The 131,644-nt window shown below is 38.6% G+C and overlaps 3 protein-coding genes and 1 non-coding gene across 5 annotated transcripts; 2 read left to right on the top strand and 2 right to left on the bottom strand.

Moving 5' to 3' along the window:
- Positions 1–12,977: 12,977 nt before the first annotated feature.
- On the top strand, positions 12,978–13,050 carry TRNAK-UUU (transfer RNA lysine (anticodon UUU)). Its single transcript has one exon. It is a non-coding gene; the product is annotated as a tRNA-Lys (tRNA).
- A 16,308-nt stretch (positions 13,051–29,358) lies between these two features.
- On the bottom strand, positions 29,359–77,457 carry ATP6V0D2 (ATPase H+ transporting V0 subunit d2). Of its 2 annotated transcripts, XM_019453389.2 has the most exons (9): positions 77,072–77,457; positions 64,900–65,071; positions 46,991–47,169; positions 45,711–45,790; positions 43,873–43,950; positions 37,587–37,763; positions 36,350–36,427; positions 34,463–34,661; positions 29,359–29,998 (listed from the first exon to the last, which is right to left on the bottom strand). In XM_019453389.2, exons 1-8 carry the CDS (start codon positions 77,199–77,201, stop codon positions 34,500–34,502), a joined length of 1,056 nt encoding a protein of 351 aa, XP_019308934.2. In that variant the 5' UTR covers positions 77,202–77,457; the 3' UTR covers positions 29,359–29,998; positions 34,463–34,499. The 2 variants fall into 2 exon arrangements, with proteins under 2 accessions (XP_019308934.2, XP_019308933.2); XM_019453388.2 differs by lacking the exon at positions 29,359–29,998 and having other exon boundaries at positions 34,203–34,661; positions 77,072–77,456.
- A 4,160-nt stretch (positions 77,458–81,617) lies between these two features.
- LOC128775293 (uncharacterized) lies at positions 81,618–85,363 on the bottom strand. The gene is made up of 2 exons (XM_053896192.1): positions 84,733–85,363; positions 81,618–82,192 (listed from the first exon to the last, which is right to left on the bottom strand). Exons 1-2 carry the CDS (start codon positions 85,349–85,351, stop codon positions 81,849–81,851), a joined length of 963 nt encoding a protein of 320 aa, XP_053752167.1. The 5' UTR covers positions 85,352–85,363; the 3' UTR covers positions 81,618–81,848.
- A 19,137-nt stretch (positions 85,364–104,500) lies between these two features.
- Positions 104,501–122,888, top strand: PSKH2 (protein serine kinase H2). Its single transcript, XM_019453521.2, has 3 exons — positions 104,501–104,685; positions 109,046–109,712; positions 122,492–122,888. The coding sequence occupies exons 1-3, from the start codon at positions 104,501–104,503 to the stop codon at positions 122,795–122,797; spliced, it is 1,158 nt and encodes a 385-aa protein (XP_019309066.1). The 3' UTR covers positions 122,798–122,888.
- Positions 122,889–131,644: the final 8,756 nt, after the last annotated feature.

Here is a 131,644-nt window from a genome sequence, read left to right as displayed (position 1 = left end):
TATATGCTCTACTATTTGCCAGGCAAAACCTTTTTAAGACTTCAAGTGTATTCTGAGGGTGGAGATGGGAAATAATCTGATAAATAGGAAGCTACAATATCATGGCCCATCCAACATACTGAATCCTCTCTATGCAGTGCTGCTTTCCTGGTACCTGGGAAAAATGCCACAAGTCAGTCAGCATAGAATGTATATGTTACAGTTTTAGTTGAGATTAAAGACAGAGTTCCCAAAGAGACCAGGTCAGCTTTATGCCTTTATTGTAGAACCAAACTTACTTCTATAATTAGTTCAACTAAAAATTACTTAAGTTGTAAGAAGAGAATGTAAGGTTACTGGCTTAAAGCTTAAGAGGAAAAATCAGATTAACTCAGGAAACTTCTCACAACTGACTTCCTGACAAATTGTTGGTGGATATGTAGACCTGGTCAGACACAAAAGTGGTGATTCCTCTGTACAACTTGGTTTGCATTTCCCTGAATGTTATCAGTGATGGCACTGCACTGATCTATCCATCTACCTAAGCATTTTGGGAGCCAGGGAACTTTCCAAGGAGCTGGGACCTTGTGTCACCTTCACAAATAGTCTTGAGAGTTGTTTCTAGTTGATGTTGACAGTAAGGTTTTGGGGGTGGTGGGGGGTGGGGGCGGGCTCTGGCCAGATGGCTAGCTAATCCACTTCCAAACAGCAGTTGAGGAACTGTGGCAGGACCATAGGTACAGCTGATTGAAAGAAGTCCTGGAAGAAGGCTTGAGGCAAAAGGAAGAGAAGTTCAGACAAATGAAGGGCAAATTCTGCTGCGGAAGCCTTAAGATTTCATCATTGCCACTGGAATTCTTCCATGAGGAGAAAATCTGTCTCTGCTGGATGAGAAGAAATTATTGAATTTAACTCATCTCACATCCTAAATTACCATTAACATGGTGATCATCAATGTGTAATTATTGAGTGTCTGCTGGTTATCTGCTCTTTAGCTAGAGAATATGCAGCTTTTATAAACCACAGAAAAACAATGGAGACTTTCTAGGAGATTTGACAGAGAAATGAGTAGTTGCATATTAAACATAAAAATTGTATGTAAATATACACAGCCATGTAAAATGAATGCATAGTGATAGCCAAGTGGCTATTGTAGCTTTGAATTAGTGTCTGGACTGGAGATGATACATTCAAATTGAGAATAGGTGATAATCAGTTTTTACTGAAAGCAATAGAGGGGCTCCTGGGTGGCTCAGTTGGTTAAGCGTTGGACTCCTGACCTTGGCTCAAGTCATGATCTCACGGTTCGGTTTGTGAGATTAAGTCCTGTATCGGACTCTGTGCTGACAGTGCAGAGCCTGCTTGGGATTCTTTGTTTCCCTATGTTCCTGCCCCTCTCTTCCCAGATCCCTCCCCTGCTCTTGTGCTCCCACATGCTCTCTCTCTCTCACTCTCAAAATAAATAAACATTAAAAAAAGAAAGCAACGTGATTTTTAAAAAGCATTTTATAATCTTTTAAAATAGTTCCTGAGCAAATTACTGTGACATTAAGCTTATGAAATCAATGACATTTAATAAAAATCCACCATGAAACTGTTTTAGGTCCGTAGAGTACTATGTTCTTTAAATGCAGAGCATTATCATGATACCCTGCCTCCCACCAATGATCTTAGGAATCTCTGGGACCACTCAAAAACAATGACAAACATAAGTTGCTTAATAGCTGTAGGCTCTCTGGCTTCTTACCTATAAGCAAACTCTTTGGAAATGAAAATATTAAGGACAAAGTGAACTAGAGTTACGGTCTTTTCAGAATTCTGAAATGTTTAAACTTTTTGACAAGTTAACCCAAATGAGATTCAAACAAGGAGCATTTTAGAGAAAAAAAAAAAAAATCTGCCTTTTTGGGGAAGGAAGAGCTTCTTTCTGTAATGTGAAATCTTGCCTCCCTCTGTGTAGGAGTGGTCCCCAGTATCGTCCTTGCCCTCCTCTGGCTCTACCCCAGGCCTGGGGAAAGGCAGTAGACCTCTGTCCATGAGCCCAAGGTGGGCAAGCTTAACTGAGTGTAGGCCCACTCTTCTTCACTGACACCACCACTATAATACACACAATCGCTTTCTCGAACTTTATTACACAGCTCGGTGTAAGTCAAGGCTGTTACCAAGTGTGCACCAAATATGGCTTTTCCCAAGGTCCAGAGAGAAACAGCACGCAAGAGGCTAAAATACTCACGGGGAACCCCTCATGGACGCATCCATGTTTCTAATCTGACTCCTTAAATATCATGCTTTATTTTTCTGACTTCTGCCCTGCAAATCTTTGCTTTCCTTATGGGAAATCATGCCTCTTAACTACAGAGGTTGATCTCCTCCCACAATCCATTCTTCTTTTCACAAAAGTACATTTTCCCAAATCTGAGTCATTCATTTCAAAGTAACATTCCAGGTGGGTGGGTGGGTGGGTGGGAGGTGGGGAGTCAATGATCTGTGCTGACACTCCCTAAGTAGCTTGGTAACAAGCTTCCATGAGAGCAATGTAAGTTTACAAAATGGCAGTTTCTCCACCCAATTGTGCGTGGAAAAATACTTAAAACACGCAAAGACACACACACACAACCTCCCAAAGCACATAATTCTGATAGTGAAATCCAATTCTATAATAGAGAAACATTTTTCTCATCCATAATTAAATTAATAGTTCACGTTTTTTAAGCTAAGCAAAAACAAAATAGTATTTTCCTTCTTCCCTTGTTTCCAATATTTTTTTTAATGGCCAACACTTTTTCTTCACAAAGGCCTTACCAAAGCTCTGAGATTCCTTCAACTTCTTTTGAGGAGAGAGAGGAGATTTTATTCTTCAAATTATCTTATATTCCAATAATACAATAGCTCAGGAGCTTTATTATGCATTCATTAATTCCTCATTCATTCACTGATTCATTTAAAAGCATTTGCTGAGTACTACTATGTGCTGCTTGGTACTTGGGGGATATATACATATAAACAAGATATGCTTTCAGTCCACAAATATCTCACAATGTAATTAACAATAATAGCATGTGAAAAGTGCTATAGAAGGTGCTAGGCAGGCATGGAGAAAGTTGCAATTAAATTTTCCTTGGAGAGTCGTGGTCTTATTTCTCATTTATTTCCATTGATAACGGGAAGTAAAAATTCAGTTGTGAAAGAGAAAAATGTTTCTTTTCCATATGTATTTGTACTGTGCCATCTCTCAGAATTAATATTTAGTTTTTGGAGGTGTGTGTGTCCCTTTCAACAATCCTCTGTGTTCAATTGAAAGAAGAAATTGGCACACCTTCAACATAAGAGTGATGGGTGATGCTGCAATGGAAGATGCCCCCACCTGGGTAGGTTCTGAAATATCTTCATTTTATCTTAGGGATTAGTGATTCACACTAAGTGAATCTCAGCATGAGTCTCAGTTTATCTCACCAGCTTCACCCTTAGCTTCCTGGGCTGTTTGTACAGTCACTTTCCCATAACTGTTACTCCCCTGGGCCTCCTGCTCTTCTGGGTCCACAGCTGTCTCAGGTTGGGGGAAAGGTCAGTGATGGTATGAAAATGTGTAATCCATTCATTCATTCATTCATCCTTTAATATTCACTGAGTGCTTGCTATAGAACAGGCACTGGAGTAAGTTCTGTAGATATAATGTGTAGTAATAACAGAGACATTGTGACAAACTGCTAGCTGTCCTCCTAGATTTAATCCCTCCTTCTTCCCTGGAATAGGTGATTACCCGCTAAATATTACATTTCCCAGATTCTTTTGCAATTAGTTGTGGTCATACGACTAGGTTATAGTTGGTGAGTTGTTAGTAGAAGCAATGTATGCTCCTTTAGGGGTCAGTCTCATCCTTTAAAGTATTGAACTTGTGCTACTGCTCTGGTCCCTTTCTATTGTAATTGACAGGGAGATGATAAGAAATTGTCAGTTCCCTCGACTTAGGGATGGAAACCATGTGTTGAGGAAAGCTGAGCCATCCCACAAACTCCATATTGCCCTAACGTGGAATGTTATATGAATGAGAAATAGGCTTGCAACTGGTATAAGTTTTATTATTTGAGGTTCTCTTTGTTAAAGCATTTTGCTCTGTACCTTTATTAATGCAATCCCTGCCTTCATGGATTTTACAATCTACAAAGAAACTTAGATGTTAATCAACTAATCTCAAAATATATATATATATATAATTACAAACTGAGATAAAAGTTATGTAACAAAAGAATGTGGTGTTATAAGAGCATACCATGAGGATATTTGACTTAGTCCTGTGGGGTCAGAGAAGATTGTAGAAAGGGTAAGAATGGAGTGAGCATCAGAGATGTGTTGGATATAGTATTTGACAACTTACAAAACTGATTTTACAATGAGCTGGTTTTTGAAGACCATAACCTAAATACTTTTCTGTATAAATCTTTCTGCCTGATGTGGCCCTTGGGCTTGAGGGAGCAGTTACAAATGTTGGTATATATAAAATAATCAAGTGAAGTAATACAGTAAACTGAAAAATATTTAGCATCTTATAAGACACTGAATTAGGATGAAGTACCAAACAGTAGTGTCTAGTGAACTATATAAGCCATGAGTCTTATAAAAAGGAAAGCATCTTAAATTCTTACCAAAACAACATTGTTAGTATTTAAATTACAATACTCAGCTCAAAATGAAAAAAGCAGAGAAAACGTTTCTATAAGGTAACTCAACATAAACAAATATATGAAGACAGCTGAAATATTTAAAAACTCCAAACAAAAACTACAAACTATATCTCTTATTAAGGAAAAGATTGAAGTTATTTTTGGTCTAAATTGTTGACTTGTTGTCCACAATGATCAGATATAACTGAAAGACTGCAAGTATCCGTTCACTTCACATATACTTGGAACTAGAGACTAATTACAACTAATAGTGTATGCTGACAAGGAAAGACAATATAAATTTAAAAAAATGCTTCATGGGAGAACAGGAGACACTTTTTGAATGATATACACACAAGCAAATTTAATAAGGTGATGTACAAAGATGAAATTTTACAACCAAGGGAGACTGCATTGTTGGATCACATCCAGATACAAGAATAAGAAAACCAGTGGGGAGAGGCCAACACATGGATTACGAGTTGAGTATATATGATTATTCTGGTTTAATTCCATTGTGGTTTGAGAGCAGATACTGTATGATTTGTATTCTTTTAAATTTGTTAAGATATATTTTATGGCCCAGAATGTGTTCTATCTTGCTCAATGTTCCATGTGAACTTGAGATGATTATTCCATATAGAATCTTTATTTCTGTTATGCTTAAGATGGGGATAATTTGAACTTAGAACCAGAGAAGATTGACCAGATCCCCAATATTAATCTAGAAGATAATTACTGAATCACATCTGGTACCAACACCAAACACAACAAAAACCAGTGATTATGGTAAAGAATAGCTACTTACTCCATATTACTTTACATTTTACAATGTTATCCCATATTATTCTATGATGGAGCAATGGTCTTCCCAAGTTAAGTTGCAATTATGTGGAAGAAATAATATGTCCAAAAAAACTATGATGTTTATAAAAAAGTATTGCCTTGGCTAATTAGCTCATATGGTAAAATCAATCCAATTTACATTTAAATTTTTCATTTTCATTTTTTAATTGTATTTTAGAAAGAGAGCATGTGAGTTGGGGAGAAGAACGGAGGGAGAAAGAGAAAATCTTAAACAGGCTCTACATTCAGTTGCAGAGCCCAATGCAGGGTGTGGCTCAATCTCATGACCCTGGGACCATGACCTAAGCGAACTGAGACACCAAGGTGCTCCAACTCTGATTTGCATACAGTGCCTTAAGGACAAAAGAAAAATATTCATTGTAAGGAAGAGAGTAGCATGGAAAATACATGAGTGGTTAAAAGTATTGATAGGGAAATAGCCATGAACATACTTCTTTTCCATATAAATGGAAAATTCTACCGGTAGATATAATCTTAGTAATTATGATGATGATGCAATTTTCACTTCATTAGAAGTTACTGGAAATGTTTTCCAAGAGAGTTCTGATAATTTAAACAATCTCTTTTGAGAGGAAATAGTTTAACATTATGTTTTAACTACCTCATTGTATAAAGAGGAAGAATATGTGTTTCTGGAAAGCTGACTTTTGAAATAGGAAAGAAGAAATTTCGAAGAATTCATTGTAAAATATCACACTCCTCTATTCTGATGTAATTTTGTTATGATAATAAAAATCCTAATTCAAGTTAAATAAACATTAATATCCTGGTTCAACGATGACTATTTTATAGAAATAAAAATTCATCATTTAACAGATGAATTGTGATACTATCTTAAGTGGAAAATAAAAAAAGCTAGTGAAAATAGGAATACATTTGTTCAAGAAATGAAACATCCAGAATGATATTTAAATATTATTTTATCATTTTCAAATCATTATCACTGGTACCACATTGTTTTAAGGTTTATAAAATCCACATGAGAACAGGTATTTATTCAACGGGTATTAATTGAGCATCTCACCACGTGGCAGGCACTGGTAGGCACTGAGAATATAATGTTGGGCCAACAGGTAGAGTCACTAACCTCTTAGAATTTATAGTTTCCTGGGGAAGAAAGGCCAGTATATTTGATAGTTCTTAAATAGGAGGAAGTCTGACATATTAGAGGAACTTAAAGTTAGTTGGTGTGGTGAAAGCACAGAATGCTAAAGGGAGTCTGAGGCTGCAGGGGAGAGATAAGCAGTGGTGTGCTGGTAAACTGGTTCTCGGGGGGTGGGGGGGGCGCTGTGTTTTGTAACATTTGCCAATTTCTCCTACCGCATCCAACTTTAAACTACCAACCATTCAAAAATCAATTTACAAAATTCCGCAAAACTTAACCATCTGTATGCCATTGCCTCCCAGTATGAGCCTGCTAAGACACACCCCTTTTCTCACACAAGGGCCAGATCATCCAGAGCTTTATATGCCATGATAAGGAGCTTATTATATTAAGGAACAACAGAAAGTCATTGAAGGGATTGTATTTTTAAAAATACATATTTGGCTATAATATGAAGAAAAGATTGGAGAAAAATATGATAGGATGTAATGAAATAGCTTCTGTTGCAGGGTCCTGTGAAAGATGATGATTTGGACAAGGGTGATGGCAAGGAGTAAGAGAAGTAGAAAAACTCAAGAAATATTTTGATGGTAAAATCAACAGGACTTAGTGATGAACCAGGGCACAAGGAAGAGAATGGTCTGTAGTGTAACTTATAGGTTTCTGGCTTGCAGAACTGAATGGGTGGGTAGGTCAAGATAGAAAACACTGGGGGGAAAGCAGGTTAGGAGGAAAAAGATTATGAGATTGGTTTTGGACATGTAGATTGTGAGTTGCCTTTCAGATCTCTAAGTAAAATGCTGAGTGGGTAGTGAGATATGTAGATTTGGAGATTAGAAGAGGTCCAGGCTAAAGATAACCTTTTGGGACTTAAGCGTTCAATAAAATGATTATTGACACCATGCACTTATATTATTGCCTAGGAAGAAAATACAGAGTGAAAAAAAATGAGGACACCTAGGAATAAACCTTGAGGATTTATAGCATTTAAAGGGCAGGCAGAAGAGACTGAGCCAGCAAGGGAGAAGTCATGGCCAGAGGAGTAGGAGGAAAGCCAGTAGAGTAGAATCACAGAAGCCAAGAGCAATAGTGCTTCAGGATGGGCAGAGGGGGAGGATATTGCTAAATGATAATTCAGGGAGTAACTTGTCCAAACTCATCCTGGGGACTGAGAGCCAAGAATTCTTAATTCTGTGTTAGCTACGAACACAATCTCAATCTATTCAGATCAAAGAGAAAGAGACTTTTGTGAGGATACATAGATTTCATTGAGAAATGAAGATAGGACCTGAGATTGATGGGAATCAGAATTTTTATTGTCATTTTATTATGATTATCATATTATATTTAAGATATGATTAACATTATAAGTTTACCATAGGTCAGACACTGCTCGGTACTTTATACACATCTTTCTTTTGATTCTAACGACAACCCTATGAGAATGATGCTACCATTAGCTCCATTTTATGGATAAGAAAATTGAGCTTTGAAGAAATTAAGTAACTTCTGCAAGGTCACAATAGTTGATATGGAGCCAGAGCTCCAACTTAGTTCTGATTCTGAAACTCACACTCCTGAACATTATACGAGTTAACACTAATCAAGGCAGTTATTCCCTCCATTGCCCTCTCTTTCAGGGTCCCACAGTCACTTCTGCTTCTCTCTATAGGAGTGTTCCTCTTCTTTTCAATGGATGGCTTCCTCAGTTTCAGCTTGCACATGGCCCAACATAGTCTCAGCCCTGACTCTTTATGAGCTCAGTCTCTATACATCTCAATTCCAAACCATACAAGAGAATCTGATCAGACCAGCTCATTTAGGACATAGAGGGAAGTCAGGTACCCCCTCATGATCCAAACAGCTCTGGTCAGGGATTGAGGTCACAGGGACAAGAGGGATTTGGGACAGGGGACTTTTACTTCAAAGGGAGCTATATAGAAACCAGATTGTTGTCTGGGCTACACTCCAATTCTGTCTTTTGTATTTTCAACCTTTCTCTTGGATCTCTTTCCTAAACATATAAACATGTTCTTCTCAGTATTAATTGAACACTTATGATGGTAAATGACAGAAGCCCAGTTAGAATTCACTTAAGCTGAAAGGGTAATCCTTTTTTTTTTTTTAAGAGGGAATCTTATTATAAGGATCCTAACGATCTCATTGATCTCTAGGGAAAGAATGTTGCTGGATCTCAGGAACAACCAGAATCAAGGATCTAAATGTTGCTAGGACTCTGATCTTCTTTTCTTTCTTTCTGTCAGTTTTGTACCTTTGGGTTCCTCTCAATCTTGGCTTCATTTGTCTTCTTCATTGCAGTTTGCTTTTCAACACATGATAAAACAAAACAAAACAAAAACAAAAAACAAAAACCCACATGACCACAAACTTATTTTAAAGTTTATAGTTTCAATCACTGGAATGAAATTGACTCGATATTTTCTCTGGTACGAAATCTAAAAATCCTATGGTAGAGATACTTTGGCTCATTTAAGTAAATTAACCACTCTTCATTTATTCAACTAGTTCTTGAGGTAGGGTTCTTTGGACCAATTTTATCCTCTACCAATTAATCTTGACCAGAAAATGGGTCATATAAGAATACACCTTCCCCCAAAAAACCAGAAAAACTGGGATAAGGTGGGAAGAGGACTCAGTTTCCAGGAGAAGATTGTGCCATTGTCTTGTTTCTCATGGCTGGCTTCCTGCACTCCAGCTTGCACATAGGCCATCAAAGTCTTAGCCCTGAGTGTCCATCAACTCCATTCTTGAGAGGGCTGGGCTAACTATGATCTTACCTCTTACCTTCCTTTTCACAGACCAGCTTGTTGAAAGAGGAATCTATATTCATCTTCATTTTCCTGATTGTAAAGCCAGGATTCCATCAACTGCAATTTGATAATTTGACTTACATTTTCACCATTTAAGAAACTAATTTTGCCAAGGTTGTCACAATAAACACTTTTCAGACCTTATCTTATAAGAACTCTCTTCACTTTATGTCATTATTTACAATTCCTTTGTGGCAGAGACTTCCAGTTTTTTCCCAGGGTCTATTCCCCCCTTCTTCCTTAGTAAAACAGAGCCCCATTTTTAGCTGGCCGCATGGTTGCCCAGAATATGATGTATATTTCCCAGGCTCCTTTGAGGTCAGATGTGGCCATGTGGCTAATGGACTGGAAGTAGAAGTATTGTACAAAATGTAGAGTAAACCGCTATCTTAAAAGATTGGTGCTCCCTCCCCTCTTCAATATGTCCTCCTTTGTACTGGGCTGAACTGTGGCCAACCAACTTAGACTTTCAAGATGCTGAGTAGAATTTAGAAAGAACTGGATGATAATGGAGCCCCTGCACTAGCACCAGCTGCCTAACTCCACATCTAGTCTGGATGAGAAAGAACTGTAATATGCAGCTAAGTCTAATCCTAACCAATATATACTTTCTTGGAACTCCCCTCCCTTTCCTTTGTTACTTTCTGTGATTTCTGCCCCTTACTGGTCTTCTTCCTATTATTCTTGAATTCCAGCTCAGTCTTTTCCTTGATCCATCCCCCTTAATTGTCTCCAAGTTTCCATCCTAAGGCCTGTGCTTATTCTAAATATTCTATATGTGAAACCTCATAAATATCCACACTTTGATAGCTAAATTGTATATCTGACTCAGAAATACAAGTCTCTAGTGTTTCTATATTCTCATAAAGCACTTGACCTCTAAACAGTTGGAACATTTTCTTCAGTAGTGAGCCCACCATCTCCATTAGTGAGCCCACCATCTAGGCTGTTGCCAGAGAAAGAAGACTGAATTCCTATGGACCTCCCTTTCCGCTCTCCTGCAGCAGTCCTCAAGCTGGTATTCTTCTCCTATTGAGACCCTCCTCCACCTTGCTGCTGAAGTAGTTTTTCTAAAACCAACCTTGATCTTGTCACTTCACCAAATCATAAATCATTTAGACTCTCCATTATCTAAAGCATTTAGTCTATTCACCTTAATGTTTCATAATAGAAACTTCAGGGACTTTCCTCTCTCTTCAGACTTATTTTCAGCAACTTCTCCTTCAGATTTTGAAACTCCAACAATACCAATCTACTCACAGCTCCTAAATGAACCATGATGTCTTTTTCTTCTATCTGTTGTAGGTGTTGCATGTTTTAAAAATGCTCTTTTTCTGTAAGGCATGCCTCTCTTCCCCTGTTACATAGCAAATTCCCACTTATCTTATAAGATGCAACTCAAATAGTCTTTCCTCTAGAAAGATTTCCCTGACATCTTCAGGTGTATGTAGATTGACACTTTCCTTCAAAGCTTCTAGTAACTTCCTAAATATGCACAAGCCTGAATTATATCCATTATAATACAAATTACATTACTTACACATCTGCATCTCTCTCTGGAGTACAAGCTTGCCTTTTTATATCTGGAATTTGTCTTCTCCCTGGCATACTATAGGTACTCACTAAAGTGTTGCAATTATTTTTTTAATTTTAAAAGATAAAAATATAGGAAAATCAATGTTCGTTCAGTTATAACTACATGAATCTAAAGCCTGACTATAAGCTCGCCAATAACAGATGCAAAGTGGGGTTGCTGCTCAGTGCACAATGATTCTCCAAGTGGCCCTGACTGTACTGCCTTCCCTTTCACTTTCTTCCCCTTATCCTTGGCATTGGCTGTTCATCCAAAACTAGAGATGCTAAATCTAGCTGGGCCCATCGGATATTCCCTCTCCAGACATTTGAAAATAAATTGAGATATGTAAAATTTGAAGGTTCTCAGAGCTGAGTCATCTGACGTGAGTATCCCAGAGAGAGGGTTCGTGAACAACCAGTTATGACGATTTCCCTGCATCTGCTCTGATTTCTGTCCTCTTCAAGGTCTATGAATCCTGCCCTTCCTTTGATTTTGAGAGCAAACATTTTAACCTATTCTGTTTCAGTTGGGTTAGCCAGTCAGTTTCTTTTGCTTGCAAATAAAAAAATCTTAACCAAAGCACCAATTAGAAAAGTACTAAAGGGATGCAAACACTATTGGTAGATTCTCTATTCCATGGGTTAATGATTAGGTTCTCATAAGCCCACACAGTGATGCTTTTTGAGCATACGGATTTGATTGCCTTATACGAGATTAGACTTAGCAGAAGCAAAGGTAGGCAAATACACAATAATCTTTTCTACAAACCATATTAACACAATTTAAATCTTTTTTTTTTCCTTTTCAGGTGTCCTTTTTTTTTTTTTTTCCTTTTCAGGTGTCCCATTTTCATGTTGTTTATAAAAAGATTATATTTTCCCCCTTCTAGAAACTGAATTTCCACTTCAGATTTAAAGTGCCATGTCAAACTAGAATTTAAATAAAAATTTGGGTAAAAAACTTAAAAAAAGATAAAAAACATTTTTAATTGGGCTGAAGAATAGAATAGAATTAAATACAATACAATAAAATATAATAAAATGTCATGTCAAATTAGTAAAGGACTTGGGCTTAAATTGTTCCTAGAGATTAGGTCTACTTTCCCTCAATGCCAATTAAAATGACACGGTCTGACATAATGTAGTATCTGGCGTTTCCATAGCAGCTTGCACTAAGCAGCTTTCCTTGCTAATTAGCCTGACAGTGCCCTGTGAAATACCTTCTACCCAAAGATGATATGGCCCTTTTGTAAACACAACTTCATATGACAGGAAACGAAAAAAGCAAGATTTATCCAGATGAAACAGAAAGGGGAAATGTGTTCAGCCAAAGTGTTAAATCCAAGCTGAGAATTGGCAGAACCCTGGGAAGAAAATATCTTCTCCTGTTTTGTTATCACACACACTCAGTGGAATACTTAATAATCAGAAGGAATTAAAGGCTTGGTTTTGTAATGCAGTTTGGCAATTGGCATCTCCACTACCCACGGTCTTTGCATACGGACACAGACATTATTTAATACTGATTTAGAGGACATATCAGTCCTCTGATTCAGCCCCACCACTTCCTGTCAACAAGAACACTAATATAAAAACTCTTCACGTACCCACTGGTTATTTAACAAAGTAATCTCAGCTCTCAGGAAATAGAAAATAATCCATCAAGTCAAAGGGCTTACTGAGAATTCAAAGCTGTATCACGATTCCAGGTACTAAAGTTTACATTGAGCTCTATTTACTCTTCTTTTAGACCTAACTGAGCTGGTATAAAAGTTTAGTTTTATTGCTTTCAGTTAGTTGAGCAGCAAATCAGATTCAATAGAAAGAAACTAGAGAAGAATAAAAAATAATTTCTATCACACTGACAGTGAGAGAAGGAAAAAGAAAGTTATAGAAAAAGTAATCCCTAAACTGCAAAACACATACTTGTCTGGAGTCATTTCAAACAAGGGCAGAGTGGCCTGGCTGGCTCAGTTGGTAGAGCATGTGACTTTTAATCTCAGGGTCCTGAGTTCAAGCCCCACGTTGGGTATGGAGCCTACTTAAAACAAACAAACAAACAAGACAAAACAAAACAAAAAAGGGCAAGTGGGCTTATTCAGTTCAGCAGCCCCTCAGGGAACACTGTATTATTATTTTGCCTTTTTAATGCCTTTTTATATTCTGAAATTATAAGGAAAGATATTTAATTTCTAACAGTAGTATTTTTAAATTAAAAATAGAACTACCCTATGACCCAGCAATTACACTACTAGGTATTTATCCAACCAATACAGGTATGCTGTTTATAGCAACACTATCAACAATAGCCAAAGTATGGAAAGAGTGCAAATGTCCATTGAGGGATGAATGGATAAAAAAGATGTTTTATACACACACACACACACACACACACACACACACACACAATGGAGTATTACTTGGCAATCAAAAGAATGAAATCTTGCCATTTACAACTACAAGGATGGAACTAGAGGGTATTATGCTAAACGAAATTAGTCAGAGAAAGACAAATATCATATGACTTCACTCATATGAGGACTTTAAGAGACAAAAGAGATGAACATAAGGGAAAGGAAACAAAAATGATATAAAAACAGGGAAGGGGACAAAACATAAGAGACTCTTAAATATGGAGAACAAACAGAGGGTTACTGGAGGGGTTGTGGTAGGGGGGATGGGCTAAATGGGCAAGGGGCATTAAGGAATCTACTCCTGAAATCATTGTTGCACTAAATGCTAACTAACTTGGATATAAATAAAAATAAATAAATAAATAAACAAACAAACATTTAAAAAAAAAAGCTTATTTGAGTAAAAATCTATTCCAGTTGGGCACATGGGAAGTAGTTAAAAGTGCTCCAGTGCTGGGAGTGAGGAGAAAGACTTATGGAGAAAAGGCTGAAGCAAAGAAAGGAAATCATTCAATTGGCTATGGCTTAAGCATTTGTCTTATTTGGAAAAGCCTATTGGCTACTTATGACGGGTTGTCCTTTTGATTTCTTAACTTCGAGTCATTTACAAGCCTAGATTTGGTTCTGTTTTCCTAGGTTGCTAAGGTATTGGAACCACTTCAGTCTAATGGCCTGTTTAATAAATTTAACAGAATTTGGAAAGACCAAAACACAACTAGGCTAGAGGACCCATGGATTTCTTTCGGCACAGATATTTTCAGTACTCAGGAAGATAGAGAAAGTAAAACTAGACTGAGAGACTGCCACAGTCTCACTCCGTGAAAATACGGAAACACGCTGAAAGGTGGGGACCCTGATGGCTCAGCCACGGATACATCTCTGGAGTGCACTGCGATGCTCAGCACATAAGAGGCATACTGCACATATCTGTTGAATGAATAAACCCATATGTGAGGCAAGTATTGCAGCAGTACCTCACCCTTACAGCAAAAGGGGACATGGGATCTGTTCAAGCACAGCATTTGCTTAGAGAGTGGAGCAGCCAGATTGTCATTCTTGCCTGCAGTCACAGCTGGCATAGCACTCACAGTCAGAAGCCAAGCCAATTTGATCACAGAAATATACTTTGGCCAAGAACTACTTAACTAAATGGAGCCTACTTCCCATGGTCCACAAACACAGGTGTTTACAAAGGACAAACCCAAAGGACAGGGAAATTCACTGAAGTTGCTCCATGGTGTTCTCTGAACACCAAGATAAACCTGGGTAATGATTCTCAGCCCAATTTGCCTGCCTGCTCAAACACTTAACATCTACCTTGAAATTCATAGGAGTCTAAGAATATATAAAGAACTGGTTACTTCCCCTGGTTATGAAGTACATCAAAAGAAAAACAATAGACTGAACTATCAAGTGAGATTTACTCTGCATTGCACTGTTTATTCAACTAATTATGTTATCTTTCTCCTTCAAATGGTTCAAAGCATGTGAATAAAACCAGAAGTACAGAATATTCCACTTTGGTGATGAAAATTAATGGGTATATTAAGGGAGTAAAAGGTAAATGATATTTAGAAAAAGAGAGATTGGGGTGCCTGGGTGGCTCAGTTGGTTAAGTGTCCAACTTCATTCAGCCTAGGTTATGATCTCGCCATTCCGGAGTTTGAGCCCAATATGGGGCTCTGTATTGACAGCTCAGTGCCTGAAGCCTGTTTCAGATTCTGTGTCTCCCTCTCTCTCTCTCTGTGTCTCCTTCCCCCACTCGCACTCTGTCTCTCTGTCTCTCTCAAAAATAAACATTAAAAAAAAACTTTTTTAAATAAAGAAAAAGAGAGAGATAGAAATTACTTCAAACATCTGCTAATGGCATTTAACTTTAATTGCAAAGTCCCCAACATTACTTAAACCAGTGTCTGCCTGTCTACCAGGCACCAAGCCATACCCCTTTTGCACTATCAGGAACAGAAAGGCACACAGAGAGGCCACTGTACTTTGAACTAAAGGAATATCAGAGCTATTCTGAAATAATTGTTCTGGAGATTTCATATTTATTACATACTCTTAGTATGATCTCCTGATATTAGGAAGTATTTAGGCATCTGTTCAAAGCAAACAATTTTCTTTACTTAAATGTGGAACCCTTTGGGAGAGAGGGAGAGCTATTCCACAAAAAAATCCTTCAGGTGGAGGTTAAGATTAAGTAAACCATGCCCAAACACAGACTAAAAGCCACATAAATTCATGGCATCTTATGAAACCTCTGTAGTTCTACAATTTTTTTCGAGATAAGGAATGCTAAAAATGCACTCACGATGGAATAGCCTTGTATTTCCTCAGTGCCATCCACTCTTCCTAGGCACTTAATAATAAATCAAATTGCTAACTGTTTCTCAACTGCATCATTCCAAAAGAAGAGAGCTTCAAAGGAGACACTTCCCAAGTTAGCCATTCAATGGTCCTAAGACTTTAACTGGCTTACACTTAGCAAGATGTGAAATATAGACCAAAGTGCAGGAAAGTAATGAAAGATGTAGATATTTTGGACATCCTAGTCTTTATTTCTCTATTTTTCTAACCTGTCTTGTATTTTCTCCAGAACCTGCTTCACAGTCATGGAGAAATATTATGAGACAAGTCTAACTCAAACACTGTTATTTGCTTTGATAGTATGTGGGAGTGGAGAGTTAAAAAATCAAGGAGTAAAATGGTTTCAGAGCTGAGCTTCATTCTCCATATTCACCCGAAAAATTAGGATAATGACTGAATTACTATTGTTCCACCCCTCCATGACACAATCTCTTTACTCTGCTGGATAGAACCCAGTAGATGAAAGCCTCAAAAATAAATATTTTAAATCTTGTCAGGTATCAAATAAACACACTTTGACTCTAAGAAATTAACTAGTTAGAGCAGAAAAGCCTTGAGGAATGAGTATGAGTCAGAGGAATTTGAATCTATCTTCCCTAATTTCCAGAACATTGTGTCCCTAGGCAAGTTAACTGAACTTCTAAGATTCAGTTTCCCCATCTGTGAAAGTGAAATAATTACATCTACTTCTTAGGATTGCTATAGGATAGGTAAAATAATTTAGTTAAATGAGTAATACGCAGTCGGGCACAAAGTACAAGCTCAATTGTTCTATTCATACCTTCTTTAGACAGACTTGCATTAGATTGACTGGTGCATGTGACTATCCCAGTCACTCGACTGAAAGCACCTGGAAAGTGAAAACCATCTCTTAATTGTCTTTGAGTTTCTATCCATTCACAACACAGCGTTTGCTTAAAACAAATTATACTTCTTTTTAAACAAAATCAAACATTTGCTATTTGATATTGACAGGTATAGATATATGACTAAAATAATTTTACCTTATTCCCAGATTACATTTGGCTAAAGATTCATTAATTAAAATAAATGAGGACCATTGCCTCCCAGATCAACCTGCACATCACCAGATGGTGCCCTTCGTGCAGTACTCTTTTCTGCTTCCAACCCAAGGCCTCCCTTCCCCAATCTCCTAGAGTGGCTCATGTGCTTGTCTTGCAGCTCCAGTTACTCTGCCCATTTCCTTTCCCATTCCTCCCCAAGTCCTTCATCACATTGTCTGCTGCTACACTGCTGCCCACAGTCATGTCTCCTATTTTGTTTCTAGGAACTCATCATTCCTCTTTTTTCAGTCTCCTCCCCTCCCCATGCCTCAACTCAGTCATACAGTAAATTCTAATAGAAAGTTAGGTAAATAATGTTCCTATCTGCTTAAATGGAAACCTCCACACTGGATATAAACCCTTCTTGATGGTTCAAGAAACTTTCCTCTATCACCTCTATCACCCTGTTTTATGTTTGTTTTCAGAATTTGTATTTTTATGATTTGCCTTTTTAGAAAGTATCTGCAGGGCCACAAAGACTAAGTTAAAGAGAGGTCCTGCTCCTTTAGGACCTAGTCCTCAGGGACATGGGGCACCTCTCAGCACCAGGAGGGATGAAGGTGCCCACAGAGCAGTTAGCACCCTGAATGTGCCCTACTACATAGGTATGCCCTGCTGTCTCCTGAGACTCTTGCTTTACACTTACAGGCAAGTCCCCACACCAGAATTAACCCAAATGCAAACACCATAGCCCTCCTCTTGGGGGCTGCATATATATGTGTTGGGTTTTTTTTTTCAAATGAACAGTATTTAATTCTGTCCAAGAATTAAATTTATTCTCCTATTCTAAAAATACTATTTTTTTTAAAGTATTATATGTTTCCATTTTTATTACCTTCTCTGAGATCAGGTAGGGCTTAAAAAGAGAGTATGTGGTAGCCTTGAATCTTTAGATTTGAAGTTACAATTGGGAAGACTTTTTTTTTTTAATTTAATTTATTTGTTTTAATTTACATCTAAGTTAGTATATAGTGCAATAATGATTTCAGGAGTAGACTCCTTAATACCTCTTACCCATTTAGCCCATCCCCCTCCCATAACCCCTCCAGTAACCCTCTGTTTGTTCTTCATATTTAAGAGTCTCTTATGTTTTATCCCCCTCCCTGTTTTTATATTATTTTTGTTTCCCTTCCCTTATGTTCATCTGTTTTTCTCTTAAAGTCCTCATATGGGTGAAGTCATATATTTGTCTTTCTCTGACTGACTAATTTCGCTTAGCATACTACCTTCTAGTTCCATCCCTGTAGTTGCAAATGGCAAGATTTCATTCTTTTTGATTACCAAGTAATACTCCATTGTATATATGTATGTATATATATATATATATATATGTATGTATATACGTATATATACATACACACACACCCCACATCTTTTTTATCCATTCATCCATCAATGGACATTTGAGTTCTTTCCATGCTTTGGCTATTGTCTATAGTGCTGCTGGTTTATTTATTTTAAGAGAGTGTGCATGTGTGTGCATGCAAAAACATGACTAGGGAGGGGCAGAGAGGGAGAGAGAGATCCCAAGCAGGCTCTGCACTGTCCAAGAACCATGAGATTATGACCTGAGCTGAAATCAAGAGTCCGATGCTCAACTGACTGAGCCATCTAGGTGCCCCTTAAATAAACTCTTGAAATTTGTAATAGTTTATCTTTTAGCAGTTCTATAATTTGAATCATAGAATTTTACAGGTGGAAGAATTTGCTCATTAATTTATTAAAGAAATTTATATTAAATGCTGCCATGTGCCAGCCTCTGTGCCAAATACTAATATACAGTAGTGATAAAAAGATAAATTTCTTAGTCTCATAGAGCATAGTTGGATGGGGAAGACCAATATTACAAAACAAACAAATAAATACATTTATGGTTATAATTGTTATAAGAATTGTGAGGTGGGGAAAAAAAGGAAAAAAAGGAAATGTGAGGTATCTCATTAAGATTAGAAGACCTCTTTGATGAGATGAATATGCATTATTATTGTATACTGGTGGTTTGCACAATTCTAAAGTTATGAAAATTGCCCACTGGAGTTGGGCAACATGGTGACATTAAAACCTGATGGAAAGGAGCCCACCATGTCAAAATCCAGTGAAAAAGTTTTCCAGTAGAGAGAACAGGTATGATGGCTTCAAAATGGGAACAAGTACGGGGTATTGGAAATCTGTAAGAAGGCCAGTGGGAGTGTAATAGTTGGACAGAGAGAAGTCAATAGGAGAAAAAAATAGAAAAGTAGCAAAGACCTGACCATTCTGGGCCTAATGGGTCATAGTAACATTTTGCTTTTATTTCCAAAGCAATGGAAGAGTTCTAAATAAGAGAATGATAAGATCTTAGGTTTTAAAATGCTCTTGAGAATGAGAGGTAGGGAGCCTAGATGGCAGAACAGCATGGAAGTTTTTTTGTGTATCTCATGTCCATGAAATACAGCGAGACCAACACTAAACCATCCCGCACACCTAGAAAACTGATCTGAGGATTAACACAATAATCTGCACAACCTGAACCACAGAATTCAGCAGGTACACGGCGCAGAGAGCTGAACTTGGAGAGAGAAAAGCTGCGGAGGACAGGCAGGAGCTTTTGCGTGTGGAGAGAGGACGGAGATGGTGGTGAGAATATATGAAAAGCACCCCTCCCCAAAAGCAGCTGGAGAGAAAGTGGAAAATTGGAAACAGCCGCAGGGACTGAACTAAAAGGGAGAAAGGAGAAAGAAGAGGGTTTAAATTCCATTAAGACTGTAAACAAGGGGAGTGCAAAGTCTGCAACTCCTCAGCTCAATACCTGGCGGTGCTCTGGTGGGAAGGGCGAATCCCCAGGAGGAGAGTGGGGTCCCGGAGGTTCTCGGGCCACACGGGGAAAAGCAGTTCCACTGCTGGAAGGACATTTGGTAGAGGCTGTGAGGCAACCTGGGCCCAGCAGACCCCAGAGAACGGCCACATTCGCTGGTGCTGGAACAAGGTCCTTAAAGGTGAAGCCTGGTGCTAGAGGTGTGTTGTGATTTTCCATAATCCCTGAAAAGCTGCTACTACACTACGTCGCGAACTTTTTCTGGGGTGGGCTGGCACCTGGCTGTAGTCTCTGGGCATCAGCAGCAGCACAGTAACGCAAACCTTCCTGGGTGCGGCCGGCATTTGGCCATTGCTCCGTGAGACTCTCCGTAGAGGGGCAGAACGAGTCAAAGCCACGGTCCCTCAGACGTAAGGAGCCGGGGAAAACAGCCGCATCCGAGAGAAAACTCAGCAGAGAGGTACTACGTGGGGCTTGGTCATGGACAGTGTAAAAGCGGGGAGTGGACGAAAGCTGAAGACAAAGGACAGGTGCATGATTGCTTATCGGAGAGAACATTCTGATACTTGAGGCTGGGTAACTGGGTGCCGCCATTTTCACCAATCCCGTGCATGCGCATACACAGCTACAAGTGCCACAACAACCAACCCCAAAAGGGTAGCAGCGCCATCTAGTGGAGAACGGAGCCATTACACTAAGCCCCGCCCAACTGGGCCAACCTCCCTGCTCAAGAAGAGAAGTCTCACCTCCTGCTTAATTTATGGACTACAAAGCACTTCATAGTCTGACTTCTAGGGGAAAAATGAAATAATTTCAGCCGTATTTCAGTCTATTAGTAGGTCCATCTATTCAATTTCTTTTCTTTCTTTTTTCTTTTTTTTTTCTTTTTCATTTCTTTTCTTTTTCTTGAATACAGAAAGAGAAAAATTCATTTTTATTTTCAATTTTCATTAAAAATATTTTTATTTAATTTTTGTACTATATTTTTTACTTTTGTGTAAATTTTTTCAAATTCTTTTTTTACTTCCATCATTTTATTTTAGTCTACTAAAGTGTATTCATTTTTTTCAAATTTTCAAACTGTTTCCTTTTTTTTCTTTCCCCTTTTTTCTCTAATCTATCAAGCCACTTTCAACACCCAGACCAAAACACACCTAGGATCTAGCATCATTTATTCAATTTTGTGTGTGTGTGTGTTTAATTTTTTAATTTTAATTATTTTAATTTTAATTTTTTCTACCTCATTAATTCCTTTTCTCCCTTCAAAATGATGAAACAAAGGAATTCACCCCAAAAGAAAGAACAGGAAGAAATGACAGCCAGGGACTTAACCAACACAGATACAAGCAAGATGTCTGAACCAGAATTTAGAATCACAATAATAAGAGGACTAGCTGGAGTTGAAAATAGATTAGAATCCCTTTCTGCTGAGATGAAAGAAGTAAAAACTAGTCAGAATAAAATAAAAAATGCTATAACTGAGCTGCAATCATGAGTGGATGCCTCAGTGACAAGGAAGGATGAAGCAGAACAGAGAATCAGCGATACAGAGGACAAACTTATGGAGAATAATGAAGCAGAAAAAAAGAGGGAGATTAAGGCAAAAGGGCACAATTTAAGAACTAGAGAAGTCAGTGACTCGTTAAAAAGGAGCATCAGAATCATGGGGGTCCCAGAAGAGGAAGAGAGAGAAATAGGGGTAGAAGGGTTATGTGAGCAAATCATAGTGGAAAACTTTCCTAACCTGGGGAAAGACACAGATGTCAAAATTCAGGAAACACAGAGGATTCCCATTACATTCAACAAAAACCGACCATCAACAAGCATATCATAGTCAAATTCACAAAATACTCAGGCATGGAGAGAATCATGAAAGCAGCAAGGGAAAAAAAATCCTTAACTTACAAGGGAAGACAGATCAGGTTTGCAGCAGACCTATCCACAGAAACTTGGCAGGCCAGAAAGGAGTGGCAGGATATATTCAACGTGCTGAATCAGAAAAATATGCAGCCAAGAATTCTCTACCCAGCAAGGCTGTCATTGAAAATAGAAGGAAAGATAAAATGTTTCCCAGACAAACAAAAATTAAAGGAGTTTGTGACCACTAAACCATCCCTGTAAGAAATTTTAAGGAGGACTTTCTGAGGGGAGAAAAGATGAAAATATAAATACATACATACATACATACATACATACATATATACACACATACATACATACCAAAAGTAACAAAGATTAGAAAGGACCAGAGAACACCACCAGAAACTTCAACTCTACAAGCAACATACTATGAACATACTTCAACTCTACAAGCAACATACTGGCAATATATTCATATCTTTCAGTACCACTCTAAACAGCAATAGACTCAATGCTCCAATCAAACGATATAGGGTAACAGAATTGATAAGAAAACAATATCCATCTATATGCTGTTAACAAGAGACCCACTTTAGACCTAAAGACCCCTTCAGATTGAAAGTAAGAGGATGGAGAACCATCTATCATGCTAATGGTCAACAAAAGAAAGCCGGAGTAGCCATACTTATATCAGACAATCTAGACTTTAAAATAAAGACTGGGGGCGCCTGGGTGGCGCAGTCGGTTAAGCGTCCGACTTCAGCCAGGTCACGATCTCGCGGTCCGTGAGTTCGAGCCCCGCGTCAGGCTCTGGGCTGATGGCTCGGAGCCTGGAGCCTGTTTCCGATTCTGTGTCTCCCTCTCTCTCTGCCCCTCCCCCGTTCATGCTCTGTCTCTCTCTGTCCCAAAAATAAATAAAAAAAAAAAAAAAAAGAAAAAAAAAAAAAGAAAAAAATAAAATAAAGACTGTATCAAGGGATGCAGAAGGGCATTATATCATAATCAAGGGGTCTATAGACCAAGAACACCTAACAATTGTAAACATTTATGTACCAAATGAGAGAGCACCCAAATATATAAATCAATTAATCACAAACATAAACTCATCAATCATTCCTTAATGCCCCTTACCCATTTAGCCCATCCCCCCCCACACCCCCTCCCGTAATCCTCAGTTTGTTCTCCATATTTATGAGACTCTTCCGTTTTGTCCCCCTTCCTGTTTTTATATTATTTTTGTTTCCCTTCCCTTATGTTCATGTTTTGTCTCTTAAAGTCCTCATATGAGTAAAGTCATATGATATTTGTCTTAGAAAGACAATCGTTATGAAATCTCTGAAGCTCTGGATCCAGTTCCATGAGCAATTCAAATTCCCAATGACATGATGCAATATGTTTCCTTTTTGGATTTTAAGGTAGTTTGATAGGATTTCTGCCATTTTTTTAAAGTTTATTTATTTATTTATTTATTTATCCCTACACCCAACCCGGGGCTCAAATATAACTTAAGGAGAAAATAAAAAATGAAACCACCACTAAGAAAGTAGAATGCACACATGTACAAAATAGAAGAGTCAGGGCATTTGAAAAAAAATTTTTTTTAAACAAGTAAATTTTGATAACTAAAGATTACAACCTTCTCCCAGCAATGAGTGGTTGCAGCCTTTGAAAGTAAAGGAGGATTAAAAGAGAATACAGAGCAATTTTCTAGCTTCTGTCACAAACACAAGTAGGCAGAAGGATTCAGGCCCCCAAGGCTGTACACACAGGCTTTGAAGAAGTACACAAAAGACCACTAAGCCATAGATGGACTGGAAATAGCTGACAAGTTTGGCCTGCATCTGGCAGGGAAATATAGGGTGACAGAGGTGGCCCTGACCCCAGAATGGACCACTGTCCTCATTGGACATGGAAGAAAAGATTTATCCCCCCAGTGAACAGCGTGGTTCAGTTCTATTCTTTTACTTGCTCTATCTCATTTCATTGAGCAAGGTTCAGAAACTTTTTAAATGGGTTGGTGGGGGAGGGGGTGGTGCAAACCAGGAAAGAGCTATGATGTTGAAAGAGCCATCAGAAAATAGTTGCAGATGGTTACTGGGCTGTGCTGGGTGAGATCCAGTTTTGATTCATCTACTCTTAGCTCTTCTGAATATAGTTCCCTTATTTGAACTAGTGTCCATTCTGGTTCTGAAATTCTGTGCTTTGGGATGCCTGAGTGGCTCAGTTGCTTAAGTGTCCTACTCTTGATCTCAGCTCAGGTATTGATCTCAGGGATATGAGTGCAAGCCTCACATTGGGCTCCACCCTGGGTGTGGAGCCTACTCTAATCAAACAAACAAATAAACAAACAAATAAATAAAATAATTAGAAAAAATTCTTTTTCATGGTACCCATTTTAGTGTTTCAGTACCCAGCTTAAATCATCTATCTTATTTCTTGGTGTTTCTAGGATAGATACACCAGTGACAAAATAGAAACGTGTTTCTCAGATGGCCATATTGAATAAGGAAACAAAGGAATATTCAGCCTAATTACTAAAGTTGTCAGATCAAGATGTGACCATTAAAGTAAAGAGATTTACTGTAAAAAGTTAATGGATCATCCATATAAGTTAATATTTTTTGGAGACGTGTTGATATTTAGTTTGAATTTGTGCTGTAAGACATAGACTTAGCTGCTGAGAATGTGGAGAATTCTAATCTTTTGGGAACATAGAAACCAAATTGTGCTGATCAGGGGTTCTAAGACCCATAAAGAGTATCATAAAAGTATGAAAATGGGCTCTGCTACTCTTGCTTATATCTCTTGGAGGAACGATGAGTTACTCATCTGTTGTCTTGTTTGTTTTCTTTCCATATCCCTGTGTAAATATAAAATGATAGCATTTGTTTGGCATCTGAAAGCAAGCAGGAAAGACTGCCAAGGGTCAGAGGAGACTGGGGACCATGGGTACCCCAAGGCTATTGGAATCATCTCTACCCCATCACCCATGTATGGTATAGCTATGTGCTTTGACATACTGGCTGAGAAACTCTGGTTTAAAAAAACATATGTAGCTTCTATGTCCCCATTATTATTACTTTTCTTTTTTTTAATGTTTATTTGTTTTGAGAGAGAGCAAGAGAGCAGGGAAGGGGCAGAGAGAGAGAAGGATAGAGAGCAAATCTCAAGCAAGCTCCGCGTTGTCGGTGTAGAGCCCCATGAGAGGCCTGATTTCACAAACCATGAGATCATGACCTGAGCTGAAATCAAGAGTGAGACGTTTAACTGACTGAGCCACACAGGAGCCCCTATTATTACTTTTCTTAATAAATGTTCCAAAACCTCTTAAATTCTTGCTGTGGGCTTACATCAGGCATGGAATCAAGGATCCCTAAAATAGTTTAATAGGGATATTAGCACTTCACAATCTTGAAAAGAAAGACCCTCAGTTTACATCAGCTTTGTACAAAAATCAGTCTCTTTTATAATGTTTATTTAATAAAAAGAGAGCTTTTCCTTTGTATCTGCAACCACGTTCATAGAATGTCAGAGGTTGGGGGTCACTTTCCATGAACTGCTTGCTGATTTTGAGATGAGCCTCTTAACCTGTGTGTAGCTATTAGGTTGGGTCCTTTTGATGCTCAACAAAAGCAGTGGTGCTGCCTTATGTTGGTCTCTGAGAGGTTAAATAAACCCTGTTGTTTCCATAGTGCCCATGAGTTATATTTGAAATTGGCTTTTATTTTTTTTTGTTCTGAGCCTATTCTTTCCTAATTAATTTACTGCTTTCTAATAGTTATACCCTGCTGGGAAAATACGTAGGGAAAACCTAAAAGGACTAAGGGAGAAAAGGTTAAAGCATTAATTTGACTTAAGAAGAGTATGTTCCTCATTCAATATTCACGACATTTGTTTTTACTTATTTTTCCTCAGGTAAGTTATCTCTCAAAGGAGGCTATTCTCATAGCTTCAATGGAGAGCTAATTTTGAAACAAGTCATTTTCTCTGAACTGAGTGCTGAGGTCTGCTTAATTTTTACAGAGGCATCCCTTTTCTCCTTGCTGTTGCCCTCCATATTTTACAATTACTCCTGTCTTAAGTCAATTTATGCTTTCCATGTGGCCCAGGAGGGGGTTAGCCCAGGCCCAGCTGTTTTTGATTTACATACAACTCCTCTCTCCAAAGTCTTGCCTGAAAATGGCCTCATCAAAGCAGGATAGCAGAGGCTACTTCCTGAACATAAAGTTGTATGTTTACTTCTAGGAAATATACCGATTTAAATTTCCACCTGCTCTTCCTGGATTTATAATATTTACCAAGGGCTTATGCATCTGTCCTGCCCACTCTTTGCTATTCCACTTGACTTACTTTTATTTGGCTTTAAGCAATAAAAGGTGACTAAGGAGATAGAAATGATTCATTTCTAGGTGCCATGAGGAAATGTGAGAGCACAGTTTTCTTCTATTTCACCAAAGATGAAGCCTTAAAAGTAATTTTTCCCATTTGATCATTCAATCCTGAAGATAAGCTTCAGGAAATATCAGCTGGTCAGAATTTAAGTCTTTTTTTTTTTTTTTTTTAGGGCAGTTTTAGGTTTACAACAAAATTGAAAAGGAGGTATAGGGATTTCCAACTTACCACTGCTTCCACTCATGCATAGATGACCTCCCCCATTATCAACATAACTCACCAGAGTGGTACATTTTTTTTCTTTTTAACAAAGGGTGAATCTATACTAACACATCATAATCACCAAAAGCCCATAGTTGACCTTAAAATTTATTCTTTGTGTCGATTATTACAGGGGTTTGGACAAATGAATAAGGACATATACTCACCATTATAATAGCATATAGAATATTTCCACTGCCCTGAAAGTTCTGTTTTACCTGTTCATCTCCTCCTCCACTTCCCTCCACCCCTGGTAACCATAAATTTTTTATTGTCTCCATAGTTTGGCTTCTTTCAGAATGTCATAGAGTTGGAATCAGACAATATGCAGCCTTTTCAGATTATCTTATTTCACTTAGCAATATGCATTTAAGGTTTCTCTATGTCTTTTCATGGCTTGATAGCTCATTGCCTTTTAGTGCTGAATAATATTCCTTGTCTACATGTACCACAGTTTATCCATTTACCTACTAAAGGGCATTTAGTTGCTTCCAAGTTTTAGCAATAATGAATAAAGCTGCTATAAAGATTTATGTGCAGGTTTTTGTGAGCATAAATTTCAACTCCTTTGGGAAAATGCCAAGGGGAGTGATTGCTGGATTGTATGGTAAGAGTATGTTTAACTTCTGAGGAAATCACCAAACTGTCTTCCAAAGTGGCTGTACTATTTTGCATTACCATCAGCAATGAATGAGAGTTCCCGTTGCTCTGTGTCCTGGCCAGCTTTGGGAGTTGCCCATGTTCTGGACTTTGGCCATTCTAATAGGTATGTAATAGAACCTTATGGTTTTTAATTTGTATTTCCCTGATAATATATGACATGGAACATTTTTTGATACATTTACTTGTTACCTGTATATCTTCATTATTGAGGTGTCTGTTAGGGTCTTTGACTCATTTATTAATCAGGTTGTTTGCTTTCTTATGGTTGAGTTTAAAGAGTTTTTAATATATTTTGAGTAAAAGCACTTCACCAGATGTGTTTTTTGCAAATATTTTCTCCTAGTTTATAGCTTGTCTTATAATTCTCTTGATATTGTCTTTTGCAGAGCAGAAAATTTTAATTTTAATGAAATACAGATTATCAATTATTTCTTTCCTGGATGGTGTCTCTGGTGTTGTATTGAAAAAGATATCACCAAACCCAAGGTTATATAGCTTTTCTCCTAGTTATCTTCTAGGAACTTTATAGTTTCCTGTTTTATATTTAGGTCATTATATAGGCCATATATTTAGATCATAATCCATTTGAGCTATTTTTGTGAAGGGTATAAGGTCTGTTTCTAGTGTCTTTTTTTTCTTTTTGCATATAGATGTTCCAGAACCATTTGTTGAAAGGACTGTCTTTGTTCTATTGTATTGCCTTTGTCTTTGTCAAAGATCAGTTGACTATATTTATAGATCAGCATTTATTTTTAACCAGTCCACAAAGTTTTCATCTACTCTTCTTGCAAAAAAAGTAGCATTGGTTAATGCATTGGATGGATATGAACATCAATAGTTTCAAAAAGTAGAGTTGGATGCTTTGGACTATAACTTTAATTTAGAATGAGAGCAAACTGATTGTGACCTCTGTTCCTCAATCGTCTCCATGATTGACATGACTGACCTTGCTGGCCAGGTGAGGAGCCCTTTCTATCAAAGCATGTTTCTCCATTCTGAACATGCTTGCTCAGCTAAACAGGATGCCCTTCCAAAAGATGGAAGGGTATATGATATTTATATTTTATTTCTCTAAATTAAATTCTTTCCCACCCATTACTTTATAACTTGTTGTTTCCTTTCATTCCTTGGCCTAATCAATGGAGGTTTTTAACCTGGAGTCTATGGAACTCTAGGTTGCACGTGAATAGATTTTAAAGGGTCTGTAGTCTTTTCAAAAACTATGCAAAATTTTGGGTCAATGTGCAGATGTTTATTATTCTGAGGGAAGGTGTCCATAGTGCTCATCAGATTCTTAAAGGGTTATGTGAACCCAAATGATTCAAGTCACTGTTAACAACTCATGTTAAGTTCTTTTTTTTTTTTTTAATTTTTTAATGTTTATTTTATTTTTGAGACAGAGGGAGACAGAGCACGGATGGGGGAGGGTCAGAGAGAGGGAGACACAGAATCTGAAACAGGTTCCAGGCTCTGAGCTGTCAGCACAGAGCCCGATGCGGGGCCCGAACCCACAGACCGTGAGATCATGACCTGAGCCGAAGTCAGAAGCTCAATCGACTGAGCCACCCAGGTGCCCCAACTCATGTTAAGTTCTATGGCTCAGATAATCCCAGTATTTCACAGAATTATATTTAGCACAAGGGACAATTAAACTATGAAGTATTAATTCTTTATAATATGATTTATGTTTATGTATTTGCATGTGTGGATCTTAAATAACTTTCCTCTGATCTTCCTACTGAAAAACCTTGAGGCTTTGAAAGTTTTATCCATGTAAATCACTGTCATCACACCAGCAAAGTGAATCCTTTTGCAGTATCACATGATCTGGACACTGGGAGCTGAGAATTATGGCCATCTTTCTTCCAGGGCTCTGCAAATCTTCTTTTTATTTTTTAAATTTTTTTAATGTTCATTTATCTCTGAGACAGAGAGACAGAGCACGAACGGGGGAGGGGCAGAGAGAGAGGGAGACGCGGAAACTGAAGCAGGCTCAGGCTCTGAGCTGTCAGCACAGAGCCCGACGCGGGGCTCGAACCCACGGACCGTGAGATCATGACCTGAGCCGAAGTCGGATGCTTAACCGACTGAGCCACCTGTGCCCCATGGGCTCTGAAAATCTTAAGTAAAATATTATTGAATTAAAAAATCTAATCGTGAAGATTATTAAAATCTTAGCCATATGTTTCCTTTTAATTTTCACATACACGTGGAATCTAAAAAAAAGAAAAAAATTAACCCCTAGAAATAATGAGTAGAAAAGTAGTTGCTAGAGGCTGGAATATGGGAAGATATAGAGAGGTTAGTAAAAGGAGACAAACATTCAGTTCTAAAATGAATAAGGTTTGAGGATCTAATGTATAACATGGTGACTATTGTTGATAACATTGTATTGTATAACTGAAATTTGCTAAGACAGCAGAACTTAAATGTTCTCATGGGGGAAAAAAAGATAACTATGTGAAGTGATGGATGCATAATTAACTCAATGGGGGACTTCTTTCACAATGTACATATATATGGAATCACCACATTGTACACTTTAAATATCTTACAATTTTATTTGTCAATTATACTTCAACAAAAGCTGAAAAAACAAAATCTTTAATTTTTAAAAATTCCTGATGTTGCAGAAATAAACTGAAATATATTAGTATTCCACTCTTATATTTAAGTAAAACCAGAAAATTAAAAAGAAATCCCGCATTGAAACAAACCAAAAATGAAAAGCTGCAAGCATCTTATACAAAAAAATGTATATCTCAGCACGAATAAGAGAATAGTTCATTTTAAAAACCAACAAAAATAAGATATGAAAATGTATAAATTATTTAAATTCTAGAATTGCTGTTTGTTCAAAAAATGACCAAGGTGATAATGGCTTTTACCTCCGGAGAGCTAGATTGAATATCAGTGAATCTGGTGCTGCCAAGTCTTCTTGGAAAACAAGACGGGTACATTGTCAACTGGAGTTGCTTATTCATATCTGGCTCTGGGAATGGCATTTCTGTCTTCAAATGGTATAGTGGTAGTCCTTCCAGGTCCAAGACTCACTTGTAGGTGACATGTCCAGAAACAATGTTTGTCTGGACCAGCTGCAGAGATGACTGGAGAGGGAGAGGCTTATATAGGACTTAGAAAGGACTTCAGAGTAGCCAGAAAAACCTGTTGGAGACATCCAATGATGGTCACTAAGCACCATTGTCCTACTTGGTAGTATTGCACAAAAGTACTCTAAATTTAGTGATTTAAAACAACCATTTTATTGTGCTCAAGGATTCAAGTCAGAAATTTAGGAAGGACTTGTCTAGGAGGTTTTCAGCTGGGGCCTCTCATATAGTTGTGGTCTGGTGTTAGGCTTGGCCTTTAATTTCGTGTCTGATGATTTTACTGGGACACACTTCCAACATGACTCTCTTCACATGGCTGGCAGTTGATGCTATTGTTGGAGCTCCACTGGGGCTGCCATATTTACTTATATTTGGCTTCTCCATGTGACTTGAGTGTCCACACTTGATTTGGCTTCCTCACAGTATGGGAACCTCAAAAGAGCTGGACTATCTACCTGTAGCTCAGGACTGCAAACTAGCAGGTAAAGGAAACTGCATTGTCTAGGAAGTCATACAGCACCACTTTGTCTGGATTTTGCTGGTTATGAGCAAGTCACTAAAGCCAGCTCAAATTCTAGGAAAAAGGACAAAGTCTCCATCTCTTGGTGAGGGGCATGTCAAAGAATGAGCAGACACATGCTAAACCACTGCAATCCTCTCTAGTGATTGGATGCTTATTCCTTGCTAACTGCAATTGAGACCTCATACTTTCTCATTTACATTTTTAAGTTTATTTCCAACTTTGTCAATAAGAGATCCACACCATCTAGCAAATAAAAATAGTCTCAGGGGTTCCAGAAGTCACCATTGTCATAGAGCTACTGATATACTTTTATAGTTTGTCAATGATCCTAACTTAAAAAAATTTTTTTTTAATGTTTATTTTTGAGAGAGAGAGAGAGACAGCCAGCCAGACAGACAGACAGTGTGAGTGGGGAAGGGGCAGAGAGAGGAAGACACAGAATTTGAAACAGGCTCCAGAGCCTGACCCAGGGCTCGAACTCACGAACTGCTGAGATCATAACCTGAGCTAAAGTAGGATGCTTAACCGACTGAACCACCCAGGTGCTCCAATGATCTTAACTTTTAAATGGCATTTGTGGATCGGGTCAGAGTCATAATTATTTGGGGACAATTCCTTTCTAATATATTGATTTACACTAGTCTCTACATGCATCTTCTTATTCTCTCTTCTTTCCAAAGATAATCCCAACTTGCCTTCCTGTGCCTAAACAGCCAGGTGTCCATGTTGAGGATGGCTCTGCTGAGTTGGACTCAGTGATCAAGTCTTCAGTCAGTGGAAGCCAAAACCTACAGCATGGGGTAACTGAGGAGAAGGGGAAAGGGGTAGAAAAGTGATCAATGGGGGGCTGGATAGACTAATGAAGATGTAAATGAGAAGAACATGGGAGGTTGCTTACGGCAGGTGGTTTGGAACTTATTATAGCTCCTAGATCCTATTTTCATATGTATAAAGCTTATACATTTTATGACAACATAGCAAAATGACACCACGAATCCTGGCATCAGCTATTTGTGGCAAGTCAGATGAAATCACCAAGAATGACATCCTCTGATAATGTCACATATATTCCTCGCAATACTATTCTATACATACATGTATTAATGCTTCCATTTGCTGACATGAAGAGAAAATGACTCAAAGGAGCTGAAATGAGTCAAACAATAAGGAGACTTTTATCTGCTCCTGAAACTAAGACACAACAGTAACTGTAATTGTATCCTTCCCATACCTACATCCCATCTGTGAGATCTGACATTATTAACAGCATTTTTAAAATAGTGGTAAACATAAGAGTTACTACTAATGAAATCCTCAGATCTGATCATCATCAAGTCTTCCTTCACTCTAGTTTTCTTTTATTTCACCTTCTCAATGTCTTACTACATTGCTGCCATGCTGGGGGTTGAGATGGAGGTGGAGGTGGACACGTCAGAATGGTTACGTGAATTCCTTCATTGTCCAGCAATAGTTACTTAGCCTTGGGCCAAACTCTTCCAGATCTAGGAGATCCAGGATGGTCATTTCCATTTGCCCTCAGTCCATGCTCTTTCTTAAGGCATCTGGAACAGATAAAATGACTGCATTTCTTCTTAGATGTTCTCTAAATATCCTGAGAATTGCAACTGCTATTTTGAATCCCATCGAGCACCGCAAATTCTCCCAACTGCAAAACCTCATTAGAGACTTAGTTCCTGTCCACGGGTAGACTGATAAAGAAGGGCATGTGAACTGATACAAAAGGAAACGGGAGCAAGGCTAGAGGGAGGGGTGACACAAAAGGGTAAGGAATGGACAGAAGTCTACACTAGGGTATAGGCAGGACTGCTGTAGACTGCATGCAGTTCTGGGTATAGAATTCATTAGAATACAGTGTTCCAAGACCAGCCATGCAGCAGACTATAGAGGTGGAAATCGGAGCAATTGATGAAATACTGCTGGGAAGAATGTGGGAAAGGGATGGTAAGGAGTCTCAGTTTCAATTGCTTAGAAAAAGGCTTTTAGCCTCATTGTTTTCTACACTGCATATATAATTGACTTTTGGCCTCATTTTACATAAGATAAAATGCTTCTCAAAGGTCCATGATCTCCACTGTAGACCAGTTTCCTAGGGCATGACAGAGAAGTCAGATCCCAGCTCAGACACCTGAAAGCTATTAAAATCCAAGGCAAGTTCTTCACAGTTTTGGTTTTGTTTTGCTTTGTTTCAAGGCAAGTTCTTCATTGCAGCGTGTGTATCTTCCTAATGGGGACATGTTCTATTTGCCTCACAGGGTTGTAGGGAAGTTCCTTGCTCATATAGTCACACATTGGTTACACTTGACTGGGGAAGGGGCTTGGGGAATTGGAGCCATTCAGTTGTGTAGAAGGAAAGGGACTTGCGGCCCTTTGGATAACTTCAGCCTGTTGCATTATGGCCCATTAGGGCCCCCCATACATACCATGCAGAGGTGAGTGGGCAAGGGTTGGTCTGAGAATCCTCTCACAGTAACTTTCTCTAAGCTGCCTCTTTCCTATTATCATCTTTGCTCTCAGCTTGAAGCCTTAGACCTTCCCACTGCAGATACCATAGATTAAAATGTAAAATATAGGCGTTTCCTGGTCCAGGAAACTCATGCATGGCCAGGAGCAAGTCAGGGAGGATGCTTCCCAGACCAGAGGCCACATGTGGGAACCAGGCTCTTTGGGGCCAATTGACAAGTCTGCAGTGGAGCCCTTTACAAGGCACTGGCCTTTAGCCACCATGACATGGGTATGAGCTAGGCTTTTTGCACTGGGAAATCTAGGTATTTGACTTTCCTTTCAGGAATCTGAGCCACTGCTTTTCCTTATGCTTAAAAATTTCTATTAATAAAATTACCAAAATATTCTATGAAAAAGTTGGATTTGGCAGAAAAATAGATTTACTCCTTGGTCCAGGTGCTTAATTTTAGATACAAGTATATGTAGATTCTCTGTACATACACTCAAAGAGTTTCATATATATATATATATATATATATATATATATATAGACACATTTTTTAATGTTTATTTATTTTTGAGAGAGAGAGAGCACGTGCACAAGTGGGGGAGGGGCAGAGAGAGAGGGAGACACAGAATCTGAAGCAGACTCCAGGCTCTGAGATGTTAGCATAGGGCCTGATCTGGGGCTTAAACCCACAACCTGCAAGATCATGACCTGAGCCGAAGTTGGACACTTAACTGACTGAGCCACCCAGGCGTCCCTATATGTTTATATTTTAAAATATAGTAAATACAGATCTTTTACTTAGGAATCTGTTATTTTTAAAGAAAGAACTTGACCAGTGTTTGTTGATTTTTCCTTTCCTGGGTAGAAATTCTAAAGAAATGCTATAAAAAGTCCATATCTTGTAAACTGAATGTGAGATTTATTCTTCTGAATGAATGAAATACAATTAGCAGGGTTACTTTCTTCTCAGGCAAAGCATGAAGGAACTGCAAGAGATTTAAAGGGAATTGTGAGGAAAGTTTAAACAGGAGCCTTAATAACAAATTTAATACTACTTGCATCTAAGGAATATGATTCAGAATTGTGTAGCTTTCCCAAGACAACCAGTAAAAGTGTATTAGGAAAAAAAATACAATATTTTCATGACATGTGGTCCATGTTGGCCTCATATAGCCCTGGATTTTTGTGGACATAGGGGAGGAAAAAGAAAAGCAGACAGTACTTGGGCCTGTGGAGAATCATGGGAAAGCAAGAGTAAAACACTTTAGTTAGATCTGATTGTTAATACAACCAAACAAGAATAGGAAACGTACTATAGGTTAATTAGGATTAATGTCTAAGATCTGGTAAAAAGTGAGACATAAATGGGGAAACAAAATTTAAGGCCACTGGAAAAAAAAAGAAATATTATTTCAGGGCTGATTTACTATGTTTCTAGTGGGTCCGCAATGGTGTGGATTATTTTTATATAACCCAGATAATATAACACAATTCTTTTTTTTCCCCTCAGAACCTCTTCTTACTATGTAAGATTTTCCGCATGTGAGGTCCCTCACTGGGTTATAAAATTGGAATGTAACTGTTAATTTTAGTTCGATGTCTCTGTGAAATGCATTCTGCTATCCACACGATATTTCTCATTTCTTGTTCCTTCAGCTTTGTGTATGCGTAAAACACACCATAGTGGAATTGCCTGTTGAATGCCAGCACATTCATTTGTACCTGAGGAAAGAAAAAAAAAATATGGACCATCACTTCTTGGGAGCATACTACATTTATGAAGTAACATTAAGCTACAGACTAACTTGTGTTTGTGCGGTGCTTATTTGTATTTAAATAGGCAATGTCCAAAATGGGTCAAATAGAAGAAAACAGTAACAACCCATGAGGTTCTAAAGGGAGCATTAATGTCACTCTATAGATAAAGGTAGACAATAGTAGTTTTAAAAAGGCAAGTTTAAATAAATAAATAAATAAATAAATATAAATAAATACAAAGTAGGTTTCTAGAATCGCAAGACAAACTCCAAATCTGAGCAGCACTGCTACCACAAAGATAACGAAAATCTTGGTGTTTGTGTGGAACTTTGCAGTAATATAGTTGGCTTTTAGCCAGAGGCTTGTTTCACTTAGGTAAACTGCTTTTCCTTGGCCACAACTTTGAACATTTTAAAAAGGTTTGTAGGCTATCTAACTGTCCTCCATGGCAATGTCACAGGCCCCTGGGATTTGGAATGAGTGACATTATGAGCTTTCTTAAGATGCTCTGCAGCAACAAGACATATGGTTGAATTGTTTTGTTTTGTTTTGTTTCTGCAGAAGGTAGATCAGTAAAAGAAAATTTTCAAAGAAAATTTGTTTAACTGGGGTGAAGTCTGAAATGGAATAATTCTTTTATTCTTTTCCATTTTGAAAAAAAGGATGAGAGGTACTGAGTCCCTTGTGCAGCTCTGAAAACCTCAAGCCAAGTATTCAGGAAGTGGATGTCCTTGCTTGCAGGAACAGACACTTATTTTTCCTGCCAAGGGCAGCTTTCTTAACAGCTTTCTTTGAAGCACTTGTGCAATAGTGTGGAATTTTAAAAATATCCCTAAGATATGGGATAACTTGCATTGTTTTTACTTTTTTCTGTGACAGGCACTAGAGAGCTGTTGGAAAATGTGTACAGTAGGACTTACAGGAAGGGTCCCGTACTGCTTTGTGGAGCCAGCCTTACCCTAAAATTTGGATAGATTTTAGGGTTCTCTGTCAATCAATTAAAAGGGAAGAGCCAGTGGTTTCAGAGAAATGAATAGAATATACCAGAAAAACTCTCTAAATTTGGGAGACCTTACTATCCCCCTCAAAAAAAGACCTTTTTGTTGAATGGTTTAGTAGCCCAGGAATTCACTATGAATGGATTAAGTGTTCTGCTTTTTAAGAAAGAGAATCATCTAGACTCTCTGGATGGATTTCTATACAAATAATTAGTAAGTGTTGCAATTGTGTTCATAAGCTATATTATAACCGTAGACAAATCCTTCTTGAAGAAGGAATGGATCAGAGAGTAAGATGCACTTAACAGAGTGTACAGCATGAGGATAGTCAATATATGATCATGGGAATGTCCTAGCTCTGATTCTCTGGTGAATTATGGAATTGCTGCTTTCCTTGCAGAGCATCACTATGCACACTATGTGTTTCTGGGTAGGACAATTGCACAGGAAGCCATCATATGAAAACCATTGGCCTTCCAGGGATGCTAATACCCATTTGGCCATCAAATTGTGAGTGTGTTTAATCAAGTGAACTGATCAACTGTAAAAAGACCCGCCACACACAAAAAGAAAATCCGAAGTAAGAAAACATCTAAATCCCAGAGCAAGAGAAAAAGAGAACATAAACTAATAGCATTTCCATTTATATCATACCTCACGCTCATAAAACACATCCTCCAACGTCTTTCCTCCACTGCCATCACCCACAGCCTCAAACAAAGGCTTATATACCTAAAAAACAAAAAGATTATTTTAAACAAATTCTCATTTCTTATATATGAGGATATTTTCCTGGCTATATAGAAAATGACGTATCTGTCTGTTCTAAAAAATCTATCCAGAAGGGCTGAATGGTTTTTTGTAGGATTTTTGGCCTCCTGAAAAAATACCCCAAAAATCCAGATAAAAAAGTATGGATGGAATTCTAGCCATTGGCTTATTCAGGTCTTTAGAAGAAGCAGCAAATGCAATTGTACTCTCAATGTACATTGGATGAGCTATTTTCTACATTCAGTTCTTAGGGCTAGTTGGGCACATTATAGAGGCTAAATGAATGCTTGAGGTTTAACCATCACAGGTTCATGGGTTCTTTGGCATGGCAGTTGATAAACTTCACATGGAATTTCAGGTGTGGAAGGGGTGGAGATTGGGGAAACGTTCAAAATTTAATATTATGCTCAAAACCTTCTTGCAATGACATGAGATACTACAAAGTTTTATGCAGTTTACTGGCTTCTCTTTTCTGGAAGTCTTCAGAAACCCATAGGAAAAGATAAGAGTGTCATTCCAGTTCTGGAAAAGTTACCTGGAGGAAATCATGTTTCTGTAAATTAGAAAGAATGGAATCTGGGGATGAGGTATAGAACCTGGATGTGGATTAAGGGCAGGACATAGCAGCCTTCATTCCAGTGCCTATTTCTGGCCACTGAAAAGGTATAAACCAATATGTCCATATTCTCCCTTGTATTTCCGGTAGACATTCTGTACCTGAGCCTGTTTCCCCAATGGGCACTTGAAAGGACTACTGGGTCAGGCTATTTTATATAACTTTGACATGAGCTCACATATCCAGAACACTGCACCAGTCCCTTGGGGAACTTGCTTTATCAAGCACTTCAAATGAAGTGCTCAAATGACTGCTCCTTGGAGATTTAAACAAGTACTTGCTTGGCAGGAACCTCAAAAAACAAAACAAAAAAAAAAACCAAGTAGTATGGGTTAGAAACTTCAAGTATTTCTTTGGGAGACACAGTTACAGAATGACATTGCTTTCTACCTTACAAACATTATAACTGCTTTAGATAAGATGTGTAATTTTGATGTGTGAACTTCTAAAGTACACGTGATGAAATAGCATGAGGCTTTCAGGGTCCCCAGTGTGGTCACGTACTCCATAATGGTCTGCTACTCTCCTCATCTGATCGAAGTCTTCTGCTTGAGCCAACAGGTGCAGCCCCTCAGGGTACAGCTTGCCACAGGTCGGGTAGAGGGTCTCCCGGTCGTCTTTGCTCAGTTCAGTGCCAAAGGAGTTAAGAGTGATGATAAAAGCACGTCTGTCAGCCTCAAACTGAATTTGCAAAGACATAGTATCAGCAAAATCTAACCATGTACTAACTGCTGTAAACAGAACCCTAAGTAGACAAATTTATGTCCAGAGTGATTTGCTCTCTGTTCTGGATTTATGTCTAATTTTAATACAAATATGTGTTATTAATATTCCCTTAGTATCAATGGAGTAATTTTGCTTCCCAGAAAAGGATCACCTAGTGATAATAGGCTAGGACTCTTGAAACCCCACTAAACTTTAGTTCCCAGGAACTCTGCAATTAGTTACTCATGTGTCTCTGTCACATAGGCCACTAGAGTCTAAAATATCTCTTCCATGAAAATGGGAATAAACCTACTTGTTGGGGTCTGTTCAAGAATAGGACAAGATAATGTAAGTGGAAGTGCCTGGGGGGTGTTTGGAGCAAAAAGTGCACGAAATAAATATTAACATCTCTTTCTGGTTATTGATGTCAGTAGGATTTTTTACATAATGAAACTTTATGCTATATGCCATCTGTTTATACTTTTTAAAAATGTTTTATTTATTTTGAAAGAGAGAGAAAGAGAGAGAGAGAGAGGGAGAATGTGAGTGGGGGAGGGGCAGAGAGAGAAGGAGGGAGAGAGAATCCCAAGCAGGCTCTGTGCTGTCAGCGCAGAGCCAGATAGGGGCTCGATCTCATACACAGTGAGATCATGACCTGAGCCGAAATCAAGAGTCAGATGCTTAACCGATGAGCCACCCAGGCACCCCACCATTTGTTTGCTCTTTAATAGTTTTGGTTTTCTTCTTTAAAGTCCTAGGTTGGACATCAATAAATCTAACTCAGTAGCTAAGAATTACATGGCCCAGGACAAGTTACCTTTCTCTCTGGCCTCAGTTTCCTCACTTGTAAGATGATAGGGTTTGACCTCATGATCTTTCAGGGGGGTCACGTATGCTCATGGCCTGCCTTTGTGCTCAGCACCACTAGGCAACTGAGCAAACAGCTCCATGTCAGGCCTATTTCCTGTAACCACTCTGTTTTTCTTGAAATTTCTTACTATTCCTTTGGTCTCCATGTTTCTTCTATCTCTTGGTTCTTGTCCTACCTCTTCTGACCATTCCATCTCAGTCTGTCCTTTCTGGGATCCTCTCTGCTTATCATGGGAGTTTATCATAGTGTCCTTGAGCTACAAAACTCTACATTCCTGAAACACCCTGCACTTGCATTCTTTTAAAATCTGGAAATTCTTTCTCTCCTACTCCACTGTAAAATCTTTGAGGGAAATCATGTCACTCTTTTTATTTTTTATTTTTAATATCCAGTGCCTGGAAGTGCATAAGAAGATCATTGAATCTTCAATGAATCTTCATTGAATCATTGAATCCAACAGGATGGTCTGTGAGTCTCTTATTTTCAAATTTCTATAATATTCTCTACAATGTTGCTACTCAAGGTGTGTTTCATGGTTCAGTAGCTTTGATGTCACTTGGAAGCTAAAGTTAGAAATGCAGAGTCTCAGGCCATAGTCCAGCCCTCCTGATCCAGGGCTTACATTTTAACAGTATCCCAAGGTTATTTGAACGAACACAATAGCTGAAATAAATTGCTCTGCAATAGCCTTTGATCAGTGTACTTTTGACTAACGAATCTAGACTTGCAACAGATTTTGCTGGAACTCTTCTGTTAGAACAGGTGTTTCCTATCAAGAGGGTGAGCTTTAGTTCCTTCTGATCCTTCTGATTGATCTCATGGAAAGCATGGGTGACCCAGAAGCAGGGAGTGGCCTCATTTGGAAGCAAAGGCAGCTGCCTCTGGCCACTGAATGTCACCAGTCCTAGCAGTAAGTTTAGACCTTCCAGGGACAGGAGAAGAAATGTAAGAGGGAGATTTCATGGCAATAAGAAACCTTGAAATAAAAATTAGAGCAGGAGGAGCAACAATAGAGCCAATTGTCCCACATGCCCTTCAAGGTGCTTCCTAGTTCTAAGATGTTGGTTTTTATTCCTGTTTCCCCCCACTTTTATTGAGAAATAATTGACATGCATTGCTGTGTAAGATGTTGGGATTTTCCAGAGAGAAGTAGGGTGGGGCAGCAGAACTGCAGATGGCCCCGCAGCAGAGGCCATTCTGGAGGAGGACGCCGCGTGAAGTTAAAGCATGACATTGTGGAGGAATGGTCATGGCTCAGGCACTGGGAAAGCAGTTGAAGAAGAAGAAGAAGGCTGGACAGGTAGCTAGGAAGAGAACAGGAAAGGCTTCGCGAAGAAGAAGGCTGGACAGGTAGCTAGGAAGAGAACAGGAAAGGCTTCGCGTGCCATGCCAGGAGAGGACTTTGGTTGATACAATTGGTTATCTGAAACACCACACACATTCCAACTTCTTGTTCTTGTAAATACTTCTTCCCTCTGCCTACAATGTGTGTACTTCATTCCAGAACTCTCCATGTTGAAATCTTACCTACATTGAAGGGTCCCATTAAATGGCTTTTTTTTTTTTTTTTTTATTTTACAAGAAGTCCTTCTATTTCCTTTCCAATTGGGTATGATTTCCTTTGACTCCTTATTATACTTCAGTTTCCCTTTTATTATAACCGTCTGTATATTTACCTCAGCACCCTTTTCTAATCTAGAGGTTCTTTGTGTGTGAGGGTGTGTTTTCTTAGTGAAAAGGACTATAATCTTGGAATTGTAAAAGGGCCATCCTGTGTTTGACCATCCCTAAGCAGACAGTTTGACACAGCATCTGATTATGGAAGAGTAAATGGGGTGGTATTAGATTTCACTTAAGCCCTCTCTGTCATTTTTAGAGGGCTGGCATCCTGTGTGGCATAGAGGATGCCAGATGTCCTATGTCCTTTCACCGTTCCTTATGCTCATTCATTTTAAAACCATAACTTATTTTTTGTTGTTGTTGCAAAAACTAAGTGTACTGTTGACTTATTCAAAGTCATTATCACTTGCACATGATGGAGTTGGGCTGATCACACATTTTTGCCGGTTCATCATTCGAGGAAAGGAATACCTTGTGGGGGCAGTGGGTGGAAGAGTCAACAACAATGGAAGAGTGAACTGGAATCAAGCCCGGCCCCATTAGCATGTGTACTAACCAGGGAAGATGAAACAAACTTATTCATCTGTGCTTGTTTTTCACTGTTTCATTAAACATATAGATTGTCAGGAGAGCAAAGACAAATAATAAAAGGCATAAAGGCAAACAGTACATTGCAGTGTATTTCCCTTGACCATAAGTCAATTTCTTTTTTTTTTTTTTTTCCCACAGGAACTCACAAGCTTGTAATTAGGTCAAATGTTTGCATGCAAGTCCAGGTTAATGCTCTCTTTCACCATATTAAGTCTTTTTCAGACTCCTGTCAACCCAGATTAAATAAGAACATAGATGGAAGAATGTGATAACTGAGGTGCTCTAATGTTGCACAAATAAAATGAGAGGTAATTACATGATCTGATATATTTATATAAATCTGAAAAATCTCTTCCGATCATATCATTAGACACATTATAATTGCATGCTCTGTGTAACTAATACTTCAGTGTAATGTATAAAGGTAGTTGAGTGGACTTTTATTTTTTTATTTTTAATTAAAAAAAATTCTTTAACGTTTATTTATTTTTGAGAGACAGAGAGAGAGACAAAGTGTGAGCAGGGGGAAGGCAGAGAGAGAGGGAGACACAGAATCTGAAGCAGACTCTAGGCTCTGAGCTGTCAGCACAGAGCCCAACGTGGGGCTTGAACTCACGAACTGCAAGATCACAACCTGAGTCAAAGTCAGACACTTAACCCACTAAACCACCCAGGTGGCTCAAGCGGACTTTTATTTTTAACGCAGCTTAAAAAAGAACCTAATCTAATATGGTAGTATCATGGGTATAGGAAGGGATAATGAGAAAGAACACTGGGTATTATACAGTATTTTGATCAAACCCTTCCAGTGACAAGGATTCTTCTACTATGCTGTCCTTTCTGCATTACTGAGGATTACAGAGACATAATTCTTATCTATTTTTGATTTTTATACCACATGCAGTATGATCTTGCTTATGAATTAGTACTTACTTTTATACAAGAATTGTGAATGCTAACTTTAATGTATAAGTAAAATAGTGGATGAACATAGAGGAACCAGAGAGAGGCTGCCTGAGTTCAAATTCTGACATTACCACTTCTTAGGTGTGTGTCATCAGGCGAGTTACTAGCTTCTTTGTGCCTCAGTTTCCCCTTCTGAAAAATAGATGCTAAACTCCCATCTTGTTGTTGTTGTGCTGTTTTGAAGTCCAAGTGAATTCATGTACATTAAGCACTTAGGATAGCATCTGGCACATAATACACGTTAACTATTGATAATGTCATTGTATACCTCTTGAAATGTTCTGAGTTTTGCCATAGCTCTTATTGCACATAGTTTGTGGGTATAAAGCACACAAGCCATTTCTAAACCACAGGAATTATGCCATGTTGAAATTACACTTTTGAGCCATGGATAATGTGGCTTCTTATAGTGTGGCTAGTAGTTAAAAATTTATGACAAGGAAGGGGAGTGCTTCTTAGGGCCAGCAGATTACTTATGTTCAGAATGTCTGAAAGAGACTAGCTCACTTTCTGACATTTAGTATGCCATAAAAAAATGTTATTTATTTATCAGTGCCCACTTCCTGTGTAATATAGATAAAGGCAAAAAAGAATTTTTGGAGCTCTCCAGTGATAAATTTTTACTTCAAGGACTGCTTTTGCTTGAAGAGTTTCAACAGGGGATAGCAAAGTATCTTCAACTGTAAAGTTTTAAAGATTAAATGTTTTGAGGGGAACTAATTTTATCATATGCAGTTTCAGAACATTAGGTTAAAATACAGCAGGTGAAGTTATTCAAGTTTTTTGTTTTTTTCCTTTTTTTGCTATAGGGCAGTTCTTACCAGGCTTTTCTTTCTTTCTTTCTTTCTTTCTTTCTTTCTTTCTTTCTTTCTTTCTTTCTTTCTTTCTTTCTTTCTTTCTTTTAATGTTTTTTAAAAAAACTTTAATGCTTATTTTTGAGAAAGAGAGAGAGACAGAGAGCAGGAGTGAGGGAGGAGCAGAAAAAGAGGAAGACACAGAATTCAAAGCAGGCTCCAGGCTCTGAGCTGTCAGCACAGAGCCCAATGCATGGTTCAAACTGATGAACTGCAAGATCATGACCTGACCCAAAGTTGGACGCCCAACCAACTGAGCCACCCAGGTGCCCCATTACCAGGCTTTTCTTGAAATCAGGTTATTGAACTATTTAATCTACCTACCAATGAAGTCACTGTGACAGATAATCTAATGATTAAGGATATTCTTTAGACAAAACTTAGTTTCACAGGACAAAGCAAAGGGCTTTTCTAAGTCTAGAATGGTACCGGCCTCCTTCCTCCACCATTTTGTTATTCTTGTGAAGCCAGAAAAAGAGATCTATATGAAACACAGTACAAAATATGCCCAGCATGTTCCCAGATCCTTCTGATCTCTGAGATCAACATGTGTGAACAGGAGGATCTCTGAGCACAGATGAAATCTGTGATGAGAAAGGGAAATTAAGACGTTTATAGCATCAATTAGAGAGGTAGAAAGCAATGGGGGCATTTGACAGATAATTAAGTGAGCATGCCAACTGTGAATCACCTAACCCCAAAAGTCTTCCTAACCAGAGCTGGAATGCCCGAGGGTTGTTTGGGTTTCCTTTATTTTAGGATTTATATAAGGAACAAGGCCCAGAGTGGACTTTGGTTCCAAGTTGTGAGAATTCCCAGATTCCCAGTGTTCCCTCATTGGAGGGAAGTTGAGTGATTATTACAAGTACTCGTATTTCACCAATTGTTAATAGTATACCAAATTTTTAACTAATTATAATCTATTCATAACACATAAAAATGAATCATGACCAAATTTTGTAAGCATTTTTCTTTTCTAATTCCAAAATAACTTTTCAATGTAGAAAACTTGCAAAATACCATTCTTAACTGAAAGCATCAAATGATATATATAATAAAATATGTTGTTTATTTTATTTTTAGATAAAGGAGCTTCTAAGATAAAGAAAGATAAGTAGGACTATGCAAGTGAAAAGTGTGTAAGCATATTATTTGGCACAAAGAAATTCAAGGACTTTCTTACCTCAAGAATGGGACACATGATTTCTGCTGTGACATCACCATGATTCTTACAGAATTTATAGAATGCCTCGAGGTAAGACTTAAAAAGAAGAAAGATCATAAAACAATAAAATGAAGATATTTTCCTTTGGAAATTTGTAGATCAGCTTTTCATGGCTTATTAAATACTTTAATGGAGGTTGAATTACTTGTCCCATAGGGCAATATTTTATTAAAAATTTGGTACAAGCTTTCACAATGAAGTATGTTGCACAGCTTTAAAAAAGAACAAAATTGTACTTATCATACCTTATGATTCCTTAACAAGCACTTTTTTTTGCATGGTTCTTGGGTTTATTTCACATGATTAATGTTTGGTACTCTAATAAGAGTGCCAAACTCTTTTATGAGCTCAACAAATAATTCTAGATTTGGTCCTGTGCCGACATTTAATCTCTCTTGGTGCTCAGGAGACACGTTTGGGATGGCTTTGAACATGGAAGACACATTGGAAAGTCAGAGTCTGGGCTGTACAGTTAGACTGACTGTGTTTGAATCCCAACTCAATCACTTACCATTTAACTGACTTCTGCCAAGTAAATCTTACCTCTCTATGTCTCAGTTTTCTCATATGAGGAATGGGGATAGCACATAGTTTTGCTGTGTGGATTAAGTGAATTAATGCCTATAATTTACTTAAAACAGTGCCTTCTGTTAGCTATATCTTAAAGATGGCTGCTCTAAGTCCATAAGTTTCTTTATAAAGAGGAAAATTGCCCGCAACACAATGCTTTTGAAAGGACCTTATGTTTTAGCATAACCAGTTATGTAAATGGCATGACAGTATATATTCCTTCAGTTACTCTGTGAAAGTGTCTGTCCAAAGATGCTATTGTTGTATGAGTGTAAATGGACAGAGTTTGCTCAGTGCATATGACATAGAGCTACTCAAATGGTGGCAGCATAGACAGATAGCTGGCCAGATCATGCAAGGTGGTACCTATGTTGTAGTGTCCAGGAGTTGGTCATCTTCGTATGCTGCACACTGTCAGTAAATGGACAGGTTAATTGTGAAACTCAAAGACTCTATAATAGGATTAAGGATAGAAATGGATGCTACATGACACAAGGCTCACTATGTATGCTGGGTTTTGTTTTGTTTTGTTTTTTTAATTTTTTAAAAGATTTTATTTTTTTAAGTTTTTCTTAATCTTCATTTATTTTTGACAGAGAGACAGAGCATGAGTGGGGGAGGGGTACAGAGAGAGGGAGACACAGAATCCAAAGTAGGTTCCAGGCTCAGAGCTGTCAGCAGAGTCCGACGCGAGGCTTGAACTCACAAACTGTGAGATCATGACCTGACCGGAAGTCGGTCACTTAACTAACTGAGCCACCCAGGCACCCCTAAAGATTTTATTTTTAAGTAGTCTCTACATCCAACACGGGGCTCGAACCTACAACCCTGAGATCAAGAGTTGCGTGCTCTATTGACTGAGCCAGCCAGGCACTCCTATATGCTGGTTGTTTTAAAATGGATATGGTTCATCTTGCTCATCTATCCACCCACCTACCATTCACCTATCCAGCTGTTACCTTTTGTGCTCTAGGCACACCAGGCAAGGAGCTGGGAATACAGAGAAAGTTGGGCGCATTACTTCCTCTCAAGAATCTTGCTGCTTCAGGGGAAGCTGACGTGTATGTATTTAACCAAAAGACCAAGACTGTAAAAGCTGTATTCCAACCATGTATAGCTTCATAATTGCAGAAGTTGGCTAATGGGCAAAGTAACTTTTAATAAAGAACTCTGGTTAAGATGTATTATGTAAAAAAGAAAACCGTAGTATTTTGGGAGACACTTACCTTGTACAGTTTATTGCGCAGTAATTCAATATTCAGTTCATCTAGGGTATTTTCAGACATGCAGTCTTGAAAGAATGGAGCTGAAAGTGGAAATTATCACACAAAATAAATTCATCAAAAGCATGATTATCAACTATGGAAAGACTTCCTGCATATACCATCCTGTGCTCATTCCTGACCAGGACACTGTGGAGTGGCAATCCACAGACTGGATAAAGCTACCAGTAATGGTGACAGTGAGAGTGATTAGTTATTTAGCATTTACTCAGTGCAAGCTGTTCACTAAACATTGCATGTATTTGATCCTCACAACACCTTGGACCTGTTCACTTTATGCCTTACTTTTTGAAGTGCCCCTACCCCTCATCTAATCGTAATATTTATCACTTCCAACCTCACTATATGCTAAGGATTGAGCTGTGCTAAAACTGTGTCATATTTAGTTTTCAAAACTCTGTTATACTAAGATACTATTGTTTTTAAAATGAGGAAACTGAGATGCACTGAATTGCCCCAAGTCACCATGTTGGGACCAGACAGAGCCTGGAATCAAACATCCATGATTATAGGCTTACCCTCTTTCTTTCACACTCCCTTAGCACCACACATTTAATGACACCATTTTTTTTTCTTTTTAAAATTTCTGTTTTCAACAGCAACTATTTTGACAAATGATCTACAGTGAATTGCTATGAACTGCTACTATCCAGGTTTCCTGACAATAATGTATATAAAATTATCCCATTAGCATTTTGAATGCTAGAACTATTATCAGTGCTACATTATAATGAAATTAGCATTTGTTTCCTCATTGCTTCAGGTCATTTGACAGGCACCCCTGAGCGTCTCAGAAAAATGGCATTCCTAAACTTTCTAAACAAAATGTACACAGCCTTATTTAGACAGAAATTTAAAAGGAAAGGATAAGGAATTAATCATATAGAACCCAGTTAGAAAATTAATTTTTTGAAAAATGACAAGTTCTATCATTTATTTACTATGATCTGGTACAAAGTACAAAGGTGTGGAGGTCGAGAGGTAGTCCCAGCTCCTACTGGGCTACAAATGGATCTTATGTGACTCTAGGAAGGTTACTTTCATTTGTTGCCATCTGAAAAATGAGGGAGCTGAACTAGATGATTCCTTAATGCCCCTTCCATGTCTATGAATCTGTATAGTATGATATTATATTCATGGAGAAAACAATGAATTGAATGTGCATTTTTTACTGACTATGATGATGTGCACACGCAGCTATACAACTGCTTATGCATTTGTACCTAATGGTGTTTCAACCAGAACAGCATTGAAGAGGTCCGAAGGTGTCTCAGCAATGTTGACTGCTTCCATTTCTGTGAAACGGCCCAGTGGGTGGCACTTCACCAGAATTTCTTTCACAGATTTTTTTTGCAATGCACCGTTCATCAATAGAATCACATTGTCTATCATGTAACTGCACCTGGTTTAGAAGAAAGAAATCAATTGCATGAGAATAAGAAGCATGCCACCAGTAAAAAAAATAAAAATAAAAAAAAAATAAATAAATAAACAAAAATATAGGTCAGGCATATACTTTTTCATTAAGGAAATATAGGAGTCTCTTCTTATTTTAAACTTTGGGGTTTGAGAGATGTGAATGGGGTAAAATATCTGACTCTCTGGGATATCATAGTTTGAAAATCAACGTTGTAATAACTAACTAAAGCTAAATAAAACCTAGGCTGGTGGAAATTTGCAGAAAATGACCCCTACATTGTAATTGGTGAACGTGGTATGAGGGTGAGTGTGAAATTGTGTGGTTTCTCAGAGTGGGCTATGGTCTTAAAAAGTTGAGGAACACAGACCTGGAGTATTTCACTCTATCTTAAAAACTGACTATTTAAATCTGTAGTAAAGCCCATCATTGAGGGGTGCCTGGGTGGCTCAGTCAGTTAAGTGGCCAGTGGTCTTGATTTTGGCTCAGGTCATGATATCAAAGGCAAGAGACTGAGCCCCACCTTGGGATCCATGTTGGGTGTGGAGCTTGCTTAAGATCCTCTCTTTCTCTCTCTCTCTCTCTCAAAAAAAGTCAATTTCCTGCCTGTTAAAAAAAAAAAGCCCATCATTGATTCAAAATTAAAAAATTTTCATTAAATTTAATATCAAAATATTTAATGTTTGTTTATTTATTTAAAAATTAAAATATTCTGTATTCTTTTCCTCCTATGAGGCCAGGTAGTGAAATTTCTAGCCATTTTCTCCCTAGATCCCCAAGAGCCCATAGGTTCATATTTTATATGGTTACATGGCTAAATATAAGCTCTGCCCAGGATATTGTGGATGCATATGCTTGTTCAATCATGTGCTCAGCACCCAAGATATTCCAAGCAATGAGGTTGAGAAGTAAAAGAAACACAGTCCCTTACTTCACAGAGAATATAGTTGGAGGGAGGAACTGGACAAAGAATCCATTATAGTAAATTGTAACCAAGCACAGATGCTAGGCAAATTATAGTGTAGTGAGGGGATTCAGAGCTGGGCACCAAAACAGCCTGGGATGGGACTTCTAGGGAATGATATTCAAGCTGAAACTTGCAAAATGAGTAGGAGCTATCCAGGCAACAGTGGCTAGGAATTGAGGAAAAGAGCACTTCAAAGCAGAAGGAAGTGTATGTGAAAAGCCCCAGAGAAGAGAATACAAGGAGTTCTCTGGCTGGAGCTGGGCACTGGAGGTGGGGCTGTGGCTGAACAAGCAAGGTTTTGACAGACAAAATGAAGAATCTGGGTGTGGGGGGTGATGGAAGATACTGAATGCCTTCAAGCAGAAGGGGGTGTTATGATTTATGTAGAATAATGATTAAAACAGAGAAGGGTAAACAAACAGATAGTGAGGTGCTTTACAAAAGTTACATCATTTAATCATGATAACAACACTGTCATGATAACAAGGTGTACTGTGATTATCTCCATTTTACAGATGAGGAGCCAGAGGGGCCAAGTAAGGTAAAAATCTCACTCATGATGACACAGCTAACAAATGAAAGAGCTGAGGAACTCAAAAGCAGTCTGCTTCTGGGATCTTTCTCTTAGCCTTTATGTTATGCTGTCTTTAGCAGTCAAGGATAGTCAAGAATGACACATAGGTTTCTAGGTTTACAAGATCATGGAGTCATTTATTGAGATGAGAGCATTGGAGGAAGAGTAGGTTGTTGTGGGAGCAGATGCTTTGAACAGAATGAGTTTAGATGCCCGGGAGATATCCAAGAGGAGATGCTAAGTAAGCTTCAGAAATATGAGTCCTGAAGACAGCTGGGAGCAGACATTTGAGGGGGGTTTGTGGGGGTGGAGGGTAGTTTAACAGTGGAAACATAAGTCTTGGGTATGGTTGGGATCACATCCTAGAGTGCATATAGTGTTCTGCCCTGAAAACCCTGGAGAAACTCAACATTTGAGGACCTCGATGGAATCTCAGAAAGAATGACCAGAAAGGAGGGGGAAAACCAGTAAAGAGAATTCTACAAGTCCTAGGAAGAAGTGGTCAGAGCATCAAAGGCCACAAGAAACTCAAGGTAGACATTGAAGTGTCCATAAGATGCAGCAATTAAGTGGTTATCTGGCAACACAGTGAAAAAACTTCCAGTGGAGTTTATTGGTGGAAGGGACACGGGAGAAGGTGGCAGAAATGTGATCACGTGTGTTTAAAGTGAGTGGGAAGTAAAAAGGTTTAAAAAGAAAAGATTTCAAACAACAAGTTGACCTTAAAAGGGGAAGACAGTTCAATGGAAACCCAGGGGCCAAGGGGCTTTGGATTTTGGTTTTTGTTTTTTTAAGATGGGAGAGAAAAGAACGTGGTCCAGTGGTGAGAGGAAGAAGGGAGCCAAGAGGGTGAGGTTTTGAATCAGGAGAGTGAAGGGGCAGCCAACTGAGGAGCTGAGGTTCTCCAGGTTTGACAGTGATGGGACTAACCCCTGCCACAATTCAGGCTTGAAAAGTAAATGAATAAAAATAAGCCAAGTCTCTTAGAAGCACTGTCCCTGGAACGTGGCTGCAGTGGTCACAAGACTTCCTGTGCAAGAGTGCATTTCCCGCTGGAAGAGAATCTCCTTCATTGTGAAGCTTTGACAGTTTACCCCAATAAAAATTCTATCTGAAGAAGTTTAGAAGCAGGCAATTATCCCTTTATAAAAGGCACATGACTCTAAAGTTTCTTCGCCTCCCAAACAGCAGTACTAAATTTAGACATTATAGAATTTTAGACTCCTTTTTATCTCTTGAAAATGATATTAAAATGGAAGTGCTTATTTAACTGTCCTTTTATGGCTCAAAAACTATTACCTGAGAGGGGAATTGCTAGCACTTAATAACCCTTAGCAGGCTCCAGACATTTAATTGTTCCCCACAGCACCTCTGTAATGTAAAAGCATATGAGCTGCTAACATTCCCAACTTGGAGAGGACTATTAGACCAACGTTGACAGGCAACCAATGTCAGTGCTGTAAGGATTTAGGCGACATGTAACACTCAAGCCTTTGCCTGCGCAGTAGGTGTGCTCATGTGTGTATTGAGTTAAACTTACTTTCTTTTAGGGATGTCTGGTTGGTTTAGTTGGTAGAGCATGACTGTAGTATCAGAGTCATGAATTGGAGCCTCACATTGGGGGTAGAGTTTGCTTAAAAAAAATCTAAAAATTTAATTTAATTTTTTTTTTTTTTTTTTTTTTTTTGCTAATAGTCTAAGCCCTATATTGCAAAGAGCAGGGCTATAGAGGTTGGTTTTATTTCAACTCATTATTTAAATGGTCTTGTTTCTAAGATGGAACAGTAGCACAGTTTTCCTAGTTGTTCAGGAAATGAAGACAGAACACAGCACTTGGTCCATGGCAGGGGGCAGAAGGGAGAGGACTTCTTTCCTGTCCCCTCCCTCATCCCCATCACACATATGCTGGTATATAACTATCATTGGCTCTCTGGGGTGGCAGGGGGATTGGCATGCCTAGAAATAGTTTATATTCTCCAGACTCTAATCTTTATAGACCTTCAGGGCCATGCATACAGTGATATAGTGGTAGGGAATAAAATCACTGCTGATATTGCTTGAGTAATTTCTGAGCTTAAAGACACTTGGATGTTCACCTAGTTCAATGTTCTCATGTTTTAGATAGTTGTGTTCATAAGTAGTGACAGAGCCAGGATGAGTTGGGTTAACTTTTCTTCTACTAGTAGTCTAGACAAACATCCTCATTTTAGCCCCCTCCTAAATATTTTATTCTATAACTCTGATATTGGCACCTACGAAAACCATGATGTCACCGAAAATTGTGATAGAGTGAACGACTTAATTTCAAAAATTTTAGGTTGTAAAAATTATAATTTTTAAAATACCTGCCCTCTTGGAGGCTTTTACTGTGTGTCAGACGGTGCGTGCATGTTCTCACTCAAGCCGCACTAGTCAACGAGTCAATGCTGAAAGGACCATCACTACCACCACTTTATTTAAATATCTTGTCCAAGATCACACTGTTAGAAAGAGGCAGAGTTGGTACCCCCAAAACCAAACCTCTGACTCTGTATTAGATTCAGAAAAAAAAGCTAAAGGCAAATGATATTTTCACATTTCCTTTTTGTCTTAGTGCTATTTTTTCTCTCTCTCTCTAAAGTTTCTCTCTCTCTCTCTCTCTCTTTTTTTTTTTTTTTTTTTTAGTAATCTCTATGCCCGAGGTGGGGCTAGAACTCATGACCCTGAGATCAAGAATTGCATGCTTCTCCTTATTTTTCCTCTTTTTGTTCCCAAACTTATTTAAGGGTCTTGAAGCTAATTAAAATATATTTCTTATATGCTAACTACCAAATTCTGGGCTGTCATAACAGTTGCTGAATGGTCAGATAATGTAGAGCCATAATTTGGTGAGTTAGAGGAATTATTCTTCAGCTCTAGTCAAAACCTCTGCTCAGCCTCAGATCTATATTCTTTCACTTCCTTTTTGTGGCTGTGACTGACTGGTCTTCTCATAGACATCACAGTCATATTATCTCAAAACCTGAATGCCCCTAATGTTTCTCTTTCTTTTGTAATTGCTATCAGCAACATCACTACTTTCATTCCTAAAAATCTGTCAATGGCTTCCTTTTGCCTTTAGAATAAAGAACAAATTTCTCATTATTGTACACAAGGCTCTTTATTACTTGGCTTCTGATTACTTCTCCAGCTATGAATGTGAATAATATCATTAAAAAGAAAGTGTGCATTTTAGAAAAGTGAATAGAACAGAACCCCGCCCTCCCCACCCTGCAAAAGAAAACTCTTAAGGGGCAGTAAGAAAACTTTGCAAGGAAGACTGAGGAAGGGCCAAAATGGGAAAAGGAGCACGAAGAGAAAGTGTCACCACAGAATGCAGGGGACATGGACATCAACAACTGAATACCAGGACAAGTTATGAAAGGCTGAAAATGTATCCTACTGGACCTAGCAGCTAGAGTGGTTTGGGTGGCCCTGTGGCATAGACAACAAGACTGAAGTGGTTTGAGTAAACAAGTGAGAAAATAGAGGACTCTAGACTATCCTTTTTAAGAAGCTTAGCATCAAGGTGTGGGAAAGGGTAGAATATCACTGTCTTCATATAGTCACTGTGTAAACTAATCAAATCATACATATGACATTTTGTAAATCTTAAGTTGTCCCAGTAGAAGAGCCCGGGCTTTGAAACAAAGAAACCTAATTCTGAACCTAACTCTGTCACTTAAAAACCAGTTTAACAAGAGCTCCATTTTCTCAGTCTTAAAATGGAAATATTTATTCAACTTTGAATGGTTGGCATTAGTATTAGTAACACAAATGAAAGCACTAGCAGAGTGCCTCAGATAAAGGAAGGCAAAGTCATATACTCTTAGAGGAAGATAATTTCCTATAAACCAGACTTTGGAGGAAGGGGAGCAGAAAATTATAAGCCACATCATCTTTGGTATAAAAATTTGCAATGTTTAAACTCTTTTATGGGCTGAGATTTCTACATTTCTGTAGTTTCACATTGAGTTCTAGCCAATAGAACCTTTTCAAAATTTTCTCAGATGTTATTAACCCCTTTACGGTGTAAAGACAACAACTGAGAGGTAGTCATTTAGAAGACTGGAACATCCACAAGACCATAAATTATGTTAGTTGCTGGGATATTTATTAAACATTAAATCTGATTTATACCTGTTTTATAAAACTTGTTACCATCCTGTTCTGCATATTGTAAGCCTAGAATGATCCTTGCATGGTCATTATTTCACGATGTTTCCTATAAGATACTGGAACTTCAAACAGTTTAATGTTTATCTCTTTGGGAATGTAATCATTAATCTGAAAACAATTCTGATTAACTAGCTGTCATGAATGACAACTGCTTTTATATATAAAAAGGCCTGAATCCCTTTGTTAGCTGGAGAATCTTCAGGGCTCTGTCTGAACTTCTCCATTTGGGTGCACTTGGATAGTAAGTAACTTGGTGCACGTGGTGATTACAACAGTTTCATTATCTAAAAGCATTGTGACTTGATCGTAAGAGCCACATCCTGATATCAGGACTTGATTGCCATACATTCCTTTCTACCAAGAGGTTGAATCAGTATCTTTCCATCTGCAACACTTGATACAGCATTCTTGATGACAGTTCTGCTTAGGTGACCAGAACTGTGATGTTTGCTAGGTCACACTGATACCTACAAAGAATACAGGGACAGGGACATGAAATGCATAATCAAGAGTAATTGTCCATAGACAGGATTGGGTGATGTCTGAAATACACTTGGTGTACTGTAAGTTACTTCATTCCTCAATGCAATTCCTCAATGAAATGTGCTGATCCACCGCTAAGAGGCCTGACAATATTTATTGTGACGTGGACAATAGGGCCTTATTGGAAGTATTTTCCAATGTATTAATTTTTTTAAATGTTTATTTATTTTTGAGAGACAGAGAGACAGAGCACGAGCAGGGGAGGGGCAGAGAGAGAGTGGGAGACACAGAATCTGAAGCAGGCTCCAGGCTCTGAGCTGTCAGCACAGAGCCCGATGTGGGATTGGAACTCACGAACCGTGAGATCATGACCTGAGCCGAAGTCGGATGCTCAACCGACTGAGCCCCCCAGGCACCCCCCAATGTGTTAATATTCAAATGGAAGTTTTCCTTGATCACATTGGGAAACATCTCTTTTACTCCAGATTCATTTAATCCAGTGCTAACTCCATATCCTCACATAGGGCAGTTCTGCTATTTAGGCTGACTCGCTAAAGAGAATGTTGAGATTTAGAATATCCCCATAAACATCTGCCCCTTCTTGAAATTTGACTTCTTTTGGGTAACATAATCTTACTTCCCCTAAAGTTTCCCTTTTTTAAATAGAAGAAGTGAAAATTAAAATAATTTTAAAAAGCAATTAATTTTGCTGTCACACTAATTTTTCCTTCTAGCAAAATAAAATAGTAAAAAATTGCTCAGAAGTCAGCACTGCCTATAATAGCATATTTTAGAACAAGACTGCTGATCACTATGCATTTCCCAAACTCTTGGTAGCTCTGGAATCTTTAGAAGACTCTTTTCTCTAGTACTTCTCTACAATCTTGGTCTAACCCATCTGTGAGGATTTAAAAATTCTTCAAACTTATTTGTCCTTTTCTACATCAGTGCCCATGTTCCTATTATTCTCCATTCTCTAGCTATTTTGATTCTCTCTCTAAATGTTTGTATTTATATTTATCTTGGGGTGAAATTAATTTTCAATATATATTGGCAGTATCAATGGTGAACATAAAGAATAGTTAGCTCATTCATTCACAAATATTTGTTGCATATCCGAGGACATAAGAACTGGATTCCAGTGCTAATCCTGCCCCTATTCAATTGTGTGCTTTTGGATAAGTCATTTTACATATTTATTTCAAATACAATTATTTACAGATAATTCTTACCAATCTTTATTAGTTATAGGAGTTTGTTCAGTACATTTTTGTGGCCTCCAAGAAGCCTGAACCATACTTGTACAGAATACAGACACAATGATGATTTTTTTTCAATCAATGAATAAGTTTTTCTTTATGTTCATTCAAGTACATTAACTCTGTCAGTCACTGGGTAAACAAAGGTGAAGGACTTAATTGACTACCTGGTATCTTACCCTGAGCTGCCTTTCTAGGGTCATAGCTGCCTATTCCTTGCTTTTTCAATACTTTTCCATTGAGGAGATTTATAATATTAGAGATTATTCTATGTCACCCCTTCTTTAGCCATGCATGTAAATACTATGGTAATTCACAGGAAAACACCAGTGGAGTGATTCTTTTTGTCAGTTAGAGAGGTTAAACAAGTTGTATCTATCATAGCCTGTTCATTTGGTCAAGAACAGTTAACAGGTGGATCTCATCTTTCTTATATTCAACAAACCAGTCACAGAAGATGTTGGAGCATCTTATATCTTCTGATGAGAAAAGAAAAAAAAAGATCTGAGAGACTAGGAAAGGAACAAAACTTTCATATGCTGTTGGAGTATGAGAGCAATCTGCTAATATCTATCAAAATCTAGGACCTGCATATCTATTGAAAAAGTAATTTCACTTCTAGGAATTCATGCTAAAGAAATTCTGGCATGAGAAAGCAAAGATATATGTACAATGATGCCTGTTGAGACATTATTTGAGAAAGCAAAGAAATGAAACAACGTAGATGGATGAAAGGGGAATAGTTAAATAAATAATGGTAGATGTAACACAGTGAGATGCAAAATATTTTTTAAATAAGATAGATCTTATGTGCTCATGCAGAAAATTCTCAGGGCACATGAGTGGCTCAGTTGGTCGAGCATCTGAGTCTTGGTTTCACCTCAGGCCATGATCCCAGGGTTGTGGGATCAAGCCCAGTGTTAGAGCTGAGCATGGAGCCTGCTTAACATTCTGTCTCTCTCCCTCTGCCCCTCTACTCCACTCATTCTCTCTCTAAAATAAACTAAAAAATGAAAAAAATTTTGAAAAAAAGAAAATTCTGACTAGATTATGTAAAAGATAACTTATAGGTAATATATATAATTTCACTGTTCTAAAGCAAACAATAAAACCAACTATGTATATTTATATTTGTTTGTTTGCATATAAACATGTATATACATAAAACTTTTTCATATAGAAGAAATTATGCATCAAACTTATGAAGGTTGGCGTGCCTGGCTGGCTGGCTCAGTCGGTAGAGCATACGACTCTTGATTTTAGGGTTGAAAGTTTGAGCCTCACATTGGGTGTAGAGATTACCTAAAAGTAAAATCTAAAACAAATAATAAAATTTTTTTTTAAAAACGTAAAAAAAAAATAAATCAAAACCTCTGGGCTTTGGGAAATATATTCAGAAATATAGTCTCTACTTAATCTTGGTTTCCTTATTTCTAAAACATGGATAATATCAGTGCCACCCATATGGTTGTCATGAGAATTAAATGAATTTAATACATGTAAAGTAATTATAAAAGTGCTGCCTTGTAGTGAGCACTAAATAAAATGTAATAAAAAATTCTTTAAAAAAAACATAGGCACAGGCTTCTTTTTCAATTAAAAAAATAAAATAAACACAAAAAAGTAAAATACAAGGACGGCAATGGATATCTGGATCAGTACCAGGGTGGATTTCAGTCTTTCCAGGTTATGAGACAGGCTCAAACCTCTGCTACTCAACAAATGTTGGGGAAAGAGCAAGACTTTGGAAAGCAGGTTACTGGGATCAGTCATGGCCCCTGGTGGTTGGTCGCTACCCTACCCAGAATGTCGACGAAGAGCGAAGGAAAAAACACGTCTCTTTTGGCCCTGATTTGTTTCCCACTCAAAGAGAAGTGTCGTAGGGATGGCATCCTAAGCTCTTTTACATCCAATATCTTAACATCCTTAAACCTCAGACACTAATTTTGCTGACGTCACTTGCCATCGGCAGCCCAACATTAGTAGTGGTTTTATGTATTGTTTCTGGGGCTGCGCTTTGCCTCCTCCCAGCCACATCCGTGTACAAACACGCTCTCGTCCTTCAAGTCTTCAGCTTTGGCATCACCTTCATTATGCAGTCTTTTCTCGCTTTCACCAGTGAATATTACACCCTAATGCAAAAAATTAGCTGCATTTTTTGGGTACGTGTATATGTTTATATTGAATATTATATATTTTTTCATTCATCCAGTTTCATGGGCGTGGGACCTATATAGTCATACAGGGCCACGGTTGGTTTAATTCTCTGCTGCTGCTCTCTTGAAATTACTTAACCTTTTTTTAACAAGGGCCCTGTATTTTCATTTGCACTAGGCCTTGCAAAATACATAGCTGGTCCTATTTTCAAATTACACTTGCAATTCTATATTGTATATAATTATTACTATTCTAGATGAGGAAACAAAGTCTTTGAATGAGTAAGTAACTTCTTTTCAAGGTTCCATAACTGCTCTATTGTAGACTCAGGTTAGAGTCTACCGACTAGTTACAAGAATTTCTCACCTGCATCAGGGTCACCTGGAGGGCTTATTAAAAGTGCAGATTCACAGACCACATTCCAGGGCCTAATAAAACATACTTTTTATAAGCAGGGTCTTGGAATCTGCACCTTAAGCAACTGTTTCACTGGTTTAGAGAACAAGATTATATTCAATTCATCTCTAATTTTAGAACCTAGCATAGGCCTTCACTCACAGCAGTCACTTAGTACATGTTATGCTGACTAAGTGAGTGTCATTCAGTTATAGACAGATCCAGCATTGCTATTGCAGAATAGCACCAGGGTTTTTCAATTCTCAAAGTGCTTGAGAGTTTAAATGCTGGAAGCCTTATCAGCAGCTACAGTTGAGACATTTTTGCCACATACTTGCTTGCCATTGAACATCCACATGGAATCCCTGGGTATAAAACCGTTAAGTTGTTGCAGTTCTTAAGATTTCAGAAGGACTTTTCTGGCCAGAGATTCAGAATCACAAATGCATAGTGGTGTCAAAAGGTCAATCTCATGATATTATTGGGAAGGTGATTACTGAAATCAAGATTTAACAAATTAAATACTTTGTGGACTTTGATGTAAGGAAGACACAAAACTCAGCACTTCTAAAATGTTCATGACCAGATGGAAAGCTATTTAGTCATTTAAAAATGCTAAGAAAATTTTTTGACATAGAAAAAAAAATGCTGATACTATACATAGAAAAATTAAGATTCAAAATTATATCTACAGAGTGATTCTAGTTCTTTTAAAGTGTATAGAAAAAAGAATATGAAAATAATGCCAAATGATGATGAGATTAAGGGTGTTTTATTTATATAATTTTCTCTAATTTACAGTGGGCTTCCTGTTCTTTTTGATTAAAAGTAAAACCGAAAGCCTTTATCTTACTTGCAAATTCTTTTTTCCTTAGCTTAGAATTTCCAGGAATTTCTCTTTCTTATCAAAAATCAAGATGCTAAATTCTGTTACGTCTAGCTCCCAAATGTGTTCAACCCCTGTTCCCTCCTCACTATCTCTATTTCCAGCATAAACTTTTAAAATATGTCTCTGTTTTCTCTGTTTCAAGTCCTATCCCTTCAATGCACATTTCACAATACCAACAGAACCATCTTCCTAAAATATACATCAGATCAGTCCCCTCACTTTTCAGGGCAGTTTAAGAGCTGAAAAGTAAAAACAAACAAACAAAAAAGAGAAAATAACATCTTTGGAATGCTATCGAGAGTGACCTGATTTCATACCTTAGCTTCTGTATTTACTAGCTAGTTACAAGATCCTTTAAGGATGCCCCAGGAAATAGGCATAATAACAGGAGTGTTATTATAACACTATTATAACAATAATGTTTGCCATTATTGAACAAACACTGCACACACAGTAAGAACAGATACTTTACCATTGGTTAGAGGAGAAACTAAAGCCACGTCACATTGCCTTAGGCAGAGAAGCCGTAAGTGTTCAACTGGTCTTCCACATGGCTTCTCAGCAGAATACGCCCCACCTTACAAGGTGGTGACCATGTGGTGAGGGGTACAGTCAGCAGCATGTAGGAAGCATGCCAATAGTGGAACCCTTTCTGAAAAGCCTTCCTTTATTGACTTTTACTCATAGAGACTTAAGGTCAAAGCCCTTAATCTGGCCAGGCTCTTTACTCTCTTTTCCCAGCCCTTATCTAGACTCCAGCCACATCTGAGATGACTAGTTATTTCCACATACGCCTTACTAGTTATTTTTTCAACTTAATGCCCCTTTAAAATTTTGTTCAAATTCTATTTTCACTGCAAAATCTTTTAAAATCAAAGTTAGTTATTCCATCCTTTAGCCTCCTCCAGTTGAATGCATAAGCCTCTATTACAGCTGTTGCTTAATTCTGTCTTATTTTTTCACCATTTGTGAACACATCAGCTTGCTCCATTAGAATGTAAAAATGTAAGTGACCCAGAATTATGTTACTGATTTTGTGACTAACGAGTGATGGTGCAACCAATTCATCTGGTTGGCTGAGGACTTTCCTGGTTTTAACAGTAAAAGATCTGCATCCTGAGAAACCGCTCGGGGCAAACCAAGGTATACAGCCTCCTAATGTATAGTGCAGGGCAAAGCCTGTAAAAGATTTATAATACATCATCAGGATAGTCAAGAACTTTGAATTGCCTTTATAAAGAAATCCTTAAAGATTTCATCAGTGTGTGGTCCTTAACTTATAGTTTTTGGCTAATATGAGTCCAAGTACTTAAGACCATATTTCCTTGCTCATCCTATATTCAGAAAATTTATATCCCCTGAGATGGAATATTTTGAATACTGAAAGATTATTTTTAAGAGATGGCTAATCTCAAAAGGGATGAGAAGTTGAAATGCTGCCAGAAAGCGTTGAGTAGGAGGGAAGAAAAATAAAACAATCCAGTCCTATATTAAATAGTCTCTTCATTAAAACGCTATGGATTCATTCTTTTGTTTCACAAAACTGTGTATAATTATAGTATACAAAACCCCCAGATCTTCCTGCTATTAAGTATTTAAAAATATCCATTCCAGATTTTCAAAGTAAGTTTCACATATACAGTAATTATATCACACAAATGTGCCGTGCTTGGATTGTATTTATTAAAACAACTTAAATTTAGACTATCTCTATTAGGGTTGACTTAATATTTCCATAAGGATGGCCGGGACATTTCCTGATAGAATAGGAAGTAATTATCTTATGGAAGTTCATGGGTGCTAGTTAGACACCTGACTTCACAAAACATTCTAGAAGAGAAATAAGAAAAGTAGTTTTAGGACTCTCCCTCTCTCTCTTTTTTTTTTTTTAGTACTCTTTTTCGTATGTACACCTCTTGTTATGGTAACACATCTCTAGATTCTGCACAGAGCAGCTGGATGCTGCCTAGCCTGGCAACTCACATGATGCGGTGGGACGAATCATGGAATGAGACTGAGAAGACACAAGACAGATCAGAGGATGATAAGGCGATAGGGGAGTATTAGAGACTATGGCTAATTAAAGAATGCAAGCCTCGACTAAATATATTTTTAAAAAGTACTTTAAACACTCACCTGGTCATACAAAAATGTATCTTCAGGCATGACACCTGGTTTTTATCCCTAACATATTGGCCAGCAAATAACCAATATTCAAGTGCTATATAAAATATAAAATCCTGAGTTGTCTAGAAGTATTTTATAGCTCTGTGTAAGGTGCTGCTAAATACAGAATTATATATCAATTCCACAAATATTCAGTGCCCATTACATACTAGGAAGTACAGATAGAGATACTAAAAGAACTAATTTAATGAATTTATAGCCAAGGGGTTCAATCCATTGAGCGTCTGACTCTGGATTTTGGCTCTGGTCATTATCTCGTGATTTGTAGTTTCGAGCCCTGCTCCAGGCTCTGCGCGGACAGCCTGCTTGGGATTCTCTCGCTCCTTCTCTCTCTGCCCTTCCCCCACTCTCTCTCTCTCTCCCCGTATCTCTCTCTCAAAATAAATAAATAAAAACTTAAAAACAAAGAACTTATAGCCAAGAGAGTAGATAAATTAAAACATGTCCATTACTAACACCACTAACAATACTGATAGTATCCAAACTACCTCTCCACTTTCAGTTTGCATTAATAGTCTATGCAGGGCTTTGTGACCACCTATATTCTTATACATAGTTTTTAAACATTGTTAATGACTAGAAATACTTGGAATTTTAAGTAATTTTGTTTTAGAAACAGAGTACATTTTAACTAGATCAACATGTTTGTTGTGAAATAAACATGCTTGCTTAATTAACGTTAAGGCCTTGTCCAGGTTTAAGATTCTATAATTAGGAAGCACTAAATCATGGAGTCATCACATAAGAGGAAACATTGACCAAGTGACTCAGAGTCACTCTTAGGGCTAGAGCACTTTCTAATATATTTTGAGCAAGTTTCTGTCACGTGAGCTCTGTCTCTTAACCTGGCAGCTTTCTGACTCCATTAAAATTGGACTGTCCTCTGTCATTATCATGGGTCAGATTTTCTTGATTCATCTAAAATCTGAGCAAAATAGGTTTGCAAAGCCTACTGCCAACATTTATTTTAAAGTATAACTCCGCCACTTGATCTGTGACCCAGGCAAACTACTGCACTTAAATTTTAGTTTCCTCATCCTTAAAGTGGTGATGATAAGAACTAAGATTTGTCAGGTTTAAAGGAGACAATGTTTATAAAGCATTTAGCAGAGCCCTGGCATATGTAACATTCCATAAATATTGTCTAGTATTTTGACTGCCATTTCTGCTTCCACACAGATAGGGCCATCTTGTCTTTGTGCCGAGGAATCTTTGATGGTGTCTCCATAACTACCCTTGCCAGACATGTTTGCAGGAGGCATCTCTATCAGGCAGCCACTGAAGATTAGATATGAACCTGGACCTGATTCAGTCCAAGCCCATGCACTTTGTACTTCACCTCAACCCTTGCAAGGAGGTAAGAATCCTATGAACAAACTTGGCTTCTTCTTTTGTCTCTTTTACATTTTGATTTTCTGCTTCATATTTTTCTTATTTAAAAAATATTTTATTTTATTTTTTTCTTAAGTAGGCTCCACACCCAACGTGGGTCTCAAACTCACGTCCCCGTGATGGAGAGCCACATGCTCTACCGGCTGAGCCAGCCAGGCGCCGCTTCAGACTTTTTTTTTTTAAGGAAGAATCTTGCAGTTAAAAGAATACTCTCTTTCAATCTTGCAGATTGAAAAATACTCTCCTCTGTGATAAAGCCCAATTTCCCTAGCCTGCCACTGAAGAGTGTGCATACTTTGTCTGGAACTTACTTCTCTAACCTCCCTTCCCCATTCTTTCCTCCCCTTTTGGCACAGCCTACTCCTGCCCAAACTGACCTGTGATTCAACATACATGCAGTGCCCCTCCCATCTACATGCTTCAACCCCAGATGTTCAGCCTTCTCCCTCAACCCCAAATTCTACCCCATTTCCAGGTTCAGCAGCAATGTCAGACCCTCTGGGAAGGCTTCCGAGAACCCTTCCCAAAGAAAGTGCTTGGGCTTTGCACTGAGTCAGATCCAAGTTCACACCTAATAGTCATCTCTGACTAGCTGTGTGTTTGTGGATCCTTAAAAAAATCAGCATTTGGGGTCTTGCCTATAAATAAAATCCTAACCTACAGCAGTGATAGGAAGTCTAATTGCACAAACAAGGTGTATTGGCACCAACCACAAGTCTCAGGTACATCAGCGATTACTTCTTGCCTCAAACCGCGCTCATTTCTTCTACTTGCTTATTTATAGACATGGTATAGGAAGAGCTGGACAGCTATTGGGTTAAAAGCAATTTGAGCTGGATCCCTCGTCTCGTTCCCTACAATAAAGTAAATTCTACATGAACCAAGGTTATTTATTTATTTATTTATTTAATGTTTATTTATTTTTGGAAGAGAAGGAGAGACAGAGTGCAAGCAAGGGAGGAGCAGAGAGAGAAGGAGACACAGAATTTGAAGCAGGCTCCAGGCTCTGAGCTGTCAGCACAGAGCTGGATGTGGGGCTTGAACTCACACACTGCAAGATGATGACCTGAGCTGAAGTCAGATGCTTAACCGACTGAGCCACCCAGGCACCCCTGAACCAAGGTTTTAAATGTAAAAAAATGAAATATCTAAAAAGAAAAAAAAAGAAACATCAACAACAATGAATGAATGAAATGAAAGACAGGTAAATTTACCTATGAATTTGGAGTGGAGAAAGACTTTCTAAGCAGGATACAACAATCAGAAGTCAACAAATCAAAGGATTGATGATTATAGCTAATTAAAAAATTTCAGTGTTTCTACAGGGAAGAAAGCTATCCAAGTTAAAATTACTTCACCCCGAGAAAATAATTTTGCAACATATATTATGAAGTGCTAACTTTCTTAATTTATAAAGAGCCCTTACATATCAACAAAAACTGCTGGATACTCCAATAAAAAAAAAAATGGACAAAGGATTTGGTCAGGTAGAAAACCCATATGACTAATAAATACAAAATGATCTTCAATTTTGCTAATAAACACAAATTAAAACAAAAACAGAAAATATAATTTGTAACCTATTGGATGGGCAAAAACTGAAAAGATAATATTCAATGTTGGTAATGGTGTCAGTCCACAGGTCTTCTCATGCACTGTTTTGGGAGTGCAAATTGGTGCTACTTTTGTTGAGCACAACTTAGCAAAATTTACCAAAATTAAAAAAAAAGAACATTTCTTTGATTCACTACTTCCACTGCTAAAAATTTAGCTTAAAAATAAATTCCAGACTGACACAGTAATAAGCTAATCACAAAACTTTTTACAATGGAAAAAAATTATTCTCTGTTAATAGATGTAAATTGGGTCATGATACATACCAAACGTGAATTTCTAGGCAGTTATTTAAAGAGAATGGTGTTGACAAGGGCATTTCTGAGAAATATTAGGTGGGAAACAAAGTGCAGAAGGAATGTGATTCGTTTGCATAAATTTGAAATGTGGAAGTGGGGTGGGTTGAGTGTGTACCAATAAACATACTCAGATGTAAATATTTTTCTAGAAAACACATAAGAAATAGAGAAGTGTTTACTTTGGGGGAAAGGAACTGAGAAGGGAAGAAGGGGAGATGTGAAATAGAGGAACATTTTTATTTTATACATTTGTAAACCAGTCTAGGGCCCAGTCTAGTATTCACAATTTTGTATATTACAATGAAATTGTATACACATGATAAACAGCTCATCTATTGCGGAAGTTTGTTCCCAGCTTGTCAGTTAGAAAAACTGGAGAGGCCCAAAGTTTGGAGCACTGTCTATAATTTATTAACTGGTTAATAAAAGTACAATTTATTATTGTGTGGAAATTCAGACATTTTTTTTTTAGAATGAAAGGCCTTCACAATGAAAGATTGGAGCTACTGGTGATGGAAAATGACAGAAATAAAATACATATAACTATGATGGGAGCTACTTTTGCTGTTGCAAGGGGAATCAGAAAAGGGTAGATGTGGCCTTAACATCAATTTGTGATATTTCAGCTCCACCCTGACAAGTGATCCAAAAATGTCATATGTATTTACCTTCAGTGCCAGCAGCCACAATCCTTCAACATCAGCACCACTTATCACTTTTTAAAATGGAAACTGAAAACACTGCCTTTTTTTTTTTTTTTAAACTAAGCTTTACATCCAATGTGGGGCGTGAACTCATGACCCTAAGATAAGGAGTCACATGCTCTACTGGCCGAGCCAGGCAGGTGCCCCTGAAAATACTGCTTCATGTGGGGGCCACCACCATCTACATCATCATGTTTATAAATAAATCTGTTTTCTAACAGTGAATATGTGGCTCTGTGAGCTTATCAGTTGCTAAAATTTGAATTTTTTCAAACTTACAAACGAGAAAAGGTTTTAAGCCTCATGTCAGCCTAGTTCCCCACCTATAACTGTTGAGGGTCATTTGCACAATCACAATGGGGATTAATAGGGCTTCCTGGGGCGCCTGGGTGGCTCAGGTCATGATCTCACGGTCTGTGAGTTTGAGCCCCACGTCAGGCTCTGTGCTGACAGCTCAGAGCCTGGAGCCTGTTTCAGATTCTGTGTCTCCCTCTCTCTCTGACCCTCCCCGGTTCATGCTGTCTCTCCCGTCTCAAAAATAAATAAACGTTAAAAAAAAAAATTAAAAAAAAAATAGGGCTTCCTGCTACCACTTACGTCATGTATGTAAAAAATGTGCTCAGAGGTTCCAGGGAATGATTCCGGAAATATTCAAATTCTCTGCACAGCTTTTTCCTCATCTCCGTGTCAATTTTGGAAACAGTAAGAGGATTTGTTTGATTAGCCAAGAAGTTGCCATAATCAGTGGTCTGGAGATGAATTTTCACATCTGAAATTAAATGAAACCTCAAATCAGATTAAAATTTGAATATACATATCTAGCTTTTACAATGTTAATTGAGTTTATTGTGACTTTATGATAAATGTATATTAAATTATCTTATTAGACCTTAACATAAGGTATTTATATGATACAGCCTTGAGTGTTACTCTCTAAAGCAATACAAAATTCAATGTTAATACAGATATTCTGATACAACAGAAGAATTTCAGTTATCTAAAAAATCTAGAATTATTTAACACAGCTGAAAAGAACATTAACAACCACCTACTTCTAAGTTTACCTTAGCCGGTTGTAGTCATTTGGAAATAGCTGCTCAGAAAACTGTAGAGAAGGATACTAAGACTCCATCTCAGCTTGATGGAAAAGAGAACTTTATTAGTGATGTTTACCATGGCTATGGAAGGTGGAATGGGCAGTCATCAATAATACCCTTTTATTATAGATGAAGAAATTGAGTCTCATTGGGGCTAAATGGTGGAGTCAGATAGTAGTAAGGCTTGAATTAGGAGATGGATCTACTTATCTTAAAATCCAACATCATTTCCAGAAGACCATACTAGGCGTCCTGTAAATGGCCATGTTTTTGAATGCCAGGTGATTGCTGAAGCATTAAGTGGGAGAGGAGAGGTAAGAAATGAAGCCAGAGAAGTAAGCAGGGGATGTCCCAAGAAAGGCTTGAATGGCATCCTTCATCCTGAGGATAAGAGGGAGCCACAGTGGGCTATGAATTGATTGCTCTGGGAGCTGATGAGACAGTGGGTTTGCAATTAGGCACTCAAGTGATTCTTAACATATCTGAGATTCAGAGGGCAGGCACTCTTCCTTAGTATCTGGAGTATATTATGCACTGGAAATATTCTTTACCTCACAGCAGAATTCATTTGCTCAATTACCTATTTAATTAACTTAATTTTTAAAAATTATACCCCCCCCCACCTTTTTTTGCCATGTCTTATTTGGCTTTTATTCTAGCAGTTCAGATTTTTATACAATTTGACAGTTTGTATTCTCAGCACTGAGGAATATTTGCCAACAGAAGAAACACAAATGTTATTTCTTTCAAAACCATGATATTTTGCTCATGTGGCATATGTTTCTTCTAAGCAAAATAACTTCCAAACCTTTCAGCTGCCAGTGAGATCCTGAAATTCAACGTCTCAAGTGTTTCAGACCCCATAGAAATCTTGTAATATTGTGGTCAGTGGAGAGGCAAATGAAATAGAAGGAACCTTTTTTTCCCAGCATGAAAACAATCCAAGGGACACTTGCATTCAGATACTAAGAAAATCTCAGGATCTGAACCGTTTGCTCTGAGATGATGATTGACTGCCAATAAGGTCAACAATGCATGTAGTTTTATAGTTTTCAAAATGGGTTCAACATAATTTTTTCTCTGCATTTCCCCAAGTGCTTATTTAAATAGGTTTGTGATAAAAAGGACTTTGTGGTCAAATAAATTTGGAATAAACAGGCTTCTTAGCTGCAGGAACTGAAAGCATTTAACACATTAATTTGAGTGATTTTTGAAAAGAGTATGGTGCCGAACCTCCCAAGCCACTAGAAAACAATGGAACCACCCACAGAGCAGACTGGAAAATTACACTGCTTTTTTATTCGGAGAAGTAATGTGGCAAGTGACATTTCTCTTTTTTATTCAAATGAGGCAATGGAATGTTTTCCAAACTGGGATCACTACCAACTAAATCAGTTTAATAGGTCCCAAACAGCAAAGAAGGATTCGATTAGGCTGTTGTAACAAATATCAGAGTATATAACACCGAGTAGCATATACATATGTGTGCGTACAGGTTGTAGTGTAAAAATGGGTCTTCTGTGGGTTGCAGTCACTGGGTTCAGGGAATTATCTGAGGTCACTTGGCTACTGAGACAGGATAATGATCTGGGACATTATGATTATCTTCTATTAGCTTGTGAGCAGATCATTTTTAGAGAAGGGTAATTTTTTTTTTCCTGTGCAGTTTCCCATTTGGGGCTCTCTATAAAAGTGAATGTCCAGACCTTTCACACTGCAGGTAGGTTTTATTTATTTATTTATTTATTTATTTATTTATTTATTCATTCATTATAAAAATTGTTTAATGTTTATTTCTATTTATATATTTATATCAGAGAGAGAGAGAGAGAGCAAGTGACAGAGGGGCAGAGAGAGAGGGAGACAGAATCCAGGTTCTGAGCTGTCAGCAACAAGGCCAACGCGGGGCTCCAACTCAAGCTGTGAAATCACAACCTGAGCCGGAGTCGGAGGCTTAACCGACTGAGCCACCCAGGCCCCCCCCAGGTAGGTTTTATGCCAAGGAAGCACCTTCAAGAGGTACCTGGAAAAGGTGCTATCCTTGAGCAGTCCCCTGCCTTTTCCCTGCACCCTGCTGAAGCTGAACTTACAAAAGTTATCTGACCTTTTTGAATTGTTTCTTCATCTGCAAAATGGATATAGAATTCGTACTTTTAGGTTGTTGTGGGGATTAGACAAGATGATGTAGGTGAAGAGCCAGCATATAGGAAATACTACTTAATATTATCTTTTTTCTTCTCACTTTTACCACCTATTTCAAAAATAATTTGATTCATTTCGCTAAAGACTTTGGTTTTTATTCTCTAAATCAGACTATTCTCAGCCAATATATTGGCATCAGCCATCACATCTTATAATTACTCAGATTTTAATTTGTATATATCAGTATCTATAAAACCAGAACTTCTCCCTCCATTTTTGTTAATATACTTCCATTCTCCCGGTGATAAAACTTCAAATCCTCTCTGGTACTTTCTCACTCCGAATCCCCTCTATTGTTCCTTAATGTCCTCTCTGGTTTCCACTCTGTGTGTCCCTGGTTTAGAATGGCCACATGACATCAAGATTACTGTGAGCTCTTAAATTGATTCTCCCAAGTTCATTTCCTCCTCATGTACTCCCTGCCTCAAATTTAATCTTTACTAATAATTATTTTGATTTTGTAATGCTCCTATATGAATCTTGGAGTCACTGAAAGTTGTAGGGAGATTAAGAATGACCTTCATAATATTTGTAGTGTCTTGCCACTGACAGAATGGTTTTAATGGACATCAACTCTCAGCCTTACCAAAATTTCCCATTTCATAGATGAAGAAACTGAGGTTCAGAGAAATAACATGTTCATGTTTTCTATGCTTGCAAGTATTTGACTGAAGATTCAGACATGTCTCTTGTCCTCATTAGTTTTTCTAAAACTCCATAATCAGACCTCCAAGGTCCTTCAAAATTTTTCCCAGTCTAAATTCTAGCCTTTTCTCTAGGTATTCTAGTATTGCAGACAAACTGGTTTACTCCTCACCTATATGCTTTTATATAGGAATCTGTATTTTATTAATTTTCCCTGCTGGGGCCCAGTGCCCAACCATCTCAAAACTGCTTCCCTGCATCTCACTGGCATTTTCCTAGCCTATAGCCATGAAGATCTGTTTCACTTTTGAGTATATCTGCTATTTATAGGTTTCAACTGTTTTTGTATTTTTAAATTTTAATTGTTTTTACTTATTTATGATATCCTTTCAGCTAGATAGTGTTTAGGGAATGAATAATATCTTATTGTATATCATTTCTCCACATCATCTAATGCAATTTTTATTGCATAGATGAACTTCAAATATTAGTAGATTTAATTTGTGATTAAAAACTTAGGACCATGGGAATTCAGGCTGGTGCAGCCACTCTGGAAGACAGTATGGAGGTTCCTCAAAAAACTAAAAATAGAACTACCCTATGACCCAGCAATTGCACTACTAGGTATTTATCCTAGGGATACAGGTATGCTGTTTCGAAAGGACACATGCACCCCCATGTTTATAGCAGCACTATCAACAATAGCCAAATATGGAAAGAGCCCAAATGTCCATCGATGGATGAATGGATAAAGAAGATATGGTATGTATATATACAATGGAGTATTACTTGGCAATCAAACAGAATGAAATCTTGCCATTTGCAACTATGTGGATAGAACTGGAGGGTATTATGCTAAGTGAAATTAGTCAGTCAGAGAAAGAAAAATGTCATACTACTTCACTCATATGAGAACTTTAAGAGACAAAACAGTTGAACATAAGGGAAGGGAAACAAAAATAATATAAAAACAGGGAGGGGCATAAAACATAAGACCATAAAACATGGTCTCTCATAAATATGGAGACCAAACAGAGGGTTACTGGAGGGAGTGTGGGAGGGGGGATGGGCTCAATGGGTAAGGGGCATTAAGGAATCTACTCCTGAAATCATTGTTGCACTATATGCTAACTAATTTGGATGTAAATTAAAAAAAAAATTAAAAATTAAAAAACAAACAAACTCAGGACCAATATAGCACTTCATTATACAATTCCATGTTACCAAGGTTGAAACTCCACATTTTGATTCTTATTCACCAGAATGAATGTTTCTAAACAAACTGGTGCTCTCTGAAGAACAGAATCAGCTACATAGAACCATATACTAAATACCATTAATCATAACCATGAGATGGGAAGAATTATTTCAGGAATTCAAAAGTCTAGCAAAAGAGGGGAAACTGATTCTTGTTGTGTATACACTACAGTTCAGGGAGGTTCTTATGATTTCCCAGGAATTCTTATGGTAATGCAGTTTACAAAACATTTTCAGGAATTTCTGATGCTCCTGATGATTTAGGATTAGGCCAGGGAGATACCATCTAAGTATCAGATAAGAAAACACCATGCTAAAAGTTAAGCAGCTGGCTTAATATCCTAGAACCAGAAAGTGGAAGTGCTAGGACTTGAACCCAAACATGTAGATATTTCTAATGTGAATTTTCAGATTCTTACAAGGTACAAAACACAGCCTTAGGCTAGAGGAACTTGGACAGAAAATTATATAGTTTCTGTCCCTTTTTTTAAAAAAATGGATATTTCTTTTTAAAATTTCAGCTTTATTGAAGTACAATTGACAAATAAAACTATAAGATATTTATTTTAGAGAGAGAGTGTGTGTAAGCGGGAGAGAGCAAAGGGAGAGAGAGAGAGAGAGAGAGAGAATTATAAGAAATCTCCACACTCAGGGCTCAATCCCATGACCCTGGGATCATGACCTGAGCTGAAATCAAAAATCGGAAGCTCAACCGACTGAGCCACACAGGCGTCCTGCAAACTTTAAGGTATTTAAAATGTACATTTGATGGGGCACCTGAGTGGCTCAGTTGGTTAAGTGTCCCACTCTTGGTTTCAGCTCAGATCATGATTTCGTGGTTTCGTGAGTTTCAGCCCTGTGTGGGGCTCTGCACTGGCAGCATGGAATTCTCTCTTCCTCTCTCTCTGCCCCTCCCCCACTCACACTGTCTCTGTGTCAAAATGAATAAACTTTAAAAAACAATAAAGTGTACATCTGATACACATATACATTGTGAAAGGATCCCCCCCCCCACACCTATTTAACTGACACCTCAGTGGCCTCACATATTGATAGGCTCTGCCCTTAAGAAGCTTAGAATATAGGAGGAGATAGATTCATTATTCAATTATGAGTTAAGCCCTTAACTGTGGTAATTCAGGGAGCTAGAAGATAGTCAAGTGCGACAAATGTCCTCCCTCAGCATGACGCATCTATGCAAGTGTCACAGAATTAGGACTGTTACAAGGCATAATAGAGTACAAAGTTAAGGCTTGTCAATTGTACTCCAATAGGGGTACAGGAGGAAAAAATTTACAGAGGAAGTAACTCAGAGTGGAGACTTTAAAGAGGAATGACTGTTCTCCAGGCAAACAGGATAGAGAATGGAATCTGTGACTGAAGGAATAGCTTTACAAAAGGTAGAAGGATTTTGAGGAAATGCTTACAAGGTAGAGATCAGCAAGACTGCTCCAGTCTTTTGAGCCAAGGGTGAAGTTTATCCTGTATGGTGAAAACCATTGAACTATTTTTGAACAGGAAAGTGAAGGTATTGGATATGCACTTTTAATACAAGGTGAAAAAAGTGCTATAATTAGAGGCACAAATAATATTTAAGGGAGCATGAAGAAAGCCTTTTGAACTAAGTCATATATACATACATATATATATGTTTAAAAATAGATAGTAGGTATAAATACAGGTAAAAAGTAAAAGGTCACCCATACTTGTCATCCACCACCCCGCCCACTCATTCCCAGAAACTATTCTTAGTTTCTGTTATATCCTTTCAGTTTCTTTGTATCTAGACCATCATATAGAAAAAATATTTTTAAATTTGTCTGCCTTTTTACTAAAGAGTACTATGCCACACATAATTCTTCCCCTTGCTTTCCTCCCTTAATAGATCTTGGTGATCTTTTTGTATCAGTTCTCTTAAGAGAGTGTCCTCATGCTTTTTTTTTTTAATAGCTGCAGAATATTCTGTGATGTGAATGTTACATAATTTGTTTAATTAGTTCCCTGCAGATGGACATTTGATTTGTTTCCATCTTTTGCTATTCTAAACAATGCGATATGAAATCTCAGGCCAAGTGTATATGCACTTGGAATTTTGATAGGTACTGCCCAATGGCCCCCTTAAAGATCTTTTTTTTTCAGTATTTTTACTCACCAGAGTGGCAGCCCTTTTAGGGAAGGGACTGTATCTTATTTAATTTTACTTCCTTGACTCTAGCCAGAAATGTTTAATATGTTGTTGTTAAATTAATTTTTATTGGAAAGGAATGAAGGTCATGTCCTCTAAACGTGAGATATAATCAACTTTCCTCATTCCCTTTCAAAAAATTACTTTTCAAAAAAGGAAAAAGTTTAATTCAGAGAGCCAGTGGACACTTTTCACCAAAAATTTTAGAAAATATGAATTACTAAATTCTAGAGATCTAAAATATTAATTTTACCAACTTGTCATTTTTGAAGAGGAAAGAATATTTGCAAAAGTCTTACTTGTAATTTAAAAAATTCTAATGAAGGGCGCCTGGGTGGCTCAGTTGGTTAAGCGTCTGACTTCAGCTCAGGTCACGATCTCGCGGTCCGTGAGTTCGAGCCCCACGTTGGGCTCTGGGCTGATGGCTCAGAGCCTGGAGCCTGCTTCAGATTCTGAGTCTCTCTCTCTCTGCCCCTGCCCCGTTTATGCTCTGTCTCTCTCTGTCTCAAAAATAAATAAAACGTTTAAAAAAAATAAAATAAATAAAATAAAATATTCTAATGAGGGACACCCGGGTGTCTCAGTTGGTTAGGTGTGCAACTTCGGCTCGGGTCATGATCTCACGGCTTGTGAGTTTGAGCTCCACATTGAGCTCTGCAGTGGGGGTGCAGAGCCTGCTTGGGATCTCTCTCTCCCTCTGTCTCTCTGCCCCTCCCCCACTTGCGCTCTCTCAAAACAAATAAAGTTAAAAAATTAAAAAAATTAAAAATTCTGACGAAAATAGCAGTGTTGCCATGATAAGACATGGAGAAAACTTAAATTCATGTTACTAAGTGAAAGAAGCCAATCTGAAAAGGCTACTTACTGTATAATTCTAACTATATCACATTCTGGAAAAGGGAAAACTACAAGAGAGCAAAAAAGATTCGCAGTTGCCAGAAGTGGGATGGGGGAGAGGAATGAACAGGTGGAGCAGAGGCTTCTTAGGGCAATGAAAATACTTTGTATACTATAATGATGGATACATGTCAATATATTTGTCCAAACCCATAGAATGTATAACAACAAGAGTGAACCCTGATGCAAACTATGGACTCTCCGTGATTATGATGTGTCATTGTAGGTTCATCAATTATAACATCAATTATAACAGGCCACGGTAGGGAATGTGGACAACGGATGAAGCTGTGAGTGGATGCAGGCAGGAGGCATATGGGAAATCTTTAAAATTTCCTCTCAATTTTGCTATTAACTTAAAAGCTGCTCTAAAAAAAAAAGTCTTAATTTTTTAAAAAGTGTTAATTCTTTAAATTTTTTAAAATGTTTATTTTTGAAAGAGAGACAGAGTGAGAGACAGGGAGGGGCAGAGAGAGAAGGAGACACTGAATCTGAAGCAGGCTCTAGTCCCTGAGCTGTCAGCACAGACTGACATGGGGCTCGAACTCACAGACCAGGAGATCATGACCTGAGCCTAAGTCAGAAGCTTAACTGAGCCACCCAGATGCCCCCGCAAAATGTTAATTCTTTAAAAGAACATTTTATGCCACTTTGACTTTATTATTTTTCTGCAAAGTCACTTTTAAAGACTTCAAAGTTTCCACGTAGTACAGCCTTCCAGCACTACCAATGGGATAGGCCATGTGAACTAGCTTCCCCCTTCTATCTCTGGGAACAGCAGAGTCACAGAGTGTCCTGGCAACTGATTCAGGTCACTGTTAGTCAGGGGCAAACCTTGGAACAGATGAGTATTTCTGGTCACACTAGCACAATTATATATGCAGTTAAGCACAATTATGAATTCTAGGACTTTTCAAAGTTTTTCTAGACAATGTTCATTTTCTCTTCTAAATTTACCTGAAAACTTATATTCTTTCTAAGTAAGTGTAAAACAATTTGTTGATGTCAGAACACTCTTGAAGTCTAGAGGACTTGATAACACTAAAGGCAAATTTAATCTCTGCCAAATTAGCTCTTCTTTTACAGAAAGTGTCTGTGTCAGCACATAGTACCACAATGACAGTTTTATCCACTCTTCTTCCCCTGTATTGGTACAGTGCAGATTTTGTGCAAATGTAAACAGAAATCCTTAAGTCCTTAACATTGATCCTGATAAATGCCCTTGATTTTTTTTTCTTCAACTCTTTTTTTTTTTTTTTTTTTTAAGATTTTATTTTTAAGTGATCTCTACATCCATTGTAGGGCTCGAACTTACAACTCCAAGATCAAGAGTTACGTGCTCTACTGACTGAGCCCACCAGGCACCCTTCTCTTCAACTCTTCATCAACTCAGAAGATGGCTCGGTTTCTCTCAGTGTATTTGCAGATACAACAGCTGCATTGCTTTTCCCAAGTTATTTATTTCCCAACGTCCTATGAAATAATCAGGTAGGGCAGACCTTATTATTATCCATATCAAAAAGGAGCTGACATCAACATAGGCATAATCATTTATCTTTAATTCGTGCTCAGGAGGCACAGACATTTTAGTGGAAAAAGAGTTGTGGATATGTCTATACTCCATCCCTGACAAGAGTGTCAGATTAGACAGAGGCATTCGAAGCCTGAGCATCCTCAACTGTGAACTGCAGACATGAAATCCTTATTTAGATTTATTTTCTCAGCAGCCAGTATAACCCGTAGTTTAATGACCCACACTTGACACTCCTGGGGGTCTCCAAACAGATTGGCACACAGATTCAAACATAGTTATGAAATGAGTGGTTAAAAAAATATATTAGGAGGAAAGAAAGATAGAAACCTGAGATAAAAAAAGAACAACAAAGTGTTGATGGATGTGACAGGATCTCTTAACCAGGGTGCAAGGATGGCTTTGGGTGGCCCAGGACCCCTGATATTACATGGAAAATTCTGTGTGCATTTACCTGGGTGTGTTTTTCTAAGAAGAGTCATTCTCTAGATCTCCGAAAGGGTCCGAAACCCATTTTTTCCTCCCAAATTGAAGCTGATGGTGATTTCTTTCTGAATTCTTTAGTGAGCTGGCTAAATCTGGTTTTGTATCATATTTTAGGTATTTTTTGTATTGTTTGTGTTAAAATTTGCATTTTTTAGCTTATTTAAAAGTTGGACTGGGGCATTTGGCTGGCTCAGTCAGAGGAGCGTGTGACTCTTGATCTTGGGGTCATGAGTTTAGGCCCCACTTTGGGTGTAGAGATTACTTAAAATAGATAAATAAATAATCTTAAAAAAGTAAAAGCTTGATTGAAAACTAAAAAGAATTCATTGAAGTGGCTTCTGTTAGAAACACTCATTCTGCCTTGTGTTCATTCACTTTTTCTACTTCAACTTAAGCACATTTTCTTTTTTTATTCAAATATAGTTGACATACATTATATTAATTTCAGGTGTACAACACAGTGATTCAACAATTATCGGGGTACCTGGGTGGCTCAGTTGGTTAAGCATCTGACTCTTGATTTCGGCTCAGGTCATGATCTCACAGTTTGTGGGTTCAAGACTCGTGTTGGACTCTGCACTGACAGTGTAGAACCAGCTTGGGATTCTCTCTCTCCCTCTCTCTCTCTGCCCCTGCTCCTGGTCTCTCCCTCTCTCAAAAATAAATAAACTTTAAAAAACAAAACAAAACAACCCAATGATATACATTACAAAATGCTTACTGCGATAAGTGTATAGTGACTGTCAGTCACTACACAAAATTATCACAATATTTATGCAGAGTTTCTGTACATGATTAACATTCTTCAGTCACCAAACTCCTAATATGCTGAAGTGATTTATGGTTTGGGATTATATTGTAATTATACGTAGCCTACAGAATTATTTATCATCTGAAAGATTTTTCTAGCTGTCTCCATTGCTAATGAAAGGAGTAGGTTAATCTCAACTTGGGCAGCTCCACCTTAACTCTGGCTTTAACTGGTCAGAATTACAAACAAGTGACGTAGGACCCTCAGACTCAGCAAAGTCACCTTCAGGTTTTTTGTTTTGTTTTTGCTTTCAATACCCTTCCTAGCAGTTTTGATCCTTATTGCTTTCTTGCTTTTTCTAGAAATATCTGGAAGTTTTAAAGCACTTTATTATTGACGTGTGTTGATTTTATAAGTACATTTCAAAATGAACTAGTGTAGTTGTTTTTATAATAAAAATAATGTTTCATAGATGAAAATCTTTGGGAAAGTTTTGAAAGTATTGTAGCTTAAAGATAATTTCCAGAGGAAAGGGGAAAATGGGGAGGTATCAGTCAAAGGGTGCAAAGTTTTGGAAACACAAGATAAGTAAGTCCTAGAAATCTGTATAGCATAGAGCCTGTAGTACCCCCCCCCCCCCCCACACACACAAATAATAACAGGCAGGAAGAAAGTTTTGGAGGTAATGGTTGACTTATGGCATAGATTGTGGTGATTTCATGGATGTATACCTACCGCTAATCTCATCAGGTTGTATACATTAAATATGTACAGTTTCTTGCATGTCAGTCACACCTCAATAAAGTGCTTAAAACAAGATCATTTTCATTTACCTAGTGCTTCAGTTTCTAACACATTTCTCATGTATTATCTCATTTATTTCTCCAAACAAAGCAGGCAAAGCAGGCTTTACCATCGTATTTTACAAATGAGGACACTGAGGCTCAGGTTTTGAGCCTTAGGCCACCTACCTAGCCCCGGGAGAGGTCAAAGTCAGTACTTTTGAATCCAGGGTTAGCCTCACCACTTGCTCATCTCTTGACTTTTTTCTTAAGCTTCAGTTAAAGGTAAAAACCTGAAATAAACTCTCATACCAATTTATACTAATAAACTAGGTATAGAATAAAACTCTCTAAACCAAGTTTCTTAGCATTTTGTTGGGGGGTGGGGAGGGCATTTGTCCCTGGGCAGTTTGCTGAGTCCTTCTCCAAATATTATTTATAAATATGTAGGATGAAAATACATAAGATTACGAGTGAACAAAAGATGTTAAAATACAGTTATCAAGATGTTTTAAAATGTGTAAAACATACTTACTTACTAAGACATTAAATATCAAGATTAAAGAGTAAGTGTAATACCTAGTATAAGTGCAAAATTGTGAAAATATAAATGATATTTCAAAGTATCTGCAGGAATTGTATGGGGATATGAAAATACTGACTTTCTATTGGTGACAAAGCACTAACCACTGATTGTTGCCTACATTCATAATGAAAGGAAATGCTAAATTTCACTTACAGAAAATTGGAAATAAAGATGGAGTTGTTTTTTTTTTTTTCCTCCTCCAAGTTCATGGACCCCTGAAGTCTGGACCCTGGGAATAAAAACCTATTCTGGACTCTCAGGCCATGGGAACACAGTCGGTTCTTTAAGCTCCCAATGGGAGGTGTCATTCCCTTTTCCCCTTTTTACATGGTGAGAAGAGCAGCTCTTACCTTCCAGGGTCTCGCACTGGACCAGGTTGATGTAGTCCTGCTGGGTCAACAGGCTGGCCTTGCACCCTCGCACCAGGCCTTCCAGGTAGCCATGGTCCACGTTAAAGTAGAACTCGGCACCCTCCAGCATGACCAAAGGGATCAGAGCCAAGTTGGGCTGAAACAGCTCCGGATCCTGGTCAGCTCCTGAAGATTTGCTCTAGTCTGGAAAAAAATGCTCAATTATGAGTTCTCAGGAAGAAATCTGTCAGCTGATAGTCAGGGTTTTCATGACTAGTTTCTTCTGGTTTCTGTGGCTTTCAATAGCCTGCTCAGCCCTGTTTTCACAGCAACAGTGAATCAGCTGGATAACTCGAGTAAACCCTGGAAGCAAACCATGGAGAGTAGGAGACAGGGAGGGTCAGGGCTCTGCTCTATCCCTCCCAAAGGGAGGGTCCCCCTCCCAGCTGTGCCACTGGAAGGCCTGAAACACCTGAATGTTTGGTAAACATTCCTCCCTCCCTCGGAGCCTGTGAGCTTTCAATTGTAAATTACATTTGTCCTCAATTTCTTGAAGATTATTAATATGAAGAAAGAGAGGCCTTTTTTTCTTTTTTTTTCTTCTTTCTTTCTTTCTTTCTTTTTTGAGAGAGAGAGAGAGAGAAAGAAAGAACACAAGTGGGTAAGGGGCAGAAAGAGGAGAGGGCTTTTTTTCTCTTTTAAAAATTAAGTTTTGTAAATAGATCAGGTGTGAGCAGGCAGTTTGAAGGATCCTGAGAAGCTAATTCAGCAATGCAGTTGTTTACTGTAAAACAAATGTTTAGTAATGTCTTCGCATAGCAAAGCCTGATAGCTGTTTTCCCCCCACCCCACCTCCCCCCCTTCCCCTAGCCCCTTGTCTGGGATCCGAGCCCAGAAAACAATCCTGGAGACAAATACACAGAGCTGTGATTCTATAATAAGCCACTACCTTTATAAAATTGGACCGTTTATAAGGTGCTCTTTATTTTCTTTTTCCCATTTAAATCTCATGATTACTAGAACATATAAATCAGGCAGATAGTATTATTACCCAAATCACAGATAAGAAACCAGATCTCAGAATCCATGAGGCAGTTCAAAATGTACAGTTCATAATACAGTAAGTAGTTAATTAAGCCAGGACTTAATTATTGAGTTTCATGCTCCAAAAAGGAGTGCTTGTTCTCTCCTATACTTAGCTCAAAAATTGTGTCAAATATCCTGAACACTATTTTACATAGATAGTATTTCACTTTCATATATATATTGTGTCAAATTCTTAATTGAATTTAAAGTGCCAGAAATTTCCTGATCTCTGTCTCAGTATGTTCAAACTGGGAGAAGCTAGATAAGATTGAATCACAAGAAATTCCGCTTTAGTTATTGAAAATCAGAGAGCCAAACTTGAGTTAGCACAGTATTCAGTAAATAGAGGTTCTTTTTATCACCATCATCATTATCCAACCCTCCCCCCAATAATTCCACCATCCCCAAACTACCTGAGTACATTTTAGGTTGAATCATTTGAACTTACAACTTGTGTAGATCAAAAATATATATATATGGTTGCATATCAGTAATTTTATACAGTTCAATTCAATACAAACTTACAATTAAATAAATTATAAAACAAACTCATCATTCCCTGGACATGTTAGCATATTACTACTATGAATGCACTTGAGGTTATGTCTATTGTATATATGTGGTAGATATTCTGTATAATCGTGTGCTCCTATGCTTATCTTTTCAAGTAAAGGTTTAATGATGTCCTAATTGTAGCTTGAATTTGACCATGGTGAGAGTGCTTATACTATGGAAATAGGCAAATGGTACAAATCAGGGCTTTATTTATTATTGTTGGTCGTTTGTCCAGACTTGAGAAAATGATGGAGAAAATGTTAACAGTGCAAATTAAACTTAAAAGTATGTGGTATCTATAGCCATTACAATGTGAACTGCAAAATTTGAAGAAATCGTTTTTCATTATTCAAAAACTATTATCCAATGTAGCGAAGATGGCACTCACGTAATGAGGAACAAGTGAAGTTCTGATGTACGGTTTTCTTGTTTCATCCTAATCTTTAATGTAAATAAAAATGTCAACCACCATTAATGTTGGAACTACATTTATTTGTCAATTGCAACCAAAGTTTGGCTACAGAGAGTAGAATTGAACAAAGATCAATGAAATCATTTTGTGAAAATCAATGGACTATATGGAATTTACAATTTGGAGTATTATTTTATTGTTATTTGTAAATTGGGTGGTACATATCCTTAATACTATAAAATTTATAATAAACATATACACACATTTTGGGGGGAAAGCTGTTATTAAACATTCGAAGTATAACTCACAATCCTCAGAGTTTTGCCCAGAGCTAGCCTTGATGTCAACGTGCTCAAAAAAGAATATTGTGTGTGTGTGTGTGCAAAAAGACTTTTTAATTTGTTATCTTTTACATTTATATGTAAAGCCTGATATGCCCCGATTCGAGAGACCCCCCAAAAACAATCCACCAGAGTCCAGAGTCAAAGCCAAGCGGCAAGGGTCGTTTATTGCAGGTTCGAACCCGGTCCTCCGCGCACTCGTTGCCAGTGACGCTAAGAGGCCCGAGCGAGGATCTTACAGCTTCTTTTATAGACAGGCACAAACAAGTTAGGGATTTCTTGAGGTTACAGAGCTGTTATTGGTTGACATTTAAATTTGAACACTCAGCAGAACTTGATTGGTTTCCGCCTTTTTTTCAAACCACTCAGCAGAACTTGATTGGTTCCCGCCTTTAGGTCAAACCACAACTGGGCATTGCCCTGGCTGGTTCCGGGAATGGCGGCGGGCGGGGGGGGGGGGGGGGTCTTTTCTTTGCAGTTGTGAGTACACCTGGTAATTTTTCTCTTAGTCTCTCATTCTCCCCTCTCTTTGGTGCCTTAAGAGCCAATCTTGGATCTTATGTGTCTGACTCAAATGTTTCGGTAATGACGGGTTGGTATTGGGTCCTAAGGACCATCAGTTGGATCGTGTTAACTCGGTCTTTGATAAAGGCAACTAGTTTATTAATAATATAAGGCCCGAAGGTGAGGAGGAGAAGGAGGAGTATAAGGGGCCCAGCTAGAGCAGAAAGCAGGGTAGCTAGCCATGGGGACTGATTGAACCAAGACTCAAACCAGCCTTGTTGTTGTTCTCGTTCACGCCTCCATTTGGCCAGGCCTTCTCTAACTTTAGCCATGGACTCTCGGACTACTAGGGTGTGGTCAGCATAAAAACAACATTCTTCTCTTAAGGCTGCACATAAACTTCCCTGTTGGAGAAGACTAGATCTAGTCCCCTTCGGTTCTGTAGGACTACTTCAGAAAGGAAGGTCAGAGATTTTTCGAGGTGCGAGATTGAGTCCTCAAGTCTGGCTATAGCCTCATCAATGGCTGCCCTTAGGCTATTGAACCCTCGGTGCTGGATGGCTAGTTATGAGATCCCTGTTCCTGCCCCTATGGTAACGAGGCCAAATAAGGTGGCCAAGGTTATGGCCGTAAAGTGTTCCCGTTTTGTTCTTATTGACTCTCTTGCTTCTGTCCCTTCTGTCCACAGATCATATACAACATTTTCTCGGTGGTAAATAACCTTTGGAAATATTAATACCATGATACAATATTCGGGTGACGAATTAAAAATATCTCTGCTAACACATGGGGTGAGCGCTGTCTTAGAACAAATCCACCAACTGTCAGGAGCTGGAATTATCCATTTAGATTCATCCATAGAGTAATTAGTCGGGGCACAGAGCTGGATATGGCTAGAGGGGACCTTTCCTATACAAGTCCCATTGCCAGTGACCGCTTGCAGTGTGAGGCCGGGGCCCTTTCGATTCCACTTGCAAGCTGCTGGCGACTCTTCTCCTGACTGTGAAAAAGGGGCAGCGAGACCTATGGCTTCGTAGAAGGGGGGTTTTATATCATAACATAGCCAGCAGGCCCTTGTTGCCTCAGGGTCCAATCGGTTTAAGGCCTCATACGCTGCTGTTAGCAATTTCCATAGGGAATCTATGCCTTCTGGGTTCTGATTTTCTTGGACAGCTTGTGCTTTTACTCCTGGGATAAGGACGGGGGTCCTGCTGGAGGGAGTAGTGGGGATCTGCCTGGGGATAAGCTCGTCTCTTTTTTTTTTTTTTTCTTTTTTCTAATACCTGATTTGGCCCCACCGGGGAGACTTTTAATTTTATTTGAATGGCAGTCCCAAAGAGGGGATATTGATATAAGTAGAGTCCCCAAGTGAGCCCTGAGACCCACCGCCTGTCCTTTTTCCCCTCCTCTGTAAATCTTACATGAATAAGGTTACAGTTTTCATCATACCTGGTGTGGGTACATGGTTGGACATAGGACATTTCAATAAATTGGGGTTTTACTTCCCACTTCCCTTCCCCATCATTGGAGGTGACGCAACTCCACACTGCGCAATAGAGGGTTTCAAACCCTCCACATGTGCGCCTCATCGCCCCCGTCCTAAATCCCGGACATGCATAAAATCCATTTCTACTTATTGATACCCTCCTTTGCAGTTGCCTCCATTTACCTCCTTCCCTTTCTTCTAATGGACTAATTTTTTCTAAACTAAAATATAAATCTGGCCACCAGGTATTTAATGGGGCAGTTCCTAGGGTTTTGTTGTAGACTTCATGAGTCTCTAAATTAGTAATTTCCCATGTCAAATTATAGGGGTTGTGGGGGTTTGGATTTACAGACAGAATTTGCAGAACAATCAAGAGGAGGGCAAGTACCATAGTTACGGCTCAGTCCGTTGGCGGCGTAGGGTCAATTTTAAAGGATTGTCCTTAGTCCGATCAACAGTCCAGGTTGTCTTTGAAGGTCCGATGAGGTCTGAGAACGGGTCCACTGGTTTGGCGTGGGCGAAATGGATCCAGGTGGCGATTCCGTCTACTTTGATGGCAGTAGGCCTTGTCAGGATGACCTGGAAGGGTCCTTTCCACCTGGGCTCCAGAGTTCCCTGCCAATGACGTTTGACGAGGACCCAATCCCCTGGCCGGAATTGATGTGGAATAGGCGGGGGTCCAGTCTCATAGAGTTCCTTTAATTTGGGCCATACATCTTCAAGGACCCTCTGCAAGGCTTGTAGGGAGAACAAGAATTCAAGACTATTATCGTTCTCAGCTTTGACAAGGTTATCTTTTAGGTTAGGGATGATGGGGGATGGTCTACCATGTATTATTTCATAGGGTGTGAGTCCCAGTTTGTATGGGGAATTACGCACCCTGAACAGAGCATAGGGGAGAAGGACCACCCAATTAGCGCCAGTCTCCATGGTCAATTTGGTTAGGGTCTCCTTTAATGTTCTGTTCATTCTCTACCTGTCCTGAGCTTTGGGGTCGGTATGCACAATGTAATTTCCAATCAGCCCCAAGTATGGAATCCAGTCCCTGACTTACCTTAGAGACGAATGCAGGTCCATTGTCTGACCCTATCATTACTGGAAAACCATACCTGGGCAGGATTTCTTCTAGGATCTTTTTGGCTACAATCTGCGCCATTTCATTCTTGGTTGGAAAGGCTTCAGTCCATCCTGAAAAGGTATCTACAAAAACTAGCAAATACTTATATCCATATTTTCCTGCTTTTACCTCAGTGAAATCTACTTCCCAATAGGTCCCTGGTCTGCTCCCTCTTTGTCTTACCCCTGTTGTCTGAGGATTGCTACTCGCATTGTTGGGTTGGCACACTGTATATTTAGTGACTACTTGATCGACCTTATCAGAGACATTTCTGATTTTTAGTCCAGTCTGTCTCAGTAAGTCCAACATTCGCCAGGAACCTAAGTGGGTGCTGCGATGGATCCGCTCTAGAACTTGCCATCCTAGTTTATCTGGGAGTATAATGCTGCTTTTGGAGTCTCTCCACCAGCCATCTTTGATTCGGGTCATAGGAAGTTTACTCATCCATTGAATGTCGCTTTCTGAATACTCAGGGCTGGGGAGCAATTCCCGGGGTCCGGGGTCTGGCAGCTGTAGGGTCAGCAATTGCGCTGGGGGCCGAGCTATGTTTTTTGCAGTCTGATCGGCCAAATTGTTGCCCCGGGAAACTGGGTCAGTTGTCTTCTGGTGTCCTGGGCAATGCACAATTGCCCTAGCTAGCTTTTTGGGCTCCCATAAGGCTGCTAGCAGGGTTAGAATCTCTTCTTTATTTTTGATGTCTTTCCCTTCAGCTGTGAGGAGCCCCCGTTCTCTGTATATCGCCCCATGTACATGAGCGGTGGCGAAGGCATATCGGCTATCAGTGTACACAGTTAGCTTGCGGTCTCTTCCTAACTTTAGGGCCTGGGTTAAGGCTATTAGTTCAGCCTTCCGGGCCGAGGTTCCGAGGGGTAGGGCTTCTGCCCAAACGACCTCGGTTTCTGAAGTTATGGCCGCCCCCGCATACCTTTGTCCCTGGTGAACGAAGCTGCTTCCATCGATGAACCAGATGGTGTCCGCATCCAATAATGGTTGGTCCTGCAAGTCCTCTCGGCCCCCTTTGCCCTGTCGGGGCGGCTCGCGCCGAGGCCGAGTCGTGCGCAGGGCTGCGCCCCGGGGATGCGTGCCCCGGCGGCCCGCGGGACGCTACAGCGTTGCCCGCCGCTGCGCGAGCCGTGGCCCCGCCCCCGCTCCCCGCTGGCAATCCCCCCAGTTGGAAATGAATTTGGGCCCCCATTTTGGTAAGCAAATTCCTCCCCAACAGGGGGCAGGGGCTGTCGGGAATGACCAGGAAGGAGTGGGTTACCTTCCCAGTTCCTAAGTCCACAGTCCTCTGAGTTGTCCAGGGGTACCTCTTTATTCCGGTGGCCCCTTGTACCCAGGATGATTTTTCAGATACTTTTCCATGGGGCTTGACCAGAACTGAGTGCTGTGCCCCGGTATCAACTAGGAACTGGACCGGGGTCCCCTCCACTTGCAACGTTACCCTAGGTTCGGGAAGGGGATCCGAACCCCATCCTCCCTATTCTGTATGTTGGGTAAACAGTATGGGGGCTATTTTAGGCTGCCATTGTTCTTGGCTGGGGCGGGGTTGTTTCTTCTTGGGGCATTCTCGTATCCAATGGCCTTTTTCTTTACAATAGGCGCATTGATCTTTATCTAAGTGCCGCCTGGTGTTGTTTGAGTGCCTTCTGGGGGTGGCTGTTCTTTCTGGACTATAGCGGCCAGGACTTTAGTCATTTTCTCTGTGGCCTTGATCTGTCTCTCTTCTGGGGCGTCCCTGTTGTTGTAGACCCGTTGTGCTATACGGAGCAGATCCTGGATCTGTTTACCTTCTAAATCCTCTAGCCTTTGGAGTTGTTTTTTTTTTTCTAATGTCAGGAGCTGCTTGATTTACAAAGGACATAATGACAGCAGCCTGGTTCTCAGGAACTTCTGGATCCATGGGGGTAAACTGCCTAAAGGCTTCCATTAATCTCTCTAAGTAAGCAGCTGGACTCTCTGCCTTTCCCTGTACAACCAAATATACCTTAGCCAAATTGGTGGGCTTGTGAGCTGCAGCCTGGAGACCCGCCATCAGAGTCTGGCAATAAATGAGTAGCCTTCCCCTACCTTCTGCCGTGTTGTAGTCCCATTCGTCCTGTGGAGGTCTGGTTAGGGGGAAAGCTGCATTAATGAGGTCAGGGTTAGATGTCGGCCGACCGTCGTCTCCGGGAACCAGCTTTCTTGCTTCTAATTGGATCCTCTCTCGCTCCTCTGTAGTGAACAGGATGCGGAGGAGCTGCTGACAGTCGTCCCAGGTGGGCTGGTGGGTGAACATGACACTGTCTAAAAGAGCTATTAGGTCTTTAGGGTTATCAGAGAATGGAGCGTTCTGTGTTTTCCAGTTGTAAAGGTCACTGGTGGAAAAGGGCCAATACTGGAGTCGGGGGTTGCCTGCTTCATCGGGGGGTCCTATTTCCCGCAGGGGTAGGGCCACAGTGGAGTCGGGGAGCCGAGGGTTTGGCTCACGCTGGGTGCGCCCGCGGGTTCCGCTGGCTGGCCCCTCGCGGTTGGTTTCGTTTTCAATGGGGCCCGGTGTGGCTGCTGCCTCCCATCCTCCTGGTTCCGCGCAGCTGCCGCTTCCCGTCCTCCCGGTTCCCCTGGGGGGGGCAACTAGCGGGGCGACTGGTGGGGCGGCTGCTGCGGGCAGGGCCTGGGGTACAAGGGGAGGGGGATGATAGGGTGGAGGGTCTAGGGATAGTAGGTCCTGACTATCGGGCAATATGGTATACAAGGGCGCGGCTGGCGTCCTTGATTTTGGGGGATCTGCAGGCCGCATGGCAAGGACCTTACACGTTCCCGAGGATAGGAAGGGGGCTTACCAAGGGGGTGGATTTTCCACTAAATTCCACCATACAAGAATGTAGGGAATCTGATCCGGGTGTCCCTCGCGACCTGGTAGAAAAATCTTTGATTTCACCTTAGCAATTATAGGGAGGCAGAAAGTTCCTTCGGTTGGCCATCCAACGCCGAAGGTTGGCCATTCAGAGTGGCAGAGGGCTATTAATTTTCCCCGCCGGATGTCTAAACTCAAATTCTGTCCTCTGGTTCTAACCTCCCTGAAGTTAGCAATGAGGAGAGAAAGAGGAGTGGTTTGAGATTGGCCCATCTGTATCCTGGAGGTGGAGGAAAGGATTAAAAGGAGAAACAGTAAAGTTATGAGGATTTCTGGCTGGGCCAGGCCAGGTCACCTGTGAAAGAGAAGGAGTTTAACACTTAAAGGTTATAGAATAGAGAACACAACACTTAGATCACTAGCACGTTTTGCGTGTCTGCCACCCGAACAGAAAAATTCCGATGGGCCCAAAAAGGTGCCCCAGACGGGTGCCAGTGGACGTCTCCTACTGGACCCGACCGACTGCCCTATAGCGCGTCCGCCAGGGCTGTGTCAGTCACCGATACAGATCCCGCGCGGGAGAGCCAGAAACAAACACAAACAGAAACGGACAGAGCCGGCTCACTTACCGATCGGTCTCAGGGACGACCCATTGACTTGGGGTCTGGTGGGTTTGGGGGGATCCCGGACGAGCCCCCAAATTATATGCCCCGATTCGAGAGACCCCCCCCCGAAAACAATCCACCAGAGTCCAGAGTAAAGCCAAGCGGCAAGGGTCGTTTATTGCAGGTTCTAACCCGGTCCTCGGCACACTCGTTGCCGGTGACGCTAAGAGGCCCCGAGGGAGGATCTTACAGCTTTTTAGGTCAGACCACAACTGGGCACACCCTGGCTGGTTCCGGGAAGGGGGGGGGGAGGGGAGGTCTTTTCTTTGCAGTTGTGAGTACACCTGGTAATTTTTCTCTTAGTCCCTCAAGCCAAGTTCCAGTGTTTCTTTAATTTTTTTTTTAACGTTTATTTATTTTTGAGACAGAGACAGAGCATGAACAGGGTAGGGTCAGAGAGAGAGGGAGACACAGAATCTGAAACAGGCTCCAGGCTCTGAGCTGTCAGCACAGAGCCGGACACGGGGCTTGAACTCACAGACCGTGAGATCATGACCTGAGCCGAAGTCGGACACTTAACCGACTGAGACACCCAGGCGCCCCATTTTTTAAAAATTTTTTAATGTTTATTTATTTTTGAGACAGAGAGAGACAGAGCATGAACGGAGAGGGCCCAGTGTTTCTTTAAAATGATAGATACCAGGGCTCCTGGCTGGCTTAGTCTGTAGAGCATGGGACTCTTGATCTTGCGGTAGTGAGTTAGCCCCATGTTGGGTATAGAGGTTACTTTTAAAAAATTGTTAAAAGACCACAAAACAATTTAAAAAATGATAGATACCAACTTCTTTTGCGATTACAAAATTCGCAGAATTTTCACATTGTCCTTCAAACTTGGCATAAACAAAAATGTCTCATTCCTGCTCAAGGTGGTCAAAGATGAGATCCAACTCATGAGAGATGAGAGGAAACCCAGTACAGTGACATGTAGTTGGAGCTTCTTTATAAATGCGTCTCCATGGTGCAAACAAAATAAAAATGTTCATTTCAGTGTTTAAACTACCAATGATGTTTAGGAGAGCAGCTTGGAGTATGACAGAGTGTGGGTTTAAGTTATTTCCTCTCTAAGTACCAGTGTGTAGAATGAGGACAGTAACACTTACTTCATAGTTTATTGTAAAGATTAAATGATATAAAATCCTTAGAATGCTTAACACATGTAGGCATGTGTGCTAAGTATGTAATAAAAGAAACTACTGCAATGGCTTCTCCTCTCTCTCCTGTACTACAAACCACTATAATCCTAATCTGTTAACACTAGATCCTTCAGACCAAGAACAGTGTTTCATGCATCTTTCTGTCTCTCAACTGCTTAGCAACACACCGTGAGGGGAGCAGATGGTCAATAGGTGCTTGCTGGAGGAACCAGAATTGGACTTCTAAAATGACCGAGCTTGCTCTGAAAGTCGTTAACTGTGTGTTTCTCTAGGAAAGCCTGTATTTGGTAAGTGTATTTGAGGAATGAGTTTATTTTGTGGGTTTTGCAGCATGATACATACATGTGTGTATGCTTATCTATAAGGTATATAGGATTTATTGTGACTTTCTGTCAATTTTAAGAGCCTCCAAGTGTCATTATCTTCATAGCATTGAAAGATCAACTTGTTTTTCTAAGAAATAGAGATACTTCTTGGAGAGGTACAGTGTCTGTTATCCTGAAAACAAAAAGTTTCTTTCTAGATGTAGTAGGTTCTTCAAAGGATAGTGAGTAAGCAAAGGAGATCCATCCAGGCTGCTTCCCATGGACAGTCTTCTGGATGTTTTGATGAAGCTGACTGAGGCAGGTCAAGGCCTTGTTAAGGCCTCTGAGGTAGTTCTCAAGGTAGACAGCCATACGCACTTCTGAACAGTCCCTGGGAGTGTCTTTAGAGGCAGAGTGTTGGGTAAGATGCACCCTGGAGTGGAACCAGGATGCCATCCTCAATGATAAAGTCAAAGGCCAAGTCAAAACTTTTTCCTAAAACCAACCACAATATACTGGTTTGTTTGTTTAAATTTTAAAACATTACATGTCCCATAATATGATGTATAACCTCTATGTATCCATCACCCAGTTTCAGTAATTATCCACTTACTTATAGCCAATTTTGATTTAGCTATACCAGTTATCAGAAAGCTTTTGCTGTACAGGGCAAGAAAATAAATATTTTAGGCATTGAGGGCCAAACTGTTCTGTTACAAATACTCAACTCTGCCATTGTTGCTGAAAAGCAACCATAGACTACACATAAATAAATGAGCATGACTGTATTCTAATAAGACTTCATTTACAGGGGTGCCTGGGTGGCTTAGTCAGTTAGGCATCCAACTTCGTTTCAGGTCTTGATCTCACAGTTCATGAGCTTGAGCCCTGCATCGGGTTCTGGGTTGACAGCTCAGAGCCTGGAGCCTGCTTCAGCTCCTCTGTCTCCCTCGCTCTCTGCCCCTACCCTGCTCACATGAGCACTCTCCTTCTTTCAAAAAAAACAAATAAACATTGAAAAATAGAAGACGATGCACTTTGAATGTTAAAAAAACAAAAACAAAAACAAAAAAACAACTTCATTTACAAAAACAAGTGGTGGGCCAGATTTGGCCTCTGGGCTATAGTTTATCACTCCTTGATCTATAACCTTGTCCACTTCCTTCTAACCCTGGATTATTTTTAAGTAAACCCCAAATATCATATTATTTTATTCACAAATTTTAGTATCTCTAAAAGATAAGGACCCTTTTACAATATTATTATAATTCTATTATAATACTGAAGTTATTTTAATATTAAATATCACTGTTAAAATTTTCTCAGTATTTTTTTTTTTTTTTAACATTTGGTTCGTTTGAATGGGGAGACATTACAATTGGTTTATATGTCTCTCAACTTTCTTCTAGGTATACCTTCACTCCCACTAGTGCTATTTTGTCTTTAAGAAACTGGGTCATGTGGTGCTCTGGTGGCTCAGTCGGTTGGTTAAACATCTGACTTCGGCTCAGGTCATGATCTCATGGTTCATGTATTAAAGCCCCACATCGGGCTCTGTGGGGCTCAGAGCTAGAGCCTGTTTTGGATTCTGTGTCTCCACCTCTCTCTGCCCTTCCCCCACTGGTGCTCTGTGTCTCTCTTTCTCAAAAAAATGAATAAACATTGAAAAAAAGAAGAAAACAAGAGGCTGGGTGGCATGTTTTGTACAGTTTTCCACAGTTAGGAATTTGGTGATTGCCTCTGAGGTGTCATTTAACTTGTTGCTCTGTCTCCTGTAATTTCTATAAATTGGCAGATCTGGAAGCTAGATCACTTTTATGTTAGATATTTTTGTAAGAACACTCACAACTATGGACTATTTCCATCAGGATGCATGTAACGTCTGTCTCTCATTTTTTTTTTTTTTTGAATGCTTACGTATTTTTGAGAGAGAGAGAGAGAGAGAGAGAGATAAAGTGCGAGCAGGGGAGGGGCAGAGAGAGAGGCAGACACAGAATCCGAAGCAGGCTCCAGGCTTTCAGCTGTCAGCACAGAGCCCGACGATGGGCTCGAACTCATGGACCATGAGATCATGACCTGAGCCGAAGTCAGAGGCCCAACCGACTGAGCCACCCAGGCACCCCCTGTCTCTTACCTTTTAAAGAAGTCAGCAGCCATTTGTATTACCACCTAGGTCTACTATTTCATTTGGAGTAACAAAATGATTATTTTTTAGTTTATCAATTCCTTCTTCATTTATTAGCTAGAATATGTCTATAAAAAAGAAACTTTTAATATCAACTATGGTTACCTTAACTTACAGTTCTTACATGGAAAGGCAGGATAAATGCTTAATTATTACTTAACAGTTTTCCAAATAATGTGTTTGTTCCCTAGCATCCTTCAAAAGTGACCAATAAGAGTTTTATTGTTATAAAAAATATTATTATCAATTTATGGATCTAAACACAGTCAGCATGTTCTTTTGATATAACTCTGGCAGTCTTTGATAGCTTCCTTGCCTTCTGTAATGACAGGATGGTCCATGCTCATTTTGTACAATTTTTGCCCAGACCTGCAATCAGCCATTTCTCCCAAAAGCTTTGGTTTAACATTGCAGTTCTTAACGTGTGTTCAGAAAAAGGCAAAATTTCTTCAGTGTAGTGGGCAGTGCGGCAGGTGATGTGAAGGCCCCACACTGTTCACTGGAAGCTAAGGTCAATACCCAGGGGTTGGGGGATTTCTAAGAGCAGGTGTGCTCAGTAGAGGCAGTACTTTTGTAGATGGGTTTGCCATTACCTTTCCTTAACATTCCCTTCCAGTATTTCAGCGTTTCTAATTAGAGCCTGTCAAAACAAAACAAACCTCCCATGTCTTTCCAAGAAAAACATTATCCTGAAAAAAATGAGTTTTAAAGCCACATGAACTGAACTCCTGTGTATGTTCTTCAAGAATCTCAACTTGATTAGAGTGGATTACGCTGAGAAAAAACAGAAAGCATGTGACTGAATTCAGAACAGACAGGCTGCAGGCAAACCAAGATTGCTCCCTTGACATTGATTCAGAACAGCTATCAAGTTACCCAGCCAAAGTACACTTTTGGTTTAACTTGCTTCTTAGAAACAGGAGAATTTGTGAACTGTCATCAGAATCACTGACTTTCTGGGCTACTTCAGCGAGGAGGATCCTTTATGTTTGAGATTAGACGTGAGACTGTCTATACTTTATTGATTTTGTAGAATTCAAAGTTTCAAGGGTATTTTAATATTTTCTTCTTCCTGGGGAGAAAACCAAAAGTATTTCAGGTGTTGGATGGCTATGAAACCTTTTCTGTCAGTGATTTGCAATGTGCTATTTGCCCTAATGGTTCACCTTTTGTACTTTAACAAAATAATATTTTTGCTTTCATATACTAATTTAACCTGGACCTAATATAGTATGTGTCTTCCTTCATAATATCTCATTGTTCTTCAGTGACCATATTTGATTTCTCATCACAAAATCTGTTCTGTGGCAAAAGTTTTTAGCTGGATTAGAAAAGAACAAAAATCAATCATCACTCATAATTCCAGATACAATATTTACATAGGTGTAACTCTGCAAATTAAAAACTTCAAAATCTTGGGATGGCTATTTGTTTCAAAAGATTAAGGACATTAACTAGTACTTTAACCTAAATTCTATATTCTGAAAAATTACCTGAGAAAGATGATCATTTCCTCTTACATTTTTATATTTTGTTCTTATTGTTTTCTGCTCACCAAAGCAATGCATACTTTTTGCAAAACTTCAACCATTACAGAAATATATGAGATTAAATTGCCCCTAATACTACTCTAAAGAGATAAGCACTGATAACAGTTTGGGTGAACAATGAAAAAGGTTATTTAAGCTCCAAAATATTTGCTACTATGGTGCCAGAATTAATTTTGCAAAGGGAGGGTCATTTTGGTTTTGAACCACAAGAGGGCACCATAACATTATAGTAAGCTTCCTTTGATTTGCTTCACCTCGCCTGTAAATTTTTCATTTGAAAAATGTCACATCAAAACTTAAACAAGTGACTTCCGGTTGCTTATGTTAAAAGATTCCTTTTAGACACCTCCCTAAGTGCAGGGAGTCTTGCCATGATCTATCTTTTACTCCATTCCCTAAACCATCGTTGGGCTTCATAAATGCAAGCCCTTTTCTTCTTTCTAGACTACAAATTACTTTTTTAACCTTTTCATCTGTTATTTCACAAACTGGTTTCATTGTGTTTTCAGCATCCCTGAGAGATGTTCTAGGGGAAGGAGGGGAAGAAAATCTCTCCGAGCAAATGGGTTCAAGAAATGCAAGAGATAAGTATATCCCATTTTGGATAAATACATATTAACATAAGTCTCTGACAGGTACTTTGGTGATTGAAGTTGATTAACTTTATTTTATTTTTTTTGAAAAATTTTTAATGTTTATTTATTTTGAGAGAGAGAGAGAGAGAGAGAACATGAGCAGAGAGAGAGAGAGAAGGAGACAGAATCTGAAGCTGGCTCCAGGCTCTGTCCGAACTGTCAGCACAGCACAGAGTCCGACTTGGGGCTTGAATCCATGAACCGTGAGATCATGACCTGATCCAAAGTCAGACGTTTAACCAACTGAGCCACCCAGGCACCCCAAAGCTGATTAACTTTAAAACAGCATTTTTCAAACAATTGATCGGGCAATGGCTGCATTTCTTTGGGTAATTCATGCTTTTAACAACCTGGAGTAGTAGTATTTGGAACATTTGGGAAATTCTGATTTATAACATTCATTATTTTTAAATGTTATAAAACTTGTATTGCACTATTAAATAAATGATTTATCTCTAACTTGAAGAAATTATATATATATTTGAATTCACATGTATTCTAAAATGTAACAACCTTACAATGTTTTCTTCTCCCCTACAAGTACTTCCCATTTTTATTTTTTTCTAACTTGATGGCAGAGATCCCAGGACCTGTCTTGCTACAGCAGTAAGCTTGTATGGTAATTACATGAATTAATGATGGAAAATTCACCACTGGGAATAATAAATGGCATTATTATGACAAGAATACTATTTCTATGAGAAAGTATGAACTAAGAAAAGTAAATTATTATAGATAGAAAGGTTATTATTTTACATTATTATGAGGCTAGAAAAAAGTCACAGAAGAAAGATTGCAATCAGAAAAGGTTTTATACTAACAAACCTTACAATGTTAGATTAGGATGGGACCTTAGATGTCACATCAACTGCAGAAAAGGGAGGAACCCATGGCTTTTGGAGGCTAATCATTAAATTTTCAGATATTTCCAAGTATTAAAAATATCTATTTCTTAGTAAAGAAAAAGATTCTTCTATAGAACTCAAACCCACTAGTTCTATTTCAGCAAGATAGTTTTTTTTTTATTTTTAAAAATTTATTTATTTTTAAGATAGAGAGACAGAGTGAGTAAGGTAGGGGAAGAGAGAGAGGGAGAGAGAGAATCCTAAGCAGGCTCCACACTGTCAGCATGGAGCCTGATGTGGGGCTTGAACTTACAAGTCATGGGATCACGACTTAAGCTGAATCTAAGAGTCAGATGCTTAACCGATGGAGCCACCCAGGCACCCTAATAGGATTTTTTTAATTAAATTTTTAAAAAAAAATTTAAATCCAAGTTAGTTAACATATAGTGTAATAGTGATTTCAGGAATAGAATTTAGTGATTCATCACTTACATATAACACCCAGTGCTCAACCCATCAAGTGCCCTCTTTAATGTCCATTTAGCCCATTTCCCACCCCCCAACACCCCACCAGCAACCCTCAGTTTATTCTCTGTATTTAAGAATCTCTTATGTTTTGTCTCCCTCCCTGTTTTTATATTAGTTTTGCTTCCCTTTCCTTATGTTCATCTGTTTTGTGTCTTAAATTCCTCATATGAGTGAAATCATCTGATATTTGTCTTTCTCTGACTGACTTATTTCACTTAACATAATACACTCTAGTTCCATCCATGTTGTTGCAAATGGCAAGGTTTCATTCTTTTTGATCACTGAGTAATATTCCATTGTGTGTGTGTGTGTGTGTGTGTGTGTGTGTGTGTGTGTGTGTATACATACCACATCTTCCTTATCCATTCATCCATCAATGGACATTTGGGCTCTTTCCATATTTGGCTATTGTTGATAGTGCTTCTATAAACATTGGGGTGTATGTGTCCCTTTCAATCAGCACTCCTGTGTCCTTTGGATAAATATCTAGCAGTGCAATTGCTGAGTTGTAGGGTAGTTCTATTTTTAACTTTTTGAGGAACCTCCCTACTGTTTTCCAGAGTGGCTGCACCAGTTTGCATTCCCAAGATTAAAAAAAAATACTTGTTTATTTTTGAGAGAGAGAGCATGAGTGGGGGGCAGGGACAAAGGATCTGTAGTAAGCTCTGTACTGACAGCAGTGAACCTGATGCAGGGTTCAAACTCAAGAACTATGAGACCATGACCTGAGCCAAAGTCGGACACTTAACCCACTGAGCCACCTAGGTGCCCCTAGGTTTTGTGTGGTTTTGTTTTTAAGATTGTTCAGTTCACCAAATTCTCTTAAAAATTATTACAAAATGGCTTTTAAAAACATTCAAAATGATTTTTTTTTTCTGTAAAAGAAACCTCTTGATGTGAGAGTGCTTCATGGAATAGAATTTTAAAAAAGAGTGAAATGACAGAACTTAGGAACATTAAAAAAAAGCCTTCTTAAAGAAAAGGAAACTCAGCTTCAAAGGGGTTTAGGATTTTTTATTTAAAACAGACATGAAAAATCAAGACTGGCAGAACTGGGGATAAAGCAAAGATATTCTGACTTCAGGTTTATAATTCTTCCCACTATTTTAAAACTAATTTATACACTTATTCATAATTTTACACAAATGTGAGGTTATTATCCAATTGACCTTAGAGCTATATTCTGAAATTGAGTTATTCTTCTGGGGCAAAATACACTATACTTCTCTATTTACACCACTAGACAGCAGGTGACCAAATAACACACAATATGGGACCTCCTACAGGTCTGGAGTGGTAATTAGGTTCAGTGAAGAGTGGTGAATTGCAAAGTCACAAAAGATAGGAAGTTGTAACTATTCAGGCGAGTGGGATTTACTTAAGAGTGAGGTCATCATTTCCCCACTTCACTTTACTTCTAAAGCAGTGAGAGTCAATTCTAATGACTCTTGAACTGAGATATAATTTGTTTTGGTGATCTCACATCTGTGTGGTGGGTAGAAAATGAGAAGGTGATTAACGAAAAATACTGAGCCTAATTAGTGCATTTGAACATCAGAATATTTCCAAAGTAGAAGGTCTTTCTGAGTGCAATGCAAAAGACAGAAACAATACAGGAAAAAACTGAGAGTCTTCTACACAAATATTTAAAATACCTATGTAATTGGGCACCTGGCTGGCTCAGTCCACAGAGCAGGTGACTCTTGATCTCAGGCTTAGCACTTACTTAAAACAAAACAACAAAACAAACAAAAAAAACCCAACCTTGTGTGTTGAAGCAGATGATGGGTGTTGAAACATTCCAGTGTCTCCACACAGTGGAACTAAATATTCAATAACAAAGGAATGTTTACTTACATTGTGGAGTATGTAGATGATGGAATGCTGGTCAGCTATTTAAAATTATCTCTTAGATAAGTATATTTTTTTGACATGGGAAAATAAGGATACTGGCAGGCAGAAAAATGTTACATTGCATTACATACACAATGATATTTTTAATAACTAAGAGGATATAAACATGGAAATGAATGGCATTTATATACATCTATAAAGTTTCTTAATAATCAGCATTTTTGTTGTTTTCAAAAATTTTGCACTAAGCGTGTATTACTTCTGAAATTGAAAAACAACAAAAGTAAACAGGGGCGTCTGGATGGCTCAGTTGGTTAAGCGTCCGACTTCAAGCTCAGGTCATGATCTCGGGGTTTATGGGTTCGAGCCCCACGTCAAGCTCTGTGCTGACATCTCAGAGCCTGGAGCCTGCTTAGGATTCTGTGTCTCCCTCTCTGTCTGCCCCTCCCCTGCTCATGCTCTGTCTCTTTCTGTCTCTCAAAAATAAATATTAAAAAAATTAAAAAAAAACCAGCAAAAGTAAACGTAACATGAAAAGATCAGTAAAGCAACTCCTTTGCAGTGATAACTACACGATATTCCTCTGCCTGTCTAAACCTTTCAGAGCTTGCCAGACACAAATCTCTCTCTCTCTTTTTCTCCCTGTGACTACCTCATATTCCTATTTCCCTGGAAGTGAGGCATTTGGGGTCCATGAATTGGCTGTTTAGGTGGTCAGTTTTGCCATTTATGAGTTATAGCACTGAAAATACCTGTGAATCTTTGGTTCACATTTTAATAACTTTTAAATTTGAACATCTAAAACAGGATTTTCACATTGTGGTTTGTAGACCCTTTGCATCGGGTGCTTGAATGTAGATTCTTGGGGTGCCTGGGTGACTCCATAGGTTAAGCAACTGACTGGATTTTGGCTCAGGTCATGATCTCATGGTTCAGTTTGTGAGTTTGAGCCCTGCTGTAGCACAGAGCCTGCTTGGGATTCTCTCTGTCTCTCTCTCTCTCTCTCTCTCTCTCTCTCTCTCCCTCTCTCTCTCTCTCTCACTGTTTCTCTCTGCTCCCCTCCTCTCTCTCTCTCTCTGTCTCTTTCAAAATAAATAAACAAACAAACAAAATGCAGATTCTTGGGCTCTTCCTCAGGCTCGGTAAATCTAAAATTTGGGGAATGGTGTTCTGGAATTTGCATTTTAACTAGCTCCTTTTGTTATTTTAAGTTTATTTATTTTAAGAGAGAGAGCATGAGCCAGAGAGGGGCATAGAGACAGGGAAAGAGAGAGAATCCCAAGCAAGCTCCGTATGGTAAGTGTGGAGCCCAGCCTGGGACTCAAACGTATGAACCCCAAGATCATGACCTGAGCTGAGACCGAGAGTTGGATATTTAACTGACTGAGCCACCCAGGTGCCCACCCCTCCCTGAGTCGTTTTTATGCATCTTAAAGTTTAAGACTGATTGGTAATGGCTGGGATCAAAGGTGAGAAAAATGAGAATAAAAATATTTGAACTAGTGAATGATTTTAAGCACTGTATTTTATTTATTAGTCTTCTTCTCTGAACTCTTTTTCTGGTAGATGGTTATACTCAACATTTTTAAAGGCACAAACATATCGGGACAAACCAGTGATATAATTTTAAATAACTTGAGATCTTCCCACTACCCACCCCAGAAATTTACTACTTCATTAAAGCACCAGCATGTATTTGGAAATTGAAGTGAGTAAACCAAGAAGCAATGTCTTGAAAAACAAAACAAAACAGTGTTTCAGAAATAAAACATTATGTAATAGAGGAATAAAATCTGGATTTAAACGTTCTCTGCTAGTCCTAAAGCCAAACAGCACCTGACACATTTGGACACCAGAAGAGTTGATAATAGAGTGAAGAAAATTAGTCTTGAAAGCTTTCACAGCTGACTTCAGCTTGACCACGGGCTCCTCTTGGGCAGAAGGGCTTTGTCCTACATTCTGAGACTAATGTTTGGAAGGCAACTGTGACCTCCAATTTCAATCCACAGCAGGTTTCTCCTAAATGTTGGAGCGAGAACATCAGTCACAGACTAACAGTTGGAGAGAAAAGTATTGCCAAGAATGCAGTGGACGGCGCTCTAGGAAGAGAAAGCTGCTTCTTTGGAGAGAAAGGCTTGTGTGAGAACCATAGGTATATGAGCAGTATCTTGTACAATGTGCAGATGCCTTGAAACCACAAGGCAGTCAAGAACCAAGGTCCTTTTCCCGGTTAACCTTTTTTGAAGAGTTTTGTGTGGCTTACATATTGCAGTGAGGAAATCCAGGGCACGTTTCAGTAAATAGTTATAAAATGTTGATTTATTTAAGTCTCTTCATTTAGTCAGTCTCTAAGCCACTGGGGTTTGAAATATTTATGAAAACTTTGCAAAAATTCTTTGAATGAATGTTTTGATTTTTGTTTATTAGAACACTCATTTGAAAACAGATTGTCTAGGGGCGCTTGGGTGGCTCAGTTGATTAGGCATCCTACTCTTGATTTTGGCTCAGGTCATGATCTCATGGGCCATGGGATCAAGCCCACCCCCAGGGCTTTGCAGTGACAGTGCTGAACCTGCTTGGGACTTTCTGTCTCCCTCTCTCTCTGCCCCTCCCCTGCTCGTGCTCTCTCTCTCTCTCAAAATAAAAATAAACATTAAGAAAAAAAGAAAATAGTTTGTCTAGCTATTCAAGTATTGCTTTCTTTTCATAATAATTGGGTTGATACTTGGCATCTGTGGCGGCCATGAAAATTGCACCTTGAGAATCCTTACTTCCAGGAACTTGACTGAATGCGGTCTAGCCTCTTCGCTTTGAAATCCACTGCTGCCTTTGCACAGAGGCCACCTTCTCCCCGTACATTGATGTGGTGGGGATTCTAAGGCAGACCTCTTCGTGAGACAATGGACTCTTCTCAGATGAATTTGGCTCAAGGATTTCCTGATGACTTTCTGCATGACCCTTTAGGACTCAACCTTTTTTAATGGCTCTTTTAGGGTTTTTTGGTTTTTTTTGTTTTTTGTTTTTTGGCTCCCTCCCCGTTTCCTTTCCCAGAGGCATTTCGCTGAGTGAAATCCTTGCACATTTAGTGCTATCTTGGAATCTGCTTCTTGCAAGGCCTGGAATAACACAATATCTCTGGTAGTATCTCAGAATTGTGTTCCGATGGGAGGTTAAAGTGGTTGAATTTGAAGTGCAGTAGAGATGCACTTTTTTTTTTCCAAACAGGAAGAATATGGAGCTAGAATCTAACTGCAGTGACGGAATATTAGAAAATGTTCTACTCTGCTGAGGTGCCACTGGTACTCATTGATTCCATTTGCATTTCCCTTCTCCTCTTAAATATCTTGGATCCTTTTTGAAATTTTTATTTCTCTACCTCCTAGCAACTGCACATTTTCCCTACAAGAGGTTTTATTTGAAATCACATGAGTTTGTAGTTATCTCAATTTTTAAATTATTTCTGTAGCTATCTTAGACCTTCAAAAAGTTTATAAAATGGAGAAGTCCCTAGAGTAATTCAACAGAAGTAAATATGACGGACTTACTACAGTAAAATCCAAGAATTTAATTACAAAGGGATGGATACAAATATATTTAAAATATACAAACAACAGATAAATTCATACTGTTTCAGTCTGATAATTTGATGTCTGTTGGCTACAGACTGAATGAACAAGGATTTATAGAGATCTTCCTTTGTTTTCAAGAGTTGGATGGACACAATGGTCTGGATCCTCAAGAGGCCTACTATCCAGTTATGATTAGACTTGACCACACAAGAGAAGAAGTCCTAGAAGCCCAGGCTTGGAAGAGATTTGAATATTCATCAAGTCCAATCACCTTTGTGCTTGAATGTTGTCTTCCCCAGCAAGGCCAACTGTTTGCAAAACTACTTAACTCCAGTACGAAAAAGAGCCTGCAATTCCATCTCTAGATATTTTTGACTTTTTAAAAAAATATTAAATATAATTTACTGTCAAATTAGTTTACATACAACACCCAGTGCTCATCCCAACAGGTGCCCTCCTCAATGCCCATCACCCACTTTCCCTTCTCCCCCACGGATGTCTTTGACTTTCCAAATTCCTCTTTAGAATGAAATTTCACTCTCTGGTCTTAGTTCTACCCCTGAGGAAGCCAGTTTTCAAGATGGCCTCTCAAATCCCTATCTCCTGGTAGTCACAGCCTGGTGTGGTTCCTGCCCACATTGTACCAGAGATGCTGTGTGACCAAGAACAAATGGCAAAGGTGATGGGATGTCACATCTGAGATGAAGCTATAAAAGACTGCTGCTTCTGTTTGGGGTGCTTTTCTACTCATTCACTAGTGCATGCTCATTTGTTCTCCTTACCAGTCATGGGGGAAGCTGTCTGCTGTATAGAGAGGACATTCAGGGAGCCCATGGAGAAGTGCAAGTGATGAGCTGTCTGACAGCCAGTAGGGAACTGAGACTTGCTAATAATTACAGACATAAAACTGGAAGGGCATTCAGGCTCAGTCATGCCTTGAGATGCCTGCAGCCTCATCAGACAGCTTGACTATAACTTCCTGAGACCCTGAGCCAGATGCACCCAGCTAGGATGCACCCCTCCTAGATCCTTGATCTTCAGAACTGGGGAAAAATCAACACTTGTTGTTTGAAAGCTGCTAAATTTGGGGAAAATTTGTTACATAATAATAGATAACTAACGCAACTCCTTAAAGTCATTTACTTGTTATTTTTTAATATAATGTGCAATAATTACATATAATATATAACAATAATGACATTTTTCGAGCATCTATAATCTTTCAAGTATTGTTCTAAGTGCTTACATGTGTTAAGTTATTCACAACAACCCTACGACATTTATATTTTTATTTCAGGTTCTCAGACAAGAAAAGTTTTGGGGGGTGCCCAGAAGTTTAAGTAACCTTCCTAAGGTCACAGAGCTGGTAAATAGTGTTACTGGGACTTGAATGTGGGAGTTCTCCTTTCAGAGCCAAGCTTTCAGGAGGTTGCATCAGGCTGTAGTCTGGGGCTGGAGCCATCTCAAGGCTCAGTGGGGGTCGGAGAATCTGTTCCCAAGTTCACTCACATAGTTGTCAGCAGGCCTAATTCCTTACTGTTGATTAGCCAGAGGCTTCCTTCCTCACCACAGGAATTTATCTCATTAGTGAGTTTAAAAATAAGATCACACTATATAGGGCTTTCTTTTTTTCCACACTCCAACATATTGTAAAGATTTTCCCATGTAGCTAAACATTTCTAACTATCATTTTCTAAAGGCTTTGGATACAAATTGCCACCTTGACAAGACAGAATTTCTTTAGGTGAATCAGCTAAAAAAGTGAAATACTGTCCCACTTTATCTTTAATTTAGGCACAAAGAGAAACTTAATTCACTGCGATGATTGTCAGCCTCTTTGATTCACCTCTATACAAAAAGTGAAATTTGTGTTTTTACTTGACAACAGAGCTCTTACCTTGTACTGTATACTAATATTGTCTTCTATTTTGTAATTATAAGATAAAGAATTTTTAAAACTTGAAGTTCTATAAAAGCTAAGTACTCTTAGTGCCAAATCTAGAGATATGCAAGTTAACATGAATAATTCATTACTGAGTGAAGGAAAAACAGTTTCAGTCATTGAAAATTTCTTCCTGCCTTGTCTGGATTATGGTCTTTCTTTTTCTTTCTTCTTCTTTCTTTTTTTTGTAAGGTGTCATGAGAGTGAGAAATAGTCTGCCAAGGGAAGCAGGGAAGTTTCTCCCATCTCTGACTTTCACACAAAGGCATCCCACTTAGAGAGTCTTCTTATTTGTTCACGGGAACAAAGCTCAGAGAGAGCTTTGTGCTGTCGCTTGCATGCAGTCACTTCCCTGTGTATGTGAAATGGGCTTAAAAGAGCCCCATGGGAGTTGTCATTACAAACACAAATCCCACACCTTGGGTAAAAGGAAGTCAGTCAGATGAACACCTTCAAGCTGATGTTTCAGGCGTGAGATCACTTTAGGGAAAATGAATCCCAACAGGGAGGCTTTAAAGAGAAGTAAGACTTGAAAAACCTCCACAACAAAATCACAATTCTAGAGGATCCAATTCTAAATGAAGCAAATTCTTTATGTTATGTGTTAAAAATGTCTTTTGGATATATATATACACATATATATATGTGTGTATGTATATATATATGTATATATGTATATATATACACACACATATATACGTATATATGTATACGTATATATGTATATATATGTATATACGTATGTGTGTGTGTGTGTATATATATATATATATATATATATATATATATATATATATAGCTTTTAAGATACAGGAGGGCATAAAATTGAAGGTCTTCCCAGTATATCACTCCCTGCGATATCCCTAATTTCTTGTGTTGCTCTCTTTTACTGAAGTGTCCTAAAGATTGACAGTAGACCAGAATACAGAGTGTTTATAATTTTTTTCATGTTTTCCACCAATATTGTTCATGTAAGAGTTAAATGAATTTTCTCTAAATGATAGTCTAAGTCTTTAATGGGTTTTGATTTGGCATAATTCCTTACATGCTCTCAGTGGAATACTCTTTAGGGGTTGGATTGTAACATGGGGGAATGCAGCTCTCACAAATCAAGTTACATCAATCTATGAAGTATAAGCCAGAATGTTATTTGAGGAAGTTTCTATGGGTTCAGAATCTCTATTGCCCAGAACAATGTTTAGGATTTATCCTCAATTTTCAGGATTCGACTTCTAACTCTGCTTTTTAAAAACTAGGTGTAGGATAGAACCTGGTGCTGAGGGATTGGAGCAAATATATTGCATATTGTTATGGATGTTATGGCTGACCATTTCATAAGAACTTGTGACTTTTAGGCAATGAGTGGGAGTTGAGAATGACATAAGGTTTTTTTCTTCAGAAGGTGGAGGGAGGTTCAATTTACTTAATACTCTTCAGAAAATGTCACTGGAGTTAACTTCAGCCCAGAACCGATGCTAAACACCATTTCCATTTATTCAGCTAGTGGAATGTTATAGGAAGCAATTTATGGGCACTAAACACATTGATGTAAACATAAAAATTCATTTAAAATTGGCATTAAGTGTAAAGCTCATTTGAACAATTTTATTACTTCAACTCAGATAAATATATAATTTAAATAACTATAACTAGTTAATTAATGTGTAAATAGTATGTGTCCCAAACAAAGTTTGAGAGGCCTCCCAAATAATGCAATTAATGCACAATAAAGAAAAGTACACATAGGAAACTCTGTGTAGTAAGATGTTATTCTACAAGTTACTTTTAGGTATCACCCTTTCTCATGGGTCACTTAGGCTAAAAGAACATGCTTATGATGTGAGTTTAGCACTGCAACATTTCAAATCTTGATGAAAGCCTTCAAAGTAGAAGTTTTGAATGCATTAAGTAGTTCAATTTTTTCTCCAGGCACAGAATTTATTTGACCAATAATACTTCCAGTTAATAGTTGGTGGTTTCCAAAAAGGAACTAATCAGTAGTTTCCATTGCTGTTTCATTTTTCAAGGCTTTAAAATCAGTGACTGTATTAGCCAATTTTCAAGGAATGTGGTTCAGGTTTAGGGAAAGGCTCTTGACAAAGCTCTTCCTGCTGTGCAGCCAGCCATGGCCGGGACACCAGAACTTTCTGCAGTTAGTGCAGCCCGGAGCACCCAGACACACAGAAGGAATTCCTCATAACTGACTGCCTGATGCCTTCACTGCTGCATCTCTTTGTTTCCTAGGATTTGGAGAATTCTGAGGGTTTTTTATCAAGAAAAGTTCATTATTTGGTAGCTAAGCTCTCTCCATAGGATAGGTTCATTTTTCTCTCAACTACCCCCAAGTCATATTTCAAATTTTCCTTCAAAATACAGTTCATCTGGGCAAATCCATGACTAATTGACTCATCACAGATATTCTGTTAAACCAAACTAAAAATTAAATGAAATTATAAAGGCAACGGCACAAATGAAAGAGCACCTGACTGGAAGTTTGGAGACTAGGCCTCCAGTTCTGGTTCTACAACTTGCTACAGGTGCCTGATATTGACTCCTTGGTCTTGACTGAATTTCACTTCCCACACATCACTTACCTACCACTTACCACATTTAGCAATGTGAATTATATATAATCAATATACTGATATCAAATCCATACATAAAATATCATTTATCAAAAGAAATATTTGTCAAATATATAAAATATCCATATCCATACATATATGGATAATTATGAATGCAAAGAGCGTTCATATATAAGATTATATATAGCATTCATATATATATAATATATGTTATATATATAATGCTATATATAATATATAATGCTATATATATTATATATATAATGCTATATATAATGTATATATTATATGTAGCATTCATATATATATAATATATGTTATATATAATGCTATATATAATGCTATATATAATATATGTTATATATATAATGCTATATATAATATATAATGCTATATATATTATATATAATGCTATATATATATATAATGCTATATATATATACATATATATACGTATATATATGCATATATATACGTATATATATGCATATATATGCATATATATAGCATTCATATATAAGATTATATATTGTATAATAATTATAATTAATAATATAATAATTACATTATATAATTAATATATTAAGATTACACAATCTCTACATAATATATAGAGGGATTATATAATCTTATTTTTATACATTTTATTCTTGTAGTTGCACAGTGAGTTGGACTGCATTCTAGATATCTGGTTTTGCTCCCAGTCTTTCTATTTCGGATGGATCAGCCAGAGGGGAGGCTTTTCCAGCTATAGGAGAGTTAGTGGCGTACCAGAAACAGACTAGTGTGTTTAATTAATGCATAGAGTACAGTACTATTATATACTTTAAATATAAGCTCTTAGAGTTTAAAGTACATACACAAAGTATATATATTTAATGTTCATGTCATCTGGATATGAGCTCAGTCTTGGAGACAAAGTCCTTTACAAAGATTATATGTTTCATAGATTCATATAATTTTTTATGTTCACATCGTCACTTTACAGGTGAGAAAACTGAGTCCCAGAGAATTAAGGCTCCTGCCTTTTCGTCCGTCCACTTTGCTTTTACCACGTCAAACTCCACGCACAGATAGGTGGTCAGTGACGATGAAGGCGACCTAATGGCAGCGGGACCTTCTGAAAGTAATTTTCCCAACAAAGACCCACAGTGGGGTTTCTTCCCAGGTCGGCTCTGGGGGCGGGTCGCTCTGTCCCGCCTCTGCTCTGCTGGTCTGCGGATAAACGCGCGGTGGCGCCTTGTGCTCCAGGCCCCTCTCGGGAGTGCGGTGGGCATGGGTTGCGGCGTCAGCACGAAGGTGGTCCCGGGGCCGCCCCTGCTGCCCCGGGTCAAGCAGGAGGGTGAAGGCTGCGCTAACTCCAGAGGCGTAGGACCCGGGCCCGAGGCGGCGGCCGAGGCGGCTCGCAGGATGCAGGTGGCCCGATTCCGCGCCAGGTTCGATCCGCGTGTCCTTGCCAGGTAAAGCGGCAGGTTAAGCACTGGCAAAGGGGCTGGCCTGGGGCTGGGTGGAGGAAGGTAGACTAAAGACGGATCAAGATGGCTTTAGACCAGCTGCTTTCATGCTGCTAGGCCCCTGATGTCACTAAATTCTTTCTCTGCCCCTTTGAGATGTAAGTCTTCCACAACCCAGGAATGTCTTTCTCAAGGAATGTCATTCCCTTTGAAATGTAATCATGGGGCCACTTTCTCCCAGTCTTTGTGGGAAGGGGGGAGCCTAACTTGCGAGAGCCCCAATTAGCACGGATGGCCTACTCATGTTGACCACCTTCCCCACCAAGCTAATGTGCCCTACTATCTCTCTACTAGCTCTCTCAGTGCTGAAACTCTCTTGGCTTTTGTTTAAACAGAGTTAAAGTCAGTCTCTCTCCTACTGCAATAGTTTTGACTTCATTTGAAATAGTCTGGAATAAAGTCTTCTTCATTGGTTTCAGTAAGAGTCAGGGACAGATTTTCTTTGACACCTCTGAGCAGAGAGGGCAGAGGATGTGGAAGATTCCAGACTGAAAGTGGAGGAGGAACAGCAGTGAGGAAAGGGAGGGGTCCCAGGCCTCTGAGCCGGGGAAAGCGGAAGGCCTCTCAACCCCTATAGGGCTGATGGATTCTCATCTGTGCCTTGCCACAGATATGCTGAGGCAGGGTCCAGACAGGCCTGGTTTGCGAAGGATCTTTACCACATTCTGAAAAAGGATCTTTACCACATTCTACCCTATAATTCACAGGATAGAAACAAGTCTTTGAATCAGCCAGACTCGAGATCCACTCCTGTCTCTTCTTGCATGTCTAATTGAGAATGTTCCTTAGCCTTTCTCCTCCCTCAGTTTTTGCCTCTGTAAAGTGGGAATAATAATAGTATCTACTCCATAGGAGTGTTGTGAGGATAATTAAAATAATATATGGAAATTATGCTGCACAGTGCAGGGCACAAATTTTTATTTAGGTATTGGTGCAGTACTTACTCTTGTCTTCATATGGCACACATAGGACCTAGCTGACTCTGCAAGAAATGAGCAAGGATCGCGGGTTGGTTGGCCTGAAAAATAACTTCCTCAGTGAGTACCATGTTGGACATGTAGAGAAAGAAAATCGTGAAATCCTCTTCCACTCTGCAGGGCTTGGCGGGACACAGTGGTGGCTGGCTCCGTTGGCTTCTCAGGGACACTTCTGGCACTAGAATTGTGTGCTTACTTCATCACAGAGCTGTGAACAGAGTCTATGCTGAGCCATTTCCTGGCCTACTTGGCAACTTCAAATACAAAGGTACCTTGGGGATGAGTCCAGTAGCTGCGAAGCTTAGAGACAAAGTTGGCTGATCCAACTGAACTTGAATCAGAATGGACATGGGATCTTATCATGACAAATTGGTTAGATGGTATCTCTGGTCATCTGTAGCCAGAGAATCGTGACTTTTCTGCTCTCATAACCTCCATCGGCAGGGTAGTCCCTAGTCCTGTAGGTGTGAAGGGGTCATAGAGGTGGAGGGTCACGACACTCTAAGGGCTGTAGCTGTAAGGGCTCTAGCGACTAACTCAAGGCTCTTCTTTACCTGATGGAGAGTTGAGCCCCAGAAGATTAACTGACTTGTAGAAGTTAGAGGCAGAACGGACTCTAGAATACAGTTGTCTTTCTTCTCCTTTGTCATTCCACTTAGAACTCTTGCAGAATATAGCTGATAGAATTTAAATCTGAGGATATTCGCTTTCTTCTTTGGAGTTCATTACAATTATTTCTATCAAATAGGTTGTGATATTACTATTGTTTCCATGTGTCATTTTTTAAATACATGTTCAAAAGATCCCCAGTTTGTAGCAGCTGAAGTTACAGGAATAATTTCAATTTCTATAATTTCTAGGCTAATGTACAATTGCACCACCTACAAAATTAACTTTGAGGCTGTTTTGTTGGGTGATGGGTAAGAGTGGAGGAGTGGAAGGGAAGGAATGGGCTCATAAATGCCTTCTCCGATGCTTGATTTGATCGTTAATGTTTTCAAAGTATATGTAATAATTTGGAAATAATAGGTATTCAGTGAACGATTCTTTCATTCAACATTTATTGCTGTTCCCTCTGTGCCAGGCACTGCATAAGATCTAGCCACTCAAGTCATAAAAATCGTCACCATCCATGCCATCAAGGGCTCACAAGCAAGGCTGCAGTTACTGGAATTTGTTATGGGACATTGGTTATTCAATCTGCAATCATTTATTTCCACTACTCTACATTTTGGCTTAAAGCCTATGTTTCCCTCAGTGCCAAATTACTAGCAGTTTTTCAAATATTTGGGATGAAGTCCCCTTAACAGTATTGAATAAAGCTCCTTTTATTTAAGCAAAAGAGTGTAGTTCCTCAGAGATGGTAATTGGTCTGATAGCTGATGATTAATTCCGTGAGCAAATGAATTCGCCTGCAGTTTTGAGGGCATAGTGATAAATTAGTATCTGCAAAGTGCTTTCATCCACATTAGAGGTAAATGTAAAACTTGGTTGGTTTGCAAAGCAATAGAATTTGAAATGCCTGTGATTATCTTCAAAATCAACCTGAAAGTGCATGTGAATATAAAAGCAAAGTTGGAAAGAGAAGAGGTGACAGAATCCGTTTAAGATGAGTAAATTGCTATCTGTTTTGATAAAGTAATTGGCCAGAAAATTAAATGCACTGCATAGAACAAAGCTGTTTTCAGTAAGCTGGTACAGCCAAATGCCATTTTTATTCAGTAAGCACAGGAATATAAGGAACAGATAGGTGGGGGGAAAATTACTGGAAGAATAAACTCAGCAAAAAGAAATAAGGCTATTTAAAGCACAGATTGAGATTTGCATTTGAATCTCTGGTATTGAGTATGCAACTTAAAGAATTACCTTTTCCCTGCATACTCCCAGGGCATGTTTCCATTTGCTGGCATCCTTTCCTGGGAGAAGTTCTAATAAAGTGGAAGAGCACCAAATTACATTCAAGTAAGGCGACCTGGGTTCTCATCCTCACTCTAGAACTTAACCAGTTGGCTAGCCTGATCTTCAATTTTCTCATTTGTAAAATGAGGGGTTGGATTAAATCATTCTTTAATATTCTTTCCAGATGTAAAATCATAATTCTAAGTTTAGCACTTTTTCAACATTTCTTTCTTTAAAAAAAATTTTTTTTTTTAATGTTTTATTTTTGAGAGACTGAGCACAGGCAGGGGAGGAGTAGAGAGAGAGGGAAACACAGAATCCGAAGCAGGCTCCAGGCTCTGCGCTGTCAGCACAGAGCCCGATGCAGGGCTCAAACTCACAGACCATGAGATCATGACCTGAGCTGAAGTCAGACACTTAACCAACTGAGCCACTCAGGTACCCCATCAACATTTCTTAAATTGAGAGTTAAATTTGATAGAACTCTTAGATGGACATAGACATTTACACAAATAATTCAAGTTCAAGGTCACCAGCCTTTGAAATCCTAGCTGACTTCCTGGCCTTTCTGGGAGATACTTTACACATTAACATATATCCCATGTTAAAATTCTGTTTCCAGTGCAGAAATTGCAAGAGCTGAGGGTCAGGTGGGAGGAAACTGTGGTTCTAACGCCACCCCCACCAGACATATTTACCTAATCAGTGGTTATCTATTAAAGCGCTACTGTGGATGAAATAGGGCATGTGCCTCGCTCGGACTGAGAGCTCACGGTCAAGTAACCTGAAGAAGACCCTGTCTTGTGATATGATTTCCTCCTTCTTATGAGAAGTTATAAACAGGACTAAGCTTCTTTTTTTTATTTCCTCCACTTGGTTTGGTGGTTGTTGTTGCAGAATAATAAAAACAAGTGTTGTGGGGAAGAAAGAAAATGGTAGAAGGTGATCCTAAAGTTCTTCAATGAAATTTTGGTGAAATACATTTGAAGGGGTTAGATTTAATTCCCATCCATTTCAACTACAATCTGTGTGGCCTTGGGAAATTACTTAACTTTTTTTATTCTTAATTTTCTTACCTATAAAAGGGGGATAGTATCATATTAGTCAATAAGAGTATTGTGAGAAGATTTTTTTTAAATAAATTTTCTTGCACACAATAAATGTAAAATAAATGGTAACTGTTGTTATAAAGACTGTTGTTTTAATAGTTCTCTTTCCACCAACTAATTATTTTCATATCACTTACCTACATTCCAAAGAAGAATCTGGAGAGGACTTCAAAAGTAATAAATACGATTAAGCTGTAATGAGCAAGGGAATTGGATGAGGGGATATAAAGATAGATAAAAAGATGATACAAAGCACCAACTTAAATAATTTTAAGAATCATCAATTCAGAGGATAACAGATTTGGCTTTTCTTCCCAATAGATATGACATCAAGGCTCTTATTGGGACAGGCAATTTCAGCAAGGTTCTCAGGGTGGAGCAGAAGACCACCAAGAAACCTTTTGCAATAAAAGTGATGGAAACCAGAGTGAGAGAAGGCCGAGAAGCATGTGAATCAGAGCTCACCATCCTGAGGCGGGTTAGCCACCGTTATATTGTTCAGCTCGTGGAGATCTTTGAGGCTCAGGATCGAGTTTACATGGTGATGGAGTTGGCTACGGGAGGAGAGCTCTTTGACCGACTCATTACTCAGGGATCCTTCACAGAGCAGGACGCTGTCAGAATTCTCCAGATGGTTGCAGATGGCATCCGGTATCTGCATGCATTGCGAATAACCCACAGGGACCTAAAGCCTGAAAATCTCTTATATTATCACCCAGGTGCCGAGTCGAAAATTTTAATCACAGATTTTGGTTTGGCACACTCTGGGAACAAAAGTGGAGACTGGACAATGAGGACACTCTGTGGGACCCCAGAGTACATAGCCCCCGAGATTTTGCTAAGGAAACCTTATACTAGTGCCGTGGACATGTGGGCTCTTGGTGTAATCACCTATGTTTTACTTAGTGGAGTCCTGCCTTTCGATGATGAAAACCATACAAGACTTTACAGGAAGATTCTGAAAGGCAAATATAATTATACAGGAGAGGTAAGAAATAATTTAATTCTTATTAATTTAGCTTAGTGCAATTTCTCAACCTCAGCACTATTAACATTTAGAGCTGGATGATTCTTTACAGGGGGGTAGCGTAGGGGATGGGAGTGGGGCTTTCTTGTGCATTGCAGAATATTTAGAAGCATCCTTGGCCTTCACTCCACCCTCTATACACTACTGGTAGATACTAATATCTAGTAAATACACTAGATTCAACACCTTCCGCAAATTGTGACAACAAAAATTGTCTCCAGACATTGTTAAATGTCCCCTTTGGGGCAAAACCACCTCTGGATGAGAGCCATTGATCTGAAGGTGGCAAGGGGCTCGATTACTGAGTTGTCTGTGGTCAGTACATGACATTAATAATTAAGTAGACAAGTTAGTTTGTGTGTAGTTTTTCTTCCATCAGCTGAGTAGACTAATGTGTACCAGAAGCTCAGCATGATGCTTGGGTGTTTGGTGAGAGATTCTCTGCCTTGAATCTAGATAATCCAAGCCTTTTTTGTGATATAATGTTTCCTCAGTGAAACGTTTAGCCTTATAGCTTATGTAAAATATTTATCCATTGTTTAAACTTGGAGCTCCCAGTGTTCGCGAAAGTGTTCACTTCTTATTGTTTTGAGTAGAGAAGGAAAGTTGTCAATGTTTGTGTGTAGGATGCCTGACAAAAAGGGAAATTCATTTCATGTTCAGCAAGTGACCAAATACATTATCTTTTTAAGTATGAAAGGGTTCTTTGTCTCATAAAGAAAAATATTGGTAGTTTGATTATATCTACTTAAGGTATAATATCTGTATGTATAACATCTTGCACAAAATCAAAAGCTAAAGAAGAAATTTAAATATAATATTTTCTGTACTTTGACAGAGCTTTAATATCTTACTGTAGATGTATGCATTGTAAAAAACTCATCGAAATTGGTACTTGAGAACTAAGACTTACATAGAAAGGTAGGAAAGGATGGGGGGAATTCACACACAGTTCAGTACCATTGATTATTAAAAGTTTGAAAAATGTTCACCCTCACTAATATCCCAAAAATGCAAATGAAAACAAAGTCTTTAAAAAAATTTTTTTAAATCAATAAAGATTAAAAAAAACCTTCAACTTGATTCATTGCTAAGAGTATTAAGAGATCAACCATCTCATTCGCTGCTGGTGGAGGGAAAATTTTACAGATTTCTTGGAAAGTAGATTGAAAATATGCATCTGGAACTTTTAAAAGTTTATATATTTTGATCTAGTAATTCCACTTCTAACAGTCTAAGGAAATAATCCCGGATGCAGCAAAGGTTTCAGTATAAAGATGGTCATCAGAGCTATAGTTACAAAAGTGGATAATTGGAAAAAAAACCCTAAAAGAATGTTTGCATATTATGAGACATCCATATGATAGAGTATGATAGTTTCTAAATTATGTATGCTTAAAAATTGTACAGATATTGGAAAAATGTGCACAGTATACTACCAAGTGAAAATAAAAATGCAAAATACAAACTATGTATAGAGTATAATCACAATCATGTGGGAAAATGTATGCATAGGAAAAAGGCTTAAAAGAAATACAGTAAAATGTTAACAGAGCTCATTTCCTGGTTTGGGGATTATGGATCATTTTGGTTTTTTTCTTTATAATTTGAATATCTTTGTGTTTCTGTTGTTCTTTTGTTTATAAAGAATATGTCTTTCTGTTTTGGCTATGGCTCCGTGACTCTTCTGTTCTATGTACTGTTGGGTGGAGTTGCCGTCGTCGTGGCCTGACTGCGACGTTATATCTATGATGGTTCTTCTAATGTCTGACATCTTGATGGGGATGGCTGGAAATCTGGGGTCATCTAGGTCACCGGAACCCTTATGCCCCCCTCCACTCTCTATGCTTCGTAGAGCCTTCTCTTCTTGGGGTCATTCTCCATGGAGTCTCTCCAGCAGAATAGTCAGACTTTTTACAGGTTAGTTTAGGCTTTCCAAAAAGGAGTATTCAAGAGGGAGACAGTGGAAATTGCCAGTCCTCTTGAAGGCTGAGCTTGGAAATGGCACCGCATTACTTCTGCCTCATTCTATTGTGAGTTCTGTGGGCCTTAGGCTAACCCAGATTCAATGTGGAGGGAGACTGCACACAGTATGACTATTGGGAGTGTGGTTTATTAGGCCATGTTCGGACTAGATATCACTGTTGCTTTTTTAATGTGTGAGAATAATAAGCAAATATTCTTTAAGAACTCCTTTTATCAGGTTTAATTCAGAGGGTTTCTAGGGTTGGGTTCCCCTAAAGGCCAAGAAACCCGAGAAGAAGATTCAGGTTCAAGTGACTTGTTAAGGGTAGACTCCCAGGAGATAGGTAAGGGAGTCTGGAAATCAGGACAAGGAAGGTGAAGAGGCCAAGGCCATAAAGGTCAGCCTCATTTTGCAGGGAAGAATTCTTCAGCATTCTTTCAACCTGAGGTAGGAGAGTTGGGCTTTCACATCTACCCCTCTCTGCTAGTCAATGGGGGTGATGGTGGTGGGGAGCTGGTGGTAAATTTTTATATTCTCTGGGGATCAAAGGCAAGTAGCTCCAAGTGCCCCAGGGTGGTCACTGAAAAAAGCAAGATATTGGGTTTTAGAAGCAAAGCACTCCAGGGGTACTTGGGTGGCTCAGTCGGTTAAGCATCCAACTTCGGCTCAGGTCATGATCTCACCGTTTGTGAGTTCAGGCCCCTCGTTGGGCTCTGTGCTGACAGCTCAGAGCCTGGAGCCTGCTTCAGATTCTGTGACTCCCTCTCTCTCTGCCCTTCCCCCACTCACACTCTTTCTTTTTCTCAAAAATAAGTAAACATTAAAAACAAAAGAAGCAAAGCACTCCAAAGGAAGGGGGTGTGGGTACATACAGAAAAGAGGGGCTCAAGCTCTGTTTGGAGCACTGACATTATCTCCATGGTGCACGCTCTATCTTGAGGAAATACCTGTTGGTTTCCCCAGATAACATATAACAGAGAGTAAGATTGTGGCTGCTTGCAAAATGTTACTGGATTTATATTCCCTTGGTTTTCTTTTCCGTGTTTGTGAGGCACCCTTGTCCATCATATTAACATTTTCTTACAATATTACCAAGTGTCTTAGTCATCTCAATCTGCTATAACAAAATACCACAGACTGGATGGCTTAAACAATAGAAACTTATTTCTCACAGCTCTAGGAGCTGAGAAGGTCAAGACCAAGATTCCAACAAGGTAGGTTTCATTATGAAGCCTCTTCTCTTGGCTTGTAAGCAGCTGCCATCTCATGGTGTACTCACATGACCTCTTTGTGTGTGTGGAGAGAGAGAGATGGGGATAGGGAGAGGGAGGGGGGGCAACTCTGCGGTGTCTCTTCTTAAAAGGTCACTAATCCTATCAGATCAGGGCCCCACCCTTATGACCTCATTTAATTACTTCCTTGGAGACCTCGTCTCTAAATACAGTGATACAAGAGGCTAGGGCTTCAACACATGAATTTTGGAGAAACACAAACATTCAGTCCATGACATCTAGGAAACACATGTTGATAGACATAGAAAGGCATATCCTCACATTTTCTCTGTCATCATATCATTGTATACCTACCACGTACAACAAGCCTAGTAATTTCTAAATGCACCAATTTTATTTAAATACCAGAGTGACCATTGATTCTGGAAGAATAGGTATGGTAGACAGAATTATAGCCCTCCAAAGGTGTCCCTATTCTAATATCCAGAATCTGTAGGTGTATAATCTTACACGGCAAAAGAGAATTTGCAGATGTGACTAAATTAAAGATCTTGAGATGGGGATATTATCCTGGATTATCTCGGTGAACCCAATGTGATCACCAGGGTCCTTACAGTAGGAAGGCAGGATGGTCAAAGATGGAAGAGATTTGATGAAAGGAACATAGATTGGAGTGATGTGCTTTGGAAATTGAGGAAGGGGTCATGAACCAAGGAATATGGACAGTCTCTGGAAACCGAAAAAGGCAAGGAAAGAATTCTCTCCTGAAACCTCTAGAAGGAACGCAGCTTTGCTGACCATTTTAGCTTGTAAAACCCATGTTAACCTGCAGAACTGTAAGATAATAAATGTGTGTTGTTTTTTAAAGTCCCTTTGTCTATAACTAAAATTCCATTTATGACACATAGTGTGAATCATTTCTTTTCTCTAGAAGTCCGGTGGAGAAGTGCAATAAATAGGACAAAACTTCCAAAGATTTAAGTGCTGTATCTCTTATAATGAAGAGGAGTGATGTGTTTAATATATATATAGCAAGGTTGCCTACATGGCTCAGTTAGTTAAGTGTCCAACTCTTGATTTTGGCTCAGGTCATAATGTCACGGTTCTTGGGTTCAAGCCTTGCATCAGTCTCTGCACTGATAGTGCTTAGGATTCTCTCTCTCCCTCTGTCTTCCCCCTCTCAAAATAAATAAAATAAAATTTAAAAAATATGTATATATATATATATATATATATATATATATATATAGCAAATATTTTGCTAGATATTTGGCAGATGTATACTCTGACTCCACCCATGTATAAGCAAAAAACTAGCTCTGATATTAATGTTTAATTCTTCTTGATTTTGGTGTGAAATATATTCCTTTTCATGAAACTTTGATGACCATTCCACCTGTGTTATTCTTTCCCTTCTCTGAATAGTGTTTAGGATTATGAGAAATGTCTTTTGTTTTGACATTTAATCTATATGTCATCTTTCCAAGACGTTGTTGGCTCTTTGAAGGCTGGGATTCTACCATATTTTCCACTTTATATCCAATAAAATATCATGAAGAGTTAAGTATAGAGAAACATTTAACAAAAAATAATCGTTTTTAAAAATTATAAAGAGATTCTGATTTATAACAACATGAGTAAATGCATCTCAACTGTAACTGCATTGAACATAAAATACAAATTTTAATTTATAGCAAGGTGGATTTTAGATAACTAATACCTTCAGTTGCTGAATTCATTAGATTCATTTTGGAACATTAGTGTGGTTTGGAAGGGTACATTTACTCACTGGGCTTTGCAGGGTAGGGGTAGTTCTCCTTTCCAGTCACTTCCTGCAATGCTCAAGGAGCAACCAGGTTGGAAAAACACAGCACAGGTCAAAAAGAAAAAAAACAAAAAACAAAAAAACTTCTTATCTATTGTGTGAGGGAGGCCTTCACTTACCTACTTTATTACCAGTACCATCATGATGGCTTTCAGCTTGGTGGCAGGGCTCATGCTGGAGATAGTAAGTAAAAGACTCACCCACCATTTCTCCCAGAGATAGTTGGAAAGCATCCTTGTGTGGTCTCCACCCTCCTTGTCAAGCCTTCCTTGGGCTAGGGAATCATCCTCAGCTCTGGGAATACCCATATGAAAATACTCCGTGACCCTGCTCTTTGAAATCAGGTGATCTTGTTTGAGAGACCAAGTATTCTTTTGTATCTCTTCAAATTTAAGTGCTCTGATACATGTAGGAGCAAAGGCTCAGAGTTCATGGAAGAAGGGAAGACAGCCTCTTACTACTTAGGATATTTGGGTCAGATTTCACAAAGGAGAGGACATGTGTGCTGTGTCTTAGAGGAAGGGTAGGAGTTTCTGAAAGGGAGACTCGTATGTTCCAAGTAGACAGAACAACATATACAAAAGGACATAAAAAGGAGTATGTTGTATAGTAAAAAATAAGAATCTTAGAGCATTTGTGTGCAGGTGAATGTATATTTATGTGGGTATTTTGTAAGGCAGTGTAGTGTAGTGGTTAAGGACACACTCCAGAACAATCCTGCCTGGTTCTACTCCCAGCTCTGCCATTTACTAAGCATGTAACCTAGGGCATATTTCTTCATTTCTCTGTATCTCAGTTTCCTAATTTGTAAAACAGTAATAATGATAGTGTTTACCTAACAAGGTGGTTGTGAAGATCAGATGAGCTAAAAGATGTCAAGTGGTTGGAATAGTTTAACATATTAGTACATAGTGCTATATTTGTGTTAGCTATTTCTGTTACTATTACTATTAATATGGAAAACAGAGGGACTACAAGTTTGAATTTTGCTTAAATAAGCTACTAGTTACATATATATCTTACAGTGCACACTGTACTTACCAAGTACACCATTTCATTTTTTAAATGGAAGAGTGAGAGAACTGTGGTGTTAACATTTTAATGCTAATGGTAAATTACACATTCTTGCCAATGAGTTGGGAATCATATATTATTGTGTAATTATATTATAACTATATTACAGCAGTCTTTTTTGGTGTGAAATAAGTTGATAATAAAATGAGTCTTACAACCATGTTAGTTAGCCATCTGACAAAGATAAACATTGGTATTAAAAACATGTTAAAAAAAATCCCACATGGATAGTGATAAAAAATGGTCCCCGTATACTTAGATTCACCTATGATTGCCATACTGGTAGGGAAAAAGTTTACTGATGCACTCTCTGAGAGGTAACATATCTGATGGATTTTGGTCACCAGCCATGACCCCAATTTTCTTTCTATATCCTCATCTCCATTTATTTCTCTTATTTTTTCTTTGCTATATTTCTTTTCCATGCAGGTTATTAAGTAGGAAAAAGTGAAAGGAGAGCAAAAGATTTGGCTCTTTAATTCCTTTTCATTCTCTTTCCATCATGACTAGAATTTCAATGATGAAATGAACCACAGTTCAGTTAGGTCATAATTCCTGTAATTTGGTTCCCATTCCTGTGGTTTAGTTCTTAAAAACTTATGTTCACAAAAATGTGTTCAACTTTTTAGATGACATTTTTACTTTAAAAGTAGTTTTATGGAAAATACTTTCAATAGTTGTAAAACCTATCGTAATGTACTTCATTTTCTACTTATCACTTTCTTCATCTCTTCTTTGACTTAAATTGGACAGGTATATATATTCTTCCCTTAAACTCAATCACAGTGAGGGATACCTAGGTGGCGTCTGACTTTGGCTCAGGTCATGATCTCAGGGCTTGTGGATTCAAGCCCCATGTCAGGCTCTGTGCTAACAGCTGAGCATGGAGACTGCTTCAGATTTTGTGTCTCCCTCTCTGCCCCTCCCCCCACTTGTTATCTCCCTCTCCTTCTCTCTCTCTCTCTCAAAAATAAATAAACATTAAAAAAAGAAACTCAATCACAGTGAGTGTTTCTTGGAATCAAAACCATGTGCATTACCTTTTTGACTGTGTAGTTGTTACCTTTGGTATAAGGGATAGTGATTAGAATGGAAAGTAGTTATCTGTTTCTTTGATTATGTTGCACTTCTTGACCTTGATATCATCAGCGGAATTCATTGAGTTGAGGAGAAAATAACTATTTACATAAAGCTTCTGAAACTTAGAAATACTTGGTTTTAATGTTATAGTTATATTGTTTATGTTCTGGTTTATGAGGTTTACAATAGGAACTAGTTCTAAATATATATTATATGTGGAAGAATAAGTCAACCATTGACTCAGAGTTCAAAGGCCAATTCAATTTTTCGTCACTCTTATGTCCTTGAGTGCTTTGAAATGTGATAAGTGCTCAAACAAATTAGGCTTTATTCAATCCTCTTTAAATTTCAGTGTTTTCCTTATAAGAAGAACCAGAAGCATGACTTGTCTCATGTCAAGAACCCCTTAACTCACAAAAATATTCTCTTTATGAGCCTGGTGTAAGATTGATTGGCTCTTTCTCCACTTTTATTTTTTATTAGATGCTTCCTGTAATAAACTTGGGTATATCTTTTGACTTTTTCCAGGGTTTACAAATTCCCTAATAGCTAAAGCATTCTGACATAATTAGCTTTGTCTCTGAGCAGTTTTAGTTTTGGCAAAGATAGAACACAATTTAAAGTCTGCTTTGTAGATTGAGAGGAAAAATGTTTTAATTTTAAATATTTATAGCATAAGGATGATGTACAAAATCTCCTGCTTGCTGAGCTGAGGAAGAGTGATTTTACCGGTCTACAACTAATAAGGTCATGGAGAGTTCATTGCTACTTTTGGACACATTTACATAAAATTTGATTGTAGAGCGTAAATGAAATCCTACCAAGGCCATACACTAAAGTTCAAAGGAAGAGAAATACTAGTCAGAGAATTGTCATAAGTAGACGTTTCCAATAAAAACTATTAAAATTTTTTTTTTAAGTTTTTATTTTTTTTTAGTAATCTCTATACCCAGTGTAGGACTTGAACTTACAACCCTGAGATGAAAAGTTGCATGTTCTTCTGACTGAGCCAGCCAGGTGCCTCTAAAACCTGCTGCTGTTGAGTGCTCTTAGCTCAAAGATTTGAATGGCAACTTATCTATCTACTTAAAAATAGATATTTATAGTTTTCTAAAAACTCTGTAATTAAATCTGTGAATAGTTATTACCCTGTTTCAGTAAGCTCTATATTTATCAAATTTTAGCATCAGTTACAATCCTTAAAATTTAAGATGTTGAATCTAGAATTTTAGGAACTGCATATATTATGTGTGTGTTTGTGTGTGTGTGTATGTTTGTAGGGTCTAGCTTCTTAATGATGACTTTTACTAGTGATTCTCTATGGGCATTTCTGCAAAGGAACCACATTAGGAGTAATTATTCATCAAGAAATTGGAAAGCACAAAACTAAAGTCATTCCTTACTTCTCTATTTAAAGGTGAAAGAATCAAGACATCAATAGATTATAAGCTACCATCTCTCTAAATTCCCTTTATTCTTCCAAAGTGAGTAAGTAGTGCAATTGTTAGTATTAAATTTTGGTTTTATACCTTCTTTTTGTTAGTGTTGATTTACACAGTTCTGCCGATTTCTATTCAAGAGGACAAATAGGCAAAGAACCAGATAAGGAAAGGAAGAAAGAACAAAGGGGAAAAAAAAGACTGAATTGCTCACAAATTTTACAATTTATTTGTAACTAAATTAATTGAATGACCTTGGGATAAAACAAAGTGCTACCATTTTCTTTTTTGTAGTTTCAAGTTTTTATTTAAATTCTAGTTAGTTAACACATAGGGTAATATTGGTTTCAGGAGTAGAATGTAGTGATTCATCACCTACATATAACACCCAGTGCTCATCCCAACAAGTGCCCTCCTTAATACCCATCACCTATTTAACCCATCCTCCCACCCCCAGCAACCCTTAGTGTTTCTCTATAGTTAAGAGTCTGTTTTATGGTTTGCCTCTCTCTTCCCCCACTGTGTTCATCTGTTTCATTTCTTAAATTCCACATATGAGTAAAATCATATGGTATTTGTCTTTCTTTGACTGACTTATTTCACTTAGCATAATACACTCTAGCTCCATCCATGTCATTGCAAATGGCAAGATTTCATTATTTTTTTTGGTTAAGCTTTATTCCATTGTATAGATATACCACAACTTCTTAATCCATTCATCAGTGGATATACATTTGGGCTGTTTCCATATTTGGCTATTGTTGATAATGCTGCTATAAACATTAGGGTGCATGTATCCCTTTGGATCTGTATTTTTGTATCTTTTGGGTAAGTACCTAGTAGTGCAATTGCTGGATCAGAGGGTAGTTCTACTTTAAACATTTGGGTTTTCCATGCTCTTTTCCAGAGTGGCTGCACCAGTTTGCATTCCCACCAACAGTGAAAGAGGATGCCTCTTTGTATCCTTGCTAATATCTGTTGTTTCCTATGTTGTTCATTTTAGCCATTCTGACAGGTGTGAAGTGATATCTCATTACAGTTTTGATTTGCATTTCCCTGATGATGAGTGATGTTGAGCATCTTTTCATGTGTCTGTTAACCATCTGGATGTCTTGTTACCTTTCTTTGTATTTGGCTCATTACCTCTTAACACAGAACAGTGTTTTCAGGACACACATTCATCATGATAATAGTAAGTGGAACTGGTATGAGAAGTTTTAGATAATTTTCATCTTCCAGTTCTCTGAATATAGTCAGTGGATATGTCCACAAAAGAGCTGAGGAAGGAGTTACATTGTGGTTTAATAGTAACAAGAACAAGAACAAGAACAACAAATATATATGACATTTTATATTTTGAAAACCATTTTTCACATATTTGATCTAATTTGGTTCGGATGGCACTCTTATGAAAGAGATATGATGATCCCCATTTTTTTGATGAGAAGACTGAGATCCTTTGTTTAGAGCTATAGAGGGCCAGATAGCCTGTCTAGTCCAGACCCACTTACCTCAATCCCAGGCTTTTTCCATATTGAGATGGGTTAACAGGCTGACTGATGACAGTGTCTCCTTGAGACTGCTGAGAAGAGCCGAACAGAAGAATTTTCAAGGCAAAGAGTGGAAATGGCAAAGTGGCTGTCCAGGCTGGTGAAGGGACACAATGATTGCATTGAGAGTTCGTCCAGGATATGAATGTGGTTCAATGTGTGGTCTCCAAATCTTTATTTTTAAAAAGTCATCTCTATGTCCAGTGTGGGGCTCGAAGGTCAAGAGTTGCTTGCTCTACTGACTGAGCCAGTCAGGTGCCCCTCTAAATCATTTTTGGTCAGATAACACTATTCGTTAAAGAAATGTGAGCATGCACACTCAGTTCTTATTCATTTATATAATATAAATATATATATATATATGTATTTATTTTATACTTTATACAACAGAGACAACAATAAATTTTATATTAAAAAGATAAAAATAAAGTAGTTCTGACATTTTTTCTATACCTGTCATTTTCTAATGTGTAATACGTAATTCACTCCTAGGTACTCTCCAGTTGTTCTTTATGGCTCAGGAGTCCTGTAGTTTATAGCCCGTGTTTGAATAATGTACTTTGGCTGAAGAACTTTTTTTCCATGTTACCTTATTTTCTGCAACTGCATTTTAAGTGTATATTCATTTGAGGTCATCTTAATGAGCTCTCCATAAATCTCACTACCCGTATTTTACATTTTCCAGAAAGATTCAGTTGCTTGTCTTATAATGTTCCATTGGAGACATCTAATTTAACCTTGAGCCTAGATAAATGTGTCTGGATCCAGAGCCAAATAGATGTCTAGCCAAAGCAGAGGATGAGTGTCAGCCCCTGACGCACTTTGTCTAGACATGCAGTGTTTACATTTTATTTTTCCTGTGTTTGAGTATTTGGCAAATGTATTCATTTATTTCATGCATTTTATTTTGGGCATAAATATCTTTTGCATCTCATTTACCTAAGTAAACTGAAGGAAAAAAAAGAGCAATTCCTTTTTACTGGTTTCTTTTTTTTTATAATTTTTTTTAAGGTTTATTCATTTTTCAGAGACAGAGAGACAGAGTGCGAGTGGGAGAGGGGCAGAGAGGGAGATACAGAATCTGAAGCAGGCTTCAGGCTCTGAGCTGTCAGCACCGAGCCCAACGCGGGGGCTGAACTCACTGAAGGCGAGATCATGACCTGAGCTGAAGTCAGACGCTTAACCAACTGAGCCACCCAGGCTCCCCTACTGGTTTCTTTTGATTCAAATTCTAGGTTAATAGAGTGTTAAGAGATTGGAGACTGTGATATCTGATTAGATTCTGATTTTTCCTTACATGAGGACAAAGACAATAGGTTGTAAGGATTTCCTTGTCTTTCTTGGGAGATAATTTTTTAAAATCTATTTTGAGAGAGAGAGAGAGAGAGAGAGAGAGTGAGAGCGAGCTCGTGCGCATGTGCATGCACAAGCTGGGGAGGAGCAGAGAGAGAGGAAGAGCGAGAATCCTAAGCAGGGTCCCCACTGTAAGTGCAGAGCCCAGTGCGGGGCTGGATTTCACGAACCGTGAGATCATGACCTGAGCCAAGGTCAAGAGTCAGGCGATTAAGAGTCAGTGAGCCACCGAGGCGCCCCAGGAGATACAATTTTTTAAAAATACATGTCAATCAGAAATTGCTGCTAAAGATACAGCAAATGTACTGGCAATTTTCTCAATGTTTCTTCTTTGTAGATGACAAGGGATACAAAACTATAGTTTTTTCCTAGATATATGCTATGTATTGGTAGGTAATGCAGAAAACACATGTAAAGCAACAGCTCTCTTTACCCTCCCAGAAGTCACTATGAATTGCTGCTATTCTATTTAAAGTGTGTGCCAAAGCTGTAATTTTGCCAGAATAAATCCCTGAACCATCAAATAGCTGGTTGTACATACTGCACCCTGCCATATCTCTGCTACATGCTGGATCCCACTTGGAGCCAGCTGACTGGAACAGTGAGGGCCCTGTGTGTGTTGAGGAAATGCAGTGCAGCCAGAGTCTTCACTGAAGTGCCTTCTTTGTTCTCCTTCTCTCTCGAGGCTGTGGAGATGAAGGCATCCTAAGTGTGGAATAAGTTTTCAAAGGGAGAGAAAAGTTGATGATTTCTCAATCCATCCCACTTCCCACTCTGGCTCATTCTTGGAGTCATGGGGACTCTACGAGATGACCAGAATGTGGGAAATACTAACTCGATACTGGTGTACTTCATGTACAACAGCTGCTCTTCCTTGTCCAGCTTACATAAATGTGATGTGGAAACTCACATTGCTAATTGCAGCACGCTGGACAGATTTCTAGAAAGGAATTCTCATTCACTGAACAGAAAGTTTGGAACAGAATTTGTGTTTGTTTTTTCCTTTTGCCAAATAGATTTTTTTTTTATTTTGCCTTTCTCAAAAGTGGATTTTCAGGTTCACTATATATTTAACAATATAGTATTTAATTTGCTTATTTGAAAAAGTCTTTTGGATTTGATATGCGTTGATTTATGTCATTAAGAAGATTATTCTCTATGTGTGTTTGTGTGTTTTTATTTTAGTTATTTAATTCTATTTTATTTCTTTTTCCTTTCTAGCCTTGGCCAAATATTTCCCACTTGGCGAAGGACTTTATAGACAAACTACTTATTTTGGAGGCTAGTCAGCGCATGTCAGCCGGGCAGGCCCTGGATCACCCCTGGGTGATCACTAGGGCTGCAGGGTGTTCCATGAAGAATCTTCAGAGGGTCATATCCAGGAACCTCATGCGGAAGGCGTCTCCCCACTCTCAGAGTCCTGAGTCTGCACAGTCTTCTAAGTCACAGTCTTATCACAAATCAAAGCAGATGTGGAGCATGAGAAACTTAAAGGTCAAAGAATCATCACTGTCTGCACTTTTGTAAGCAGATAACTTTCAAAATGACTTTAAACAACTTTAAGGCAGATCTATTAACTTCATTAAATGCATTAGGTTAATATGGACCATTTCATCATGATTAAAGCACCTAAAAATGCTCCCACAGGAATGGGAGCAAATGGTTATTGTTGGGTAATGTTGACCTTCGCTTTAAACATTTTTTGGTCTGTAATTTTTTTCTTTGTCTACATTTATTCCCCAAAATATACTTCTGTAAAAGATAAGTAGTATAATAAATACTAAATGTATTTATATAATTGGAAATAGATGAAGAAGGGAAGCCCAGGTGACTCATCGGTTGACCATCTGACTCTTGATTTTGGCTCAAGTCATGATCTCACAGTTTGTAAGTTTGAGGCCTCTGTGCTGACAGCATGGAGCCTACTTGGGATTCTCTCTGTCCCTCTCGCTCTGACTCTCCCTTGCTCTCTCTCTGTCTTTCAAAATAAATAAATAACAACTTAAAAAAAAAGAAATAGATGAAGAAAATCCCTCAAGCATCGATGGATTAAATAAAATGTGAGATAATAGGAATAAGGGATATGTAGGTGAAGAAATGATGAATCAGAGACATAGCAGGCATAGTTAGAAATGGGGAATAAGTATATTTATACTGAAATTACTGATTTATATTTAAGACTATTGTATGGTGTTAATAACCATTAGGTAAAACTCAAAACAATTACAAACATCTGGTAAGTTCATATTAATCTGCAAATATTAATGGAAATTGTTAATTTGGGGGCATATAAAGAAACTTGGTTGGCAACAAAACCGAAAACAAAACAGTAAAACTTATCTCAAACTAGAATTCTTCTGCACAGCAAAGGAAACAATTAACAAAACCAAAAGGCAATCTATGCTATGGGAGAAAATATTTGTAAACCACATATCTGATAAGAAGTTAATCTTCAAAATATAAAACAAAACTCCTAAGACTCATTAGTAAAAAACCCCCTAATAACCCAATTTAAAAAATGTACTAAGGACTTGAACAAAAATTTTTCCAAAGAAGAGATCAAACGGTCAACAGGTACAGGAAAAGATGCTCAACATCACTAAACATCAGGGAAATGCAAATCAAAACCATAATGAGATTTTTTTTTTGCACCTATCAGGGTGGCTATTATAAAAAAAAACAAGACAACAAATGTTGGCGAGAAGATGGGTAAAAGGGAACACTTGTCCACTGTGAGTGGGAGTACAAAATGGTGCAGCCACTGTGGAAGACAATATGTAGCATATTCAAAAAAACAAAAAATTAAAGATAGGAATACCACATGATCTAGAAATCCCACTTCTGAGTATTTGTCCAAAAGAATTTAAATCATGATTTGGAAGAGATATTAGCAAGGCTATGTTTATGGCAGCACTATTCACAAAAGCCAATATGTGCAAATATGATAACTGTCTACTGACAGATGAATCAAGAATATGGGGCATCTACATGTGACAGAATACTACTCAGCCTTAAAAAATAAGGAAATTTTTCCATATATGACAGCATGGATCAACTGGAGGGTATTATGCTAAGGTTAATAAGCCAGTCACAGAAAGACAAACACCATGTGATTCTACTTAATATGAGGTATCTAAAATAGTCAAACTCAGAATCAAAGGGTGGAATGGTGGTTGCCAGGGGCTGAGGGAAGAGGAAATGGGGAGTTACTAGTTAACAAGCATAACGTTTTCATCAAGCTAGTTGAATAAGCTCTAAAGATCTGCCATACAACCTTGTACTCAGAGTCAATGATGATGTATTGCACACCTAAGTTTTGTTAGAAGGTAAGTTTCATGACAATAAAAAATTTTTTTAAAAAGACTCTAAAGGTACATTTTCTATTCATAAGAGATTCACAGTTTAATTTGGGCATTGTTCACTGGAATATGGGAATTTTGCAGAATCGAACAGTAGTGATTTTCCTCTAGTGTTAGCATTTATCACCCACCAGAGCTCACAAAGCAGGGTGTGATCATCTTGCTTCATTCTTCTGTCAACTCTTTCTGGTTAGCACAGGTTTCTTCCAGAATCATTTTTAATTTTAAGTAGGCTTCATGTCCAGCCTACGTTGGAGTCCAACGTAGGACTTGAATTCACGACCCTGAGATCAAGACCTGAGCTGAGATAAAAAATTGGACTACTGGGGCACCTAGGTGGCTCAGTCGGTTAAGCGTCTGACTTCGGCTCAGGTCATGATCCCGCGGTTCCTGAGTTCAAGCCCCGCGTGGGGCTCTGTGCTGACAGCTCAGAACCTGGAGCCTGTTTCAGATTCTGTGTCTCCCTCTCTCTCTCTGACCCTCCCCCGTTCATGCTCTGTCTCTCTCTGTCTCAAAAATAAATAGACGTTAAAAAAAATTAAAAAAAAATTGGACTATTAACCATCTGAGCCACCCAGATGCCCCTCTTTTAGAATCATTTAATTAAATATCTTGATGGCCCTAACGACCATGGAATATTTATAAATAGCATATTAAAAGAATCGGGCTCTAAAACTCAGTTCTCTAAGAAAGGCACATATGGTCTGATCCTTAGTACAGTAAATTTTTGTAAAGTTATACAAAGACTGAAATATTACTTTTAAGTATATCTGTAAGACACTTGTATGAATGGATATAGTAAATAATGATTCATCGTTTGACATCATTTAATTTGTTTAATGAAGTACAATAATAAAATGCTAGAGTGACATTTCCTTTAAATATAAAATCAGTGTTAGTTTTTTGTTTTATTTTTCTTTTTTAGGTTTCATAAGTGCAGCAATTGAATGTGAGATATAAATATGAATATACAATTAGTGCCAGAAGTATTTTCACTATAAATTGTAATGTTGCATCACATATGGCAAACAATGGATTAGTTCCTTTTCTATAGAAAGAACTTACAGAGTCATTAAAAACATAGGAAAATGGGCAATTATTTTGGCAGGTAGTTTACAAAATTACAAATGGCTAATAAGTATGTGAAAAATGCTCAATTTCACTAATTAAAAAGAAGAAAATTAAAACAACAAAGAGATAATAATTTTTCATCTATCAGACTAATGCATTTTAAAACCTGGATAATACATTTGGTGAAAGGTGACAGGAAAGCAGATACTGTATGCTCCACTGAGGAGTTCAATCTGGTTCTACCTGGTAAGGGAACAGTGTGGCAGTGACACCTATTCAAATTAAAAATTCATTGATCCTTTGGCCTAATAGCAGCATTTCTAGAAATTTGTCCTACCCATACTTTGATAAGAATATTTCTTACCAAAGTATGCAAAGACATGTGTACAAAACCATAGAAAACATTGCTATTTGTATAAACAGGAATCACAAATAAATGTCCATCAAGAGGGAACTCAAATAAAACATGTTACATTTAAGCAAGGTGCTACTTCACATCAAAAATGACATGGCAGGTCTGTGTCTTTTGTATATGATATGCTATTGTGTTCTAGTATGGTCTTATTTGTGTGAAAAATCTATTCAGAAGCTTGAAGGTTTGTAAGAATTTGATAGAGATAGGGGCGCCTGGGTGGCTCAGTCAGTTGAGCGTCCGACTTCGGCTCGGGTCATGATCTCGCGGTCCGTGACTTCGAGCCCCGCGTCGGGCTCTGTGCTGACAGCTCAGAGCCTGGAGCCTGCTTCCAATTCTGTGTCTCCCTCTCTCTGACCCTCCCCGTTCATGCTCTGTCTCTCTCCGTCTCAAAAATAAATAAACGTTAAAAAAAATTTTAAAAAAAATAAATAAAAGAATTTGATAGAGATAGTGATTATCTGAGGGGAAAGAAAAGAATAGGAAGTCCATGGTGGGAGGGAAAGGTTTTTCATTTTATATCTATTTCTACCTTAAAAGTTTTAAAACTGATGTATTCTCTTTGAATCTATAGTTTAAAAAAACAAACAAAGAAACAAAAAAAAAAAAAAACATGGGCACCTGGGTGCCTCAGTTGGTTGAGCGTCCGACTCTTTAAAAAAAATTTTTTTTAATGTTTCTTTATTTTTGAGAGAGAGAGAGGGAGACAGAGTGTGAGTGAGGGAGGCATAGAGAGAGAGAGAGAAGGAGACACAGAATCCAAAGCAGGCCCCAGGCCCTGTCAGCATGCAGCTCCAATTCATGGACGTGGGGCTCCCATTCATGAATTGCAACATCATGACCTGAACCAAACTCAGATGCTCAGCTGACTGAGCCACCCAGGCACCCCGAGCACCCGACTCTTGATTTTGGCTCAGGTCATGATCTCAGTGTTTGTGAGATTGAACCCCGTGTTGGGCTCTGTGCTGATAGTGGAGAGCCTGCTTGGGATTCTCTCTCTCTCCCTCTCTCTCTGCCCCTCCCCCGCTCTCTCTCTCTCAAAATAAATAAATAAACATTAAAAAAAGAGAAATCCTTAAAAACAATAAATCTATAGTAAAAAGAAAGTCAAGTTAAAAATGCAAGTGGCAGGGGGGAAAGAATAAAAAAGAGAGAAGCCTGAATATGTACCCTAGGGAAATTGGGGACTGACTAATCAGATGTGAAAATTGGTTCTTTATATAATTGGATATTTTATGTATTTTCCACTTGAAACTTTCAGATTAAAAATACAAGCAATAAAAATTCTAATGCTAATGCTTTCAGATTTCTTAAATAGCTGGAAAATAGCTTTAACATGTAGCAATGTTATTCTCTCCTTACATTTATTGAATACTCATTGTTCCATGTGCTATGCCTAATACCTTTAACATATATTATCTCATTTACTCCTCATGACCAACCTGTGAGGTAAGTATTATTCTTAGTTTGATTTTACAGTTGAGGAAATTTAGCCTCAGAGATGTGTGGTAACTTTTGCATGGTCACACAGCAGGTAAATAGCAGATCTGGAATTAGAAACTCAGAACTCCTCCTTCAGTCTCTATGTTGGAACAATTCCAGGGGATAAGAATTCAAAAAGTAGGCTCTGATGCCTTCAATTCTGTCCATATTGACACAAAGAAATAGTGAGATAAAATATTGTCTGAAGTTATGATGTAAATATTTGTCATTTCCATAGTAATTTACTTTCACGTTCTATGCTTATGCAAGTTACCCTCAGGTGCTTTTCTATCAATGCCAAACTTTAAAAGCCCACCTGCATGCATTCTGTAGTCGATTCAGGACTAGGTTATTGCAGGCCAACAGAGGATACTGTCTGCCAGGTATAGGAGAGGTAGGGCTGGGCTAGGAAGATGCGTTAAGTCTCAGAGAGGAGTAAAGGCTGGGAGTTATTCAGGGAGGCTGTCTGGGGCAGCAGGGACCAGACAAGAAAGGTCAGGAATCCAGATAGAAGGTGACAATAAGGACTCAGAGTCCCCAGAGAGGAGCTTGGCACTGAGCCCATGGTTTCTCAGGGTCGGAGTGCTTGTTTCCATGGGAACTGTAAACCAGGAGTGAGAGAATCTGCAGGATGGAAGGACCAATGGCAGACAATAGCACTTAACTCTCAACATTTTTAAGGTGTCAGGGTCAGGAACCAGACCGTATTTATCTTGGAAATCCCCAGAACCTGGTAGTTTGTACTTAGCAGGAACTCAGTTACTGTTTAAAAATAAAATGTGGACTATTCACTGCCTAGATTTGCCCCCAAGTTTTCCCTCACTGAGCAGCTCAAGTTCCTGTTGAAGATCAAAATATCTTGATCTTTTTGTAGAAGTTGGGTGGATGTGATGGGAAGAGTGTAAGATGGTTAGCGAGGTGCACACTGGGAATTTTCATGCGTAGGAAAAAACAGCCTTCTCTTTCTTGCTGGCTACTGCTGGACCCTCCCAATGTGTCCCTTAACCTTTTATGATTTTTTTTTACTGTTTATTTTATTTTTGAGAGAGAGAGAGAGACAGAGTGTGAGTGGGGTAGAACCAGAGAGAGATGGAGACATGGAATCCAAAGCAGGTCCAGGCTCCAAGCTGTCAGCACAGAGTCTGATATGGGGCTCAAACTCACAAACCGTGAGATCATGACCTGAGCCGAAGTTGGATGCTTAACAGACTGAGCCACCCAGGTGCCCCTCTTTATGGGTTTTGAATGGAAGACTGTGGTTGGGTAATAGGTTCCCTTCTCTCCAACGTTTGTAAAGTTCTTACAAATCAACTCATTTTGTTTTTGACTGTCTCTCTGAAAGATGTTCTTTCACAGACTTAATTTCTTGTTATGCTGATTTGATGTGACAAAGAACTTGTAGGTCACATTTTGATGTCCCAGGGTGGAGTTTTTCCCACCTTTCTCTCCCTACTAACAACCAACAGTATGTATCATCTTCTTAAAATTTTTTTAATTGTAAAAATTTAATTTTTTTAAAAGTAATCTCTACATCCAATCTGGGGCTTGAACTCACAATCCCAAGATCAAGAGTTGCACGCTTCACCGACTGAGCCAGCCAGGTGCCCTGCTAATTTTTGTTTTTAAATAAAAAGGTTTTGATAATTCTACCAGTTAGATATATCAGATGACTTTGTTGTATGAATTCATGAGAGAAAAATATAAAGTAGCAAAGACTTTTTCATATGTTTTGACCCTATTCTACCATCCTCTGGTGAAATTAGGTACTGCAAACTAATTTCTAAATATTTGGATATTCTTTACTTCACCAAGGTCAATATGAACTGAGTAAATAGAACACCCAGATTTTTTTTTTTGTAAAAAAGTACAAGAAATCTCACAAATTTCTTTTTCCTTCTTACAACTTTTATGAAATCATTTCTATTTTTATTTTTAAGTTTATTTATTTCTGAGAGAGAGAGAACACAAGCACGGAGGGGCAGAGAGAGGGAGAGAGAGAGGATCCCAAGAAGGCTACACGCTGCCATCAAGAGCCCTCTAGGGCACTCAGAGTCACAAACCGTGAGATCAAGACCTGAGCCAAAACCAAGAGTCGGATGTTTAACCCACTGAGCTACCCAGACACCCTTATTTTTTTCTAAAATAGGAAAAACAGATTTATACTTAACAATAATAATATCTTAAAAAAATTTTTTTTGATGTTTTATTTATTTTTGAGAGAGAGAAAGAGACAGAGTGCAAGCAGGGGAGGGGCAGAGAGAGAGGGAGACAGAATCCAAAGCAGGTTCCAGGCTCTGAGTTGTCTAGGCAGAGAGCCTGACGCAGAGCTCGAACTTGTGAACCATGAGATCATGACCTGAACCGAACTCAGATACTTAACTGACTGAGCCATCCAGGTGCCCCAATAATATCTCATCACTGTCTAATATCCATTTCGATTTTGTCCTGTATTATTATATATCCTGGGTTTTCTTGTCTTAATAAATTCTCTCTTACCCTTTCTCTCTGTCTCCTGGTAGTTATGTAACAGCTTACTATTTTCTTTGCTTGCATATTTAAAAAATGTTTGTCAAGAAGATCTACATTCCATGACATAAGCACAAGACTGATAACTATATTTTGAGGAATATATGTTCGATTGACAAGATGTGTACATATGAGTTGTATTCTTTTCATTCTATTGCATATCTTACCATGTCTATTAAAATATGTTGTATACAAATGTGACGGTGAATGGTCTTTAAGTGTATAAACTTCTGGAAACTTAAAATACTTAGGCGAAAGTTTAAACACCTTCAACTTAATATGACAAATAATTACTGATTTGTATTTGGAATGTTTTTTCCAAATATTTAAGCCTCTACACTTTGAAAAAATTACTTTAACCAAGACTTTAATTCACAGATAATAGGTTCTAAAACCTAGAACATGAATTAGTGTGAATTTGAATCTGGAGACTTAAGATGGTGTATTAGTTTCCCAGGGTTATTGTAATAAATTATCATAGTCAAGGTGGCTTAAAAACAACAGAAATTCATTCTTTCATGGTTCTGGAGGCCAGACATCCAAAGTGGATGTAAGGACAGGTTTGATTCCTTCTGGAGGATGTGAGTGACAATGTGCTTTGTGCCTCTCTTCCAGCTTCTGGTGGTTGCTGGCAATCCTTGGCTTTCCTTAGCTGCTGGCTGCCCTCCAGTCGCTGCTTTCGTCTTCATATGGCTTTCCCCACTGAGTCTTCTCCTTCCATTTCTACTGGATTTAGGCCCCATGTTAATTTAGGATGATCTCCTTGCTAGATCCTTTCCTTCATTACATTTTAAAAGATGCTTATTTCAAATATTCAGGAAAAAAACCCCAGAAATAAAACAAATAAATCATTGAAGTAGTAATTAGTACAAATTTATTGTGTAATACACCAAAAAGACCGTTTGCACACCAGAAGCACCCAAACCGAAACATGGAATGATGCTCAGAGGTGTATTGTTACAAAGCAGTTGACACAACACAGAAGCCGTCGCTGTTTTTCTTCACAGTGACTGGTTATAATATTAGAATTTTCTTAAATGGAAGGGACTTGCTCAGTGGTTACTTCAGATCAATTTTGGGGAACAACTTAAGTTTCACTTATGATTTTCACAGGCACAGGCAAGAAGGGACACAGGTCAAGTTAGTCTCGCTGGTTTTGCAACATAAGGGAAATTAAGCTTTGCTTGTATGACTCAACTGGTTTGATCTGCTCAGGGAATTTTCAAGTCTGGTCTCTGCGTTTGATTTGAACAAAAATAAGGTCACATTCTGAGGTTCTGCCTGGACATATCTTTTACGGGTCACTATTCAATCCAGTACAGATGGAAATGAACACGTATGGTTTGGGGCCCTTGGCTGGCTTAGTCGGTAGAGCACGTGACTCTCGATCTTGGGGTCATGAGTTCAAACTTTGTGTTGGGCATAGAGCTTACTTAAAATAAAATAAATAACTCTTAAAAAAAAACCCCACATATGGTTTGTGACTCTGGAGGTAACATTGGGTGTCTTACCTTAGATCTGGCT

The sequence above is a fragment of the Panthera pardus genome, unplaced genomic scaffold, assembly GCF_024362965.1.
Source record: "Panthera pardus isolate Hobbes unplaced genomic scaffold, ASM2436296v1 HiC_scaffold_7, whole genome shotgun sequence".
In the NCBI taxonomy this organism is placed as follows: domain Eukaryota; kingdom Metazoa; phylum Chordata; class Mammalia; order Carnivora; family Felidae; genus Panthera; species Panthera pardus.
This window is presented reverse-complemented; position numbering and strand designations above follow the sequence as displayed.

Bases quoted from the DNA above. Each gene is read 5' to 3' on its own strand.
- ATP6V0D2 (XM_019453389.2), bottom strand. From the start codon at position 77,201: ATGCTGGAGGGTGCCGAGTTCTACTTTAACGTGGACCATGGCTACCTG. The intron at 65,072-77,071 runs GTAAGAGCTGCT...ATTTAATTTCAG, and splicing joins CCAGTGCGAGACCCTGGAAG to ATGTGAAAATTCATCTCCAG. The intron at 47,170-64,899 runs GTAAGTGGTAGC...CTTCTAAACCAG, and splicing joins ACATTTTTTACATACATGAC to GTGCAGTTACATGATAGACA.
- LOC128775293 (XM_053896192.1), bottom strand. From the start codon at position 85,351: ATGCGGCCTGCAGATCCCCCAAAATCAAGGACGCCAGCCGCGCCCTTG. The intron at 82,193-84,732 runs GTCGGCCGACAT...TCTCCCTACAAG, and splicing joins GCTGGTTCCCGGAGACGACG to CCTTGCAGAGGGTCCTTGAA.
- PSKH2 (XM_019453521.2), top strand. From the start codon at position 104,501: ATGGGTTGCGGCGTCAGCACGAAGGTGGTCCCGGGGCCGCCCCTGCTG. The intron at 104,686-109,045 runs GTAAAGCGGCAG...TCTTCCCAATAG, and splicing joins GATCCGCGTGTCCTTGCCAG to ATATGACATCAAGGCTCTTA. The intron at 109,713-122,491 runs GTAAGAAATAAT...TTTCCTTTCTAG, and splicing joins AATATAATTATACAGGAGAG to CCTTGGCCAAATATTTCCCA.